General features: G+C 40.5%; 2 protein-coding genes across 2 annotated transcripts; one reads left to right on the top strand and one right to left on the bottom strand.

Annotated features, from left to right (window-relative positions):
* Nucleotides 1–26952: 26952 nt before the first annotated feature.
* LOC101916461 (vitelline membrane outer layer protein 1-like) lies at nucleotides 26953–28642 on the top strand. Its single transcript, XM_005231440.3, has 3 exons — nucleotides 26953–27123; nucleotides 27703–27806; nucleotides 28339–28642. Exons 1-3 carry the CDS (start codon nucleotides 26953–26955, stop codon nucleotides 28631–28633), a joined length of 570 nt encoding a protein of 189 aa, XP_005231497.3. The 3' UTR covers nucleotides 28634–28642.
* A 23551-nt stretch (nucleotides 28643–52193) lies between these two features.
* Nucleotides 52194–142713, bottom strand: CWF19L2 (CWF19 like cell cycle control factor 2). The gene is made up of 18 exons (XM_027778338.2): nucleotides 142577–142713; nucleotides 127134–127244; nucleotides 126299–126418; nucleotides 124751–124858; nucleotides 122308–122427; nucleotides 120700–120793; nucleotides 119461–119576; nucleotides 117205–117920; nucleotides 111905–112001; nucleotides 108121–108210; nucleotides 86763–86888; nucleotides 85386–85523; nucleotides 68583–68795; nucleotides 67405–67521; nucleotides 63081–63236; nucleotides 61651–61731; nucleotides 59890–59991; nucleotides 52194–59016 (listed from the first exon to the last, which is right to left on the bottom strand). The coding sequence occupies exons 1-18, from the start codon at nucleotides 142658–142660 to the stop codon at nucleotides 58876–58878; spliced, it is 2730 nt and encodes a 909-aa protein (XP_027634139.2). The 5' UTR covers nucleotides 142661–142713; the 3' UTR covers nucleotides 52194–58875.
* Between the last annotated feature and the right edge of the window lie 1466 nt (nucleotides 142714–144179).

The following is a 144179-nucleotide window of genomic DNA, read 5'->3' as shown; positions in this document are numbered from 1 at the left end:
GGTGGTACTGAAGTTGAGTGCACAGCCTTTAAGGATGCCATAATGCAAGGTAAGGTGAATTTGAAACCCCGGAGTTGAGACTTTTAACATAGAGATAACTAATGCTCCCTGGAGCCTTTAGGCTTGCAGGGTCTGGCAGAAGCTGTTTCTCTGTGCAAGAGGCGAAGAGGACAATACATTTAAGCAAAGTATCTTGAACCTCAGGATTTTATAGCAAGTTGAGGTGCCAAACCATGAGCTGTCAGAAGACAAAGATTTTCCCTATTCAGGTTTCTTTTCCAATCTCTGCTGTCTCTGTGCATGTCCCATGAAGAGACGGTGTTGCCTTTCTCACCCTTGGCTCTGTGCTCCTCTTCTGCTTGCCAGTGCTTTGTACAGGCGGCAATAACTGCAAGTGGAGATGATGGGAAGCTGAATTAGCCTTTCAATGAAAGGCACGAAAGGAGCACAACACATGATGGAAGCACAGCCTGTTCTCCTTTTTAAACCAGGACTTTCTTTTTACTTCTCCAAGGGGGTGTCAAAGCCCAGAGGAGATATGCTTTCCCCCACAAGGACCTGAGCTGGTGAGCCAGGTGTGTTTGCTCAGGCAGGATCACACAGTGGCAACTGGGGGCACCCAGACCTGCCCTTGGTTGCATAAGAATGGAAAGGAGCAGAAGTCATCTGTTGTTAATACTGCAAAAGAAAAAGCAGGATCCCCATGTTCATTTCTCCTTTGCTGGCCCAAAACCACCACCCTTGGCTGCTTCACTTCTGGCGGCAGTCATGCAGATCCACAGCCTGGCAGGACCCACCTTCCCCCAGACTGCTTTGGTCAGGAGATTCCTGTCTCTTCCAGCCCCAGAGGGAGGATCCCAGAGCACGGTGAGCCCGCAGTGTGACAGGGGAGTGGGGTGAGGCCAGGGATTTGGCCATGAGAAGTTGCTTCTACACACACTTCAGAGACCCCCAAGAAAACTCAAGCCCAGGATGAGCTCTGTCACTCTGGGGCTTGGGGAGTGTCATTTTCCCCATTCACAATCAGAGAAACTACCTGGTAACTGGGTGCCAAATGTGAGATGCCTTGGACTTCCATTTCAGAGTACATGGCTTAGGTAGTACTTAATATGCAAAAAGCAGAGCTGCCGTTGATTTTTGCTGCCATGTAATGGTATTAATTTTGTTTGGGTACCTCAAAATGTTTTCTAAGATCAACTTACCCAAAACATCAAAATAAAATATTCTACAATGGTGACATCCAGACCTCTTACTAACACATGTACCTTATCCTCTCCCTTCCTTTCCTGTATTTTAATATCCTTGAAATACTGTCAGAACACAGTTTTAAAGAAAATTGGAAAACTGATGAGTTTGATAAATAAAACATGACTACAGTAAAATGATGATGATACAGGTTATTTCATCCTTTCATTATTCATCCAGCTGAATACAATTATTTTTGCAAGCAGAGGATATGCCACTACTTTTCAGCTTTTATAAATACTTCTAAAATTTTAAAATAAGCAGACAAATATAAAATTATGTAGTTTATTAATTTTATACAATTATTATTTTGATGCTGTGACATGCTTAAAATCTATATGGAATATTTAAATTATATCTATAACATATAAAACATATACTACACACAATTTGCTTTATTATGTTATTGAAAAAATACACATTAGTATGCATGAACATAATTAGCTCTTGAAAACTAATTAATTTCAGATTTTTACCCTTGAAAATACCACACACTTAGTGATGCAAACTTTATTTGGCACCGTTGTGTGTTGTCTTTCTCATATTCATGTACACCTGCTGCTGCCCAAAGGACAACAACAATTTCAGAGGCTTCCCAGACTGCCTAGCCTCTTCCTACAGCTTTGGCAAAGCACAGCCCCAGACTGTGAGGTCATGCAAGACCACACCTGCTTCAGGTGTGCTCCTGTTTCGGTCTCCAGTGGCGCTGCTCACCATTCACAGCCCACGTACTGATGGTCAGCCAGGAGCTCTGCAAGCCTGTGGACATCCTGACGTATTTCAGCGTGGTACTCTTTGTCTGTGTTCTGAAGAAGGTCATGCACTAGGGTCATTTTTGGGTTTTAATTCTTTAAAATTGTAAGGATTGGGCATTTCTAAAACCTAATAATTAGTATTATTTCTGTGGCAGGCAGGGAAAATCAGTATCACTTCCTCTATTATGTGTTTTATATAATTCCGCACAAAAGACTAAATATACTAATTCAGAAAAAGGTTGAAGTTTCTTTTATCAACAAGACAGACACAGAAGTAGACATGAGCACTACATTGCAACTTCCAGCTATCCATATCACCCTCCAGCTTGGACATGCATTCTTGCTCCCTTCTTTGCAGGATCCAGCCCACACCAGAAGTTTCCAGGAGCAGGAGGGGGTCTAGTATGATGGTTTGCCAAGGGACAGAAACAAAGGACAAGCACTGGACACTCATGTCCATAACTCAGAAAGGCACTTGAATCAGCCAGTCAGATGCAACCAAGAACTTCTCCATTCCAGTTTATGGAATTAAAAAAAGGTTTCCTCTAGTGCAAAATCTTCTTTGTGTGCTAAAAGAAGAAAATTTTCATCTTAGATTGAGGTCCAGGGACTACATCTCCTCACAGATCATCTGTTAAGCTGCCAGCAGGTCCTCTGGGCTGTGGAGGTAAGAATGACTTCTGGTGAATTAATTTTCTCTGCAAGTGAAAAAAACCTGGAGGAAACTCAGGTGGACTGAAAACTGGCTGAATATCTGGGCCTAGAAAGTGGTGATCAGTGGAATGAAGTCTAGTTGGAGACCAGTATGCAGCAGTCTACCCCAGGGGTCAACACTGGGCCCAATCCTGTTTAATGTCTTCATTAATGATATGGATGATGGGGCAGTGTACCCCCAGCAAGTTTGCTGCCAACACAAAATTGGGAGGGGTGGCTGAATGCCAGGGGGTTTTGCTTTCATCCAAAAAGAGACCTCCACAGACTGGAGAAATGGGCTGACAGGAACCTCATGAAGTCCAACAAGGAGCAGTGCAAAGTCCCACACCTGGGGAGGAACAACCCCAGGCACCAGGACATGCTGGGGAACACCCAACTGGAAAACAGCTTTGCGAGAAAGGGGGCTCTGGTGGACACCAGGTTGGATATGAACCAGCAACGTGCCCTTGCAGCAAAGGAGGCAATTGGAATCCTGGGCTGCATCAGGCAAAGCATTGCCAGCAGGTCAAGGGAGGTGATCCTTTTACTCAGCACTGTTCAGGCCAAACCTGGAGTACTGTGTCTAGTTCTGGGTTCTTCAGTACAAAAAAAAGACATGGACATGCTGGAGAGAGTCCAATGCAAGTCCACAGTGGTTAAAAGACTGGAACATTTCTCTCCATGAAAGCCCAAGAAAGCTGGGACTGTTTAGCTTGGAGATGAGAAGACTCAGAGGGGATCTTATCAATGTCTCTAAATACCTGAAGGGAGGGTACAGAGATGACAGAGCCAGACTTTTTTCAGTGGTGTCCAGAGACAGGACGCGAGGTAATAGGCACAGACTGAAACACTGGAGGTTCCCTCTAAATATTAGGAAACACCTTCCTCCCCACCCCCCCCCCCACCCCCCGCCGAGGATGACTGAGCACCAGCAGAGGTTCCCAGAGTGGTCATGGAGTCTCCATCCTTGGAGATAATCAAAAGCCATCTAGACATGGTCCTGAGCAACCAGTTCTAGGTAGCCCCACTCAAGCAGACAGTTAGATGAGATGATCTCCAGAGGTCACTTCAATCTCAATCATTCTCTGACTGTGATTCTGTGAAATAGACGAGAGAAGTTGACAAGAACAACACAGCAGGGTAGATGCACATGAAGATAATCTCAGTTATGTGTTAAATGCACATGAAGATAATCTCAGTTATGTGTTTTGAGCGAGCTGTAGGAAGGGTTGAGGGTAGAAAGTGCCCAGGAGCTCACTAAAGGAGTGGAAGTAGACAGCATCCACCAAAGAAGAAGCCAGTAAGTACAAAGAGACAGTTTTAGCTGAATGACTATATGTTTCTGTGTGGTCCAGGCCATTTTATACTCCTCCCACTCTGTTACCAAGGTACTGGTTGCCACCCATCAGCTCTCAGTAGCCTTGTCCCTCCACAGCTGTAATGTTTCCAATTGGCCGTTACAATGAGATATAAAGCAGGTGTAAATCACATAGCCTGGCTCCATTAAACCTCCCTCACATGCAGCTTGGGATGAAGATGAAACATTCCACAGGTAAGTGCATCCTACAAACAAGCACACTATCTCATGGAAACAGCACATCAGAAAACCCAGAAATCACACCTATTACCAAAGAAACCTGAAAGGGCATTAAAGAATCTATTTGATTCTATGAGAGTGTGAATAAACAAAGGGCTGTATTATTTAGAAGCAAGAGGTGGGATTCTGAATGAAAGCAGACATCTACAGTCCAGATGTCTCCATCTGAAAAAAATCACCGTGGGCTCCCTTTATAGCTACTGAGAGAGACAATATGACAACAATAGAGATAAAGAGATACTTTCACATGAACCTCTCCCTAAAGATACCCATTCATTCCTGCTGAATACAGGGAGGCATAATTCCCCCTCTGGACAAGTCTTATAACCTCAGTCTCTTTTTAGGCTTTAGTAGGCTAAAAACAGTAGTGCTGAATTAGAGTTAGTTTTCAGTAATAGGAGCAAATGTTTAAGAGAACATGAGTAATCAAATAATGTGCTGTCTGGTCCTCATTTTCTCATATGCTAAATTGACTCAGATTAATAGAAAACAGAATAGCAGGAAAAAATGCAAGCAAGGGATGTCAGAAGTGAGCTGAGAGCCAGGATTTTCTAGATGCATGAGCAGAGAAAGAGGCTTTAGAGCAAACAAAAGACTAAGTATAGATATTTCTCAGGTGTAGGAGGAGACAGTTTTGCATTAGTGATGTGATGTGGTGCTCTTCTTGTTGTGAACTTGTTTTCAGGCAGTTTCCCACCTGCCCGTGAACCCCAACTTTCATATAAAACTTTTCCTCAGAAACTTAGACAATTTAGTTACCTTATCTACTAGGCCAAGCATCCGTTAGTGTTTTTTAACACAGAAGTTGCAATCTTTACAGTTTCTCACTAGAAAACTAACTATAAAACTACCTTCCCCTGTGAATTATGTATGTCTTCTTTCTGTAGTCTTATTCCTTATTTGCTTATCGTAATTTTTCTTTACAATGGCTGATACTGTTTTAACACTTTCTTCTGAAAGCTTAATTGCTTTCAAAAAAAATGGGAGCTTTCAACTTCTTTTGGTTCCTGATTCTGGTCTGGGAGCCATGATGCCTAAAATGTTTATTTTTTCCAGAGAGAGTCACAGAACAATCCTATCTGTAAATAAACAGAGAATAGAGACAAAGAACCTGAAGAAACACAATGAGACAGCTCGTCAATGCCTGCAGCCCTAAGGCAGGATCAGTCCACACCTAAGTGTTCCCAAAGGATGAAGGATGTTTGTCCAACCTGTGCTTAAAAACTTTCAATGACAAACACACTACAGATTCCTTAAGGAAGACAGTCTAGCGCTCAGTTGTCCTTACTGTTGGACTGGCTTTCCTAATGTCTGTTGAAAAGTAAGATTACTGGGTTTTATTTCTTGTAATAGTACAGTTTATTCGTTTCTTCCTTTCACAAGCATACACACACGAGGACTATTTTCACATCCCTCTTCAGTCTTGCCTTCCTACTCAATAATCACAGTTCTTTCAGTCATACTACTTATATAGTTTTCTAGGTCTGGTAATTGTAGGGTTGGTTTGAGGATATTTTTTTGCTGTTGTCTATCAGCAGGTCTGCAGCTTCCTTGAATTTCATTGTCCAGAACTGCACCGAATATCCCAGCTAAGATGAACCAGTAATTCCAGACCCAGAACAGTCTCCTGTGGAACATGGCTTGATATATGTTTCTACAATTGGATTGGGCTTTTGATATTTTTTTTACCATTGATTCAAATTGCTAATTAACAAAAATAAGAAAGACAGACCTTCCTGCAGTGCAGATTTACTGGCAGCTGGAGACCAAATGTCAGTTTACACTCGCTGAGTGTCTATTACTATATCTTCAACTAAAGATCACATCACATATGAAAACTCTAGCAACTTATTCTGAAAATGCCTTGGGAAAAACTCTCAGGATTAGCTTTAACCACAGTCACAAGGCTGTTCAGCCCCCTGAAAGTGAGTGTTATGGCATATCCAGTATGTCCAAAGTGATCCATCCCCTTGCTCCTACTCCCCTGGCTTTACACACAGTGCACGCACTAGCACATACCAAGGCTTTCTTCTCCAGTAAACGAAGTGGTTCCCTTGGTGGGGACAGGCTGCCACCAGCTACAACATATTCTACATTGGGATGTGGATCGATCAGCACTACAGAGCCAAGCCAGTCACAGTCGCTTGGCTGTGGGAAGCTGTCTGGTACTAACAGCAATGCCAGCAAGGGTACTTCAGTCCCAGAGTGTCCCCTGCAGAGAGCTGGGGCCTTGTAACTGCTCTTGCAGCTGACACTGCCTTCCCCGAGCTCCTGCTGGTGGATCTTGACCATCCTCCTCAGTTCCTTTCTGTAGTGGAATGAAGCTGGGTTAATTATCATTGATAATATAGAGCTGTGGGCTGGCTTCAGGGGCGGCGGGTTGGCCGATGTAGGTAAGGTGCAGCTGTGGCTGGTTCTGTGTTAAGTAGTTGAGAGCAGCTGAGGAAGAGAGAGGAGGAAGAAGCAGAGAGAGTGAGCGAGCCTGGCCTGGGTGAGGAGAGACAAGGAGAAGGCCGCAGGGGGACCAGTATGAAGAGTATGCTGGTATGAGATGGTAAATAGACCTTCTTGCAGCTTGATAGTTTGGAGAGTGCTGCGACACCTTTCCTCCCCCTTTAACTGCCCTGCGGAAGAAGGCAGCACGTGCTGCATCTGGGTTCCAACCATGCCTGCAGTGGCAGGGTGGCTATGCATGCTGGCTCAGTAACCCCAAACCAAAAAGAGCAGACTGAGGGCTACCCAGGGTTGACGGAGTGAGGGAGGAAGGTGGAAAAGAAAGAAAAAAACTATTCATAAAGCTCTGAAAAGAAATTTGAATATTTTAGATTATTTCAATAAATACCAGATCATTCAAAGCATACCTTTATTTAAAAAAAGGACTTTATTAGCAGATCCTGAACATAGGTGAAGGGGAGGATGAAAAGAAAGGAGAGGGCACATCCTTGACATCAAAATGTCTAAAAGTGTTTAATATATGTACAGACCTTTTTCTTATATCAAGCTTTTGTATCTCCTAATGTGATACAGGTGTTGGTTGAAAATACTTTAACCACCACTCTGAGACACATGCTCATAAGCAGAGCAGATTGCACCCTGGCTCGTGCCCAGATCCAGGCTGTGTGATGGTTTCTACTATACCACATGTTTTGGCAAAAATTCTTGAGGCCATCACCCGAAGATGAAGGGTCCATGTTCTTACAGGAAACACACGTGGAATTACAATCCCCTTCCACTCTGGAGCAGGGTAGAAATAGTTGGGAATTCCCATGGGAATTACTGCTGGCCACTGCAGCCTGAACACTTGCACTGATGGGACAGCTCAAGCAAAAGTCTTTCTCTCAAGAGCTTTTCACAGGCAGTCATGCTGATCCAGATAATTTACCGTGAAACAGACCCTGTCATCTACAGTTAGCTGTCCACCTCTGGAACTGATGCTTCAAGGTGTATTGATCCAGCAAAGCCTTTCAGCACAGCATTAATCTTCTGGACTTCATTTATATTCTTAAAGTTCAGCAAGTGCTAAAGGGCTTGGCTGTACTTGAGCTTGCAGCACCTTAAAAGCTCAGACCTTCAATTAGCAGCCTTCAAACTGAGGTCCTAAAGCCTTCACCACTGACAGGGGACCGCTGACCTGGGAGGCAGCACTGATCGTGACACTGCTTCAGTTCTCCTTTGTCACAGAATGGAGTGAACCACAATAGTCTGGACCCAACGGCTTTCCTTGTGGATCTAGAATTGCACCATATGGAAGGCTTTGGACTAACCAGAAGATAAATCAGGTATAATCAGTAACTTTGCTGATGAGTGACTCTGAGGTCTCTGTCAGGAACAGATGACTAGAGGGGAAATGCTGGTTGGGGTCAGATTAACACTAGATATCCTATACCTGAGTGTAGTTTGGAATGAAACCATGAAGGCTATTTATTCTGAGTTATGAATAGTTATATTTTCTGTGTTTTGAACCTGCTGTCTGCTTGCTTTCAAACCCTTCAAATGCATTGGTCCAAACCTCCATCTCTTGCCTCACCTCTGCCATAAATGTCAAGAGCAAGAATTGGTCACCACCTGCAAACAATGGTAGCTGTCTGGGGCATGATCTATTAATTATTTAAGCTTTGTTAAGATCCTGATCTGGAAAGGTCCAGTTATTTGCTTTGGGAGTTCCCATAGTGCCCTTCACTGAGGTATCCAAGGGCTCCACAAACATCCATTTCTGTTGTGAAATGAGGGAGTGACATTTTTCCTTGTAACAGTCCAGGCACCAAGGTGCACGGACTAAAGACAAAAGAACCCATTTACTCTGATTGCCAAATTGCCTTGATTAGATTTCAAGGTTTCAAGTATTACATAGGATATAAGAAATTCAAGGCAGAGCTACAACTGCTTGTAGAAAACTGTTCTGCAGTTGAGACCCTCGTGTCTAAGAACAAATGAGTCAGAAAACAACCAATAATTAGGAAGCCATCTATGAATGACTGAAGTGATCTACCTTGAACCACGAAGGGAGCCTTGACGAAGTGCCCTAGGCAGCATTCACACTCAGCCAGGGCTCAGGCTGCAGTCTCCAGGTCCTGTCTTGCTGCCCAGTCATCCCAGACTGACCATATCCAGCCCCTTACTCCCTGCACGTGAACCTGGTGGCAAGATCCAGCTCGCCTTGCAACATTTTCTGCTTTGTCCCTTGCCCAAAGACTTGGAAAGGAAAAAAGGAACGATTATTCCAACATCATTAAAAGTGTAGCAGTAAGTGGGGGCATATGTGCCACATCCCAGTAGTTCCTGCTGTCATGGGTGACGTTGAGGGCTGCAGGGAGCAGGAAAGCCCTGAGGAACTAGAAAGAGTGGTAGAGAGGCACAGAGGAGGTAGATGTCTCTCTCCTTGCACCTATGTACTGACCATTAACACAGACAGAAGCAAGGGAAGGCCAGCATAGCCACAGGTAGAAGGCAGGGGAGCCACTGCCAGCCCAGGAGAGGGTAGCATCCTGCAGATGCTTTGGCAGCCACAAGACCCTCTCCTACCTCCTCCCCCAGCCATGTGCATTCACTCGAGCCCACCTGGAGAAGGTGATGCCAGCTGGGACAGTGGGACCAAAGTGTTTGCTGGCAAGAGGAAGCTTCTCTTCTGACAGCGTTGCTCCCACGGAACTTAACCTTGCAGCCAACCATTAGGAGGAGAGAAGATTTGCTGTGGAAGAGATGCTGGACATGAAGGAATCCTGCATCCTAGAAAAGGCAATGGCTTTTCCTCACCCTAGCTCATACCTCCAGTTTCAGGCCATTTATGTCTATTTTTTCCATGTTCTGCTTATTTGGTTTCTGGCCCTTCTTTATTTGATTTGGGAACTTCAGATGCTATGTTGTCTGTGTACAGCACAGGTAGCACTTCAGGAAAAGAGAGGGCTGTGTCCCTGCTTTCTGTCCAGAGCCAGGACATAGCTGCTCTTGCAGCTATAATCCTTCTCTGCTCAGGGCTGAAATATACCCAGCAGAGATGGAATAACCAGTCCGGTTAATGCAATTGCTGCTAAGGCTCATCTGCATAGGTGCAAAATTTTTTTTTTGTTACATTTAATGTTTACACTAATTAGGGATGATAAAGAGCTGTGGAGAGGCAATGCATATGATGGATATTTTGTCAGACTTTGCATTGTTCCAACTCTTCATGTTGCTGAAATGTTGACTTTCTACAACAGTGCAAAACAGTATCTTTTTCCCTACCCTCCTTCTCAGAAATGCCTGAACCTGAAGCTTTACAGACAAGTACACAGCACTTGAAGTTTCACCACGAGCCTTTATGATGTGCCAAAGCGACAACCAACTGAACTTCATCGGAAAGGAAGATTTCAACAACCCAGCCGGACAGCTGTTCTTCCTCCCCTCCAGTTTCCTCTGAGTCCTCTACTGCTTCTGTGAGTCTCAGATGACCTTTTCTTCTTAGTAGAAGCCACTTACATCCCTACCCACTATAAGATGCATTGGACCAGTGCTGGTTTGCATCACTCTCCTCCTGGCTGAAGCCAATAGGCACAAACTTCCTAATCCCCTCCTTTCTGGAGTCACCACAGAGCAGAGGTACGTCCCCCACTGATGGGAACTGCTGGTCTCTGAATAGACCTAAAATTTCTGTGTGAGTATGAATGAAAATCACCTGCCCTGAGAACTTCTCATAGAGAGGCTAGGTGCATGTGAGTGACATCTCATCTTTATACATGCTTGTAAATTCATATGCATGTATTTAGAAAGACTTAAATGCTTCAGCAAGTGTAAGTTTGACGCCCACTGACGCCCACCACTCTAGCTGTCAGTGAAGCATTAACAGGGAACTGGTGATCTGAGCAGGGTCTTGCCCATGGCATGTCTCCCACAGCAGCCCCACGGGAAGCCCACTTAACGGGGTCCATCTCCTGCCTCACGCAGTGTTTCAGACAGCCCCAAGAGTTTCTTCTCATGAAAGACTCATTGTGACTGTGCCAGTCATGCCGCTTATTTATCTCAGTGCTCTAACGCGAAAGAGCCTGCCTATATACGCTTGCCAGTCACGCTGCTCTTGGCATGCCCTTGAAAACTTGACACTGCTGTTTCCATTTCTTCTGCCAGTGTTCATCCCTCATAACCTACTCACACTAGGCATGGGAGAGACCTTCATGTTCAGCATGGGGACAAAGGGGATACCAGGGAGAGAGACTGTAGGGTGGTCCCTGCCACCATGCAGGTGCAGCCACATAGATGTAGGGGGAAGGATCTCAGGAATGGCAGAGAGATAGAAGAAATCAAACACCTTCTTCTTTCTTTTTATGGCACCACCTCCAGACCGAAGCCCTTTCTCAGTGACTCTTTTCACTCCTTCAGATTTGTGTGGGCTACAGCCGAAGAGCAGGTCCAGGTGTCCCCAGCTACTGCTATGTCACCCTGCCTGAGCAAACACACCTGGCCCTTCAGCTATTCCCTTGGGTTTTTGGTTGCTTTCTTATTTCAGGGGGAAAAAAAGGTGAGCACCTTGGCGAAAAATCTCCCTTTCTTAGCTATTTGCTATGCTGTGGTCCCTTCTTTTTCTGCACTCAGATAAAACTCCCATATACCAGGTCCTTTTGGAATGGTCTTTGTGTTGTAGTCTTGCCACCCTTGGTCCCTTCAAAGAATGTTTTCTTGCGTCACTTTTCTGAGTCTGTCTTTGTCTTCAGTATTAAATTAATAACATAAAAATACTATATCAAATGAATAATTGGTTGTTCATGCTACACTAGTTCTTGAGTTTCCAATTTAACTCTTAGAGTGTCTAACGTTCTAAGTAATTTTTAAAAGGAACTAAATCCCTCAAGCAATGCACACTGTGGCATGGGTAGAATTGAAATTTGCAGATTCATGGCACAGATGTCCACCATCCAAGTGGGGATCACTACTATAGGAGAAGTTGCCATATTTAGTATGCAAGGTTTTCTGTCCCTCTCTCTCAAGCCATAGCCTACTCATTACAGAAAAATTTTTGCATTGAGTCAGGAACTGCAACCACAAACAGAAAATTTCAGCACAAATGGTTGCAGACTGGAAAAGCTACAAGCAATTGAAATCAGTCTTAGACAAGCAAACAGCAGGAAATCTCAACAGGCATTTCTAGCAAGCTTGTACACAGCAACAGTGCATATAACTCTTCCTAGAAGAAAATGTTAGCATCCTGCTGAGACCAAATATCTTGCATTTCCTCTTAAAAATGGAAACTTATTTTGGGTGGAAACCCAAAAGAGAATTTTGCAGGGGAAAAAAAAAAAAAAAGTAATGTGTTCAGTGAGGCCTCTAAAAGGCTTTAGTGTGCACACAAACGCTCAGGCTGTACATGCAAGGAGAGAAAGCATGAGAAAATTAAGAAAGAGAACTATACTCTATAAACGAACAAGTAAAGCCCCTTATTCTTAATGTACCTTTGAGTAGCAGCATTCCTCTGTCCCATGGCAGATTTAGGGTGAGGTTAAGTTTAGGGTCAGGGTCCCAAGGTCCCCAGGGACTGGAAGTCCCCCAGCATCTTGCTTGGTGGAAGAGCTTAAAAGAGATAAAACACTATGGTCTAGGTAACAGCTGCCTGGAGAGGAGATGGAATAACTATCTGCAAAGACCTGCACTTGTTAATAGTGGTGAATAACTAGAAGCAATATTAGAAAGGAAAGTTTGAAACTAAGAAAAGATTTGCTCAGAACAAGCCTTAAGTATCAGGCAAGACTAGAAAATTTAGCTATTGCGCGTCCTCTACCAAAGCTAGATGTACTTCTGTGCTGGCAAAAGGTAGATACGATTTAACAGGAAGAAAGTGCTGTCACAAGGACTGCTTATTTCTTCAAAGGGAGAAAAATGCAGCTATATGCTGCTTGCTGTGAAAGTGTGCTTACCTTGCTGCCAGGACCTGCCTGTGTGCTCTGCTCCAGGGTTTGCAACCTCAGAGGCATTCCTTGGAAGAAGGTTTCATTCACCAAGTACTTCATCCCCCATTCATTTGAGATCACCCTGGCTTTTGGCCCTCTCTTCAGAACTGCGGGAAGCCCACCATCAGGGCTCCCCACTGGGGCTGCAGGGCAGTGGGGTGAGCAGATGGAGGCTGCTAATGGACAACGCTGACACACCAGTTGCCCATCCTTCCACTGGCTTGTGTCGGTGACAGCCAGGACAGGTCACTGAAGTCCTGCTCAGGCCACATGCCAAGGACCAATGACTGTGATATCACCAGGCCAGAGCTCAAACCCAGATACTCACCAGATCCCTCTCCCAGGGGCTTGGTCTCCTTTTCTCCTGCTGCTTCCAAGGAGAAGATGCACAAAACCACATTTTTGTCCTCCCTGTTCCTAATGAGGAGATTTCTGGGGCAACTGGGGGAATCCCCACTATTGCTTTAGTGGATGCATCATTGGATTTGCACTGAAGGTAAAAGTCTTCTCCACTCCCAGTAGTGTCCTATGCCAGCTACCCACATGTCATTAACTCCCTCTGAAAAACCTCCCTGATCCCAGAACATGGTTTTCCATGGGTGCCACCATCTGCAGTGACAGCAGCAGTTCACAATTTCCCAGGCTGCATGCCAAATACTACCTCATATCTAGACTTACCCCAGCATGTCCAGTTTTGCAGTGATTTTAGGCAGCTGGAATATGTATATTCTCCATTTCTTGGAAATCTATGGGCATTTCTCCATAAAATCTTTCACAAAAATAGGGTAATCCTATCCATGAAGGCATGGACCCTCTAAACTTCCCAACGAATGCCCTATCTGTCAGCCTTGCAACTGCTCTGTTCCTCTTATCTTTACTTCTCAAAGTAAGATTGCACTTGGTCTTTGGAGTGCTTTGAACACTACAAATGGTATCTATACACTTCACTTGAGTAGCACTTGCTTTGGGTAATTTCCTCAGTGCTTTGATCCTTTTATCGCTTCTTCACCCATGGCCAGATATAGAAGGGCAGAACCCCTGAGTTTCTTGAAAAACAGGTCCAACAGCTTCACCATAACAGCTTCACCACTGAGGCTGATCTCTTCTTCATTTTAACCATATGCTAACATGAGATACTGTTATAAAATTAAAAAAAAAAAAAAAGAAGAAGAAGGAAAAAAAAAAGGAGGAGACAGTTTCTTTTTCTCTCCAAACTGGGACAAGCCACTGTGGAAAAATCTGTTAACATCATGTGTTTTCTTCTGTGGTCACATCTGCACAATTTTATCATGTAATTAGACCTTGGCTCCTGCCAATGAGGGATCTATTAGCTAAAAGCTCTTCAGACAAAGGGAAGCCTTAGTGCATAAATTAATGCAAATCAAGCCTGGGCTCTCCCCTCCCATGCTGCTTGGAGCTGTTATGATCTGTGTTGCTGCAAGAGATGAATGTACTGCTGAAGCCTGGGGACAGCAAGCTGATGAAAGGGAAGACAAGGGCAAGGCAGCCCCCTCATTTTTCTCCAGATGAGGTCCAGGACCTCAGCTTTACAGCCTGGGTGAGAAGGAAATACTCAGGAAACATCTTTGTGGATCAGTATTGAAACAATGTGGCATGTCAAGTTCAGTTTTAATGGTGTTTTTTTTTAAAGACTTGTAAATCAAAAGATGCACAGAATTTTATTGAATGCCTGAATAAAACTTAGGTGACTTTTTCTTCTCTTCCAGCCTTTTCCCTCTCACTAGAACTTTGCTTCCTCCCAGGTGGAGTCTGCCAAAAGTAGAGGTGGTGACACAGCTCTGAAGAGCAGCTCTCTTTACTGGACAGGTATCAAAGTCATTGAGTCATTACTATGAGTTGTAATTTTTTTCTCCTCTCCCACCATGCAGCAGCCCAAACACAGTCATGGGCACTTACATGTGCATGGTGCACCCTCCCCGTGAAGGCTGACAACTCGCCTCTCCAGGGGAGGAACAGAGGGGAAAAGCAAGAGGAGAGTTTGCACCAGCAAAGAAGCAGGCTAGGTTATCAGGAGGACAAGGAAAACACTTGGGAAGGGCACTACAGGAGTGCAAGAGAGAGGAAAATGTACCGACTGCCACTCTGTGACACTGGGGTAAATGGTGTCTGCAAGACAGTGCTGCCTCACCTTTATTGTTTTCAATTCCAGCCCAAGAAATCTTGCTCACACCACCAGGATTTATCCATGGAAGACGTTGTTGTTGTTGTCTCAATATGGCAGAACAGAGCTGCCAATGCAGGGCTTTCAATGGACCTGGCATTGGATGGACCTCAGGGAAAACAATGGCTGAAGAGGCTCTGCAGACCACCTCTCCCAGGAGGTAACTGAGACCATCTCAGGATGTCTGCAGTGCAGGTCCCCCTGGGATTGCTGTGGAGGAAGGGATGGGGACAAGCAGGTGCAGGGGGGAAGTCTGAGCCTTCAGCATAGTATACCAGAGTATACCCTGTGCAGGGTATTTAGAGACATTCTGTTTCACTCAGAGAAAACACAGAATTCAAATGTTAGCCCCTGAAAATGCCTTCTTCAGCTCTGTCAGGAATAGTAACAAATGGGAGAGAGGGGAAAGAAAGAACAAGTATAGCCACAGACACACTTCAAATGCTGTGATGTTTGGTCTGATACATTGAAGAACTTGGCTCTGGAAATCTTCCTCCAGGTGTTGGAAGCAACTTTCCTAGGCAGGCTGTGATAATAAACCTGGAGTTTAATAATCATTGTTATCATAATCAGGTTTTATCCTTTTTTGAGAAATGTACATACATTGATAAAACAAATCAGAAATGGCTCAAATGTCCTTAGCAGCATAGCGACGTTCAACTCTGAGACCCCAAAGAGGAAGATACAGTGTGTGTTGATGTTTATTGTGGGAAAAGAAGACTAGCAGGAAGGGGCAGAGCTGGGAGAGAGATAAATGTATGAAGGGTCGTTATTCTTGATGGTGCCAGGGCAGATGTATGCTTGGAAGCATTCACAGCGGCCACACTTCTCCACACAGTACCTGTCACTTCCCCATACCCTGCTGCTGGCAAAGACATGACAGGATGGGACAGGCATGGGACAGCACAGTTCTGCAGCTGCTGCCAGAGGACATGGGAAAGATAGAGGCAGTGATTGTGGAAAGACCTTCCCCCAGCCATAGCCACCACCCAGCCATCCCACTCTTCCCTCTTCAACAGCCACAGTGCTCCCAGCCTGGCTTTCCAGGCTGGGGCCACTGGTGCTGTGAAAATTGTGGGTTTTGGTAAAGGCTTATTTTACTTTTGCCTGGCATGTCCTGCAACCACTTCCAGTGCCAGCAAGTGTGGGTGGTGAACTACCCTACAGTGTTCAAATTAGTAGCAGATCCCTTGTGCTTCCCTACAAGGTCTGAAGAAGACTCCATTAGCTCTTTGGCTTTAGAGCATCCTCACAAAACGCACAAGTCCTTGCATGTTGCCAGCAGCAGAATGATTTCTCAGGAGGTTCATTTGGTACTTGGCACTTATCTCACACAGTCCTAACCAGAAAACACACCACCTCTGCAGAGGAGAGCAATGGTGGTGAGTCAGCCAGCTGCTGCCATGACACTGGCATTGGAGATTTGCTGCCCCTGCTCCCATGCTGGGTTTTCACAGCTACTGCACTACCGGTGACCTGTAGCAGGGAGGCTTTCCAGTCAGCCCAAGTAAACCACTGTTTCTACCATCTTTCCTTTCCCCTGTTGGACCCCAAAGTATCCTTTCACCTCCCATCCCCGCCTTAGAAAAGAGCTGATGCCAGTCTGAGAGGGTGTTTCCTAATCAAAGCTCAGCCCAAACGAGTGCCAGAGCTCAGGCAGGTGCATTTGGGCTCACCCAGCTCCATGAACAATGCTGCAGCTAGAGGGAAGGGCCAAGTATCCCTAGAAAACTGGCTGTACAGTGTTTCTTGCCTGTCAGTGCCAGGCAGGATTTATTTCCTTGTTTGTTTTCTTCAGTGCTGCTTGAGGGATATTTACCCTTCGCTAGGCTCACATTACTGTCAGGAAAAGGACTCCCCAGGCAGCAGAAATCCGATGTCCAACAGTTTCTTATTTGCAACTCCAGTCCAGCTTGTATTAATAAAGGTTCTAGATTATTTAGTACTTCCATTCTGCTGGCCAGTCACAGAGGAGCTGGGAAATTCAGCACAGGCTTATGATCACAGTAAAATGTAATGCATGTAATATTATGTGAACTAATAAATATTTTCATACACTTAATCTAGTAAATGCATCACATGCTGTAATGTATATATGACCCTGGCTACTTACATTCTTCATCAACAGTTTGTGTAAATGCTTAGATCCCAGCTGTTCAACTGCCTTTGCTGATATTCTCAATTTTTTCCCAATTTCACCCTGAAAATACAAAGAAAAGAAACACTTTGTTACAATGCTTTTGGCAGCAGCCTTCACCCATTTGCTGGTGCGAAGCTCCCATGAACGCCTGTCACTCGCCATTTCACACTCCCCTCTTTGGGGCACCAGCAGAGGCTTTGCTGCCTGGGAGCAGAGCAGAGGGGGGCTGAGGCAGGCAGCCAGGCAAGGCCCTTGGGAAAGCTGTCCCCAGCAAGCTAGCCGACAAACATGACATGATCGTGCATGGCTGAGGGCAGAAGGGGTGTCTCCCTCCCACCTGAGTCCAGTCGCTCACACCTCCAGCAGCTTCACCAAAGAAAGACCTTCACCAAAGAGCCTCTGGCTGCACAGTCCCTGTGGTGAGCACTGACAGCAGATAGGGTCCACGAGCAGAACTGTGACCACGACAGCTGTCCTGCTCCCCACAAAGCACTTCCCTCGTGCTGTTCCCACCTGGGTCCCCATCGGCCCCAGGTGCAGCTACATGTCCAGTGACCCTCCAGAGGAGAAAGCAGCCCCTGCTCACCAACTGAAGGTCATGGTGGTCTCCTTGTTCTGAGTCACTTGACTTGTGCAAAGAATCATTCCATTAGAGGAAACAGGTCTGGAAGGATTTTTAGGAGGTCTTCTAGTGCATTCCTGCCCCAAAGCAATCATTGCATGCCAATCAACCCTGATGCATGTCTCCTCAAACTTTGCCAACAGTCCTACAGTGGTGGTGGTGATCTCAACCTCCCTAAGCATAGCTATTGCTACCAAGTGGACCCCAGTGTCCAGTCTCAGCCTACTGCAATGCTCATCCATTACTCTTCATCTCAGCCAGACAGAGACCGGGTCATTCCCTTCATCTTCAATATTTTGTGCTGTTGCAGGCTCTTCTCCTGCCCCCTCCCCACTCCCACAGTGGCCATGAGCTGGGCAGAGGGACTTGCTGATCTCATTCCCTGCAGACCCCAGGTGACAGCACTCCTATCATGACATGTTTTCTCAGTCCCTGAAGCAATGTCTGCCTCCCCAACATACTCCTTTCATCTCCCCCTCAAACAGAGGTTCCCGTACAGCCATCAGACCTCCCCACACTGACCCTCCTCACAGCCCACCTTGTCCCCTTACATCTGTGTCACCCAGCCTGGCTCTGCCTAGCACAGAGGCAGCCTGATGAGGAAGGAGACAGGAAAACCTCTGGTAGATTTTCTCCCTTGTTCTCCTTGCTTTGCCCTCCCCACATCCTCCCACAGCAGCACTAGCTGCAGACCCCTGGTTGAACTGCTCTTCCCATGACTCCCTTTCCCCCGTCCTCCCTTCTCTCAGTTACATGGTCCCGGCTCTCACGCTCATTCCTCACAGGTCATGTTTTCCAGACTGCTGACCATTTTTGATGCTTGCTGTTGGATTCTGTCCAACTGGGCCACATCCTTCTGAAAGTTCAGTGCCCTCAGCTGAGCAGAGCATCCCTGCTGGGGTTTCACACATGCTGAGAAGAAAAAATCACTCCTTTTGTCTTGCAGGCTGTAATTTGGGTCATATATCTCAACATGGAGACGACCTGAAGCCACTGACTCATGCTTTGCCTTTGATCTGTTACGACCCTCAGACCTTTCTCTGCAGAGTGATGTTAATGCAGCCATTTCTCCTCACACAGCTGCTTATTTCTGCGTAAGGTGGGAGCTCACAGGGACAGGAGTTCTGTCCCTGCAGAACTGCATCCTATTTTTCTCAAAATATTTCTTCAATTTGACAAGACCATTTGTCAAGCTCAATCTGTGTCCTCCAAAGTACTTGCAGCCTGTTCCAGCTTGCTGTGGTCTGCAAAGTTAATAAGCTTGTTATTTATTTTACAGGCAGCCATTAATAATGACCTGGCCTGGCATTTCCCTGCTACTGACTTTCTCTCTCATTCTCTCCAGAAGTCACCTTGTTCGTTCTTCATGAAGCTTTTCCGTGGAAATTGGATTTGGTTAGGGCAAGAGGGTTCATGATGAGAACAGAATACAAAGGGACTGATAAGAAACAAAACAAAGCAAGAGACAGAAGGAAGCAAAGCTAAACTCTGGTTATTACTCATTTCCCATCTGAGGACAAAAAAAAAAAAAACAAACCATAATGCATGTCATCTGCTTCATCATAACAGTCCTAGCCAATACCAAGTCAGAAATCTGCATCCTTTCATCACGGGCATGTCACATAGCCACCAAAACAAGATCACCTCCTCTATGCCAACGTGTCCCAGAGAGGAGCTGAAAGATCGCAGAGGTCAGTGCATGCAGTGGCTGGAGCACAGATTATCAGGGAGCCTGGGAGACCCTACAAAAGGGGATAGATACTGCTGATGTCGGGGGTCAATAGGACAGAACCATCAGTCCTGCAAACGGGACTGTGAAAAGAGGAAAGCTCTCTGGCTTTACCTCTGCTTGGCCAGCTGAGGACCTACTTTACACTTATTTAATGTCCACTTCTCCTACCAATGAACTTCAAGGAGTTGCCCAATTGCCCCAGGTCATGCTCAGCAAACATGGCCAGTTTTCCTGTCTTGCTGTTGTGCTGAGCAGTGGCTCTTCTCATCCTGACAGCTGCTCTAAGGTGGCACAGGAGCAGAGAGCAGCGGTAGTCACGAAGGTTGGATCACCCTATGTTGCTGGAGTATAAATTCCCCCATTTCCAAAGCTGGGAGCTACCCAGTGACTGCTCTTTCAGTAGGCTCAAGATGAACAGTCATCGTGCAAGAATGAGGATGGAGGAACTCAGCAGCACGGCTCTGTCCCTGCTGTGCCTGTGTGGCTCCTGGGGTAGCCAAGGGAGCATGCATTTTTCCTCCTGTGGCTATACCAAGGAATTTGCATCGATGGTAAAAAGATTTCTCCTTTCTATGACCTCCCTTCTGCCCCTTTACTTTCGATATCCAGCCTCACAAGCAGAATTCTTTTGTGATTGAGGTATTTTCATTGCTGGGTTTTTTAGTTCCTCTCAGTTTGCAGTTGGCAAACAGGTCCTTGGTGCATATTAGCTTAAAGAATACATGAAACCCAGATTTCACGCTGAAGGCATGCTATTAAAGATGAATTTAGGGACTTTTCAGACAATGCTTATGGGGGTTTAACTCTTCAAATGTCCAAAGTTCCCAGAAAACACAGAAAATATCAGAAAAAAGTGCAAAGGAAGAGCTCAGAAGGATAAATCTGTGTGGTTTAGGAAACAGAAGGGATGAGATAGTGTCTGGAAATTGATGAAAGTAGAGAAGTGACTGTATAAACTGGAAGGACGATCATAAATCAGGAGAGAAATGTGTTCAGAATTAACTCAGAGAACAAGTCTAGAGAAGAGTTTTGCCATCACAGTTATGTCAGTAACACTGCGATATATCTAGTTTTATACCAGTTCAGTCCCAGACAACATCCCAGTAGACATGTTTTTTTCACAGAGCCTGAGCACCCTGCCCAAAGAGGGCCAACTTCAAGGAAAGATCAAGTTTCTCAGGACCATATCCAGTCAAGGTTTGAAGGGTTTTTTTCCCCAGGGAAAATTCTTTTGTCAAATGTATTTATTTTCACTCTTCAAAGTGAGCAAGGGCTGGCAGCAATACATCATGCCAGGATAACTATGGCCTTGCTTGGTATGAAACACCAGCAAAACTGCTAGCGATAAAGTCCCCAGGGATTACCACCTGCAAGCAATTTCTTAGCAGATCTCGTACATGAAGTAATTAATTCTCAATTAATTTCAACTCACTTTGGCACCCTCCCTTCTCTTTATCTCTTCAGAAAAACCCTCCCAGCAAGCTCTCCATGAGAGCTGTGGGACAGCATCAGCCCCCCACTCCCTGCCCCAGCTGCAGCCAGGATTGTTGCTCATGGATCAGGTGGGAACAAGTTGGGCAACAGGCAGGCCAGTCCCTGGGAAAGGCTGCTGACCTGCCTTGCAGTTTCTGCAAGCAACAGCTGTAATTTGTATTATGACATTCCTCAGCAGCATTTTAGTTAAAATTTTCCGAGGAATCTAATAAAAAGTGATAGAGACTGTTTTCAGCAGGAGGCATGTGCACAGCTGCAGGATGCCCATGTCTCTCTGCCACCTCAGGGCCAATGCACGTCTCTGTCACCAAGTCCTTGGGAGTGCTCAGAGCAACTCCTCACTCTCTCTTCCCCTTGTCATAGACAAACCATGGACACAGACCCTGCAGGGGGTCCTTCTGCATCCTTCCTGCCAAAAGGCAGGCTGTAAAGGAAACCCTAGAGCTTGCAGATTGACTGACACCAGGAGTGGTCTAGAGGTTATGGTGCTGGAAGTACAGGACCAGGGCACACAACTTATTAAGAAGGACTTGAGGAAGGGTAAAGGAAAATAGGCAGAGTTAAACCGTGAGGGAAGGGAGACTGCTGCAGGAAACTGAAAGCTAAAGTTGTGGCCAAATGGGAAAAATAGATGTAACATATCTGATGGCAGATTGCATGTAAAAACACAGCAGACAAAAAGCCCTTTGAGGAACAAATGGCAAAGGGAATTAACACTAATAACGTTTCTTTACATTAAAGATTTGGGAGCCTGTCAGAAAATCTGTAGGACCAGCTGACGGTATAAAAGATAACAGCAGATATGGCCATTTTTAAGTGACTTATTTATATCAGTGCTCATAGTGGAAGAAACTTTGTGTTCAGATGGTTCCAGCCACTCTTGGGGGTTAGGGATCTTAGGAAAGATTAGGTAGAAATTAAAATTACTTCAGAGGACAGACGAAAAAAATTCACGGAGTGAATAGCAATGAAGAACTAGAACTGATAATAAGTATTCAAGAGGTCTAAAATGTCTCTAAACTGGAAGAGCTAAGGTCATAGCAGTGATGGATAACATGTCATTTAGAATTACTGGAAGGCTACACAGGGGCAAAGATGAGGTCAATTTAAAAAAAAATTGTTCCAAGAGCAATCTGAGTGACTACAGACCTCTTATTCCAGCTTATATACTACAGCGGGTTCTGTCAATGTGTGCTGAATTTACATGGCAAGGTCTTTCTAGTGGGGGGACTGCAGGGGTGGCTTCTGTGAGGGAGCTTCCCCCATGTCAGACAGAGCCTGTGCCACCTGGCTCCAAGATGGACTCAGCCACTGCCCAAAGCTGAGCCCATCAGCGATGCTGGTGGCACCCCTGTGATAACATATTGAAGAATGGGTAAAAATGCTGCACAGGAGCTGGGAGAGAAGAGTCAGAATACATGAGAGCAACAGCCCTGCAGCCCCCCAGGCCAGCGCAGGAGGGGCGGGGGGGCTCCAGGCGTGGCAGCAGAGGCTCCCCAGCAGCCTGTGGGGAAGCCCCCAGCGAGGCAGGCTGTGCCCCCAGCCCATGGAGCCCACAGGGGAGCGGGCAGCCACACTGGCTTGTGGAGGACCCCATGCTGGGGCAGGGGGATGTGCCCTGAAGAAAGCTGCAGCTTGTGGAGAGGAGCCCGTGCTGGAGCAGGTTTTCTGGCAGGACCTATGATCCTGTGGGGGACCCACACTGGAGCAATACATTCCTGAAGGACTGCATCCCATGGAAATGGCCCACACTGGAACAGTTTGTGAGGAAATGCAGCCTGCAGGAAGGACCCCTGTTGAAGACGTTCATGGAGGACTGTCTGCTGTGGGTGGGACCCCCCACCAGAACAGAGGAAGAGCACGAGGAGGAAGGAGCAGCAGAGACAAAGTGTTATGAACTGACTACAACCCCATTCCCCATCCCCCTGTGTCACTCATGGGGAGGAGGTCAAGAGTCAGGAGTTAGGCTGAGCTCAGGAAGAAGAGAGGGATGGGGGGAAGGTGTTTTTAGGGTTTTTTTTCTTATTTCTCACTATCCTACTCTGTTATTAATTGGCAATAAATAAAATTAACCTTCCCTAAGTCAAATCTGTTTTGCTCCTGACAGTAACTGGTGAGTGACTTTCCTGTCCTTATCTTGACCCATGAAATTTTCATGCTGTTTTGTCCCCCTGTCCTATTGAGAAGGGCGAGAGAGAGAGAGCAGCTGGGTGGGCACCTGGCAGCCAGCCAAGATTAACCCACCACACAGTGTGATAAGCTTGCTATCTATTTCACATACAACTTTTAATAATGATTGTAACCACTGCCAACACTTTCCTGTTAAGGATTTTCTCCAGAAATAACCTTCTTTGTCCTCATGAAGACTCTCCATAGAAATTGGATTCAGGCGAGGCAAAAAGACCCATGAGAAATCATTATCATGAAATATGAAGGGCATAACCATGGAAAAAAAAAAGTAAAGGCAAACATAAGGTAGACCTCAGTTTCTTATTACAAGGCTTAAAAAAGCCCATGCACCTTCTGGCTTGGAAAGCAGAAGCAAGATGGGATGCCTTGTGGAGTGGCCCTAGACACTTACCCTCTGGCAGCTGAACCACCTGCACAGAGGCTGTTCAGTGGATTTGGTTTCTAGACTTCACCGAGTGTGCACATTCCCACTGTAGCAACAGGTGGTCTCTTGTGTAGCCAAATAAATGGGGGTGTCATAACTTAGATGAACCAGAACCATAACTCCAGTGGCCTCACTGGTCAGTAGAAAGGAGCAAGCAGCAGCAAATATGAGAAAGAAAGAAACTGTGAAGGGGAAAGGGGAAACCTTTGTGTCGGAGAGCTAATTCTCAGCACTAGCTGCTCTGCACTGAGTGGTGAGAAGTCATGGACTCCACCGCAGCCTAATGACTTTGTGTTATTAGGGATGCTTCTAAGAGGAGGAAACATCACTTTTCTCATGGAGGGAGTCACAGGAATCATACCACAGCACTATTAGTTTGCAGGCAGGTAGTGGCATCCCTCACCCAGCTGGCAATGTGCCTGTGTGTCTGACCCAAGCACACCAACAGTGTCACCAGTGCCTGTGCCTTGGCCCTCAAAGAACACTGTTAGTAACACAGCAAGTTTTGATCTTCTGTATCTGTTTTTAAACAGACATGACAGTGGCAGAGTGCTACGTGCTTCAAAGGCTGACTGGTCCCTTGGCAACACCAAAGAATGCTTGAAACTAGGTCATTTATCCAAAAACTTTCATTTCCAGATGTGGAAGCCATTTAACTGGCTTTATCTCCAATGGCATTCCAAAGGCCACTGTAAGAATGTTTTCAGTCCACATACAACTTAAAGTAACTCTTTTTTTAACAACCTCCGAGAAGGTTTATGTTACTAGAGAAGGCAGCCGAGTGAGAACACAGCTCCTGTGCCTTTCCTGGAGAGCCCCACCATCTTGCAAATGGGCCATAACTGACAAAATACCTTCTAGCCCATGGAAAGTAGGATTCACCTAACCTACACTTAGGTATCTACAATGTAAATGTATCTATGCAATGTCAACAAGGCTACTACAAGCACTTCACTCTTTTATCCTGATACCTTGGCTCTGCAAACACCTTTTTTTATTCTGCTGATTTCTGATTATTCTGAGCACCTGCACTGTTTTGAAAGATTATTGTTGTCATTGTAAGTCTTGGTTCCTTTTTTTCACAGGGAGGAGGACTTAAGTTGTCCAAAAAATAAGATATATTTCTTCTTTGTTTATATGTTTGAAAAAATACAGAACTTGTGTTTGTTCTGCACAGTCCATCGTGTCTTCACTTCTGTTGCTGAGTCTAATGCTATCCTACCTTCCATTAATTCAATTAAAAGAAAAAAAGATATGTCACATAACACGACCCTACAGCTACCTGTCAAAGCTAACCAGCATAGAAGTTGCCAGACTCACTGAAAAGTTCAAACTCCAGCTTTCCAATCTAACATGATGAAAAATCCACCCATCCTGGACTTGCAAGCTGGTACTTTCCCTGCCTGACTGGAGGACAGCAGGTTAACAGGAAAGAAGCAAGAGGTGAGGAGAAAGAGCTTCCCCAGATGAGAAAATGTTCATTAGCACAGATGTTGGAGACATCACCAGATACTCAGGGAAGTTCAGTGCATGAGCAGGTTTATCCAAAAGTACTCGTCTCTGCACCCCAGCAGTACAAATTCAACAATACTGTTGTTGTATTGCATCAAAACTGATACTGATCCCAGCATTTTCACCCCCATCCATGACTTACTCCTAGAGCTGGGAAGGTTTTCTGAGGCAGGAGCAGGGAAAGTTTCTTTGACTCAAGAAGAAGGTTCATCTCTCTGGAAGGGTTAAGAATATATGAGAGCCAAGAGAGTGAAACATAAAGCTGAGAGTAGTTCCTTGTTTGTTTTCTAGATCCCCACTCTGAAGTTATAGAAACACATACAGAGTGTTCGCTTTCTCCCGCAGGCAGAGCTAATTACCAGTGTGAATTGCTTTCATTGCTTCCTGCTGGAATATCACAGAACCACTGGCCCAGTGCCACCCACCGCTGCTGCCTCCTCCCTGGGCAGCTAAAAGGGAGCAATAAAAAAATCAGAAAAGGTGTTAACCAGGATCTTTTCACAGCCAGGGTCCCCCTTCTCCTACCTGCCGTGGCAGTACCACTGGGGCTGGAGCTCAGGCTGACCAACAGAGAGGAAACAGGAGAAGGTTTTGAAAGTGGTACACAAAACAGACCCTCTCAATGAGAGGGACTGAAACAGAGCAAGATTCAGCTCTCTGCATAGAACTACAAACCATAAAACATCTCTACCCTTTTGGTATCAGACAGTTTGAGGCCTCTTCCCCTACCTTGATCCTCTCCACTGCTTCTCCTTAAGATCCTTTTACAGTTCTAGTTGTCTCTGCCACTGCTCCACCCTAAAGCCATAATTTTCCCCATACCCTGAAAGCCTCATCATGCAGCCAGCATAGTTGATATCACTTATTCACAGCCCTTTACTGGATATGGTACCTGGGAATGGCCCATCGCTCTTCCTGTTCTTGATGCCACTCTTATGAGGAAATCCTGTTGATACCTAAAACTTAGAAAGTCCTTTCTCACCAAGAGTAGCAAAGTACTGACAAGCTATCCATTCTCCAGACCAGAACCCTGACTACACAATCCATCCCCCCTGTTATCTTCTTTCTGCCAGGTTCCTGCTGCCTATGAGATATATATATATATATATCACAATAAGACATCTCCATCCTCATTGTCTCCTGCAGGGTGCTGCAAATAACTGAGTGCAGAGGAATTTTAAAGGAATGGAAACCCCCACTCTCCCTGTATGATCACACCTCCTAAAGATACACTTGAACAACTGAGAGCTGTGACTACAGAAGTCCATGGGATGATGGGACTGTGTGCAGTTTTGCTCCCATTCCCCTGCCCCCGGTACAAGAAAGACATGAATAAACTGGAGTGAGTTCAGCAAAGGCCACACAAGATGGGCAGCTGGAGCACTTGCCCCATGAGAAGGGGTTGCCACACTTTATGTAATCGCCTGCGCTTAGTCTGTGTCCCAGCATGAAATGCAGTGGCTTCCTCAACCCCAGTGGGACTGTGAGAGAAGGAAAGCAAGGAAGAGGAAGCAAGTGAGAACTTCTACAGAGCAAAGGACCCTGAGACCCCTCCACCTCCGTTTTGCTTCAGCCCCTTCAGAGGTTTCTTCCCCTCCCACCTCACTCTCTCCAACACCCTCCTCGCGGCATTGCCAGGATCCTTCTCCAAAGTGCAGCACCCCTGTGGAGCGTGGTCCCAACTCTGCCCTGCCTTCCCTTCCATCACACCCATAAGTTTTCACAGCCCTGTAAGCCCCCTGGACGGTGCACACCTGTGACACCCCTTCCACCTGGCAAGGGTGGCCCATCCACTGAGGGACAGGCAGTCAACAGAGGCAGTACATAGCAACAACTACCACTCCCCATGGGGTTTGTTGACACTCCCCAAGGACTCCCACCCACTCTTCTGGCTCATAAATTCCCCCATGTCGTCACCTCCACGCAGTGAGGCACCAAGCAGGTCCTCTGCAATGCAGCTGCTCATCTCAGCCATCCTCTGCCTGCTGGGCTCCTGCTGCCTCCAGGGCACAGAGGCACGGGAATACGAGTCCATCCTCACGGTGCCCAATGGAGGCCCCTGGGGATCTTGGGGGCGCCAACACTTTTGCCCCAGCGGCTATGCTAAGGGATTTGAAGTGAAGGTAAGTTTTCACTCCCTCTTTGGGGTGGGGAAAAAAAACCTGCTGTGAAATGGTGTTATTTTGTTCTGGTCTCAGCAGAGCTGGCCACAATATTTTTGTCCCGCTGCAGCAGTTTGCATTGTATCTGCATCGCTCATGCAGGCTTATCAGCAAGAAATCTCTGGCACAGAGTAGCTCTCTAGGCTCCCTGCCAGTGAGCAGTTTCTTAGCAGAGGAGTCCATGGGGCAAGGAAAGACCTGGGATTAATACTGCAGAGCCCATTCCCAAGGGGCTGGAACAACTCACACTACCAACAGTAGTGTGTCACAGCACACTGCAAGAGGGTGGGCATGACCCAGGACAGCAGCCACCAAGCATCCCTGTGTCCAGAGCCTCTGCTCCACGGTTTGGAAAAACAGCCGAGGGGGACAACAGCAAAAAGGGCTCCCTGAGAAATACCATGGAGCTGCCCCACAGCCCTGCTCAGCAGCACTACCTGTGTCTGGCTCCTACCACCCCTCATCACGAGGGCTCACCTTATCTCTTCTTTTAAATGGGGAAGAGTGATGACCTCTCACATTTTCTTCCCCTCTTCTAAGGTGGAGTCCTACCAGGGATTTTGGCTGTTTGGTGATGACACGGCTCTGAATGGCATCCGCCTGCTCTGCACGGATGGCACAGTCATAGAGTCCTCTGTGGGGTGGTGAGTAGTCTCCGTTTTCTCATCCTGCTTCAGGGCAGCAGCTTCTGGGGAGCATGAAGGAAAGCCAGTGCAATGGTTTCTCCATAGGCATCCACACTCCCCTGTGACAGTGACTCCCCACCCCACCTGGGGAGGTACACGATGTGTGAAGGTCTTAGGATAGAGGTCTGGTCCCAAGGAAAGGAACAGTGCTTTGAAAGATGGAGAGTTAAAAAATGTAGATCTTAAACCTGTATTCTCTCTTTTTCCTCAAATGCTTACTTTGAAAACGACATTGATATTAAGTAACAGGGACAAAGCAGGCAGCTGAAATTCCCAGGGGGTTCTGCAGCAACAGGGTAGCCCAGGGCTGATGGTGGCTAGGCATCCAGGGGACGGTGGGGAAGCAGAGTGAAACAGGTGCTCACAGAAACCCACCATCCCTGTGTTGGTCCCTTGCCCTGGGGCTTCAGGATCCCAGGAGAGCTGCAGTGCTGATTGCAGCACAGCAGAGGATGAACACATCTTGACGTGTCATTTTCTTCTCTGGCAGGTGGGGAAACTGGACCAAGGCCCAGCTCTGCCCCAGCAACAAGCTGGTTTCCTTCTCGCTGCGCGTGGAAGAGAGGCGGCAACTGCGTGACGACACAGCGGCCAACAGCGTGAGGTTCGGATGCTCAGATGGGACAAAGCTGGAGGGCTGGGGACTTCCATGGGGGCACTTCGGCCCATGGAGCAGCAGCTGCACCTCTGGGGCCATCTGTGGGATCCAGACAAAGGTGGAGGAGCCCCAGGGAAGGGGGGATGACACAGCTCTCAATGACTTGAGAGTCTTCTGCTGTGAATAAGCCTGTACAACCACCCCGTATCAGCATCTACAAAGTGGTCCACCATTAAATCTTGAATCTGTCCTTGCACAAGGAGCAGTCTGCATTTTTCTCCATCACATTTTGTCAAGAGCAGCCAGATCCTGTATCTACAGCACCCTGGGGATTTCCTTCTGCCCCCACCTAGGCAACATGAGGTTGCTGCAGCTTGCTCCCAGGTCCAGCCTGGAGCAGGGCTGAGGCTGTGCTACCTGGAGGTGCACACACACAGGCAGCCACTGATGAACACAGGGAGCAGTGACTTTACACTGTGCCGACACCTGTGCAGGCTCACACACACACGAACACAATGGGCAGCAGGTACTGTTCCTCTCTGGCTGGTCAGATTAACGTCCACTAGTGAAATACGGACCCACACGTGGAAAATGGATCTCTCCATTTGCTGGCATTAGCTACTCCGTCTGTCCCAGAGCCGCCCCAGGCCCTGGTTTCCCCAGGTGCTGGCACCGGCACCTCCAGCCTCTGAGGGTCGTGGTCCCACTCCAGTTGCCGACACTCAGCGCTCGTGCTGCTGCCCACCAGCCTGGCTGGAGGGTTGGGTGGTGGGCGCTCACCTGGGCTCCGAATAGGGACTGTGCCCGCACAGAAAGTCAATAGTAAGATTGTAAGAGTAATTACTAGTAGTAGTAATAATAATTATTATTCTTGTTATGTAAGAACATTTAGTAAGACTGTAGGGCAGGCTGTGGTGATGAGGTGCAGGGCTCGGTCAGACGAGCGTACGGACCAGCCAGCTGTTACCCCGACCAGCCCCTTTTATCCCCTTTTCCCTCACACTAGCTCCCCCTGCAGAACCACCTTTGATCTTTCCCTTAAATAAAAATAATATTCTTGCACATTCCCACAGACCCCTTAAAACGTCTCATAAGAAGTTGTACAATGTCCCCAAATGTTTTTCCCCCACAGCTCCCTGTGAGTCCCCACGCCCCTGCAGGCGCTCCCCACCACCAGTCTGCAGGGCCTTCTGGGGAGGGGGTGGCCCCACCGACTCTTCAGTGGGGTTCACCCAGGGCTTTGGGTCTGATCACTCTCCTCCAACAATCACAGGGAGCAGGTCTGGAGCTCTGTTGGCACTGCTGAGGTTGCTGGTTGCTCCACCTGGTATTGCCACTCCAGTTCCCACTGGGTCTTTGTGTTCATTGTGGTTAGGCTCTATAATAGGCTCTATAACAATTTTATAAACCAACAAATTCCTGGGCATGAGGACCCTACACCTGTAGGTAAGGCAGGAGGCAGAACTGTAAGGGCTGGACAATGAAGGAGGAGAAAAGGGATCTTCTGCCCCGGCAGAACCCATGGTTTCAAAGGAGAGGAAGGGGAACTCTTCACCCTCTCTCCATTGTAATGCTTAGGATGTGGAGGGATGACATCATACATTCATTCATCCATGAACAGGTTCAAACACAGCATGCAGCTCCTGGCCCAGGTCCATGCCTTTCCTTCCACCCTGCTCAGCACAGCACCTCAACATCTCCAAGTGCCTGGTGCAAATGAGGCACCTGGAGAAATTTTGTTTCCAAGGCTGCAGTAATTCACATTTAGTGAAGTCAGGAATGTACCATCATATGCGTACCTTTCCAGAACCCACCACCACCACCACCTCCTGTTCAGCTCTTCTCTGAAGTTCATATTTTGTCCTTCTTTCTGGGGCTATAGGCAATGATTCCTATGTGAGGACTCTGACCACGATAACAAGGACACACAGGGAGTAGCCACAAATCCACACCTCACAGGGTGTTATGTAGCAACAAGGTGGCTGGAGAGCTGTGTGATCCACGTGCGCAGGAAGGACTTGAGGAGGAAAGGAACAAACTGTGAGGAGAAGGTGAGTTCCACTGCAAATTGCAAAAATTTCAACAACAAACCCTTTCCTCAGTACCAAAAGTACAAAGAGGAGGCAGAAATCTGAGAAAGATGTAGGAAGGAAGGAAAATATCCTTAACCCTGTAAAGTTGATAGGCATTTCCCACACTCACAAATTTGAGATTTACTTGCTATGGTATTCTCTCTGAGAAGTAATTCTTGCTTAGGAAGATCGTGAATGGTCCTCAGTAACACCTGTGAGCCAAGAGTTTCTGTGCACACATTGAATATCTGAACACACAGATGCAGTTCATTTACTCCTACCTTTGTTTAATTCCTGCTGGGAGTCCGGGTGTCCCAGAGGTATCTGAAGCATTAACCATGTCATCATTTGCTTTTATGCAGCCAAACAGACCGCCTGCCACTTGGCATGCAGCCAGAAGGAGCCTCCTAACAGGTATATTTACAAGCATATTTAACCCTTTCCGCAAAGTCTCTGAAAAAAAGAGTTTTGAAACTCCAAGTGGTTATATTTTTGTTGCCCATTTAGTTGGTTACCATGTGCATATCTTATTCCACGCCTATACTGGCAAGCCCCACAGAGCCATCTATTATCTCAGGAGGCCACCAGATCTAAAATCAAAAAATAATCACTCAGTAAATGAGCTGTCAGCAGGGTCATACATTGTCATGGGTGGGTATCCAATTTTAAGAGATAAAGGCACTCTCAAGGCAGCTGAATTTTTTGTTATGGGAAACTGTTTACAATTAGATATAGTAGGAAAATTCAGAATACAGCTTTTCTCCTGGAAAAACGATTCCCCTAGGGCACTCTGAAATACACTGAGACAAAAAGACGGGATTCTTCTCATGAGTATCTCGAGGTTTTTATATTCCTTTGCATTATCATATCATTTTAATATTACTCATTCAGTTAAACGAGTTGCTGTACACAGCACTTTCCATGGCATTAAACATGAAAGAGACTTTCTGTCTACAGAGGCAGTTCCTGCAAGAGAACCAGCCTTAGAAGTTAGTTCATGGTCTTCCTGTTCCATCACTACATTACAACCCTCCCCATTGCAACAAAAAAGCTTGATGGGGCCGAATTCAGATGCAATGGCAGGTCCCTTTGAATAATAAATATCCCAGTTTCTGGGCTGAGACAATCTAACAGTGAAATGCTGGAAGAGAAATGCATGCCCATTACTCCTTCAAATTCATTATTTGATTGTCAGATTTTTTTTACTGTTTATGTCACTACTCAACAACAGCAAACCCCCAGCCTTGCCACAGGCCACCACAAAGTAGCAAGGCTCACATTAAGCGCCCACCTTCTGTCTGTTCACAGCAGCGTACGTCCCCTCTCGTCTCAGGAGAACCTGGATGAAATACCAGATGGAAACCCAAGGCTTTTCAGCAATGGTGCTGTTTCTTGTGCAGTTCTTTACCTCGATGCACAGCAAGGGCTGGTTGAGATGTTTAATCTTTTGCTCCTCATTTCATGCCCAGTTTTCCTTTAGGCACCTTTGGTGTGAAATAGCCAGCAGCACCTACTCTTCCCCCATTTACTGGGCAGAGTGTGCATGCTGCTCAAAACATTGCATGACGATATTCATAGCAACATTTCTTCAAAATACATAGGTTACGTGCAACAATGACTGTTAATGAAGTAATGTCAGTTATTCACATACGCATGGTTTTGAGTATCTGGAAGATGGGGACTAGCTCTGAAATAACATCTGAGATTCACTTTGTAAACATTTTTTGTACCTGTGGAGCGATGGTGGCCTTGCTCTACCAGAGCAACCAGCTTTCCTCCTCAGAAAGTCCTAGTGACTTGCCCAGTACAGACTGATTCAGTCAGAGAAGTGCCAATGGAGTTACACCACAGTAAAGAAGTGCAACAGCGAATATCCTCAAGCTAAAATCTTTGTTAAGGGAACAGGTGGTAAAGGCAATTCAATTATATCATTTGCGCTCCAGTTGGTGAAGCACGAACCATGAAGGTCTCTACACAGCTTAGATGTACACAATGGGAACATTTCCTCGAGTGTCCTGGCATGTTGCCCACAGACAGGCAGCTGTGAGCTAGCTCTGCTGTTGTGATTAACAGGACACTGAGCCCACAGCCATGGCCATCGCCTCCCAGCAGTGCTACCAGTCCAGCACCATGCTCATCACACCTACCTGGTTCTCAGTCCAGAGCAGAGGCAGCACTATGTTCTTACCTGTTCAGAGCAAGTCTGCAAAGAGATAGACATGCTTTTGTCCTCATTCCTCCTTCACCAGGGCTCGGTACTGCTTTCCCACTGCTCCCACACTTTCTTCTACATCCGATGTTTGTGCAGAGCTTTCTACTTGGTCCCCTTTCTGTGCTAGATGCAGGGTAACACCTGCTTCCTCTCAAACCTCTCATTCACAAAATGCAGGGCCTTGTGGAGAAGAGGAGCATTGCTGTGACAGCTGCTTAGAGCAGCATTCACATTTTATTATTCACACCTGACAGCTCATGCACTATCAGAGGAACTCCGTCTCATTTTAACTCTCTGTTCTGGTGACAGACCTAATATGTAAAAACCCCAGTAATGGTCCAGGACCCCTGCGGCACTTGACACTGTGCAACCAAAGAGCAGCAGGATGGTCCATGCTCTAATCTTCATTGCAATTTGAGCACACACATTTGCAGGCATCCTCTTCACATGCTAAGGGAGGTGACAGGGCACTTCTTAGAAGTCATAGGCCAGTCCACCAGCTGTCACAACACCTGGGACACCCTTCCTGGAATGAGAGGATAAATTTGAGTAATAAAATAGAGCAGGATGGAAAACACCTTCGAAATTTTCCTAGTGTTTCTCCGAAGAGTACTGAAGGAACACACAGAACATTATGATCTTCTCCATTTTCATTCCAAGGTTTGGTTCTGCTGGCTGATTAGCAGCCTTTGGACATCACTACCATGATGTCCAAATGATACCTATGATGCCGTGATACATACAGTAGGAGCCACTTTGCAGACTCTGAAATGAGTGGATTTAAATCTGCCTATAGATCATATAAGCTGAAATAATTAATACAAAAACTGGGCAAAACAGGTCTTCAAAGTTTTGCAAAATGCTTATGTTAGATAGCATGAACTCACCTCCAGGCACTGGGCGCTTCAAACAAACTACCCCCATGACAGCAGTCAGCCCAAAACCGCCCTGGAAAGTTTCTTGTTTCCTCCTTGAAAGCAGCAAGTATTGGACTTCAGTCTAAACTGGAAAATAAACTTCACTGGGAGACACTGCAGCCTAGGAGCTCTCTTACGTTTATCAGCATTCACATCCTCTGAGCCCACCACATTCCCTTCTGAAAAACTATAATACATCTCCAGTGCTGCAAATTTTGAACTCGGCTCCACATTGAGCAAATATCCTCGAAGTTCAGAGCTCTTCCAAGCCAGCTTATTTCCTCTGAGAACATCTTTAATGACATACTTATTTATATTTTCATTGAAGCAGAAATACTGTATCTGATGTTATCTTTTTTATTTTGGTAGGAGATTTGTTTTTGCTTCCACAAGTATGTCTTTGACCTGTAATAAAATCCATACTGAAGTAAAGGCTAATTTTGAACAAGCAAGTAATTATTCCAGTAAATCCAAGGCAGGGTACAAACAGCTACATCCCTCTGACCTTGCTGTGCCTCTTTTCAAAACAAACACGTACTTTGAGCAATAGAACAAAATTTCTTGTGTTGTTGTTCTGCAGGGTCATAGCAGATGCCTATATCCATGTAATTAGAAGGGAGGTTAATGAATTGCTAAAGCATGTTTCAAGAGGGTAAAGCAGAGAGAAAGCATATTTAAGTGGGCTGAACAGTTTATTAAATGAGATTATAATAGACACTTTGCCCCTTGTCAAGTGTCATTTCAAGACAAATTGATGTAATTCTTTACCTCAGGTGAGTTCATCAGAAGAGGGCTGTAATCTCTACTGATGCAAACCAGTGTCGTCCCTCATTTCTTTTGGCCTGAATATCTTCTCTTTTTTTTCTTTTCTATCCCTTAACCTTCATAACTTCACTTCAATTTTCTAGTAAAAATAGAGATTGGCCTCAGCCGAGACTTCAGATATATGCTTTCTAGCATTTGTTGTTGTATTGGAGATGTCCTTCTTTTGTCCAGCTTCATCACAGTGTTTGCAGGGACATTTCCATGGAGTGCAGCCGCCTTCCCTACACAGGGTTCAGAAGCTGGCTTCGGAACAATTAGTTTCTTATGTAGCTTTCAGATGCTGCTGTCCCAAGGAAAAGAGCGGAGGGACATCACACTACCCCCATGCCAGTTCACAAAAACCTGGAGCAGGTTCCTTTGTAGTCTATGAAGGAGTTGATCCCTCACCAAGGTCTGGAGGTGGCCTTGCTGATGAAAAGAAAGGGACACATTTCTAGGCAGGCTACAAACTCACTGGGCTGCAGAGGGACCAGCTCTAGCACTGCTGCTCTTTACAGCCACCTGGAGCTTTCATAACTGTTTCAGTAACACACTTTAGCCAGAACATTTTAGCAAAGGATGTTAGAGTTTTACCACCTAAGCTATGAAGTCCGTGCACCTGGTTTTGTTGAGAGAGGATGGGGTTTCCTCTTCTTGTTTCAGGGGATAAGGATATATTTTGGAAGCTTCCCAGTACCAAGCTGCAATGGTGATACTGTTTGGGGAGAGGCTAATAGGTGGAAAAAAACATCACCTCTCAGTCTTCTCTCTGGCATGATTTTGAAGCATATTTAAAAAACTATATAGAAAATTGATTGTACCAGGCAGCACCATTTACTGTTCTCACAGTGCTTCCAAGCCTCAAAATTGTGGAAGTAACATCTGGTTTTATAAGAACAAGACACCAAGAAAGTACTACGATTTCATCGTCTTGCTAAAATGTGTGTCTCAATTGCAGTTGTAGTACATATTCCAGTCTCATTATGCAGCTATTTTTTTCCCCGGTTTGTCACAAAGGCCTGTCAAAAAACAACTACTGTCTAAGCACCCGATTCCCCTTCTCTAAATATTGCTTGTCTGCTCAAACAGATTTGTCTAAATGCACCTCTGTCACCGGTAATAAGGTAATAGGCCTAAAAATTACTTAGTGTCATCTTGTGTCTTCCACTTAGGTACAGAAGATATTTTAAATCTAAACTGATGGCTTTATTACACCTCTTTCTTTCTGCTTCTTATAGCACTTTCAGATATCTCCCAATAACAGCAACAGGGAGACAGAACATAAAACCGTTCTGACGACAGTGTTAGTTTCTTGGACTGCAAAATCCCTATGCAAAGTTCAGGTTCAATATCTCTGCTGAATTTGTCATTTGTATTTGCTGTGTTAATTAAACAACCCATAGAAACGCCAAATGATGCAGTCTGGTAGGAGCTGGTATCCAGGCTGGATTGCCTGGATCCCAAATAATACAGCAGCCCTGATGGCATGACACATTCATTAATAGCTTGTGTGCTAAAGCTAGGTGAAAAAAAATTAAAATAAAATAAAAAATAAAGCCATGGCCTGACAGGAAAGAAAATGAGGACAAACGAGCAGTGTATGCATTACGGCTGAGGCAGGCAGCCCGTCACCCAGAGGGGTGGGGAGGAGAATCAGAAAGGAATGTAAAACTCGAGGGTTGAGATAAGAACAATTTCATAGGTAAAGCAAAAGTCGCGCATGCAAGCAAAGCAAAGCAAGGAATTCATTCCCCACTTCCCTGGGCGGGCAGGTGCTCAGCCATCCCCAGGAGAGCAGGGCTCCGTCATGGGTGACGGTTACTCGGGAAGACAAACGCCATAATGCCTCATGACCCCCCTTCCTTCTTCTTCCCCCAGTTTATACACTCAGCATGATGTCATATGGTATGGAATACCTCTTTGGCCAGCTTGGGTCAGCTGTCCTGGCTGTGTCCCCTCCCAATGTCCCGTGCCCCTCCAGCCCTCTGGCTGGCAGGGCCCAAGGAACTGAAAAGTCCTTGATTTAGTATAAACACCCAGCAACAACTAAAACCACCACGGTGTTATCAACATTGTTCTCACACCAAATCCAACATGCAGCACTGCACCAGCTACTAAGAAGAAAATTAACTCTATCCCAGCTGAAACCAGGACACATGCCTCTCCCGCATTCTTCCTCCAGCACTTCTCTACTCATATGCATTTGAGTGCGATTTCCCCAGAGACGTTTCCTTTTCTTTATCTAAAGCAACTTCCTAGCAAACTGTGAGGCTCCTAATTCCAACGTGCTTATCATCTGTCCTGTCTGATCCTCTGCTGGCAGGCTGGGTTTTGTGTAAACAGACTTTGACTTACTTAAGTCAGTTTTACATACATCCTAAAAGATCCCGAATGCAGACTGATTTTGCTGTCCAGTAAGCATGGAAGACCAAGCCAGCTTACTGAGCACATTTCTTAAGGATGAACAGTTAAAAAACAAACAAACAAACAAAAAAACCAAGCCACACACACAAAAAAAAAAAAACCACCACCAAAAAAAACCCCAACAAACCAACAACAAAAATCACCTGTTCACTATTCACTTACCTCAAACTATGCTAGTCCTGTTTAAATCTGTTAGGACCACTTATACCAAGCCTTTCTTGTAATGAGACCAAAAACAACCATTAGTTCACTCTTTGTACACCAACAGAATGAGGACAAAAAGATACAAGCACCTGGAATTGCTCCAGGTTTTCAAGAATGGTTCTGCAGTTGGGCAGGCTGGGCTTGGCCCTGATACACAGAAAATTCATTTTCCCCAACCTCATTCACCTGTTTGCACCTCTGTTTCTCTGGGTTGTAAGCTGTTCAGGCCAGGCACAAACTTACTAGGTATACAGGGGGTATGGTTGTATGGGGTTACTCAAACTACATCAAATAGCTGTGGGGTTTCTGCTCTTCCTCCCTCCCCAAAGCTTTTCATGTGAACTCTGATAGCTCTGAGAAGAAATGTTACATCTCAGGAGAGCTTACCTTTGACTACGGCATCTGCATCTTATTAAAATCCTGGATAATTTTTCTAACCAACATCTTGAATATTGAACATCAGGTTGACGCAATTTTCAACAAGCGGGTTGGAAATACCTCAGAAATACAAGATTTATAACGGGAGTGAGCCAAAGACCACAAAATGGCCACAGAGCAGTCATTATGGAGTCATATGCCTTCAGCATTATTTTTCATGCAAAGTGAGTGATATATTTTGAGTCAGTCACAGCGGCGGCAAGAAACTGAGTCATTCCCTTGGACAAGAGGAATAAATTACGTCTGGGATCTAAATGTGCTGAGGCTTCCTAATATAAAAATGTAATTGATAGTTAAGCACAAGTCCTTGTTAGGTGATGTTGTCCTGAACAGCACAGAATACAAAAGTTGAGAGTTAGTATTGTCTATGGACTTGCCAGGGAATCTTCACAGCTCAGCTGCAGTCTATGTGTTGGGCAACCCACGCTGGCTTTAGTTAAAAGGCTGGTAGAAAACAGACATCTCCAGCTCCTCGGGCTGAACGTGTGTCAGTTATTTCTTTCTGCAGTCTTCACTTAAGCATCTAAAGAAACTCCTCTTAGTTCAGTTTCATGAAGAATGATCGTCCAAATGAAGACTTTTTTTTTTTTTAAAAAAAAAAAAAAAGACATTTCATTTTCTTTCAGAAAAATCACATTAACAGAAGCTAGAGCATATCCTGTGCCAGGGAAAGGCAGATTTTGTTGTACCTAACCACAACGTTAAATCACTAATTAATGAAGAAAAAGTGTTTCAGAGACACTGTGATCTGCAGGTCCAGATTAATTAGGATAACACTTTAATCATTCAGTGGTAACACATGCCACCTTTGAAACCAAAATCATCAAAAGTGGGTGTCTGCAAGCTCAGCTACTACCCCAAACACATTTCCTTTTGCTTGTATTAAGCACAATTTTCTCTGCCAGGCCTAAAGTCACCTCAGTTAGGCAGACTGCCTCCCAGAAGCATCCCCTGAAGGGGAGAGAGGACTCTGCAGAAGAATATTTCACCCTCATATTGAAGAGATGACTCAGACTTGCTCAAATCTCTTTTGCCTCTCCTAATCTTTGTACCAATCAGAGATGACACTAAGAGGGAAAGCATTCCCTCACCTCCTTCTCTCAATTGCTATTCCTGTTTTTCCTTTTCCTTCTTATTTTCAGACACCATTTTTGTACAGTGATCTTTTCGTCCCCTCTGATCAACTTTCCCACCACTCCTGGAGCAGCTTCACATTTTGTGCCGTGCCTCTGTCTTGGGATTAGCTTCTCTTCGGGTTGGCAGGACCTCCTAATGTCATCACCACCTGAACTACTGGTCATGTCTCTGCCACAGGTAGGAGCACACTTCAGGCTGTAACTAGAGGCAGCCAGGAAAACAAAGCTATTTCATTAGCAAGTTTCAGCTGAAGGCTGGACATCACTCAACTGGATAATTACAATTCCTTCTGACTTCGAAATTACACCGAGTAAACCAGCACTATTTTCAGGAGTCTGTGTCCAGAAGCACTGTGGGAATGTGATGATGGAATACATACCTGGAAGTGGTCTCTTGCTTTATGTGGTTCTGGCTGTACCACAACGTACATCAGCTAGTTCTGCCTTAAACCTTACAGCTTTATTGCTTCTTCTTGGCATGTGCAGCAGTTTTCCCAGAACTTTCCACACATTTTCTTCCCAGCTATGAGTCAGTAGGTGTTGGAGCTGTGGATGCCAGGGGTTTTCATCACTGGAAATCCCAAGGTACACTTTTCCCTCAGCCTAATTCCATGCTTGGACCCAAACATGCCATGGAGCAGAGTCATTAAGAAAGTGATGCCAGTGAGATCTGTTGTCATAAAACTGAGACCCCCACATAGAAGATTTGTAATTAAGGAATAAACAGAGGCAATGAGTCATTACATTTGGTGCTGTGGGAGTTTTAGGAACGCATGTTTTCTCTAACTCATGGAAATAACACACGACCTTTGACATGACTTTTTTTTTTTCTTTTATTGTTAGCAGATGTCATTGCAGTCAAGGAAAGCAGGATAACATATGGCCACTGTTTTAAGAGAGTCATTTAATTAGGTCCATGCCTTTGATACCATATGCTTAGAGCTTTCAGAAATGCCAGTCAGCTTCAAAGTAGCCTTCAAATATCTCAGATGCTTGCAGGTTCAGCCAGTAGCGTGGCTGAGAGCATCACACAGACACACACGAGGATACTGACATGGGCTACCATGCAGACTGCCACAGACAGCACAGCCTTTGCCAGTATCCCCACAAACACCAACAGTGCTCCTATACAGGCACCAGTTGCTGAGTCCCATCCCTCCTCTCCAACTGGTCAGGTCTGAAGCCCGCTAGTTAGAACACACATGACTTCGCTCTCCAGGTTCACAAGCGCATTCACATTCACAGATCCCTCAGATCAGCACAGCTCCTGAGTCCATCTAATGTCCATGCCCGAACCTGCCCCCCCTTACCCTATAAACAGGTCTCTTCCTACCCACCAGCTTGCCCAGCTTGATGCTCACTAGTGAAACAGATGTGCACACATGCTTGTCTCACAGGGACCCCACCACCAACCTCTCCTATATCAGCACAGGCTCTCAGTCTACCTGACATCCACGCCCAGACCCCAGGACCCTTACCTAGACACCAACTAAGATCTTGAGTCTTTCCAAAGACAGGTCTCCTCCAGCTAGTCCAGTTCAAAGTTTTCAGTGAAACATGCACATAATATTTCTGCAGTGAATTTAATCCTAACACACTCAGGTTTTTCCAGTTGCTGCCATTTAGGTCTTGTACACAAGCTGGCCCCTCCAGCTGCTGACATTTAGACCCCCAGGCCCCACAGCCCCTTCTCCAGCTGCTGGTACTTAGACCGCACAGCTCTCACAGCACAGTCAGATTACAAAGAACGAACAGTTCAGGGAAGAATTTAATAAGAAGATAGTATGGATGGTGGTCATTAGGCACAGGGCTCAGCCCAGCTGGCCCTTTTCATCCTTCCTTCTCTCCGTTGTTTCATGCTTGTTCCTCACCCATCAACCCTGATCCATCCCCTTTCCCTAAACCTCTTGTACTAAATTTTACATAATACCACAAACTTTTTCTGATATCCCATAATAAGCTTCACATAGGCCCACAAGGTCCCTCAAATATCCAGCCCAGCAACACTCACAATAATCATGCTTTCCCTCTTTATCAGTGACAAAGCTGAGGCTGATGACTTCAAGGCTGTGCCTGAGTAATTCCTCTACTGGCCTACTGATCTGCGACCAGATAGTTTTGGTCTTCACTGGACTGGATCGGCTTGGATTCCAACAGCTGCCTCTGTCTCACCAAAGGAGGAACCATAGTTTCTAAGCATAAATCTTTTAGTTCACGTAGCTGAAAGGTGTTATGTACATGCCAATACTCCTCATGCTCAAATCTGAAAGAACTGAACACACACAACAATCATGTTGAGTCCAACAAGTACCCATAATCACAGCAGTAGCATAAAAGGAAAAGTTATCTTTTTGCACCTCAGTTTCTGATCTCTAAATAATAGGCTAATAGTCCTGTCTTTCCCACAGATGATGTATTTGGGACATAAACTGCTCATTGTGTATATTCACAGCACTATTTGTTTGATCCTGTTGGAGTAGCAATAATGTATTTTTCTCTCTGTTCTTCAAAATCACTTTTGTTTTATCAAAGAAATAAGTATTAGACAATAAAATCCTCATGCAAACAGAAAAATGAATTACTAGCCTGAAACATATATAATCAAGAATGAGCAAAATAAGAGAGAAACATCATTGCATATTGTCTCCAAAGTCCTGAGCAGTTCCACCAGAATAAAGTTCTTCAAAAAAACAAAAGCAAAACTGCAAAACCCAAGGATACATACACATTCTTCTGCTACAATTGCAATTGCAGTGGCAGTCAAGATTCATGTAACAACCATATTTCCTTAAGTCTGAGAAAATTACATCCAGGCTACTTCTTGTTTGGGGAACTATGAGGTGGAGTACAGATGCCACATCCTGGGCTGTTCAGTCTGGAGCCGGGGCTCGTCTCGGTCCTTTAAACAATGGTTAGAAAGAGGAGAGACTTTTTTGCAAATATAGACAGTCATGAATCCATAACTGAACTCCTGATCTCTAAAGCTCCATGTTATTTTTTAAAAAAATCTTCTATTTCCTGCTGTATTGTTACATGGTATTAAACTGCTGCAATTGGTACACTAAAAACATCTTGTGGAAGTGTTTATTTTTGTTTGGGTTCTTGCAGCGCATCCAGAAATATGAGCCACGAGGAACATGAGATCCTCCCAAGATACATATCCTATCTGCAATAATAGGTCCACTGTCAGCATAAGCATCCAGAGCTCCATGACAGCAACTCTTCCTGGTTGCGCCCAGCATGAGTATGGCGCCTGGAGCTACCCTGACTCTGGGATCACTGCTGCTTAACTGAAAATGCTGTTATTACCGGTAATGGCCTGAAGCAAGGGATTTCATCTGTTCTGAGGCCTGCGCCAGGGAAAGCAAAAAACGTTCACCTGAAGTCATTAAATAAAATGTTCAGTAAAAGTCAGCAGGAATTAAAGACAGGAGGCCCTTATCAGGCAGATGAAGAGGCTACTGATGTAACCTAGGGACTTCATAGCACTATTCGTGCAAGAAGCACATGAGAACTGGAGCTCAGCAGAACACAACAGACATGTTAAAATGTGGCCTAATGGGGCTGGAGAGGGAGTCACAAAAAGGTATTCTGCTCTTTCCATGTTCTTTTCATTAAGGGTGGGGGACAAGGAGAAGAGGGATGTGACTGTTCCTGTCCAATCCGCTTTCTTCATTTTCTATCACCTCTGGTAAGTCATCATCTTGTTTTTAAGTGAAAGGCAGCAGAACTGCACTCCAGTAGCATCACATGTTGCTACACACAGTGCCTCATGCCATCTTGAGCAAAATGGTCTTGCGAGGCCCTTCGTCTTGACTGGTGATTTGAACACAAGTTCAAAATAACTTCCTTTCTGCCAGAATTACCTCTTTGGTGTACTTCACATTTTCAGGGTTGTGCTAAGGCTTTGCAAACCATATATCCTAAACCTAACAACCACATGACATTTAATAGCATCATAGGAATCACCTGGATCCCAGTGCTATATGAGACCAAAGAGATCGACTGAATAGTGGCACAAACAAACATTTTCAGGGTTTCACTATCCTCATATGTGTGATACTTCCATAAGCAACCTGAGTTACAGAATCACTAAAATTCTACTTATATATATATACCATATTTATTGCTTTCTCTGTATATCATTCAAAGCAAAAAAAAAAAAAATCTTAAGAAATTTTCAAAATCCTCTTTTTTTTTTTTCTTCTTACCTATGTGTAAAACCCTCAGATGTTTACTTGCTTTCTTTCCAGTTCCAAGGTATGGGTTAGAAGACTGCTGGTCCCTGAGTTCTCTTTAGTCTGCTTTTTGAAACATGTTTTTCTTCTGTAAGTCCTCTGGGATGTTGCCCAGTGACTTTGACTCCTGAAATATAACTGCTAGTTTATGTGAAAACTTACCCTCGGTTTTTAGGGGCTGGTCTCAGTTAAGATCCTCTACCTTCAGAAAGAGGAGCCCTCAGTTCTCCCCATCTCTCATTAGAACATTAAATTATATTAACAAACATGAAACATTGAATATGTGAAACATAGCAAACTTTCCCACCTTTAGTAAGACACAATTTGGCTAATATCTTAGAACTAAATCTTAGATCAGGCTAATATCTTAGAAGAAAATTCAATAGTATTTGGATGGCTGCTGCAAGACTTACAGTAGAAAGATTATATTCTATAGCATATAACTCCTATATAGGAGGAAAAAATCACAATGATAGTTTTCTGCATAGAAATACAGGCTACGATCCAACCTTCCTGGATTTAAGTTTCTACGATGCAGGCGTCTTACATGTGAGACAGGTGTCTGAGCTCCCATTACATCCCATATGGAGCCAGTAAGGACACAGCCTGGAGTCCACTGGCTCACCCCAAACCCACCACCCACACTCGGTGGGCTGAATCACTCTCTCAACTTCACTCACTGCACTGGCTGTAAAACGGCAGTTTAGACACCTTCGCTACACTAGTGCTAAATCACCCCCCTAAATTTAAGATGAGATACATTTTACTTCTTGCCTCTCACCACTAAGTAGTGAAAAGCCTACACTTTTTGCTACATTTCTTAATGAAACTGCAGAATTAATTTCCAAGCAAATTCCGTGGTCATAGACAAAGCAAAGTTCTGCAGGTTACTTGCCCACACAGGTAACATTGTCTTCAGCGGCTTGCTAGGGGAGGCAGGGTAAATTGTTCATCGTAAAAACCAGACTCCAGAGGGATAACAAGGGGTCCTGGTTAAAACGTATCTACAATCCACAACTGCATATCAGGTCCTCTTCCAGAGGATGCTGCTGGACATTTGAAAGAAGTTTCTTCCACAGACCGACAGCGCGTGTACAAAGTTTCAAGCAGTTCTGTGATTTAGTTGGGAACAAACACAGATGACTACTGAGGGATTCAGACCTTCACCACCTCTCGTTGATGCCTGTCTTGCAAAGAATACATAAATAGTTTCAGTACAGAAGCAATTTCTCCTCTCAGAGGGCTTATCCCAACAGAAGGAAGGAAGATGACTGAAGATGCAGACACAGAAATGCAGCTCATTTTTTTTAATTCCCAAGGGTCACCTTTCTGTGGCAATACAAAGCTTGTCAAAGGTGACACCAAAGTACTGTGGGGGTCCTGTCTGCCTACAGTAGGTATTAAGCATAAACTGTCACAGGTGAGATTTCTTTCCCCCCAGTGGTAGAGCACAACGGAAGGAAAGAGAACGATTTCATTAAACCACAGTTATTTGAATATATCCTTTTGGAAATCAATATGGATTGCTTATTTATAGGGAGAGGGCACACGGATGACTTTCAGGATCTGAACATTTTGCTTCTTGCAGCTTTTTTCTCTCCTTCAGGGAATTTAGGACTAAAAAAGGAGCCTCATGGCCACGAGAAGGTGCAAAATTACCCAGCACAAAGAGCAGGTTTTCTGCACTTCAGAACAATCTTTCTGCTGCACAAGTCACCAAGGGGATAGTGAAAGTTATACTGTTTTTCTTGACAATAAAGCTCCATCTGAAAGAACTTTCTCACAGATGATTTTTATTTGGACTGCATAACAACAGAAAACTCAAAGCAGAAATACTGCAAGCTTTGCTTAGAGGGAAAGGTAACTTTTTAAGGAAGTGTGAAGATTCCCACGGAGGGAATGTGATTATTTTTTTAAAAAGGTCCTTGACAAAAGGAACAAAGCTATTGGCCATAGATCTAGGCAATTATACGCATACTGTAACATTACACTACACTTGAAAGTCTCTGTAAATATTTTTTAGTCTGCGGTAATAGTATTTTCACATCTCCTCCAAATACTCCAAACCATCCAGAGTTTCTTGGTGATTTTAAGGAGACTGGCGTGCGTGCAAGTAAGTTATCAAACATTTTGTTCTACCTTTTCTTTCCTTATTCCTGACAATTATTTTCTCCTTTGAAAATTCAATTGTGTTTAGCATCTGGTCAAAACAAATCTTTTTTACAAAGTTAGATGCCAAAATTACTTCATCTATCTCTTGCACCGTCAGTTATTTGCCGTTCTTCGTAATTCAACAATGGAGCCATATTTTCATTGCCTTCCTCTTAGCATAGGTGTAGAAGCCTCTTTCCTTGTGTTTTATGACCCTACAAGTCACTAGATCCACTTCACATCTTAGCCCTTCTGATTTTATCCCTACACATTCCTATTTTGTCCTTACATAGATCTCTAATAATTTTCCTTTCCATAACTTAGAAGTGGATTATCATCCCTCCTATCAAACATTGCCCTGTGCTGACCACATCCGAGCCACAGGGACTGCACAGTGTTAAGTGGAAACCCCCACAAGCTCTAATCTTTCTGTCGGTCAAAATGAGGAGTGAAAAGTATGAACCTTCCTCTGCTCTGAGTGTTTTTTTGGCTGGAGGTTGAACTGTTCATGATACAGGTGGCCTGGTTATGTGACTGGGCAACAGCCAGCACAACAGCCAATTTGGTCTGTAGCATGCTGATATCAATACAATATTCATAAATTCTAAACCATAGTGTATTCGTTGTATTTGAGACACAGTTTCAAAATGCCAATCCTGATACTGCTCCTTTCCCATTATGAGTAGAAAAACACGCTGAGCAGAGACCAAGCAGTACTTCTCTGTTAACAGTTCTCAGTCTTCACGATGGGCTGCAGGTACCCAGCTTTTCCAGGCAACCAAATATATTCCAAAGTTCAAACACCACGAGTACTTGTTAACTTCAAACTTCCAGACCAGCTTGTTCAAATCTAAAAGAGTCTGTCCCATCTCCAAATTCTGTCTACACATCTTTATATTCCCGATTTTAAATAATAACACATCAGGAAGACATCCTTCGTAAGGATCAACCCCCTCTTTATGACTACGTGTTGCATTGGCCATTCATGGCTGCTAGAGAGAAATACAGACTCCTGGCCAATACAAGCAATGAGCTGGGACTAGGTCTTCAAATACAGGGAGACCAGAGATCTGTGCCCCAGCATGACAGTAAGAAGGATTTTGCCCAGAAGCATGATTGCTCATTACCTTTACCACAAAAGAGATCTCTCCAGCTTCAAAGGGCTGGAGAAAGAATAAATCCCAATAGTAACTATCAGTGGGGACTATGACTCAGTGGGAGAGTCAGGCCGTGATATCTCCAAACAAAATAAAACTCTGAATTAATTTATTTAATCAAAGAATTTAAAGGAACTGAAATTTTCTGCCAGGCATGCTGTCAAACTGACAAAGTGACTCAGCAAGCAAAATAACTGGTCTGTAATGTGATTATATTTGAGGATTCAGATTGGGGTTTAGACATGCTGTTAAAAGACTAAACTGAAATAACAGATTTAACATAAAGTTGTCAGGCCTGCAGTTTTAAAAGGTCCTGCTGTCTGTCTTTGTCTGTTATTAAACAAGTGGCAACTCAGTGCAAAAAAATAATGGGCTGCAAAAAAGAATGTTTCACCACACTAGGGCTTCATTAGTAAATATCCTTAATAAGCTGATCCAGATGTGGAATACACTTCCTGAGGTGAGAGTGATCACATTTAGGTTATTCCCCAAGACCTGTCCTCTTACATAGCATGCTTCCTTCAGAAAAGGGAGATGATCAATAATCATGCACCCCATCTCCAATAAGCAGACCCTGTCCCCAAGACCCCCACCTCTTAGAAAAGAGAACAGCACAGGTCTTTGAGGATTACCCAGGATGAGGCAGTGCCAGTCTACTTAAAGAGGAATTCATGTACGGAGATGCTAAGTATGATACCATAGAGGAGAAGTGTTCTTGCTGGCACCCTCAAATTAACAGACATACTGCATGCAATGTGTTACAGGGGTAAAAAAAAAAAGAAAAAAAGAAACCCACCAAAAATACACCCAGACCCAACCAACTGAACAAACAAACAAAACCAACACAAAAACCATCCAGTGAGAACCACAGAGCCAGAGATCTTCTGTGAGTCCCAAACACATTAAGAAGAAGGTATACAACGATAACTGTGTTACTCAAGTAATGCATATAGGCTAATTTAAGAAAATGAAACATCACAAATTTGTTGCCCTATATCAGGGGTCCTCAAACTACGGCTCGCGGGCCAGATACGGCCCCCCAGGGTCCTCAATCCGGCCCCCGGTATTTACAGAACCCCCGTGCCCCACCCCCCTCCCCCCCACCCCCGCCAGGGGTTGGGGGGGGGAACCAAGCAGCCGCAGATGACTGCCTGCCACTTCATCCGCGCGCCGGCCCCCTGTTTAAAAAGTTTGAGGGCCCCTGCCCTAAGTAATGCAGCCATATGTGCAAAACACCACAGGACTAGCAGCAACAGAACTGAACAATAACCTGATTATAAAAGCAAAGGAAAATATATGAGCAGCAGAGAAACAAATACTTCTTTTAACAAAAGCATTTATTAAGAAAAGTTGTATTTTTATTAGCAAAATCCTTGTTAATGGCACAGTCTTTCACGCAGGAGACCTTAAGCTAATGTTTTCCAGTTAACGGAAATTCAATTGCTGGTTGTTTAAAGTTGCTGACAACTTTTTCCCCTGAAGTATTCATACTGAATTTCGCCTCCTTTGGTGTAAAACTCATCCCTGGACTATTTCTTCACTTCCCTGTGAAACATCAGAGCAAGGCTACGGGAAAAGATGGGATGTTCTGTATCTTTTATGTGATGCTGGAAACCCTTACAGACGCTTTTTTGCCCCCACATTCATGGCTAGCTGTTGCCTGACTTCTTGCCTCTTTGTATCATGAATCATACTCTACTCCCAAGCAGCATAACATCCTGCTACAGAAAATTAAAAAAAAAAAATAAAAAAATTATGCCACTTATTTTCTCTGGCTTGTTTCCTGTAAAATTGTTATTGTTTACAGCTTTTCTGGACCTCTGCTAATCGCTTTTTGTTTACTTACAAATCTGTAGCTTGTAATATGGACCAATGCTTGTGAATTGGCCCCCTGGTATCTGTGAGAAAAATATCCTGTCCCTAACCCTATGTTCCTGTGACAAAACTGAACTGTCAAGCACAGGTGTGTAGATGCCCTAGAAACTACAGGCCACGGGCAATGAGGGACTGAGGGTGATGTAGTGCACTCCTCTGCTCCAAGACTGAGTCACCCCAGTAGGTCATTCTCAAAAAATGCTCTTCAGCCTGTTCTCAAACCCCCAGATCCCAGAGCTGTGGCGCCCAAAGCAGTGTATGGTGCTCCAGCGCAGGCACTGCCACCACTGGCTGCAGAAGCCATCACACACACATATATGCTAGCATAACATACTCGGATCAAATGAAGGAACTATTGTCAGCATTACCTGCCTGGGCTACAACAGGCCATGTATTTGCAATACAGATGTGTTCTGCTCATCTTTCAGCATCTTGCTACCAGCCCTTCTGAGTTTTTTTCCAAGGGGGAAAAAAATCCATTTTAAAATCTCTTTTTCAGAGCCCTGAGTCTCCTTAAATGCAAATGTGTCCCGTACTAATTTCACCCCATTTCTGCCTTTTGTGCTTCTCCCTGCAGAGCCCTTGCAGACTAAGATTACAGGTACCAGTGGGAAGGCAAGGTTGCCATTGATGTCTGTCTGGTCTCTAACATAAATGAAGCCAGGATACTGCCACCAGCTGCAAACCAGCTCCTTCCAGTTTAGAAGAAACCCTTATCATCATCTTACATTTTCATATCTCTGATACCTTAAAAATAAGTATTAATGTTTAAATCACAGCAATTCACAGAAAACATATGATAAAGAGGCTTGAAGATGGGAGAAGTGAGCATCTTCACTGCACAGCAAACTCACATCCTACAAGTGCTGCGCAACTCTTCCATGAATCAAGAGCAAGTAAATGGTGAACTGGAGTCCTGGCAACCCACTTGCATGTCTTCTCTTCCCATCACTGAAATACAATCCAGGCTTTCTAGCACTGCTGTTCTGTTAGGCAGGGACTCATTGACCTTTCTAAAGTTAATTATTTAATACGCCAGAATCATATTACTGTTCTCATCTACCTGTATTCCTGTCTGATTTGTATAAATATGTAGTAAGGAAGACAACCCTACCGTTTAACTGCAAGACCAAACTTGTTTTTCATTAGTGGAGAGGAAGACAACAAGATTATCCCAGACAGCAGTTCCCACCAAGATTTGATTTGGAAGGTTTGCACAGAACCTAAAAATAAAAGACCATGCTGTCATAAATCATTTAAACCAGTGTTTGTGGACAAGGAGCACTTCAAGGAGAACAGGATCAACTGAAGTGAGTGGGATCTCAGGGGTGCACAAGGATCTGGGATCTGAGGGGGCCGTCTGGGCACTCTCAGCAACCCAGAGCCCCAGCACTGGGTTGAGGTAGGGGATGTGCAGAGGCGTGGGGGCAAATGCAGTCTGCAGGGACGGAAGTCCCACAGCTGTCAGAGGGGCTGTGCTGGTCAAAGTCTTCACTCATGTGAAGTTAATGTTTGTAAAGAGCTGTGAAGATGAAAGTCCTGAAGATTAAGATTTCATTGGAGGACTTAACTCTTTTTTTTCAGTTTTCAACAAAGCTTTAGAAAAGTTTCATATTCAGTAGGAAACATAAAATGCTACTTATCCACAGTCTTCCAGACATCTATATACAGAGACAATAACTACTTACATGGATTTAAGGTGAATTCCCTATCATCTGTTTCTCTTCTGATACTGGCCAAAATATTTTTGCTCTAAAGAGAGAATAATCCAAAAGCTTCCCATAAAAGACTACACAACAGGCAAAGAGGAGAGCTGGTTCACAGAAATCTCTTGAGAAGCATGTGCTGTTTGTAAAAAGAGATAATAGCCAAATTCTCTGTCTGCTCTCTGCCTTCAAAAGCATATTAAGTTGTTCAGGGCTTTTCAAATCCCAAATCTATGTTGTAATTACAGATAACATTTTCCCCGGAGTTCTCAGAAACAGCCAGTATATACTTTTAAATTCAACCAACCTGTTTGGAAATCACTGCAAGTACTCACAGCACATCATTTCCAGCAAGTCTCTCAAAACTTCTGCTGGTCCCCTCACTGTCTGCCAACAGCAATGGGCAAAGCAAGCTGGCAATTTGCCCCACGATGAGCATGGGCCAAAGCAGGACCCAACCTCGAGCTTTCCAGATCTGCTTTACATGGGCAGTTGTCTTCCACTCATTCTAAATGCAGCTGGCTCAAAATACTAAATAGGGGAATATCACATTAATTTTCAACACATAATAAGCAAGGAGAGAGAACTGCTGAGAACATCAGCCACAAAGTTTAATTCATTGAGTTGTTTAATAAAGCTGAGCCATTTCACTGAAATACATTGATTCCGACCAAGGGTTTTTTTGCTGACAGATGCAAGGGCCAGTGCTCTGATCACTTCTGATTAGACAGACAGAAACCCAAGCAAAATAAACCTTTAATTTCTGACTGTAAAACCCCTATTTCAACATAAAGGTACCTTGCAACATTTGAAAGAATCCTCACATCGATGTGGAACAAAGACAAATGCTATACCAGGATAGCCACACTGATGGCTACACCTCCATCAAGTGCTTCTCTTGGCCAGATTGAGACTGCTTTTGCATAATAAAAGTAATAATAGTAGGTATTGCTCCCTTACCAACAGTCACTAGAGCCTGGGGAATGGTTCAGTTAACCCATCAGGCCACCTACAGTAGTGGAAGAGGAATCACTCTCCAAGGCTCCATTAACTTTATTGACTAAGCCAAAACTGAATATTATGTGAACTTAAGACACACAGCTCAGAGGTGGACACATAAAAGTGATTTAACATTCTGCTGAATCCCAGCGGCAGTGGGTAAAAAAGATTTCTTACCATTTCAAGAATATTCACAAACAGCAATAGATGGATATAGAAGAAATGTTGCTTTGCAGCAAAGGGGCCCTCACTTAAGTCTACAATAGAGAATCTAGCACATCCCAAACCTGCTGAAAAGTAGTGACAGTTTTTAAAGGGAGAAAATCATCTGATCCTATATCATGACCAGACAGCCAAACTGCGTTCGAGTCTGAGCAGAACCTAACACTCATTCTTCTCCTCTATGTGTTGGTTTTGGCTGGGATGGAGATTTTTAGTTTTCTTCATAGCAGCTCATATGGTGCAGTGTTTTAGATTTCTGACCAAAACAACGCTGGTAACACACTAGTGTTTCTACTGTTGCTGAGCTGTGTTTGCACAGCATCAAGGCCTTCCCTGCTTCTCCCTCTGTCCCTCCCAGTGATTAGACTGGGGATGTGCAAGAGGTTGGGAGGGGACATAGCCAGGCAGATGACCTGACTGTGAATGGTATCACAGGAATGTCTGATTTGCATCCCATTTTTTCACCACAGAATATAATCCTGGAGTTCATTTCCCCTTCACCTTTCCCAGATGATACTGGGTTTTGATTCTTCTAAAGCCACCCCTCCTATTGCTTTTGCTACTTACGACACCCACAGCACCCACATCCATAGCAAGAATAATGGTATCAGAAGTTGCGGCAAGTCCATCAGCAACAATAAAAGTGATAGCAGGGAAACAGATGAACACAAATATTGCAGGGTACGCATGGATGTGGCATTAATTTCTAGTTGCCACAATAAAGTGTTGCTGTTTAATTTTGTAGATGACTCAAGGGGCTGTAAATAAATAAAAAATCATTTAAAAGCAGAAGTAGAATTCAAAATCATCTCAGCAAAATGGAAAAATATGATCTATGAGAAGGAAACAAAGACAAAAAAGATAAAGAGTAAGAACATAGACTCGGGCAAAAAATATCCAGCTATAATAGCAAACAATTTACTTGGAAACAGGAGAGGATCTGAAGATTGCAGGGAGCCGTGGGCTTTATAATATCACTTTTGTGAAAAAAGCAAACACTGCATCGGGTAGGGGGAAATGAATAGGATATTCCACCAAGAACAGCAGTAACCCTTTCATATCAGACACACTGATAACACCTCCCTGAGATAATGTATCCACTCTCGAGACCTTCCATCACGTCTTTATGAACCAGAGAGACTCCAGAGAACAAAAGAATGATAAGAAGAACAGAAAGAATAACCTACATGAAAACACTGAAACAATATGCACAGTTTAATCTGAAGACTACAATGCAGAAAGACAACTTAATTGCAGTATTCAAACATGTAAAAGGAACCTCCGAAGAATGAAGTAACATTTCACAGTTCCATAACAGACAAGACAATAAATACTGGACCTGAATTGTGGACAATTCAGATTAAAGAGTAAGAAGAAAAACATTTCATGCTGAAAAGAGTGAATACTGGAAAAGGTTGTTCAGGAAGGCTGTGGATTTTCCCTCCTCAGAGGTCTTCATAGAAAACTGATCTCGTAATACCACTAATATACCTGATCTTGTCTTGGGAACAACTAAATAAAAATTATTTCCTCTCCTCCTCCTCCAATTCTATGGATGCCAAAAACCACTTATGAAAGGCTTAAGGTTTACTTAATACTAAATCCAGTGTTAGCAGAATAAGTACATAAACAAGTAAAGTTGTAATTCCTTTCTGGTTTTTTATTGTTTTTTTTTTTTTTAATTATTATTAATTTTTTTTTAAATTAAATTCAAACTACCTCCTCCGCTTGATAAGGGACATACTCTGACATTTTTAATGATGTAAAGCCCAGTGTAAGACTAGTGAAATCATATTAAGTCTCAGCAGCTGTTCCCTAAATGTAATCAACACACATCCTAATACACACAGTCACATGGAGAACCGGAATGCTGATACCACTCTAAAAACAGTGGGCATGCCAGGGTTTGTACCTTTTTTACTAGGTAATAGTAGCAAATGCTCAGTGTCAACCATGAGAGATGGTGATTCAGGCAAAGACCCAATATTTTAGTACAGACTGATCACTCTTATTGGCTCACTGGCTAAACCTGCCGGTCCTAGCAAATATTTTCTGTCTTAGCAGATATCACTAAGACAATCTACCCAATGAAAGAGCAGCCTGGATTAAAACAATGAAAACCTAAGTCCTGCAATAGCAGCCAGGAAAGAAAAGGACTGAAAAAGCACAAGGTCGTCATCTCTGACTGAATTTGCCCATGTTAACTCTAAACTAAGAGCCTACATACTTGGTTCCAGTTGAAGATGCCATCATCTATGAAGACACTGTTACTGTCAGTTGTCTTCTTCCACCTCACAGGCAAGTTCTTGGACCTACTGAACCAGGATCAAACATTCAAAGAGCTGTTCTGCACTAAAAGGGAGAATGTTGGAAGAGCTGGAAGAGCTGTAATGCTTTCCAACAACTACAAAGCACACACCTGGAGATGGCTTTAAAAAGCAGCTAGAGACATGAGAGAACACTTGGCATCCCCAAATGAAGCCTTGCAAACCTGTGACAACAGCAATGGAGAAGCCGTACAGTGATAACTGTGTATTTACACCACGTTAAATAAATGTCAGCTCTGTTAGCTGTTCATATCTTGTCTTAAAAGTGCTGCTCCAAGCCATTTTCACATAAAATATCAGCGGAAAGAGGTAAGAGACTTACAAAGTCATCTCACCTTGTCTCAAGACCAAAGTGTACATACCTATCATTCCAAATCGACGTGCGGCCAGTAGTTGTACATCAATGACCAGAAATCAAACCAGAAAATATTGAAGAAAAATACTTCCCAGAAGGACACTGGTCCATGAAGAATGCCTTCAACTTTACTCTAAAAGGTTAATTATGCTTGTGTTTTCCGCTAAATTCATTTTTACTGCATGTATGCTCTAGGGTACTTGCTTTACAAAAGCTAAAAATTTAGAAAGAATTAATTGATGGATTTTTCAGTTCCAAGAAAGAAGTTAAAGCAAGTTCATCAGAGCCATGTCAGGCCAGCAGCTGCCCTCAGACCACACGTACAAAGGCACATGCAGCTTGTGCACTGGGGAATGAACTTTTTGCACCTACCCACGTGTCAAGAGCTCAGACTATGCTTCCTCTAACATAACCAAAACTCATTTTATGTTGTATGATGTGCCTCTGGGCTCTCTGTGTACAGTGCTTAGGCCACACCTGGGAGGGTAGCAATGCTTGTTTTAGTTAAAGATGTCCTGCAATGATGCTGTCCTTTTAAAATATTGTTCTAGTACTTCACAGACACTTTTATGATAAGTATCAGAATAAACAGAGGTAGCAGGTCAGTTGTGTGAGATAGATCACCAAGTTGATACAGTGTTTAGAACTCCAAAATCATCAACTTCTGCAATGACGGACAATTCTCTTCCAAAGATTTCCCTAGAACAATCCTGGAATTGTATTATTAGCTTTGAAATCTAGGACCCAAGGATAGCTTAAATATTCTTTTATAACCAACTTCCAATGGTTCTTAACTTGGGAGGTAAAAGTTACACCAGCTTCCCTGTAAAGGGTGTAGCAGCATGACTTTCCTGAAGGCAGCCTATTACCCTTCCTTTTCACTTTTAACGACACAAATGCAGCATCTAGAAAAGTAATGTTACCACACAGCTACATCAATATGCGCATGAGAATTATAATGTTAGCAAGCCTGGATTTCTAAAGTCAGTTCCTTCATACTGAATTAGATTGTCTTGATTTGTGAGGGCTAAAAATGGCACTTCCAACTAGGTATTAAGGATCTTATTTCCAAAACAGCTACACTTAAAGCAAGAGCATAGCAGCCTGTGTCGCCACATCTTTTCACCTAGCAGCCCAGCTGGAATTAGAAAGAGAAAACATGCTTTAATGATAAAAATACAGATGCAGAAGACAGGAAATACTGAAGAAATTTTGACCGCAGACAGAACCCTTAAGGGACCCATCAAAATGTTTCATCTTTCATAGACTGCAGGAGATTTGTGATCTCTTGCCATCACAGTTACTATTAATTTTAACATGTTATTTTCTAATCAGAACTCATATGAAATTTAAAACAAGTTGGTTGAACTCAGTATGTAAAATCCCACTAAATCACATTTCATTTATGACTTTGGGAATAACTTACTGTTTGGATTCATGAACCTACTGAGAAAAAAATCAGCCCAAATAGAGCTAAGATTGAGTGTTGCTATACTGATTTTCTAGAAAAGCAACAAAAAACCAAACTGTTCTCTTCCAGGTATTTTAACAAGTACAAAGCAAAATCACACCCAAACTGCACTAAATGCAACATCCCGCAGTCTTACTCCAAAGGAAAACACAAAAGAAGGGAAAAGCAAGTGGAACATGCACATAGATGAAAACTACATATCTGGAAGCAACACCAGCAATTAACAGAAAGCCTTGCTTTCCATTTTAGCTGAGGTCATCTCAGCTTACATCAGCCTCATTTTACATTACCTCAGTTTACATCAACAGATGACTTCAGGCAATCACCTTGACATCAGTGATCCACTGCTGATGGTAAGCATAACGATACCACGGCAGCTTTTGCACATTTTGTAGCTAATGGTATAGTAAAAATTCATGGTGTTTTCCTTCAAATTGAGCAAAAGGAACAACCTCAAAATGCAGGCCCTTAACGGGAAGACAACCACCTCGTGCTTCAGGCAGTTTTTCTACAGCAACCGCATGGGCCTGGGGAATATCAGGTTGAGTAGTACAGGCTGAGAAAAAGCAAAGAATAAAGTGAGACATCTTACAGGAGCCTGTTTAGCTCATTTGCCCCAAGACAGACCCAGTCTGGGAATCTTCAAGGTACCAAGGCCCCAGGCAGATGATCTGTTTGCCTACAGCATCCATCCTGGTTCTCTCCAGAGAACCTAGTGACAAACATAATTGAATAGAAAGCTCTGCAGCGCGAGCTCCTGCTCAGCCCTCACCCAGGGCCTGATCGAGCAGCTGGTGCAGCACACGTTCCCTGGAACTGCTGAAAGACCTGGAATGCAGGCAAGAGGACACAATTTCTTCAGCATAGCAAGGAAACACAACGGAGGGGAGTACTCCAAGCTGGGAAAAGCTGACTTGATAGCAGGGAAACACTGCATTTTATGCCAGGCAGCGAGCAGAAGAGTAGCAACACATATTACATGTAAGAATCTTGGGCAGGACATGGATATATTCTAACACCTGTTAAATCACACACTTGGATTCACTTGGAGAGAAGTCCCTTTTCCTTCCTGGGTATACGAAAGAGTACGTAGGAACACATTTACAGCAATGTAAGAAATGCAGCTTTTGATCCCTATTCTTCCTAAAGGCACCTGAATTTACATTTTCCACCTCTTACTGCCAAAGAATTTAGGTATTGGGCAGTCTTCTGGATGAAGGTCTATTTAAAGTATTTTAATATTTATAAGAGTAAGGACTGAAGTCTAAGCATACCATCCCTTCAGTGTAAGTGCCCTAACAAGCTGTGTTCAATCTTGTGACCTCATGAATATTTAGAAGTATTTATGAAGAGGAACAGCTTAACCTGAAGATATACGTGTCTGGTCTGTGGCCAGCTAGAGTAAGATACTATTCTCAGTGTATGTGGTAAGCAGAATCTCCCATTCTGAAAACTTCTAATAGAGTAAGACACAGACACATTTTCCTTTATCACCAGCTTGAGATTGTTACTCTTACTTTGCATTTCAGAGTCCTTTCTGGTCCAAAGAATATCACAGGTTTTGCTGAAACCAGAATAATACAGTATGTACAGATCATGAGTCAGAGGCCTTTTCTATGTAAAAGTTAGATAGGTTTTGTGAAACACAGTGCTTCCCTTGAGAAACACGAATTTTGAGAGAAGTGATACTATTTAGAAAAATTGCACTTCTAGCACAGCATTGGATAAAGACTTTTCTGTGGACTTTAAAGACAGTCACCTCTGCCACTTCCCAGCTATCATCCAGGGGGAAAGCTGAGACTGGAGGCAACATACACTTTCCAAGAAAACAATTTTAGTCACGCTTTACACTATCAAACACTGCACTTACCTAAATTTGCTTCAGCATCATCACATTCTAAGCAACTACTAGCAGCTACTATTTCATGTCCTATTTGCTCTGTAATCTCCCCAGCTGCCTAAGGAAGATCAAAACTTATTGGAGAACAGTAGAACTGGCCCTTTTATCCATGGCTTGCTGGTGAAAAACATAAAATCACTAAAATTACCACGACATCTTATTTTTAAGTTATTTCTCTTGCAGTGACACATTTACAAAGATCCTACAGAAAACAATTCACAGCACGGTAGATTTCTATCTCTACCAGACTTATTTGACAAAATGGGGTAGGGGGAGAAAAAAAAAGTACTAGCTCTTCAGAAAAGTTGCAGAAGACCACCTTATAGAACACTTATTCAACCCTGTAATATTTAGTGATCCATTTTTTAATCTGAGCGGTTCACAACAGTTAGCGGAGCTGTACAGGGCAATGGTTCCACAAAGAACAGGAAGCTTGTTGAGAGACCTACACAATGCCTTAACCTCTCCTGTGCTAAGGGCCTTCCACTTGCTATTTGGAGCCTTTCTCTGTAGCACTGCAGTCTTTTTTTTTTGCCAGTCTGCACCCTTTGCCTTACGCACCGGGAGGATTATATGGCAATGTTTTCATCAGTGTCCTTCTCTCCTTGTCCTGATCTCCCAGCTCTGCACCCACGAAGCCCGAGCCTGCTATGTCAGGTTTCCCATGGAAAGTGATTGACAGTAATGCAAGAATCATCCTTTTTCCCCCCTCTTCACGCTTTCCTACCCCCATTTTGTAAATTTTACACAAAAGAAAAAACAAAAGCCTAGTGAGTAACACTGAAGACAGTAAGCCCACAGGCATTTCCCAGTGACATCCACACACAAAGCTCAAATATCAAGATGCAACTCTTACCTCTGATCAGCGTGTGCCAACCAACACTAACAGCATACCAAGCAGGAACAACCAGCAGGGAGTTTGAGCAGGTCCCAGTGAAAACTATATACAGTTATTATGGGAAAAGTATTATGGTGGACCGCCTGCCACACTAGAGGTGATGCCCAGGGGAGATCACCTGGGGAGATCTCCGATGATTTTCTTCTTTGCTGGCCACCACAAAGTGTTTTCCCTTAATGTTCTTCCACCCTCCTCTCTCTCTCTCTTTTTTTTTTCCTGTTGTCATCAAAAGCAACTGTTACCATTAAAGCTGTCACTTGGCATCAGCTATGGTTTGTCTCACCATCCTTTGTGCAACAGGTCAGCTGGAAGACTACTTCATATTGAAAGAAGTAGGTACAAAACGCACAAAAAATTGCATTCATTCTTGTGCAGGGAGGAAACAGCAGGTTTATCAATCACAACCTATGTGAATGTTTGTGTTACTGCAATGACTCAACTTAAAGAACACAAGGACTCAAAATCAGAAAATTATTTTCCATACAGTTACCTTCTGCAACAATGTATTTGTGTTAATCAAATGTTCTTAAAACGTACACCATTTTCTACAAAAAGTCACCACGGCAATTAAGCACTGGCTCTATGCTAAATACAGTAATAAAAATATCAGTTGCCTCAAAGATCATAAAAACTTCCAAAAGCAGAAGGTACATTTTGAAGAACTCCAATGGCCACATGGATATTGTCCTTTTGGCTCATCTAAAACATGAAAAACTAAAACCACTGTACACTTCTGGTTTGTCAGGCTCGCAGGTTCAGGTGATCCACAGTGTCCAAGCCAGAAACAGGTAACCAGCAAATAAACAATATCCTTGGTTTTAAAATAGATTAGCAATACATAACACACTGGTGTTATTCTTAACATATGAAATACCCTTTAATATAATTTATGGCTTATATAGTCCTTGACTGCAGGGATGTACTCATTCTTTCTTTTTTGTAAAGTCATATGGTTTCCACCACTGTGCAAACTGCAACACCTTCTTCCTCTGACCCTCAAAGTTCTGTCTGATTCCTCTTCTCCAGAGCTGTGGTTCCAGGTCCAGCATGCCACCAATAATTTCCTTTGTAGGTAGAAGAAAGGCAGATAACAATAAATGCAAAACTACCATATTACTTAATACTATTGCACCATAAAGAAATACGTATTTTCAAATAATGACATTATTTGTCACTGTTTTCTCCAAGTAAATTAAAACTTGAAATTCTGAAAAACATATCAATTCAAAAATTAGAACTATAGTTGTTAGATGGTTGTCTCAGTAAAACTCTTAAAGCACAGCACAGCAACGCACTGCATAAATATCCTAACATTGCAAGACTGTCAATACGTTAGTACATTTGTGACTAAGAAAAGTTCAGAAAAAAAGAAAGCTGCCCACTTTGCTCTTAAGTCCTTCTGGAGTAAGTTAAATTCCTCCCCAGTCACTCTTAATGTTTTTGCAATATTGACCTTTTCAATAAATGATTGTTGTGACATAATAAAGAAAGGAGGGATTTATTGCAGCTCTTCCTGTATATACTATATACCACATGGAGTAATTTAACCATACAAGTATTTTACAAGGAGTTATCTCTGAGTGTGTGTGGATGCACCCAAATTTATACAAGCAGAAATCAGTCCACCTGTATGAGAGTACTACAGCTGTGAAAACGCTTAAATAGATGCAAGTATTTCCCATCTCTTAGATTATGTCAAATAACTAGAGTTTCTACGAATTCAAAAGAAACATGGATCTAGAATCACTGAGTATCAACCAGGGAAGAAATTAACTATTCCTTTATTAAACAAGGCAAGTGAAGATGGCTCACCAAGAAAAGCCAGCTACCAAACTGGGATAAGGTACAGAGTGACTGTTCTGGCAGCAGCTATTTTAATTACTTAAATTTTACAGAACAGAGTATAATTGGTAAATTGATCTTTTACATTACAATACCTTTCCAAAGTAATGAGGGAACTTGTGCTGATCTTCAATGACATGAGCAAATCCTCCTTGAAGGCCAAAGTCCACAGAAAAGTATGGTAATCCTTTAGGAACCTATACACATAAACACACATTTTCAGACATTTAACAGACCATAGGCATTTAGTTAACCACCCTAAAACTTAATGAATTTTAAAGTAGTTTTAGTTGACAGCATCACATTTTCTTTTAAACCACCTCTCAAGACTAAGTATGTGTAGTGTAAAATTGCAACAGAGAAAGAAACAGTAAACCAAATGGTTAAGGGGAAAGAATAACACTCAACTACTAGACAAAAAGAAACCAAAACCTGAAAAGGTGGTTACTGGGTGGCAGAACCTCCAGAGGCCACTGCTGCAGCACCAGGTAAGAGATGGGAAGGGACCAGGCAGCAGCATGCACGCTGAGCAAATACCTTCCCGATTCCGCATCTCTGTATTACATGGGTTGAGTAGAAATGTTAAGACAACCACCAGCAAGTTGCATTAATTAAAGATAAAGTATTGTGTGATAACAGGAAATATTTACCAGTGGAAACATTAGCACTCAGGGGGAAGGGGAAACACCTCTATGGAGAACACACTACCAGAAAACCCCACTACACGACTGGGAGTTATCATTAACTTGCTGAATCAGATAATTTTATAATTCAGTCAGCCTACAGAGGAGACGCTGGTTATAGTGCCACAGCAAAACAGCCTTCAGTCTGACAGAGAAGTGGGATTTATTTATTGCTACAGTACTGCCAATAATTTCTGCTGTTTCACTACAACAAGTTATTTTCCACTCTTTTGGTTGTTGGGGGTGTTCCTGTGCAGATAAGTTTACAAAGCCTCAAACTCATAACCATTTCCTCTGGTACAGTCCAAATAACTGCACAATTTTCACAGAGCATGTTCCATGTGTTGCTTGAAAATTCCCTCTAAAAATAATTAAGATTTAACACAGAGGGGCAATATAGCATAGCAAGAAACATAAAAACACTAAATGAACTAAAAAAAATATCAAATCATTAAATAAGGAAAAAATGGGTCAGCAGGTGACACCTTAAGGAAAACGTCAGGTTTATCTTACTTGTCTGTAGCAATGTATCAGGTCTGGCAGGGATGGAGTTCATTTTTGTCACAGCAGTCCACACAGTAAACTACTTGTGGTAAAGTCTATATACTACATATCTTTCACTTTAATAGTAAAAAGATGGAACAATCTTCAAACCTAACAGTTTCAGTATTATTCCTTTACGATTTGCATATACAAAGACATTTCAGTTTAATATCCAGGAGACAGATAGGAGTTCTGGTCCCTTGTTTTAGAAAAAAACACCTAATAATGCTATTTACATTTTTGCTTCATAAACTTAGGAACACAAAATGCTGATCTAGGTCAAAGAAATAGACACAGCAATTTTTTCCAGGACAGTAATCTGAAAATCTTTGGTTTACCTTAATTCTTAAAGTTAATGAAGAAAATTATGCTGGTACATGTCCTCAGAGTGCCAGCTTTGGTCTCAACCAATGCTTGTGGCTCAGTTAACCAATTGTTGAAATAAATGGGAATCTTTTCCCTAATGTCAGTTAGGAGTTCAGATTCTTAATTCTCATCATACCAATGCTGTCTCCTGATGCACTAATCTAATTGTGTTCCTTTTCTTCTCTCTTTGAAACAGTTAATAATGAAAAAAAGATGAGAAAAATTTGCTGAGAAATTCAGTGTTCAATAGATCTCGTTACTTACAGATTTCCGAACATCTTTTGAAGAAAGATCAATTAACTTCTTGTTCATGGACCACTCTTCATCAGACTCCATTATAGCTTTCTGTAAAATCATTTTATCTAGATGTGAAAATAGTCCTTCAAAAAGCAAACAAAGAACTAACTTTTCAATGTAGTGAAGGACAGCGCACTGCAAGTACCAATTCTTTCTTAACAAAGTAACATTATTTTTGGCAGTCTTTCTGATTTCCACAACTAACTATAAAGACACCATGTAATATCTTCAAAATCACTTAATCCTGGGTGGGGTTTTTTTGTTTTGATTCAGGGTTTGTTTTGGTTTGGGTTGTTTTTTTTTTAATTAACTTTTTCCAGATACAAATTATCTCTAATTAGTTTTAACTAAAAGGTCACATTATCTCTTTACTAAGCTCATAAAAAACCTCTTATAAATTCATTACAATATATTAGCTTTTTTTTTCTTTTTTAAAAACAAAGAGGAGAACCAGCTTAGAAGGCTGATTGCCCTTGAAAAACTTTAAAGCTGCCTGTATCCTCCATAGTTTGGAAGTGGGTATAGTGTTTTATATATAGTATATAGTTTTAAATTTCATTAGCTGTGTATTTCAATAGTGGAAACTTCTGAAAGAAAGTTTTAAGCAAATGACTTTGCATTAAATCTTGTATGTTGTCCTTCCTTTAGTATTCAGACAAAATACAACATTTTACCAGCACCTGAAGCATAGCAATAACATCAGCCAGGTGAATAGTTTGAAAAGTGGTAAAAGTTACTGCATTGCTGTTCATTGTATTGACTGCTCCACTTCATCAAAAAACAATCACATTATTTCCAGAAAGAACAAAGAACAAATCAAATAATTTACTTATAAAAGCCAAATTATAATCCAGTTGCTGAAAGCTGAAAGGCCTCGTTTCAAAGCAAAAGCTTAAATGAGCCCTTCCTTACAGGGTCAGGGGAAAGAGACGAGAAATGTGCTTACTGTATTAGGCTTACTGAAATAAAATGGGGATGAAACGTTGTATATCTGTATTTCTTAAAACAGCTGATATTATTTTCTCATTTTATGCTTGCCAAGCACATGCATGGTGTTTTAAGTTCATACTACAGGACTTAAGGAAGAAGTACTGCAATCCTTACAGAACTTCAAGAAACTACAGTTCTCTCTTCTTCCTCCAGTATTTCTCAGTGCAGTCAGACTTGAGACAACTGCACAGTGACATACAGCTCTTCCATTGACTACTTGAAGAACAGAACTACCTCACAGGGCTTGTTTTAAGATCAAGGAATATGATCAAAGAATCAATCAAGTAGTAGGATCAAAGAATCCACCTTTTCAAAACTAGTATTTGAATATCAAAAGAGATTTTCCAGAAATAGATTAATTATGATACATACATTGAAATGACCTGAGAAAAATCATTTTCACGAACCTTAAAGTAGATTGGAGCCATATCCCCTACTTCTTTTGGAAGAGGAATGCATTCATATACCATGTGATACCGTTTCTTCGTACTCATGTTTGTTTCTAGGAACACACAGTCCAAGTCTTTAGCTTCAAACATTTTCACCAATGCATTTCGAAACATCTGTTTAAAAAAAAAAAAGTATAATTTGAATTAACTTTCCAAAGCTTTCAGATATAATATTTTGTATTATTTCATGATCATATTATATTCATAATATACTCATAATAACGTGGATAACAGTAGCAATCATACTAGGAAAATTCTGTAGTATTCTAAAATTTAGTATGAACTATACTTCCAATGACACAAACATAGAAAGTCTAGAAAATTACTGTGAAATATGCATTATAATTAACACTACAAACACAGTTTTAATAAATACTGTGTAATTTTACAGTTGAAATTAAAACTACATTCAATTTCATAACTCTGATACTCCATAAAACAATATGGCTTTAACAGTAGATCCCAAGCTTGTGATTTCTAAGAAGGTAATGTGTTGCCTTGTTCTGACTATAGCTACTATTATCCTTTCACTACTCCTTCCAATTACACAGCGTTAAAAAAAAAAAAAAAAAAAAAGACATTTCCACTAGGCATGCTTCACCTTTAAGGAAAATATTAATGTTGCCTCAAAAGAAAGCCATGGCTATAACCACCAACTTTATTATATGGAAGTTAACAAAATGTAGTACTTCATACATCTGGCCCCTTCCCCTTCGTAGGGATTAGGTAGGTGTTGCACCTACTCAAAGTGTATTTCAAGTTACGACTCTGCTAGCTCCAGTGCCAGGGCCTGGCACATGCCCAGCAGGCTCTGCAGCCTCTCCTGCCTGCTGATGCTCTGGCCGCCCGTGCGGGTGGGCAGCTCTGACATGCTGCAGCTGTAAGGTGGGATCAGATGTAGCAAAAAAAGCTGGGGAAAAAAGAGCTACGAGAAGCATGGCCTGGCCCCTCATCACTCAGGAGCTGCAATTAAGCTCAGGCCCTCACTTCTGCTCCTTGCCTGAGCTGTTTCAGGGTTGCCTGTGCCCAGCTATGTACCTGGCAGATCTTGGCCCTGACTTGCTGACTTGACCTTGAACCTAAGTCATCACCGTAGACTTGTCTGGCCATCACTGGGCCATGGATGACCCAGTCTACTCTCATGGGACCTGATCCCTTCTCCTGGCTTGGGTACCATGGGACTGTGCCTTGCCAGTGAGGTGACTTCCCCCACTTGCCTTGCCCATCACCTTCTACCCTTGACTTGCCTTCCTATGGAGCAGCCTGCTCTAGCTGCTCCCTGACCCTTGGCAGTTGGAATTTGCATCCAAGATATGCAAGAGCATCATCCTACAGCTCACAATGTAGATGCTGAATGAAATTACCATGCATAGTACATGGCATGATTTCTGAGACACATTCAGGTTCATTTTCAAATGCACAAAAGATCTGACTGTGACAGGTGAATGTTTCTGAAAATATCTCAAGAGCTTGAAAACTGCTCTTTAAGAGTGAACATTTTTGTATTCTCCCTATACCATTTCCATAGCATAAACCAAGAAATCACTAAAACTGTATGAGCCTCAGACTACAGGTACCATAAATCTAGGACTCACATAATTCACAGGTTATCTTTTTTGCACTGATTTTTTTTTTCAATTAACAACGCTTAGATGTACAAACAACATAACTAAAAGGTTAATCTCATCTAAAGGTTTAAGATTCCCTATCTTAATTGGAGAGTTGGTGAATTAAACAAGCATAAGCAACTACACATATTCATAAGCATCAGCAAGTACTGAAGTAAAACAGATGGAAAACAAGTCACTACCAGGTTTTTGATGCAAAAGGACTAGAAATTGAGCTGTCCTTCTCCCCACCCTTCTGTCATCTTGCACAGTAGGAATCAAAATAAAAGTCTAAGAAACTTGGCCAAATATATATCTTAACCAGGTATTTAAGCTCTCCAAAGGTGGCCCTTGTGGCCTGAATTTTCCCTCCCAAATAAGCTGCTCCATGCTGCGACAAGAACACACTAGCACCACCACGCCTAAAACAACCGATGAAACAGCTAGAACTCTGTGAATACCTCACTGTACCATGACTGATTCGGGACTTTACTTTGCAGAGTGACAGGCAACTCTGAATTAATAACTTTTTGTCTTCTCCCTCTCACCACGGCCCCCAGACCTCTACTTCTGAAATACAGCAAAGCAAGCAACTCTAGTGAGGTAAGAGAAACATTAAACCAAAGGTTGGGAAAGACTATTACTTAAGAGTTGCTACCCTGCAATATCAACTGAAATACAAATCCACTGAAAAGCCTAGAATATCTGCAGATGTTAGCTAATGTTTCCCAGACTGCATTGTCTTGGGTTTAAATACACTGCACTTTTCTGAGTGGGCCAAAACATCAAGGAACATCAAGGATTATTAGCACTGGAAAGGACAAAACCATAAGAGCAAGTAAGAGGGCTTGGCTTACGCTCGGATGCACACACCATTGATACATGTAACAGTTCAATACAGAACATATAAAGATATATATATCTTCACATAAAAAAATGGCATACATACTTACTTTGGCAAGTGAGCACACCAGTCTAAAGCACACAATACATTAAATTCAAGTGCTTGAAGGCATACGGTATAAAAGAACCCTTCTTGCTTTATTTCAACATATCTTAAAAAAACATCCCTGCAAAAGTGGTTAGCTAAAACGTGCTCAATACAACATTTTATGAATATCTGAACTGTGATTTTTCCCCTCAAAAGTAATACAAAATATGCCTCTAGCATAAAAATCAGTTTAGTCACTGCGTAAGTGTATGCTTATACCCCTGCTAAAGCCTTTCAGGCTCTTCCTACTGAATTACATAGAAGCAGGGGGGAATCTGTGTTCATCACTTCCCAAAGTACATTGTTGTAAAAAAATGTTTAACCTGCCTATGAATATACTCACAGGGTCAATGAACAATGGTTTTACCAACTAGTTGCACTTTATAGCAAGGAAAATACTAGTGTTGAATACAGGAACTGCATTTGGTTACCTTTTCTTTATCCTATTTTCCTTCTCATACAAACTTAGAAAAAATATAATCTATTCAGTTAGAATAGTTTAGGATAAATTGAAGATATAGAATAAATATATTTATCGCTTCTCCCCGTGCTCTGTTGTTCCTCCTGATTCCACTTGTTGCACTTATTTGCTTCTTATCCAACTTTCTTAGGCATTTCTGTCAATATATAAAAGAACTCCTTTCCCTACCTGCTTGGGAGGGAGCATAATTTACCAAGAAACACTGTATACAAATTACATCAACTATAAGAATCAATGCGGGGAGCTGATTTGGAAAGTCAGAGAATCTATCTGCCAGACCTGAGGCAAGACCCATGTTACTTAAACCATTTCAAACTCATGAATTAACCTGTTTTTAAATCTAAGCAACTGCAAGCCATAAAGCCTTTCTCTAGTCTGAAACAGTCTCCAATATTTTGATATAAGAGGTTGCAAGTTGTTTTCCTCTTATAATAATCCTGATGGCAGTAGGGGTGGGGGAGGGGATATTGACAATCATAGTCAATCTCTTAGGCAGAAGCTTGTAACATTCTTCCCTTGATTTTCCTTTTCCAAGGAAAACAGAACTCAAAACCTTCAAAATGTCTTCGTAAGAACAGTTGGAAAGCATGACCCATTACACTTGGCAGTTGATTGTATTAATTATTTTCAAAAAAGGTAAGAAATTGGATTCTAACAGGGACCTCACTGATTTAAAGGAGGAGGAGATCGTTCTCTCTCAATTGGCATCCACCTAAACCCCAGATTAGCTTAAAAAACCTGAAGATATGTAAACAACCTGTCTTCAGCTTGTGTTTCATTATAAGTGATCTTTCTTCCCTAACAATCCTTTTCTTTTCCTTGGCACTCCCAAGGAAATCCTAACTGTGAAACCAGTTATTCGGCTTTCCGTTAAGGCATCAGCTGTACCCAAGTCACCCCCAATAGATGCTCCCCTAACCTCACTTCAAAGACCTCCAAAGACAGAGGTTCTGCAGCACTCCAGGCAACTTTTTCTAGTGCTTATAAATAAAAACTTTTCTTCAGTGTTTACCCTGCATCTCCCTTTTTCAGTATTTGACCACTAATTTTCATCTACAGTGCAAAAATGTTCTGCCCCTTAGTGGAATCAGAAAAGAACTGCCAGGCTGGAAATTATGAACATTGGTACTTATAACAAGTATGTTATTGTTCAAAACATTATTTTACAAAACTGTTAGAACATGAGACAGTTTCTTGGCTGACCTGGATTTCTTCCCAGATGTCTTCATCCAAAAGAGTGGCTGCAGTATGGTGCTGTAGAGGGGCTATCAGGCAGTGACCTTCAGTAAGGGACTCGTTCCTTGGTAGAGACAAGTAAACCTACAAAAAGCAAGCAAAAAATGAGGTGCCCATTTTTCTAGCATTAGTAACCTTCCCATTGCTAAGGCTACGAAATACATCATTTGCTAAATTCAAACCAATAGAAGCCATCACCTTCTAATTACAGCAAGGTATTAGTAATTTTAGTGTTTTTAAAAGGTCCTGTTATTCATCAGTAGCTCCAATGAACTAGTATTACCCAGAGAGCAGGTCCACCAATAAGGCAGTAATATCAGCCTTATAGGCCTAGTATCCTAACTGTTACAAAATCACACTGTTTAGATCTCTATATTGAAAGTGTAATGGACTATGTATGCATTTTTAATAAGAGATATATAAATGCATAAATACAGATGTATATTTGTGTATGTGTATATATAATCTATATTTTAAAAATAAACGCAATGTACCATAATATGTATCTATTAATTTAATTCATTGGCCTATGAAAAGTCCCAAATCAAATGAAAAACATCATTAATAAATATATATAAAAATATATATAAATAAATATAAATATAAATAAATGAAAATAAAAATAATAATTAAAAAAATTAAAACTTTGGAAAAAGAATGACAAAGCCTATACTGAAGCATTTCAGATGTTATAAATCAAAATATTTATGCAACTTTTAAAAGCATTAACAGAAACAGGAAGGTTCCCTGAAACAAACTTGTCTATTTCAAAGGATTTTAGGCTTAAAAATGGAATTTTCCACTTAAATTTTCTTTGATAACATTGAGATACAGTTCCATTCAAATTTCCTCCAGTGTAGTGCACTCTAATCTCTGCACTCAGATCTTTCATTATTGCTCCTGTCTTCCACAAATCCACAAATGTGAAGTTCTGATATCAAAGATTAGCTTTAAAATTCATGACAGATCTATATCTTTTCCTCCCTCACCCTTAAGGTTTTGTGAAATCAAATCGAAGGGCAAGGAAAATAAGATGCAGAACAATAAATCATTTGACAGAAGCAATTTTATTCTTAATCTCAGGCACTCTAATATCAACACTGCCTTCTTATTTTTACATTTGTGTTAAATTGCTATTTTCTTACCTTGGTGCCAATTGCAATAATAAGATGTTTAGAAAGTTCACTGCTATCAAAGCAGTATGGGCACTTTTCCATGTGTGCAGCAAGCTGCTGGTGCTCACGTATTGCTTTTCTTCTTTGTATTTCTTCCTCTTCCCCACTGCGCGCTCTTTTGGCTGCTTTGGAAACAAACATGTCATCCAGAGTGTAGTACTCTCTGTCAGTTTTTTCCATGAGCTGAAAAGATACACAGAAAAATGGCATGTGTATATAAAATATGCAAGAAAAAATACTTAGCTCTTTGTACTATCCTTTACTGAGAAAAGCACCAGCACTGCTTTCTCCCATACGGCATGTGCAGCACATGCAATGATCAGGTCCATCCCTCCTGAGTACAGTCATACACAGCTTTAGACAGTATAGATATTAAAATATAGACATGTGACAGCAGTGAGAAAGTATTTCAATATTATCTTGACATAACTTCAGCTTTAAACAGATGCACAATTTTTAAAATCGTATCTTATCATATACTTTATTCCTGTCTTCCCCCTCCTCCTCTCCTATCACTATCCAATAGATCATCATTTGTGAAGTAATTAGACCATGACTCTGTCCCTCATATTCCTATCCAGTGAAAATATGCCATTATTCTTACCAAGTGAACAGTATTAAGCCATTTTGTGAAGAAAAGAGTCTTTGTCTTTGATATTTAGCCTTTCCTGAGTGCACCTGTTGCTAGATATGGATAACGAACACAACTAGAACATTACCAGGAATAAGGCTGAATGATCCATAGGGGTTTTTTTGTTTGCTCATTAAATTGCTACATTTTAGTTAAAAACGTGCCACATTTAAAAGGAAATTGAAAATACCAGATTTGTTATGAAGACATGCTTGAAGGTCAGTGGTATTTTACAGGATCCTAATAGTAGAAACCCACACAAACTGGATACGTCTCACCTAGCCCATTTTTAGGAGGGATGAAGTCTGTAGGTGGGAACTGGAGGAACGGAAGGTGATGCAAGGTGACAGAGGAAATGGTGAGAAGGCGGGCTTAAGGCAATAGCAGCAAGAGACAATGAACAGAAAAGCAAGCAAAGAAAGCATGGTGGTCATGGGACTCAAACCCAAATGACAGTAGATTTCATTAAGCTCCAAAACTCATGGAACACTTTTTATATATTTATAATCAGGTTTTATCAATCTTTATTCTGATGACAAGCAAATCCCATGATATCTTACATAAATCAAAAATTAGCAAGTCTTGATTGTAAAAATTCATTTTTGAAAGGACTTAGAAAAGTATTTCCTTGTTTTCTGCTCTGGCTGCTCTACATAACTTTAAAATTATATGCCAATAATACCCTAAATATTCAACACATATAGCTAAAGCAAATGTAAAAAGCATTCAAAATATTTTTTCAAGTTTTTCTCTTTAAATGAAATCCCAGTGCTGCAATACTTCTATGCTACACTCTACTATAATTTTACCTTGAATAGTTTCAGTAATCTCCTCATCAAAATGACAGGGAGAAAAAAAAGACAGCATGCTATACAGATTTCTTGATATTGTAGGTGCTGGTCCTTCAGAGTCTTGGCAGATTTATGTATGAGTAGTTTTGCTCCAAGAATTGCTAAGGAAATGGTAGAAGTGTCTTCACAACAAATCCTAATATTTTTTAGAACACTGACTGGGTTGCTCTAGCAAAGGACTAATATTAGCAGAGGCATTTGGAAGGCATACTATCATAACTGAAGCACAGACTCCTAATGAAAGAAAATCTCCCAAATATCCCAGATGTAGTTTATGTAGATAACCTGATATTAAAAAAAAAAAAAAGAGATTTTATTTTGTCGGGTAGATAAATAACTTCCCCTGCAAAATAACACACACAACAGCTCTTGCTTTTCCTAAATATTGCAGTTCTCCATTTAACTGCTTATGTGCATTTCCTTCAAGAAGCCACTTGCAGACCAAACCCAAGTTCAACAATTCAACTCCATCCTTGTAATTATTTTACAGCAATGCTGTAATTCTGTATTTAAAATAATATTTAAAATCACCAGGAAACTCCTGAGCTTCAGAAAAAACACTCAAGTGATTTAGGTGTCAAAAATCAAGACTGTTCTTCTGTCATATAAACACAAGAAAAGTAAAATTAAAGCTTCACTACAAGAAACACCAATAAGCACTACCTACAGATGGCACTACTTTGTTATTACCAGAAGTAAACGTTTACTATTTTCTTTGTTTGTTGAGGGGTTTTGGTTTTTGTTTTGTTTGTTAATAAAAAAGTCTGCCATGAGAATGCAAACACACATGAAACAAGACAGCTGTCAGATACAAAGAAAACAAAGAGTGGAAGTCAAAACACCTTGGCGATCAGCAGTATAATACGCAGCACAGAGTACTGCTACTATTTTGCTCTGTTTGCACTTAGTAGTAGTCATGGGAATTCCTGGTTTTTTATGCACAACCTCTTTTAAATAATAGTACTTCTCAAAACACTCTACACATCCTCCTGTGATGAAATAAATATTCATCTTATTACATAGGCTGGATGATGCCTTTCTTCAACAGCGGATAAAGTACTGTATAAAATGAGTTATCTAGGACCCAAAACAGAATGCTCACCTAAAAAGCAGTGAACTTTAATAAAGAAAGTGCTGTCTAAAGACCAGACTTGGTTTCTCCTCATACAGTCATGACCAATAGAAGATCCCTACGCTTCAGATGGTAATTCAGTAAGACCAAAAAAGAAATGATGTAACTGTTCCTGAGGAATTTTACTTTTCTGCATCACGTTCAATACAATATGAAAAAAAGTCATAATTCAATGACTCAAATTTAAGGGTAGGTCTGAAGCAATATAAAGTCCAATACACAGCCTTGAGTGGAATCCATGAAAACAAGCATAATCCATAAGACTTACAAACAACCAGCCAGCCATTCGCAAAAGCTGGAGTCACCCAAAAGAACGGTGAGAAAGATTCCCCCATTGTAACAGACAGTGCTCACAGTTCTTCCTGGAAATCCAATGGTAGAATGTCAGGATTCAAAATTAAAAGTCCTCAAAGTGAAGGGAAACAGTGTAAAAGATTAAATATCACTTTCATTTTAATATTACAAAACAGGCTATATACATAGGTGGAATCATGTGCATACATCACCCATTCAATGTAAGCTCCCAGTGCAGGCTGGAACCCACCCAAAGTACATGCATTAAGCTAGAGTAAGTCAGGGAGAGTCTTAAACAAAATTTTGGATTTTTTTCTGGAAATATAAAGATCTGTAGAAAAGTTATTCATATAGCTAGAGGCCATGGGAGCCAGACAACATTGCACTTGTGGTTTAAGATGTAATATAAGTTGGTCAGGTGAAGCACACTGAGGAAGTAAAATAAACCTAAGATTCCTTTGGAGAAGGAACAAGATAAGGTAGACAGCAATGTAGCATTTTGGGGAGAGAAGCCATAGTAAAGCCATAAATATAGAGGAGGAGTGTTCATAGATCAGGTTCAGATTACCTCTACCGCAGAGTCTCTACCAGCAATAAAATTATAGATCCCATTCCAATACTAATGAATACCAGAAGATAATAAGGAATGCAAGGCAGCTCAAGAAAGCAATTCCCCAGTTTCAAAGGCATTTATTAAGTGCTTGAAATAGGAAGGGTCTAAGAAAAAAGTTATTTTAAATATTTCTACCTGCTTGTGCAATAAAAACAACAAGCATAGTCATTAATAATTTATGCCCAGCTGGATGATATTCAAGCACCATAACCTTCCCTAGCTCAAGAAAAACAAGTAAGGACAAAGTGGAAAAATGAGACATTATTTTTTCCCCTTTTTCATACCTTTAAGGAGTTTACAGGATCTGTATTCAAGCCATAAGTCTAGTACATCGATGCATAGTGCCATTATATCGCAGCTCTGAGACAAAGAGATCCAGTTACAGATGGTCACCCTGTCCCTGAATTTTCATTTCTTGCTGTGTTTTATCACATCCTTTAAATGACTTTAAAAGAGTGTCAAAACAGGATATATTTTCATCTCTAAAAACAACAGCCATGAAAGGAATAAGAATTTATTCACAAGTCCTGTATTACCAGTGTCCTTCCAACATACCTCAAAACAGCCCAGGAAGTAAGAAACCTAAAACCAGGCAAAAATATCATCTAGCAAGAACTGCGTACTACCGAAAGTCCATTCAGCAATGTTTTCTGCCTTCATAACAAACAAAAAACCACTAATGACATTTATTCTGTAATATTGGAATAGTAGCAATAACATCACTAACACATTCCTTGCCAGTAGCAATGACAAAAAAATGCATTTTTTAAAGCCATAATTCCTTAAATATGATTATCCCTTGAATCCTACAAATGCTAAACATCAATGTGTCAGAAATGAAATAAAATGTAGTTGCTACCATGGCAGACTCTTTAACTGCTACTCTAAATAACGGCTTTTTTGAAACATTATTTGGGAGGAAAATGGAATTTTCCTTCCAAAAAATTCATATTCTTACTTTTACGGTAAGGTTCCCAGTGTGCTCCCCCAATTGCATTATTTGGCTGTAACAAAATCTCTCAAAAAAAGTTAAAGGAGAACTGAAAGAACAAGAAGAAAGCGTTCTCCAAAATGCCAGAAGGAAAGCAAGTAATCATTTTAAAACTGATTTCTTTTATAGATACCTTCTTCTACAGAAAAGATGGAGCTAGTAAAAATCCAAAGAAGGAACTACGCTGATGTATTAAGAGCTGCTGGAAAGCTGCTGTTCTGCATCAGCTGAAGTATCACACCTGTTAAATGTGAAAGTCAATACATTCTGGAAGTTGTGTATTTAGTTCCCTCACCAGGCTGGTTATTGCTTGCTATTGCCCGCGCTGTATTTCAGGTGCTGCACACAAATCAAGGAGAAGCATCTCTGATCCATCAGTTTTAAGTTGGCATGTCCTACAAAACATCACTGAACTGCCTGAAGTTAATATATGAAATTCAGACATCTACAAAGGCAATGCACCTGAAGTCCTTGTTTCTACCAGAGAGTGGTCAAAACAAAGAGCTGACCTTACGTGCTCATAAGACATACCATCTCCACAGTTCCTTTTCTTCTCTTTCTCATTTCACTTTTTTGTTCTGGGCTCATCTATCACATTTTTCCTTTATCTGCGCTATTTTCCAACCTTCCCTTCTCTTTTGGCAAGCACCAATTAACCAGAGAACACACCGGCGGCTTTAGGACTCTTAGCACCAGGTTAAGTGACATAGCTGCCTACACCTCATAGCATAATTGTGCAACTGTGAAATTTCTACCATCCGTCTGATGGGGGATTTTCCACAAGCAGGATGTAGTTTTGGTTTAAGCAACAGAAAGAGCATCGTAATTTTGCTTGCCTTGGCCAAGAAAGGCCTGTAATGCACAAACACTTAAACAGCAGTCAGGGAAAGCATCCAGACTTCTCTCAGGAGCAGATAAAACTCACTCTTTGGGCTCCCATTTGGACAGCTCAAATACAGTGCACATGTGGCCAAAATGCAAGAAAAGGAAAGAGATCTCTAACCATTCAGCACAGGAATTCAGAAAGAGGTCAGCATCTGACTGTGCATAAATGAGAACGACTTGAGAGAAGAAAAAATTACAGTGTTGTATTTGCTGATGAAATCCTTAACGTGATAATTACCATGAATAACACAAATATATTACATTAATAATTTCATTATATAACATTCTGCTCATAAAATAACTGAATTCTTTTTTTATTATTTTTTACATTACTGAAGACATCAGACATCTTGGCATGGGGCTATCTCCTAAAGTAACTCTTGCAGATCAATGTACAGGTATGCTCCAGGGTCAGCCTCGTTTTTCTGCCAACACATGTTCAGATTGCTGGAACTGTATCTCATAGCTTCATCTTAAACCAATTCTGTTTTTCTTATTCCAAAGCAAAATCCTTGGAGTCTTATATGCTGCTGGCTGCCTACACACTCCATCTGAAGTGTGCTGCATGTTGTGTCTCTTATCTCTCCCCCCGCTGCTATTCCTTGCTCTTTGGGTGCGCCCTTTAGAAAGAAATCCCTACTGAAGGATTTAATATTACTGTGATACCGAAAAGAAATCTCAAGAGACGGAACTCCTAATCGTCAGGGATTATTCCTATATAAGAGGGCAAAACAACATACTCAGAAGTATTCAAATTTCCTCTGAAATTTGGGGATGAAACAGGGTATTTCATTGAACACAATTAGCTTGGTAACAAAATATACCTGCATCTTTCTAGTGTGGGTTATTTTCACCTTTTTTGTATGCTTACTTTTCCACTTCCTTCCTTGTTCTATTTTGTAAGCAACTACTGAACTTCTGCTTTTCCTGTTTTCTCACTAACACAATCATAGATAAAGTCACTTCCATATAAGCTAATAATAGTGCATCTGCTTAGAAAATTTGTGAAAAAACATCCATAGATTGTATAAAATGTATCAGTTTAGTTTTAAATTGTCATGGCAACACTGACGTCTTCAACTTTAAATGACAGAGTTAATATTTGTGGAATGTTGTGCTCATATTTTGAGAAGCTGCAATGAAGAAGAAAAAACTATTATTTTAGAATATAGACCTAAGTGACATATGAATATATCTCATGAAATTTATTTGGCATTTAGCATCTATTGTTTACAACAAAATCACCTCAGAAAATAGTCTTTCTGATCTCAAATAGCATTTGCTTAAGCCAAATCAAGACAGAATTTTATCATGTTAACTTTATTACAACTCCAATCTCCCTACAAGCACAGACATCTGAATTTCTAGGTTTAATTCCGTATATAATTCAGCATACAGGCACTTCCCAAGCCTAACATCCCAGTGAAATAAATAATATTTTAAACACATAGTATCAAAGGATTTTAACAAAAGCACTCTGTGCATTGATGTAAGGCCTATGTTACTAGCAGCAGGAAAACATGAATCATTGTGATAAGCAAGGTAGTTCAGGACTATCTTTGAGTAGCAGAAGTCAAGGAAAAACAGACAGAGTACTGCTCAGTGGTTATGGACCAAGCTCTTTCTTGTTTCAGCAATTTGAAAACTGTAGATTTTGCTATAATTAGGTATTAGGACATATAAAACTTTATATGCAAGTCAGTGAAATGTAAACCAAATAAAATACCTTCAGCCATGTAATTCTGCTATTAAAAGTGTGATTAGCATTTAACTTCACAGTTATCCCTGGCCATAACTTTAACGCCTAGAAAAGATTGTCCTGCCCAAGTCTTCATTTGCAACATATCTTGTAATTTTAATGTAATTCAGAAAGAATGCCAAATGTTTTACACAGTCATTTAATATGGGCTGCATCTACACAGTTCCTCCTGTTCACAGGTCTTCTTTCCTAACCCAGCTGTCACTGATGTTGGTTTGTTTCCACATGCAGGAACAGCTTTAACTGTCCACACAAACTGAAGTTGTTTAGTGCATTGAACTGAAATGTAGTAGAATGCAGAACAAGGTGTTTGAAATTATTTTCTCTTGGGTTTTCATATTATTTTTTTCACAGGAAACCATGCACATGCTTAGATCCTTATGTAAATGTAAAATGCAACAGTGCACCAGAGCTCTGTTAGTTTTACCACATCTCTTAAATACTGTGCTACAATGGCTTCATCATGTAAAGAAAAAGAAGAAAAAGCTTTATTACATAATGGTAGCAGCACCAACATTTTTCATTTTAGCTTTTACAATGTTTTTAGACTATTATTTTGGTTTATGGTAATGGAAATGCAAAGGTGTGCAACAGGTTGGTTTGTAAAGCAAGAAAAATGAGATAAGGCTGAAAGCAATTTTCCATTTTACAGACTTCAGAACCAAGGCATGGAAACATGCAAATTCTCCTTTTGCAAACATGTAATACCAGCATATGTCTTTACTAAATCCATAAATGAAAGTCAGCATTACTAACTGTCCTGGTTTCAGCTGGGACAGAGTTAATTTCATTCCCAGTAACTGGTACAGTGCTGTGTTTTGGACTTAGTACGAGAATAGTGTTGGTAAGACACTGATGCTTTGGTTGCTGCTAGGCAGCGCTCACTCCGAATCCAGGACTTTCAGTTCCCCGTGCTCTGCCATGGAGCAGGTGCACAAGAAGCCGGGAGGGAGCACAGTCAGGGCAGCTGACCTGAACTAGCCAAAGGGATATTCCATACCATAGAACGTCATGCTCAGTATATAAACTGGGGGGAGTTGGCCGGGAGGGGCTTGTCACAGCTCAGGGACTGGCTGAGCACCGGTCAGCAGTGGCAAGCAACTGTACTGTGCATTACTTGGTTTTCATTCCTCTCTTCTTCCTTTCTCATTACAATTACTATTATAATATTTTACTTTATTTTAATTATTAAACTGTTCTTATCTCAGCCCGTGGGTTTTACTTTTTTTCCGATTCTCCTCCCTGTCCAACCAGGGGACACTGCTTAAATTCACTGCTTAATTTTTTTTCTGTTTAAACTCATGTTATGGATTACTGCAGATTTCTAAATAAAAGGAGTTTACAGACAAAATTTAAATGGTCTGATGAACAACGCAAATTAATCTCACTTGCTTTTAGTAAAACGTAAGAAAAAAAAATGCCTTAGTAGAATTTATGTATGCATATAGAAGGTAATTTATATTGAAGTAGCATTATAGAAATCAATCTCTGTACACCCGCAAGCATCTATTGACATAAGTGAAAGTATTACATAAGTCTTAACAGCAAGAATTTGAGAAAACTGAACTACTTACAACAGTCAAGGCCAGAAGGAACTACAGAGAGTACTTAAAGCTATCAGTAATGAAAACCTAAGTTTTCACACACATTTTGTACTCTAAAACTGGCAAGAAAAAAAATAATCAGTTTTCAAATATTTTGTTGACTTTTTTGTATCCTATTGTCATGCTTCCATAGCAGTGAGAGCCCAAACTGCTGTCCAAGCTGAAGTAAAAAGTAGAAATAAAGTAACTTCAAACAGGTGGGTTGTTTGTTTTTTTTCCTTAAGTGTAACAGTGAAATATGAAAGAATCTGACTTTAAGGCCTGCTTTTTTCCATATATCAAGAAGATTATTGTTGGGGATTTGATTTTTGTTTTAAAAAAAGCTTTTTCACCACTGAAAATTAAAAGATCTGGGGCTTTTCCATGATGTTCATAGATTTGACAGCATGCAAGGGGTGGCTGTAGGAGAGGCTGTACTTCAAACTGTCTGAGACAACTGACTTCCACACCAACCTGCTTCGAAGTAGGTAAAAAGTAACAGAAGGTAACAGTCTCAAGTACAACGGGGTTGTATTAGAATCAAGACTAGAAAAAGAAGAATGAGCAAGAGAGGAATGACAAATCAAAATTCACTTTTCATCTAAATTTAAAACATAGGCTCAACAGGTAAAGAATTAGCAAGGAGATGGCATTTTCCCTCCATCTGATCTCATGGAGCTCTTGAGAAAAGGAAACTCTACAGATGGGAAAAAGACTTCTAAGGATAAGCATATGGCCTGACCACAAGATAGGTTTGGTTTGTGAATCTGAGGGGGAGTCAGGCAGGAGACAACGTTATATAGACCATCATTTGCCACTGGGATTAGACAGACGTTTCACAGATAGAGGTTCTGGGCCTATGCACCGATATTTCTTCCAAGGCCAATTTAAGAAAGTAAATTATTTTATGAATTATGTCTTTCTATCACAACATCCCCATCCCCCTTTACAAAACTGCAATTACAACATTATCTTCAGAGATTCATAACAACTATTCTGTATATGATTTGAAATACCATTAAAACACTAAATATTAGGGAAGTAATATTCATGTGGAGCAGAGCATTCAGCTGTGTAAAAGCTGGAGGATATGCTGGTCAACCATTCTCATTCTGTTCCCATTTATGAGAGCAGTGCCCATTTCCTCTGTCCTCAACAGCCGTGTGTGGCTGGAATATTATTTTTTTTGGCATAGCCTGGGAAAGTGATAAGAACCCCGGGAAAATCCATGAAGGAAATAATAGTGCTGTAGTCCATACGCTTAGTGGTAACCACAGCTGACCACAGCTACGACTGCATGGGGAATTACACTGCTGGATGGTCCAACATGTCACAGCAGTACACACGCTGCACAGGACTGAGGTGATGACGACACAGAGGACTTAGGCTCCTCTGTTCACACTGGTAAATTCACACTGGATTAAAGGTGATAATAAGGGTGATCACACTGAACACCAAAGCGTTGTAAGGACTGGAAAGCCACCTTTCTACCACACACTGAACATTCACTGGACTGAACAAGATACAGACAACAGGGAAGAATATAATCTGACCATAAGATAGAAGCTCTAAACAAAAAAAAAAAAACCAACTCAGACATATTTGACTATATTATGGTAGTAGAAGATCCTTAAGTTCAGTCTAGTTTTACTTGGCTGAGCAGCCAGCAATTTTACAACTAAGAAATGTAATTTTAAAAATATATATATATATAAAATTTTGGATAATTAAAACAAGTTTTGGGGTTTTTTTTCCATTCAGCTAAAAAGAGGCATCCAACTGAACCCAAGGACAAGCCACCCATCACACACGTTTTCCCACAAATCACATTAGCATCAGATTTGACATTAAAACTTGTGAAAGCAAAAACACCACTGTAATGAGAACCAATCGTACAGTAGAGATCTTTCTAGAAAGGCTGTGGTTAAAATATACCCCATATTTCATTCTTCAAGAGCAATTGCCTTGTCTGCAGTAGATAACTTCCATCCCAGTAGGCACTGCTAGGAAATCACAACAATCAGTCAACAAAAGCAGTTTGGACTGATAAGATGAATGAAATTATTCAATAGAGTTTAAGGGATAGGATCTCCCTTCTCTCATCCTAGGTAGGATAGAATTTATGGACTTCCAGCAGCTTGCTCCCACCGCTCTTCTGAAAGATAACAGATTCATTTTTGTGGATATTTTTTCCACTTCTCAAATGAAGTCACAAAGAGAAAGTAAAGTGTCAAATTTGTGTACTATGTTATCAAATTAAAACTGACAAAAGAGGTTTGGTTGCTAGACTTCCTGCTGGGCATAAAACACCTTGCTGAATCCACTTCGGAAAGAAGCAAGATTTTTGAAGATTGTCTCATTGAGCCACATATGAATGCAGATACTTTGTGTAGTACAGGTTTATAAAGTACGTAAAGAAACCATCTAGAATATCTACGGTGGCAACCAAATTTTTCAGGCTGCTGCCAACACTTCAGCAGTGAAACTGATTTGTGATGCTGTGAACAAGAATGCATTCTACAGACATGGAAAGACATGGAAAACTCAGGATGCTGAGGAGCCAGTTTCTTCATTCAGGATCAAGAAACAGCACCATCTGGAGTAGACCATCACATTTTGCAGTGACAAGAGCTGGGAATCACCTGTACAGAAACTATGAAAAGCATTTCAGATTTTAACAGAGAAGAAAAACTGGCATCTATGACATTACTTTTCATAAAAGCCAAACAAAATTACCTTCAAAACCTAAATGTGACATTGCATAAGACTGGAGAACTTCAGTACCACTCATTAAAATCTGGACAACAAAAAATACATTGCAACAGTAATTGACAAAACATCTACCTTGAGCACATGCTCCAGCACACTTTGCTAGTAAATCAGTAACATGGTTTAACCTTAAAAGATTAGTCAAGAGCTAGCTATTCATTCAGGAAGCTTGTTCTAATAAAATAAAATGATGTAGTGCACCTTTGCCTGGTAACAAAAACGAAAAACAGTACACAGCATCTGACCCAAAGCTTACTGGAGTCAGTAGGCACTTCAGAGCCTTCCCAAACTAAAATAAAGCAGTTCCATAAGCTAGGAAATGCAATCCAGTCTTTTACAATTATTAACAAATTTTATCTTTAAACAAAATCAAAAAAAACCCAAACAAAAAAAAAAAGAAAAAAGAAAAAGAAAAAAGAAGCCTTTAGAATGAAACATACTAAACTTAGTTGTTGCTCTAATCCAGCATGATCATTTTATGCTGCAAAATCAGTCTCCAGCCATGGCTAACATGTATGGGGAAAAGCATAAACAAAGCATGTAGAACTGAGACACTCCTGCTACACACTTGCAGCTCAGCATTTCACTGTGGAAATCCTGAACCGAAACCTGTCTAGATCTCCCTATTTAATATTTACCAATTAAACTGCACTTCAAAGTTACTGTATCTTTTTCCTCCCACTTACAATTAAGGCCTCCACAGCATCTTATGCTCTATAGTGTGAGTTCTACAATTTCCTTCTTCACTGAAAAATAAAAAAACCCCAAACACCTCCTTCATGTTAAACTCTGCTCTGTGAGCACTTCACATGCAAGAAACGAAAATAGTTATTTTCTAATAATATTTTATGCTAATTGTGTGTTCTAGTCTACCAGTTGCCCCCAACACGCCGCCCCACCTCTGCCCCCCACCCCTAGCTGAAGAAATTTTGCTTATTTAGGTTTCATTCACATTTTGTGCCTTTGACCACAGGGTACGCTTTATAAGCTTGGGTAGTATTCAGGCTATGGGTGCACTATCGTAGCCTTTCATGTTCTAAATTGGTCCTAAATTCCCATTTTTCACAATCTCCAAAACTCTCTTTCTCTTTAATCACACCAGCACCGAGATGTCTGCAGACTTCCAATGACTCTCAAATCAAGCAGTAACAGCCTCTTGTGGTATATGCAGAGTTATGGCTTCACTCAGCTTCATGATTACCATCATTTTGCGCTCATCAGCCCTAACTTTCAGCTGAATTTATTGCCTCTATATTTATGGTGGTATCTCCTTCTCCTTACTTGAGAGGTCTATAGCATAACTGCCTGTGTCTCAGCTAGAAATCTTAATTCCTTTTATACCCAAAATGTCTTTCAGACGGCACTCAAAATAGGACAGATGACTCATATCATTCAAATATGTACATCTCTCCAGCAACTCTCTAACGTGAATCTTAAGAATCTGTTCAGGTATGTTTCACAACGTTAGAAAAACCCCAGCTTTGTATTTCAAAATACTACAATTTACGATTTACAGTGATCTGGTTTTGACAGTCCTGAATAATTATGTAACACGAACAAATTCTCAGATCATAAAGTATCCCTTCCTCCAGATAGTTCATATATGTGTCGAACAGAAGAGACTCCTGATGAATCCACTGGTAATCTCATTTTAGAATAAAAAATAACCATTTACTCCTGCCTTCTGTGTTCTTTATAAAGATCACCATTATACTTGCCATCTTCAGCTCCTCCGAATGAATATTACACTCAGCAGTTCACAGTTCAGCATGTCACACATGACTTCTTTCAGACCACTTTAGTGAGGACCATTCAGTTCTAGCCATTTGTTACTATTAATCTCAAATTCAAGTTTCTTTTTAAAATAATGAATTTCTATAAATTTGAGCTAAAATTCATTTTACTGACACTGTTAACTTGAGATAGTTTTTCACTTAATCCCTGTCAATAACAGCTCATGCAAAAGACTCGCTCTAACCTCATTTATCGAGGATATTAATGCAAAGAGTTCATTAGTTCTTCTGGTATGCACTTATCTTTCCTAAACGCTCTAATTATACCTTGAACAGGTTTTTTCAACATCACATTCCTGCAGGCTTCTTGCTTCCACTGAGCTTAACTCCTAGCTTTATGCTTTTCTCAAACTCAAAATAATTACTTAAAATAATTCCCTCAAGATAGTTTTTCAATCTTTCTTATCAAAGCTTACTTCTAAGCCTGCTGGGCTCTTTTCCATTCTCCTTACTCAGATATGACAAGTACTTTTTACATAACAGTTGGGTTCTGGATTTGGTTTTTCTTTTAACCTCCAGAAGCTCTTTATTCTTCTTTTTATCAACCCCTGGACTTAGTTTTAAATAAAAACAATTAAATAAAGTTTCATCCAGTTTTGGTAGGGTGTTCCCCCCCTTAGAATGTTTTCACCAGTGGCATACATGTTTAATTAGCACTGAGTACTGGAGTTCCCCTCATAACAGTCCCCCTGCAAGCATTTTTCTCTTTATGTACTCATTTTAAACTCCCATTAAATAGACTCCACATTTCTTCATAATTGCTTCTATATAGAAGTTAAACACTATATTGCATTTTCCTCTGCTATACAGATGCAGAAATTCAGTTGCCAAAGTTCACCCTCATTTGTACAGAACCTTTATATTTAAAACATCTACATACCGAGCCAGGCCATTTCTGCACCATTTCCTAAATGGATCCAATTTCACCATTGTCCCAGAAATCCTTACAGTGCAAGTAACTAAAATCTTTGAGGAACTGGCTGCCCAGGTACGAGAACGCTAACCAAAGATGTTATGCATACAGGATTGGGTTTTCTGTTTTCTTCAAATTCAATAATTACAGCTCATGCCTTTTAGCAATAGGTACAGATGACAGAATGGGAGATGACGAACCACAGAAAGGAAGTTACAGGGGGTATTTAGTCCAATCCCCAATTAACATAACTATCCATAAAGAAAAGCAGAGCGAAATACCAGGTAAGGAGGTCCATAAAAACTTCCAAACTGCTAAGGGCCAGGGAAGTACATAAAGACTACATCATTTGAAACGTGACCTTTCTTACACTCCCTCCTAAGCAGTCACTGTTGGACATGGAATGCTGGGCTGAGCAAATCTCTCATATAGCTGCTCTTGCATTGTCTCGGACATCAAGAACTTGGAAAATTCACAGCATTTCAAAATTGAATAGGAAAAAAAGAACAGAACAAAAAGTTACAAAGAATTATTATCAGAATTTTCCTTTTGAAGACTTACAAACTAAATAATACAGAAATCTTTGATCTCCCTTCAAGTTTGCTAGTCTCTCTTGCCTTAATAATTATTTAATATAATATCAAAAATACAAAAAGTAAACCAAGAACTCCTCAACATGCTCTAAGAGTCAAACATTATTTCCAGTTTGAAGTGAAGAAACTCGGAACCAATATATGAATATACAACCAATACTTTTCACAAAGTTTAGAAATTTCAGGGGCAAGCCAAGTACTTCAGTGTATAAATTCACACATTTCTCTGAAAAGTCTGCATGGCCTTTCATTTGAGTTTGGAAAAAATCAAAGCAAAGAAATATTTCTCTTTTTGAGAGCACTCTCCACTAAGTCTTCACAGGGACACTGAAAACATTTGCTACTACCGAACACAGGCAGCTCAAATTAGCTTGGTTTTATTTTCACACCTCTGAAAAGAATCAGAGAACAAAGAGCAATCCTGTAAATGGTTCAATGGAAGAAGTCACATGAACACAAGAGATATTAAGCGTGTTAATAATAATTTCAGAAAGACACATTAATATTGATATACAAACTCACCTTCAATGCCCAGATTCAAGTTAAAGAGTTTTTCAAAATTCTATTCCACTTATGTTTTAATATAGGCATTCATACACACATACTCCAACCACTTTTCATGAAAGTTACCTCTTCTAAAGAAAATTAATGGAGCCAAGGCAATACAAAATTAATAAGGCCCTTGAGAAAATGGCAACAATTTCTCTTTGTTATGCTTATTATCATATGATGTGCACACTACAAAGTTTTATTGTGTCCGTATATTTTCATTTACTTGTAAATGTCTGCATGACGGATATGCTAGTTAATCATAGTTAATAGTTTGCACTATTACACAGACTTGAAGGGAAGTTTTATGTGTTCGGGGGGTTTTTTGGAAGAGAAGGTAAAGGAGGGAATCGAATACTGGCAACAAGACATGTTTGTTTAACTGGACCCAAGGGCATCACTTTTTTTTGAGTATGCCAGTGGGAAAGAATGAGAACTTCTACCAGAAGCAGCTGAATAAGAAGATGCATAAACCACACTAAGTTCTGATAATCGCTCCAAACTTCCTGCCAGATGGTTTACAGCACCAAGTTAAGTGTGTTCTCCTGGGCACTATCATGGCTTTTCCAATTCTTTTAAGTATTGCCTGAAGGAGGAGAATTTTAAAAAGAAAACCACACAAATCAAAACATACTCTCCAGGATCTTGTCTGCCTTCTAGACAACGGAAAAACAAATTTTGTCTGTGATGATACTAATTCCATGCTAACAAGCTTTTTCAAACCTGCTCAGTGGTGCACAAAACACTGGAACAATAACCTAGTAAAATTTGAAGCATGCTAGAGAAACTGTATGTCATAGCTATTGCAAATCACCGTTATCAAACACTTACATCAAGCACAGAAAGTATCCTTTATTACTACTCAGTTTGAAAGACAGATCTGTCTGTAAGATGGCTGCTCTTTTAAGTGGAATCACTCATGGAACCATAACATAGAAATCTGTGTGGCCTCTGAGCATAAATTATATCATTATCCAAGACATCCTGATGGAATTTCAGGTAGTTTGCTTCAAATTTCATTGATTCTTGTAAATTCATGGTGGAAGAGACATTCTAAACACTAAGGAAATGCTGCTTTTATTCTGATTTGGGGAAAACCTGCTTTGCTGGGCATAAGTAACCTATTAATGCACAAGACACTAAGTGTTCACCTCAAAAGTATCAAATTCTACAGGCAGAGGAACAGGAAAATGATCTCTGTGAAGGAACTGAACCCACCACATTTCCTGCGTGCATGCAGGTTTCCATCACTTTGATGACACCTACCAGGACCACCTTACAACAGACTTGATTGTTATTCAAGACAATCAGAACTCTCAACGAAAAGCAACACACCTCAAGCATGGAGGCCTCACGTGTTCCCTGATATTTCAATAATAAAATGCTTAATTAAAAAGTCATACACGTGACACCTTACCTTTGATGCCATACGCATGAACAGTGAGTTTTGATCCTCTGCTGTTCTCATCTTCTCATTTTTGACCAAATCCTTCAGGTTCATACTATCATCATCCTGAAAATACCTTACTCGTTCTTTATCTACATGAGTAGGGACCTGGAAACAAACATATTGAAAGTAAGTATTAACCTAGTGAGAAAGATCAACTATAAAATTTAGATCCTAGTAACTTCCAGAAGTTTAAAGAATCACGAATCAAGCTAAAGACAGCTGAGACAATTGGGCTTGCTGCTACAGAAAAGAACATCTTCCCCTTTCTTCCACTGCATCAGTACATCTAAATAAAAATATAGACTCTTCTCACAATCATATCATTTATATCCTTAAGCTATCAGAGGGTCCATTACTGCTCAAGAGAGATGTACAGTAATTCACTGAAACAGTTAATCAGCTCAAAAATGTGAACATTCCAAAAACCAATCTTCATTATTTACAGAAGCTTTTGAACTGTCAGGTCATGGATGCTACTGAAACACAGCAGCTGCAGACAGTACTGAAAACTTGTACAGATGTGGTACCTCTACTGGGAAATGTTGCCATCTTAGAGTGAACAAGAGGACAGAGTTTGTCCTTTAGGGCAAGACTAAACTAAATCCTGAAGGAGCATAGGGAATGGTCATTAACATGAAGCAAGACAGCATTTTCCAAAATGGAAACACGAGGAGGATGACAACCAATTCCTCACGCTCTTGTGCCTTTCACTCCTCCATAGCAGTGTTACAAACTGATCCGTCCTAATCAAGAACATGCTTGCTAGAAATATGAGGTATTGTCATCTCCTCTTATCCCAAGAAGAAAAAAATATTAGTTTATTTACTATTGCAAGCAATTATCCTAAGAACAAAACACTGCTCCAGCCTCCAAGTTTCTGTTCCCCAAAGCATTTTGTTACAAAGGTTAGGTCATATTTTTAATTATCAGTGGTAGCAGTATTTTTGATCAAAAGAAAAGGAAAATTAGCCCCGAGACCTGAGTATCTCCATAAAATCTGTCTTATTTTGGAAATATTCACCTCTGCTGATTTTCCATATTTACATAATTTTATGTAATATAAATTTTGGCTAAGAAACTGTGACAACTTGAAAAACTTTTCCTCGAATGTGCATTTAAATAAGCCCTAAAGCGATCCCCAGAGAAACACAGTCTGAAAATAAACATAATATATGCTTAATAAATATGTACTCTAACACTTAATTACAACCATCTTCTGAAAGGAACTTTTTAACTACCTATTGACATTCTGATAAGACACTCATATTAATTAAGGAATCATAAAAGCAACACTACAAAATCATCTTAGAATTACACTTTAAAACTCACATTTGTAAAACTTACCATCTGTCGCTTTCGTCGTCCTCCTTTTGGCTCCTGTGGTTCAGCCGATGCAGTCACAGGCCATGCCCTTCCACTTTGATCTGTTCTGACAAGGACCACTTGTTCAGCTTCTCGACAGCTTGAAGCCTGTGTCAGGTTTTAAGATATATTTTGAAACAGATGATACAGGCAAAACTGAAAGAAACACCTAATCCACACTAAATAAATGCTTAAAATCCTGAAGAGTAAATATCAGACTCTTTACATTTTTAATGTTCATTATAATTCAAAGCAGACTACTACCTTATACAAGGTATTCTTTTCCACATTGAAAAAGAACAGAATATTAAAATATATTCAGCTAGTTAAGTGCAGAGTTAACAATTTTTTCCAAAAAGAACCAAGTTTTTGTTCTTGGGTCTTTCTCACAAAGCTTCATCCCCAGAAGAAATACAATGCTTCTGATGACCTAAATAAATACTATTGCATTAATATACACCATCATCAAAGCTGCAGCACATTAGCACTTCTGGACTTTCTGTGGATCGGGGACGTTGGGGGTTTTTTGTGTGTGCATGTGTGTTTGGTGTATTTTTTTCCTTTCAAAACTTGGCTAACAAATTACCAAAAACATTAGCTATTGCTTTTCAACACATTCCATTAGCTCAGACTTTTGTTCCCTTCACTGCACCTACTACCAGTACGGATCCCTCCATCACAATGTAATTCTGAATTTTTTAAAATATTTGTTCCAGGATATGCAGAGTAGGAAATGCAAACAGTTTAATGCAAGTATCTCCTTCTTTGGTGAAGCAGAAACAGATGAGTAGATGTACACTGATTATTTAGGGCAAATTAAATTATAGACTTCGGTAGAAATGAAAACATTTTAATCATCTTTTTGTGTGCTGAAATATAGGGCAACAAAAATAGGCATTTACCTGATATATGCCAAATAAGTCACTTGCCTTTGGATAGCAAACACATTCAGTCTCACATCAACTATACTTGTACTTAACTACTGTTTCTACATATCGAAAGAAATTTGGGAATCAGGAGAAGGGTATCTTTCAAACCTGACATAACCAAGCTCCTGAGGTACTGGAGATGTGAGGTGAGAGGCACACACAGGCCGGGGCAACAAGGGAAGCTTTACATACACTTACCCTTGGTTCTCATGGTGGAGTAGAATCACCACAACCACCATTTCATCTGCTGGAGTAGGGCACAAGCAATTCAGATTTCAAACACGCTAAGAACAAGTACGGACACAAATACTGAACAAACAGTAGGAGTGTTGCTCTGCTGAGTTTCCTACTCATAAATTAAAAAAAAAAAAAACAAAAAAACAAAAACCCAAACAGCCTAATCAGGGATGTGGAAGTCAGCAGCTGCCTTGGTTGAAGCAACCATGAGATAGAGGCACTTAAGATTCTACAGGAAATGAGGAAGGCAAGTAACAGAGCAAAGGAAAAAACCTGAATAATACAAAAATGGACTTCAGCTTATTCAGGGATCAGCTTGGCTGGATTCTTATAAGAGATGGTCACAAATGACAAAGGTGCCCAAGAGAGTTGGTTGATCTTTAAGGACAGCCTCCACAAAGGATGAGAAAGGTCCATTTGATCTGCTATTTGGCTAAACGGGGAACTTCTAACAAAATTAAAAAATAAAAAGTAAATTTACGGAAGGTGGAACCCGAGACAAAATACCCAGGAGAACCACAGAAGCACTTTCCAGGCATGAAGGAATAGAATTAGGAAAACCACAGCTGAAGCTCAAACTAGCAAAAAATGCAAAGAAAAAAAAGAAGGGATTCTACAAGCATGCTGGATATCTTTCTACAAGCAAGGACAACACAGGTCCACTGCTGAAAGAGAGGAAAGACCTAGTGACAAAGGACATGAAAGATGCTAAGACACTCCATACCTTGCCAGTCTTTACCAGCAAGGTCTGCTCGTGGATTTCTCAGGCCCTAGTGCCTAGCAGAAGAGTTTGGGGGACAGAAGTACTACCTGCAGGAAAGAATGATCAACTTAAGGACCACTTAAGCAAACTGGAAATATGCTAGCTTATGGATCTAGATGGGATGCATATATTCCACTGGGCAAGAGGTCTCTCCCTATCTCATCTGAGGAGTAGTGGTCATCAGTGGATGCCTCAAGAAAAATGCAAATGTACGCAATCACCTTCAAAAAGGTAAACAAGAAACACCTGGGGAACAACAAGATGACCACCCTCACCTCAGTCCCAAAACAATTACAGAAGTCCTTGTGGAAGCCCCTTCCAAGCACAAGAACAGTGGTAATGTGACTGGGAACAGCCAACATGGATTTGCAAATGGCAAACCATGCCAAATAAATCTGCCCGCTGCAGTGAGATGTCTGGCTCAGTGCACAAGGGAACTACCAGGGACGTTTTTTACCTTGAAGTTTGCAAGGTTTTCAATCCAATCTCATAGTATTTTTATTGCTAAATTGCAGGGATGTGTAGACTGCAAGATGGGTGGAAAACTGTTGGGATTACCAGGCTCAAAGAGTAGTTGTCAATACTTCAAAGTGTAACTGGCACTCCTCATAGTTTAACTAGCAAATCGTTACAGATGCCATTCCTTAGGTGCTGATCTCTATCAACAAAACTCAACTTCAACACCTGGACAATGGAACAGAACATGCTCTTAGCACGTTTGCCGAGACACCAAGTAGGTGGAATGGGGACATGGCTGAGGGTAGGGTTGCCATTCTGAGGGAGCTCAACAACCTGAAGGAAAAGGCTGACAGGAACCCAAACAAATGCTAAGGCTTGCACCTTGGAACAAACTCATGCATTGACAAAGGTTGAAGAAAGACCAGGGGGCAGTTCTGTAGAAAAAATACAGGATACCTGGTTGACAGCATGTCAAAAAACAAGTTTGCGAGCCAGCTAATCACATCCTGACTTGTGTTTTCTATCTCACACATTATACAAAGTAATGAGAATTCTAGAGGCCAAAATGCTACCCTTAATCACGCACGTGCAATTTATTGCACCAATTTACTACCCATAGGGGATTTGCAAAAAAATCATTTTCAAAAGATCCCGTAAACTAGTGAGATTACAGAGGGAAATGGGCAACTGAAACAAGCTTAAGCATTCATTCTCTCAAAACTGCTCTAGCTCTGGACAGCATACGTAGAATAACATTCTGAAATAACTCTCACTTATTTAATGATATAAGTATGTAGTCTTGAAACATGGTTGAGAGAAATAATCAGTTCAGTCATATAGTAAAAAATGCATATAGAAAGTCATCATTTCCCTCCCTCCATAAAACTAAACATTCTTGCAAATGTATTTTCTGTTTAACATCTTTTGTACTATTAGCTAGAAGTTTTTCAGCAATTTTCTACTCTACATTTTAATATTTAACATTGTTACAGATACAAAACAGTCTTTAAGCAGACTTCCCATGTTATTTACATAGAACAAAATACAACTGTTAATTTACAATGGATGTGGAGCTTTGCAAGTCTCCACATTACCTTTGCTTTCCTTGCAATCAATAGATAGCACTAAGAAATCTTTTATTCTAGCAAAAAACAAGTTTGCTTACTGTTACTACTGCAGTCAACAAGTTCTCAACCATTCTCTTTAAGAGACAAACAGTGCTAAATGCACACCTTACCAGCCATTTCAAATTACTATTACCTGACAAAGCATGGAGACCTTTATAGGGCTTATGCGCCAAAAAAAACCCCACATGATTATGTATTTTATTTTTTATTTATTATAACTGGTGCAAGAGTCCAAAACTTCTAAACAGAAGCCACCTGACCTAAAAATGGTGCAGTCAACTGAATCCTCTGCCTAACATAAGTCTCTTATTTAAACTGAATAAAGACCAACGGGAAACTAAAGATAAATGGTATCACCTTTCATTACCTCTACCAGCATTCTGAACACAATTTTTTTTTTTTTTTTTGCAGTACTGGAGTTGACAGAGCACCATGTCCCAGGACCCAAACTAACAGAAGACAGGACTCAGAACTAGTTCTCTGGTTTCTTTCAGTTTTTTTTAAACTTTCATTGTACACTTGAAAGGCAGATCACTAGTGAAGAGGTATCACAAGATCCATGTCACAGCCGACACAGGAATGCTATCATAAAAAAGTGCATGTCCATTCTGCTTTAAGCTCCTAATCTCTGCTTCAGTTGAAGGGGGTGGGGGTGCTGGTGGTGGGGGCATAGAAAAAAAAAACCACCAACAAAAAACCCTATCAGCTATGACTGACAGTTCTGATATATTAAAAAAAAAGGGAAAACCAAACAGCTGTGAACACATGAAGTGCTGGATATCAGAAAGAAAGAAGTTCACAGAGTGGTCCCTATCATTAGACATATATACAGAAGGTTAATATAAAGAAAAATCAACACTGCAAGTATTTTTCATCAGAACCCAAGAAGCAAGCTGTTAATTGCCTGCCTTAAATTCAACCTGTCAGCCAGTGACAGGTGAATGGATAGTAAAATCACTATCACTTGATAAGCAGAGAGGAGATCCTTGTACAATCAGAACATTTTGCCAGAGAGTGTAAATCCTTATCATATTGTGCACCTTCAGAACTGTAAGACCAGAAGCAAACACTTGCCTCAGACAAGTGAGGTCATCTTAGTTTGGACAGAAAAGCGTAATCCCTGAACTCCTTGTCTACCCCTCAGCACATAAGACCTCAAGGGCACCTAATTTCTTCTCAGTGGAGTCACAGAGTCATACTGAGTTATGCTTCCTGGCATGTCCAAAACTGCTCCCATTTTACCAGAGATTGATGGCTTAACATCTATTCCATATCCAAAGACAATCAGAATGCCTGGACCAAGCACTCTTATCCCTAAGTTTTATTCCCAGTTGACTTAGTTGAGATCCAGTGCTCGTTAACACTCCTGAGTTCATTAAAAAGGGCTGTGGCCACAGATTTAATTCAGAAAAATGTAACTTATTGTAATAATATTCTGGAGAAATACCATTCACTCATTTAACTTCAGTGCAGCTTAGAAAGATTACAAATCTGTCTCCCATGACTTCTCTACCCAACAAGCAGAGAGAGAAGGAAGAGGAACCCTGTACAGCAGGAGTGAAGAATAGACACAGGGGACTCATTAAACCAGACAGAATTTATCAGCATGTACGAAAATGGAGCGTTATCATATAGCTCAGTGACGACAGCACTCCCACGTATTCCAGGCCTTCAGACAAAATACCAGGGAGCAGAATTAATATATCCATTTCCCAAATAACTGCTTAAATACTTCATTACACCTCAGCTATTGCAAACTCCACTTTGAGGTACTTAAAGTTGCAGCTTACACTATACACTATTGTTGCCAGCTGCCTATAAGTAAAGCACGGGAGTGCTAAGTGCTGTTCCATGTCACCTCCCTCATGCACCCAGCCCATACCTTCATCTGCTCCCACCAGCTACCTCCTCATTTGGAATGGAAGTTTACAACCTTTTCAGTTGACGGACAACTGTTCAGATGATGGACATCCTGTCAAGAGCCAGAGCAACTTAACTCCTTCCTAAACAGGCACCAGTAGTACATTCCTACTTCACAGGCATGTTCTCAGACTTAAAGATATACATACGTCTATATACACACACACATATAAAAAGAGACAGAAATCCTTCACCAGAAAAATAAGTATTTATTCTTAATCTTTTAGAAAGTTAATTAAAAAAAATTTAAGAAGTCTGAGAGCTTCTTGATTACACTATAAAGATGTTTAGATAAATCAGTTGATTAAATTAGAGCAAATAATGGGGACATCGCTGAATCTGGTGCTATTAGGACAGCCTTTGTCAAATCTTATAAACAACTCTATTAAGCTCAATTTGAAGCTGTTTTCCACCAAATAACTGATGTCTGCTTTACATCTGCCATCCTTGTCTAATGAAAGCTTGTCCTGGAAACCCCAATAAAGTCTGAAAATTCTGTAGATACTTAAGTATGCTAGCTTCAACAGCTTAATTGTATTTTTCCAAGAAAAGTCACATGAGGGTAGAAGTTATGGAACAAAAAGCTGTCTAGGTAAGCCAAACTTCTCTATTCTGTATCGCCAAAAGCAAATCTCATTTTGCAAAGCAAACCAAGATGACCAACACTGGTCTGGTTCCAGTAACAATAATGATATTTTCAGACAAGATACATACAACACTACTTCTTCCCAGCATCAGCCAGATACATGCCTCAGCTGTTACTTTTTCACAAGATCAGGCGTTTTCTCTCTGTTGAGAGGGAGAGGTGAGTCATTGCAATAGGAGAAAAAGGCTGTGTGCCTCCACCCCACACTTGCCATGTGCTAAAGGTCAAACCTGGCTAGAGAGAGAGACAGCCAGAGAGGGAGGACTGTGCTTTCATGTCATTACTACTACAGCATTAAAAGCGCTATGAATTTCAAAACCCAAGAAAACCAATCAGCGTTAGATGAGCAAAGACAAAGAACAACAGGGTGGAGAAGGAATACAACATGATTAAAAATCAGCAGGATGTACACTGCACTTCTAAATGGGATATAAATGCTAATGGAGCATTCTAGATACACTGACAAAACGGTCACCAATGTAAGTTGCTAGGGCACTGGTCATTTCTTTCTGGATTTAAAAGAAAAATCATAAACCCAAACAAAATAGGTAGATATTTATGAATATTGTAACGCTTAAACAACCTAGGACTTAGCAAGGCTCAATACTGTGAAAGACAGTAGAAACAATTTCAACCGTTGAATGAGCTGGGTAAGAGGAAAGTCAAAGAAAAAAGCAAAGTTTCAAAAACCAGAAAGGGGCGGTGAGGGTGTGTGTGTACGTGTGCTTCCTAAGGAGTACTTCACTTGACAACAAGAAACCCACCGAATTGCAACAACATTTGGTTGAAATGAGCACAATTTTTTGTTTGAAATGGTGGAAAAGACAAATACTCACAGGCTAAATATTTTAGACTTAACACAAGGTAACCATGTAGAGGAAAATCATTTTAAAAAAAGTAAGGAAAGGTAGAAAGGAAACATGTAATAATTTTAAAAAATTATGCAGAGCAGATAGGGAAACAAAGATGAAGTTAGCACCAGCAGAACACATCACAGGAAACGTGACAAATGCCCTAGGCCTTTAAAGACTTGGGTAACTCTACAAGTTTGGAAGCTGAAGACAACCACAGATGTGGCAGTGAAAACTCAAAAATTCAGAGCATTGCCAATGATTCTGAAATGAAACTGGCTGAGGATTTCACACAAACAGGACCTTTCACTTGTTAGATGATTCACTGAAAACTGTGTAAGTTTTAGTAACTTTAGTAAGAACTTTAGTCAGGCTGTCATTTACACAACGTGAAATGATGCAGGGGATAAACATGATACGATAAATTGAATTCTTTGAGTCAGAACAAAAAACAGCTGGCAGGTTTTTTCATGGGTGTTATGAGGATTTGGTTTTTACACTAATTTCAAAGAATCCAGAGTCCTGACACAAGGCATATGAGACTGACTGCAACATACTTAGATTTAATAGTCCAGAGAAAAGGAAAACACAAAACATTATAGTAATATTTAGCTTTAGAAGACAAACTACAAAAAAAGAAGTGGTGCATCAAAGGAACAGATAAAAGGATAAAATAATTATGGACAACATTAAGACTAACGTGAAGTCATGTTAGAGACTAAAAGTAAATGTATACTATGAACCAAGATGAATCTAATGGATCAAATATGCCAGGTATGATTATTCAGAAGATTAAAGATGTTATTAGAAGTAAAGACACCTTTCAGAAGTCAAAATCCTGTCTAAATATAACTGAACTAAAAACACAGCTTAACTATAGAAACCTAATTGTATTAACATAAAAAGGCAAAGCAAAAGGTTTTTTTGAGGAGGATGTTACTAACAATAATTAATAAAGGTATTTCTAAACACATCACAAGCAGAAAGCTTTCTGGTAGGAAAAAATGCTCAAACAGTTATAGCAGTATTAGAAGATGATATCTGAATAATAAAATAATTAATTGCATTCTAAACATAAGATTTTCCTATTCAACAACCTTTTTTCTTTTAAAAACAGAATAAACTTTACAAATTATCTTTAAATTGAAATACCAGTAAAAGGAGTTTTCAAGGAAGCTGCCACGGAGAGATGATTTTTCACTAGAGCTCTAGAGAAAAATCCAGAGCTTCACTAGAGAAAAAAAATTCCAGTATGTAATGTCCACATCGTTCAGCATGCATTGTATCACATCAATAGGTCTCAGTACAAAAAGAACAGAGGGTGGAAATCACAACATAAACCTTTAAAATGTGTCAGAGGCTGATTCTGGGAATTACAGGGCAATGCATCTAACATTTGTAATACACAAACTCCCACAAGTATAATAAAGAATTCCTCTACACTTTAACAAATGTAGCATACTGGGAAAGTTCCTTTGCAGGGAAAAGCCACGATTCACACAAGTATTAGTTTTCTGAAGGATTTAGAGGAGGGTGGATACCAATCTGACTGAAAAAGAATACTTAAAACTGTCATTTTATCTGTTTATATTGTCTTCAAACATTTATAGGCTTCCATTACTACAACTATATGACATGGTATATAGTAACACCTACGTGCTGCTCCGCATAGCACAAGAATGGAGTAACTATTTTCTTTCCTACTAACAAACTGTGAAATTGTCCAGGAAGCCTTACAAATATTCGCAGGCACTGTTACCATCTTTCATAAAGGAGGTAATAATTACCTTTTTGTGTTTTATACAGAGATTCACTTAAGTCTGGCTTTTTGCTTCTGTTTTAACTCGCTTTTAATATCTGAAGAGTGTATTATTTCTTCACGGAGTGGCATAGCATTACATAGCTTACTTTAAACCTCTCAAATTTCTGAATTAATGACTTATTAAATAAATATTGTTTAATATTAAACATCTGCTATATTATAAACAGACATGTTGGTGATAGTCATGTAATTATTCATTAATACTTATCAAATAAATAATCCCTAAGTAAAAACATAGGGTTTAAAAAATACACTAAAGTACTTTAAGTATGATACATATTATTAAATGTTAAAGTTGAAACTGGAGCAGAAGCTTAGTCACTATCCCTGAATCTTGTGATTACTGCTACACAAACAATGTAATTTAGTCTGAAACAAATAAAGATAGTGTGTATTTACAGAATGAGAAGTGAAATGTTTGTTGCTTTACTTCAGGCCTATTAAACATGCAAAGAACACAGTTGTCCTCACCAAACATATAAACCACTATACAGCAATCAACACCCAAATGACAAAAAAAAGCAGGCAACTCTGGTTTTGAAAGATAAATGCTTTAAATTAAATACATAAATAAATAAAATGCAGTTCTGAAAGAGATTTTGAACTCTCCAGAGCTGATGCCTGTTCCATAATCCAGCAGGAAGAAATGGAAAAGCTCTGCCACGAGGTACATGACTCAATTTGAGGAACAGGCACTGGAGTAGCTGAACAAAGGGAGTAAGCAGGCCAAGCACATGAGACAGGATCTACTCAACTGGAATTAGTTTGCAATGTTAATAACTAAATAAAAGAAAATATATTTTAAGAGTCACTATGTTATGGGATAGGGAGCAACTAGAGCTAGGAAAACCAAACTTTTTTAATTACTGAGCCAAGAAAAAGCTGTGTGCTGCAGGAGTTGAGAACTGTCTGCAAATGTTTACTGAAAGCTACATACACTAAAGTGGTAAAGCACAGTGTAAGGAAGCAATAACAAAGCTCAGCAACAGTCTTCAAGCAAGGAACAAATCTCTACAACCAAACACAAGCTATGGACAAAGATGCCAGACTGTTACACAACCCGTTTCCTTTCTCTTGGTCTATGGCCGGCCAATGGAAATACTTTGAATATCATCTTATTCCTCTGTTGGAAAAGTCTGTCTGCATATTAAAATATCAAATAAGTGTCTAGGAGCCATCTAGCATTTCTCAGAGTGATGGACATAGCTATGTGTCCAACTGGTGTCTCCTGTTCCCTTCCATTACTCTTTCTCCCGGTTCAGTTACCCTTCTGTTAGGTTCTCAGGTTGCATTTACACATAATTACCACAGTTATGAGAAAGATGAGTCAATCCCATTTAGAAGGAGCAATCTATCTCCTTCAGTGCTGGTTACTTGTAAGGGCATGTCCCATCACTGAGGAGTTAGTCTAGTCAGTACCTGGAGTCCCCATGTAACACAGATTTCAAAGCATCTAAGCTACCCTTCAGACTCTGCCATTTGTTGTGAACCATGGAACTGTCAACTTCAAGGTGATGCTTATAAAAATCAGACCATTCTCCATAGCAAGACCAAGGTTTGGATCTCAGAACAAGATGAAAAAATGGTCACAGGTCTGTAACAGCAGTCCACTGTATAAAACTTGTATCTTGCTTTGGGTTTCTTATAGCAGAAAACAAGTAAGATTAAGAGAAATAGCAGCATGAGGAAGGGAAGCACGAGCAAACTTCTACCTAGGTTAAAAATTTAATATTTCAAGAAAGACTCTGTAAACACAGTAATAAGGATCACTATTACAATTTCAAAAGATATTAAGCTACTATAGAAAGAGGATTAAAAAAAGGTTTTACAAGATCAGAAAGTTGGTCTGCTGCAATCAGGACCTTGTGCTTAACAGGAGAATCATTAGAAAATCTAATCTAATGCCGGCTGTAACACAGAAATTAACTAGTTAAATAAAAGTATCTTCATCAGGTAGTGCTATGTATAAAGCATGAGATTAAAAAAAGACTTAAAACCCAAAAAAAACCCCAAAACTCCAAACCATAGCTCCTGTTTATAAATGAAAACATTAATTATTAGAAAAGGATTAGGTACATAAATAACTGCTAATTGTTTGGTCTCTATTCTTTCTTTCCCCCAATCAGTGAGCGACACAGGTTAATAATATGTTATGTAAAAAACTTAATTTCATCTTACTGTTATAAAATTGGTTGCCCTCTAAATTCAACAAGTCTTTGTTCCAGTATTACAAAAAATGGTATTTTAGCTAAACTTTTTATTACTCAAAATAAGTAACCTGACCTTCTTATTCATCTTATCTTTATACACCAATCATGCCTGCATTTAAAAATCTATTTGCTCTCAGTACTTATTTTCTTAGATCACCTCTGAAATAGGGCAATCAGAATAATATCTCCTGAGTAGAATGGACTCACACACAAATGTCAAATCAAATTCAGTCAGTGTCATACTGTCAGCCTGTAGAAGTAAGATTGGAACTAGTAATGTGTAACTTCAAGCAGCTTGTAATGTGTCTAGCAATGTGCCTAGTAGTGGGGAAAAATAAAGCAATTAAATCTAACTAAGCAATAATATTGGATGCCAGGAAGCCACATAACCTTGCAAACACAATTTTTTAAAAAGTGCTAAAGGTGCAGTTTGGCATTATAAATTGTTAGCTATGCTTTGAAATGGTTAGTCACTTAACCATATCATCAATGGGCCACTGTAAGTATGGGATGTAAGAAAATTTTCAAAAAATTTAATGACTAGTTGGCTTGTTTCTATGGCAAGAACATCTGATACAAAACACATATAACTCAGACCATAAAGAAGTATTGCAGCATGTTGGTTCTTAAGTCCACAAATTCCTGTTTCATCATGTCAGAGACAGAAATGTAATACACAACTGAGGTGATACTCAGAAAGTCTGCACATGTAAATAACAGCATTTACTTAAGTAAATATAAAAATTTAGTACCACGTAAATAAAATAGTCCAGTAAAAATACTGCAAAAATATTAAAAAATGTTCAGGCCTCAATATTCACACTATTTGGAAAAGCGATTTACCTTAGCTCTGGTACGTGAGGTATTTTTAGAGACTAGCATCAAAAAAAGGTAATTTTACAAACTGAAAGCAACAGATTAACCCAACCAAAAATAGTAATTCAGGCATATGAAGAAGCTTAATAACGCATTTTTATTAGAAAGAGTAGTAGTCCAATCTGAAAAAGTATTATTAAAGGAGTATATGTAGAAAAGGGTCTTAGAATTTAAAAAAAAAAAAAAAAAAGAGGAATAATGTGGACAATCAGACATTGTACAACAAAGATTCAATGCTGCATCCTTTTAAGCTTCTACTCATGTATATCTATACCCTCAAGCCTTTATATACTGCTGTTATTTTGGGAGACATCAGAAGAAAGCCAAAGACCAGAAAAAGCAAGGAGCCTGTAACATCACCTTACTAAACAGGCAGAACAGACTGGTAAAGCTAATACTGACATTGACAGTGGCACTTCCATTCCCGACACCAGTGGGAAGCCCCACTCTCCACACCATCAACGTGGCACCTGTGAAGAACCTCTGTAAAATCTCAGGCACACAACTTCACCAGCTATGCTGCTAGCTGAAAATATCCTGCTATCCAGATGTACTGGCACAAAGCCAAATGTCTTCATTCCTTTTAGAATGATAGGTGCATAGTTTAATTTTTCCTCTTAAATTTCACAGAAATAGGCATTTCTTCTGCTTTACATTGGTAGCAACAGCTAATGAGTCCTACCTAACATGCAACGACACTAAAAACCAGGTATTCCCAACAGTCATTGGCTGATCAAATTCTCCTTTCAAAACTTCATTTTGAACACAACAATTGCATGTCATTGCTTAAACATAGAAAATATATTGGTAACTTATGGTTCACACTTTTGTTAATGGTTTTACATGTAAATTATTAAGTCCAAAAAGGTTTAATACCATGTATTTACCAAGGCTGCACAAGGACCAAGAGAAGCATCAACAAGGTTCTATCTTTCCATTTCAGATTGGAAGTTTCTACTGCACCAGAAAGGCTTTCCAGGAATGCTTTTGCTTATGTTTTTCTTGGGGTTGGGGCAGTGTCAAATTTGTTAAAAAAAAAAAAAACAAAACCCAAAAAAAAAAAACCCAGAACTTACTCTGAGGAAATACAGTGAAAGAGTAGATACAGCAGTAAAAATATGCAGAAATTCAGCACAGTATTAGGAGAAAAACAGCTAGAAAAAAAGGCACCATCAGCTACCAGCTGCTGCATGGCATTTGGATATGGCTTTTGCTTCCAGTGCCAAAGCATACTGCAAGGCTTCTGTATTATCAGTTTGAAGTCTAAAAAGTTTTTATCTCTTCTGCCCTTTTAATACTTGTTACATGCACTGAAACCAGTAAGAAATTTTACATCATTTAGTTACTGATACAATTTCTTCAGGACTTAATTGCAAAACCCTATTTCCTATAAATTACATTCAGTAAGTTAAGCCACTTTGTCTTAATATGGTTTTGCCTATCAATAATTGTGTGATTTTCTCTTACTGACATCAGCAAGAGTATTCAGGAAATACACTCACCAGAAACTGCATATACTTACTATTTTTGAAAAGTATGTACTAATGATATTAAAGCTGCTGCTAAAGTATGCCCACTTTATTATTCCTTGTTCCAGTCAGAGCTAGTGAAGACTTTGTACGGAAAACAGAAACTTTTGCTGAATGGCACAGCCATCCTGCAGACAAGATTCAAGTGTGATGGAACAGCAGGAATTAGAAATTATGAGCTGAAAACATCTGAGAGTAAACAAGTCAAGAGCCATCTGTGGCAGCATCTCCCCATCATCTGAAGTTTCAAATGAAATCACAGATTTTTATTGCACATTTAGTGAGGATCATTAATCCCCAGCATTCTAGTTTTTATACAAGTATCTCAGCTATATTTTTCCAAGAATCAGTATTAAACAATTCTTTAAATGTTTCTCCATATATCATAAGTCTAAAAGCATTACTACAACTTCATTGTAGTTCTGCATTGGGTATGTCACAATGAAAGGCCACTGAACCATGCATTATTATAACATGTTACAGGTAATTTTTGACAATCTACTATTTTTATTGCAGTAAAATATCTGTGCTTATAGTCTGAATTCCCAAACCTAAAAACAAACATGCTGGCACACCTGCAATTGTGAATGCTACTTTTCAGGGTGATTTGGGTTGGGTTTTTTTGTTTGGTTTTGTTTTTTTTTAAAGAAAGAGACACACTATATATCAGAAGCATTCATTATTTTTCTTCTTTCACTTCCAATTCCAAAGCATTAATCACTATCTAAATTTTACATGTATACACACATATATACAAACATACCACTTTACTTTTAGATAACTGGTTCTTTTTCCAAGGAATCACTGTCATTTTTAAGATATTTTTGAAAAGGCTAATCTTGAAAACACATGAAAAATAAAGAAATATTCTCATTTTTCCCTATTATCATTATTGGAACCAACAGAATAGTATTTTGTGTTTGTTCCACAACTGATTCCTCTCAGCTACTGCCATAATGGTTTACTTGTCGTAGGATAACAACTGTGCTGCAAATAATTTCTCTGGATAAAGATCCAGCATGTTCCATGCTGTCTCTCAATGCAGAACTATATGTAATGGCATGCAATGGATGGTATTTTATCATAAATAAGATTTGATGTATAAGCCAAGCTGTTGTATTCCATTTCCTTTCTGAAAAATGCTAAGTGCTAATTGTTCAAAGAGGAGAAGAAGAAGAAAATCCTTTATACTGAGCTAGCTTCCGCAGAATTCTCTCTCAGTCTTACTCTAATGCATCCTGGGGATCCAAACATCAGACCTTCAATACATCAAAATTTGTGTTCAGTTGTAGTTTGTAAGAGGAGGTGTTGGAAACCTAATTATTCCTATTATTTATACTCAGGAAGAATAAGTAAGAAAAAAAAGCAGAAGCATTTGAAGTACATGAAGCTCTTGATAGCAATGGACTGGAGCATGTTACAGACACAACAGGTAGCCTAGAACAAGTTTTCACCTTTAAAGCAGCGGCATGTCAGCCAGATGCCTACTGTAAAGTGAAATACAGCGCCTGCCAAGACTGAAGACTATTACTCCACAGATATCTTTCATGCCCAAGAGGCTTTACTGAAGCACTACATACCCTTCATTAGAAAAACTCCAGAAAATTTTTTCCAAGTTTTTTTCTCAATCTTAAGGAATATTTGTCTTATGGAATACATATATGTAGGTATTTTATGTATGTGTGCGTGTGTATATCTATATCTATTTCCATCATTGTTTTATTCCTTACACTTTAAATACATTTATTAAATTAATCGTACTAGGCTGAAGGCTAATGGACTTTCGTAAAAAAATCAGTTATTCAAATGAAGATTTGCTATGCTGAAATCATTTGTATTTTCCTTACAATTTCTCAAAAACATGACAGAAAACTTCACTCTCTTAAATGCTCTGAGTATATCCTCTACCATGTTCTTTTGCTCAAAGTACCACACCTTTTATCTTTCATTCAATTTTGTACTGATTTCATGTTTTAAACACAATTCATCATTACTAAAACCTGTCTCTAGCAATTACTCAGCACAGACTACTTTGTTTCCTGCATACTGATTAAGTGCTATGGAACACAGTAACAGGCTTAGGGTTGAGAAGCCTTTTTTCCTTTTACGCCGTACTTCATCTGGAATTAAAAAGTTGTACAAGATGCATACACTTGTACTTCATTAATCCATCACCATGAACTGAGTCTAGTTTTACCTAATTTTGTATCATGTCAATGTACTTCCCAATTTTAAAATTAAAACACAATTAAGTCAGTTTGTAGCGACACAAAAGGAAACTGATTTTCACTTAGCAGATCTGACTCTAAGGGACCATATTGAAGGAAGCATGAAAAAAGATGGAAAAAAACTGAAAAGGCAAAGCACACAAATAATGCACATCATAAATTATTTAGAATCATCATAAAGAACATTTTCTACATTAAGATTAAAACATAAAAGCAGCTACATCAGATCAAACCAAAACCTGACATGCCTTCTCCAGCAGTAGCCAAAAGTGAATGCCTAATGAAAAATACACAAAAGATGCCTGCATTTGTGACTTAGAATAAGAGCCAGGCATCATTTCTGAACAGCTCTCCAGGGATTTATTTTCATGAACTTGTCCAGTCTCTCTTTGGATCTACTTAAGCTCACAACATCCTGGAGCACCCATTCTGTGAAGAATCACCTTTTTTCCACTTGTTTTCAATCTGCCTTTTCAATTTTGACTAGATGATCATTGTTGGACTAAATTATCATTGTAGGTCCCTTCCAACTGAAATACTCTGTATCTTGCCTCTTTTTCATTGAAATTTTACCTCCCAATTTCTGTACCACCAAAAACCACCGTAAGTGATGTGCCTCAACGGAGTGCTAATGTTCCAGATATGTTTTGTTAAGTAAAAATACAGAATAAAAGCATAAATTACACCCAGTACTGACAACGGTAGAGGTGACATCCTCATAACCTCTGCACTCAAATCAAGAGTTCTGCAGCACTTTCAGGTAACAAAAATAACAATCTGTACTTAGAGGTAAACCATGAACACATGGAAGTTATTTTTTAAATGCTGAAGTCTCCAGAATTTTCTTCTGTCTCCTTACATTCATTAAGTACTCATCACCTATCCCAACGCAGAAAACCTATGGTACAACAGCTACACTCAGTCAGGTTGACGTCTCTCTCACGGGAGCTGAGTACACAAAACCAGTTGAGACACCCATGCACTTTGCACTTAGCGCTTTTAGCCACAGACTTCCCATTTACAACAAACCCAAGGTCTCCACCCCATGAGTTATCTAATCCAATTCGCCATAAGGCTTGTTTGGTGTCTAGAACGCTTAAACTGTTGTTCCAATCTAATTTCCTGTTTCAAACTATAAATATAAGGACAAAAATCTTTATTTAATATTACTAATACAGAAAATAACCTGCAATGCACTTAAGGATATCAGATATTGACACATTTAGAGTGCGAAGAGAAGCAATATTAATAAAACTTACTTCTTACCTTGCATTATCTTCCTGTCTAGTCTGACCATGTGTTTCACACAGCCTTGTTACTGAGGGGTTTTCCCAACTTACTGCAGCCCAAAACATGGTCATGTACTCTCACAGTCCTTCTGCTTACTGTAAAGAAGAAAACTTCTATCTTCTCAACTGCGTATTCAGGCATTAAGCCTGATTAAGAGCAATGCTTCATAGCTCTCCTAGCACAACTAGCTAGGAAAATACTTATGATAGCACACCAGTTCAGAGGCTATTAAGAAACAATTATCCTCTATTTAGGTTTCATATATATGTTGTGTGTGTATATATTTGTATTTATTTATATAGATATAGATATTTTATCCAAAAAATACTAGCTACAGGAAAGAAGTCAGAAAAAGTGCAATTGAGAAATCAAATATTTAAGATGATGCAGGGGAAAAAAAATGTGGAAAAAATGAAACAACTTTAGTGAACCAATATCCCCCAAACAATATTCCCTAGTATTTTTTGTTAAATAACAAAAAAGCAAAATAACTACCCATACACCTTTAAGGGGAATATGGATAAAAACTAACCTCTTCAAAAGAACACACAAATTTTCTGAAAAATTCATACGTCAATTCAGGCAAAAGAATTCCACTTATAAAGCTACTCAAAAGCCACAAAATTTAAAAACAACTCAACTAATAAATTTTCATCTTTTCTGCACTTTGGACACATGGAAGGCTAGCAGCCCAAAAAAAAAAGTCAAATTTTAGGCAAAATAGGGGCTGGTAGTGCACAGAACAAACACTTCAATACTGCTGAAAAATGGTTTAAGACAAAGTTACTATTTTCTTTTTGATATCAAAAGAAACCAAACATGGTTTAGCCTGTACTGAATTTTCATGTGGGATATCTTTATACACAGAAAACCTGTAACATTTTTATTTATGGGTGTTCGCTTCATTTAATAGAAACATCACACAAACTACCAAGAATAAAGAAGTAAAAAAGAAAAAAACAAACCCACAATCCAACCACCACCAGAAAAAAAACAATCCACTTGCTCAAGGTAAATGTTCGCCACAAAATTGCCCAAGTGGGTTTACTCAGGACGCAGCTACAGACTTCTCTTCTGCTTCAGTATCTTTTACAATTTTCTTGCTATTATTAGTCTCTACCTGCAACATCTACATGCATCACAAACAGCAGGTCTTAAAACTACAGATGACTTTGGCCAAAATGAAAACTAGTAACAAAATAGTCTTACCAGGATCTGTGTGCTTGGTGAAATAAATCAGCAGATAAATGTAAGGTTTTTAAACGCTAAGCACCAGCATTTGAAAACTGTACTTCAAAACCACATTTTTGGGGTTACTTGGGGTAGAATTCTTGTCTAAATCTATCAAACTATAAAAGCTAGATTTGCCTCATTCTCACAAACAAAACCAGGATTCAAGCAACCACTTTACAGTCCCATCAGTCTGTACTTTTTTGATCACTTTAAGGCAGAATAAACCAGCACTGCTGTCAAAATAATTGATCCTGTCCTCTGTACAAACCACAGCTGCCTGGGCGCATCCCCTTATACTAGCATGAGTCTTCAGTCAGTCACACAGTGATCTGAATTGGGAAATTGATCCATGTTCAATTAATTAAGGAAAAAAAAAAAAAAAAGAAACCAAAAAAAATTTCCTAGGGAGATGCACTTAGAATTGCCTTCACTGCTTCCTGATTTACCTCCCCAGTTCTAACAGATGTGAAAACAAGGCAAAGCCATGTTTCAGGATCTTTCAACATGACATTGACCATGCTGCTCCACGGGACCGGAGACAGTCCTGCCTGAAATAAAATCCCTCGTGTTTGTTATTGGTAGTGGAAGTAAAGCTATCAAACTTTGGGATCAATGGGACATCCATTTGGAAAACCACTTCTGTGGCAACTGCTTCACGTATCTTACTTGCAAAACATCTGGCTGAACTGACTAAGGCTATCACTTGGGTGGTCAATATTATAGAAATACTGATTCATACAGTACCAAATACACTTTCAAAGCCAGCTTCTCTTCTGTTACAAGATGCTTTCTGAACACCTGAGCTGTTCAGACACACCATATGATACAGCTGGCCCTTGTTACACAGGAGTACCAAACACATTGTGCTTGTGTTCCAGTAGTCTGAAGTCAGTTTGAAGTTGTAAAACCAGTAAGACTACCCTGGCAACTATCACAAGGATAGGACTCGAAACAGAGTGACTGTCAGCTTTGCTGAACTGCTCACACTCAAAAAGCCATGTAATACAGGCTAGAAGTAGCCATGAAACAGGCACAGGCAAGACATAAGTAAGACAAGACACGGTAAGCCTCTAATATGTACAGGAAGACTTTCACCCTCTGGTTAGCAAGCCCTGGCACTAATTAAAACCCAAATGATTCAAATGAACTTCAAGGTTTTCACCATGGTTTGGGGAGTCACAATTTACCACAAGCCTACAGCAAGTTGTGAAGAGGTTGATACTGTTGTGGTATGATGCAGTTCAAGATTGACTCTGTTGTATCCGTAAGGGACCATTTGCATTGGCAAACCATGGAAAGCCCAAAACAACAGGACTGTCAACAGCCCTGGTTCTCACAAACTAAAGATAGTTTCTGCAAGACTAACATAAAAATAAGCATTCTGAGATGAACAGACCTAAAAACCAAGTTCTGCATCTGGAATTATGTAAGAAGCAGATCCTGAGCTTCAGAGAATGCCAACATGGAATCACAAGGGTAGACATTTTTCATCCTTCAGAGAGGAAAGTGCCCTGTTTTTAAACCATTTCAGTCTTCTAAAGAAGCTTGTATCAATCACAATACTGAAGTGGTCAATGGGGGCTTAGTCCAGCTCCCACAGGAGAGGAAGAAAAAGAGGGGGTGGACGAGGGGTATTCACACCATTTTCACCATGTTTAAAGGGAATACAGGACAAGGAGTGGACATGGCCTGTTAAGTCCCCAGACCCTGCTTGAGTAAAAAAGCACACAAGAGTGCAAAACTGAATATGGACAGGATCACAAAAGATAAACCATAATTCTCTTATAGGATATTCATGAACAGAAATGACTAAGCCAATCCCTTTGAGGCTTTAGGAAAGCAAGATGGTATTTCCAATCTAGCCAAGTCTGTAACGCACCTTTCTTCTTCAGTAAGACTCTTACTGGACTACCCATACACTTTTCAGATGCCAGTCCAGAGGTAGATTAGGACCCATGTCAGGCCAGAAGATTACAGACTATTTCTTCTCTGTCAGTTGATCCATCTGAATCCTTAAAACTTTTGCATTGCTGAGCTTGGTGTTTCTACATGTAAGGAGGAGATCCCTGTCAGGATGAAGACAGGTAGAAAGAGAGGCCTCATCCTAAATATGTTTTAACTTGTTGGGTTTTTTAAATTATTTTTCCTCCTGAAAATTCAAGTAGAATTTACATTTGGTACTTTGGCAATGACTACATGCTGCAAGTTTTAAAAATCCTTTAATTAAAAATTAAGATAAAAATAAAACAACAGTTAAGACTAAGGCTGACCAAAACTTTTATTCCTGACTCAATTTTTAAGGAACAGGTCTTTAATAACATTTATGAGGACCACCCATAACATGCCCTCTACTTTGAAATCTAAAAATATGAACGGATTTTTTCCTGTATTATTATACAATTCCAATCTGCCTTATCCAGGGTTTTTTGTATATACATGAAAAACACGCCTAAGAATTGCACTGCAATGAAGCAGTGCCTACCTACACAGAGCTTTTGTAATCTTAAATTCTTGCGAATTCAAGGCCTGAGACTTTATACTTTAACACTATTGTCACAACGCAGTCAGTAAGAGGCCACAAATTAACCTCCAGTTCAGTCTGTCTACTAAAGACTGGAGAAATACTAGTTAAGGTATGAGATCCGAGATGAAGCCTTTTCAAAAAATGTATTAGTAGCTTTTCAAACTCAGCTGACTTGCAGCTGAATTTTCACTGTGGAATTGGGGTCAAATGGAAAAAGAACATTAGGTTTTGCCTAACAGTCTCCTCTCCATCATGGGGACAGAGCTCACAAATGAAGATACTGACCCTGTTTCCTTGTAGCTATATCGAAGTTGGTATGGAAAGAAGATTATACATTTCTTGAATACCACCATTTAAAAACAGCCACATTGGAAGTGCCAGCTTCTTCAGAGACCGGTTATGTAACAGCCAGCACAGTCAACAACACGACACTTACCAGTTTTATTCTTAATGCAAGGTCTATATCATTGCTGAGAAAATATTACCAAAAAAAAAATTCCTATGGAAGCTGCTAAAGTGAGTACAATGGAAAAAGTTTTCTTTACCACCAAAAAGTATAATCCAGTCTGAACAGTAGCTCACCTAAAGTCACACCTTGTAATTCTCCCAAGTACCTTTCATGTTGCCCATAATTCAGCAGCTACATGCATTATACCATTGTGTTAGCACAAGAAAAGAAGAATATTTTCCCCTTACCTCTCTGCCAGACTTTGCTGGAATCTGCCCTTGAGTCTCTCTCAGTTTGCGAGCGTTCTCAAGTTCTGCTTGAAGTTTTGAAGCTAACTCCTTCAAAGAAAGTGGTAGTACTCATTAGCTGAACGATTTTAAACTTCTAGAGACCTTTATATCAAAATTAACTATTCATGCTATTTGTTCATGTTTTGATTTTTTTTAAACTCTAATGACACAAAAGACTAAAGAAAACATCAATATAATTCACACAATCCTTTACTGAAGATTAAATTATAAAAATTGTTTAGAACAGAGGCATCTAAAGTATAGAAGCATTTCTTGTCATAAAAGCACCAGAAAAATTACGTTTAAACATTATTCAGTTATGCTAATAAATGCTTTGTGTAGCTAAGCATAGATACTACTTTATGTATAGAAAGCTAAATAAAGCTGCCTGAACACATCAAGTGTATAAACTTTCCAGGTTATGCTACATATCCTATTAGTTATTTATATATCCATATACACACACAAACATACACACACATGCACACAGTGGGTCTAGGGAAATAGCTCTCACATTTCTGCTGTACAGTTTCACATCTCTTTACACCACATGTGTGACTTTGGTACTTAAGAACTTATTTTGGGTATTAAAATGGATGACAGGTAGAAAATGAGAACTGTTTACAGTCTTGTGTAAATTGTTTTTCATGCTCCTGCTCTCATCCCCATTTATTAAGTAAGTACAAGCATTTCAGAATACTTTGGTTTGCTAAGAATTGCAAAGTGAAAACCGATCAACCTATAAGAAATACAACCCTTTATACTCTGACCACTTTGCCATTTTCATTGGACTCCAACAATCATGCCTATACCTGCTTCCTCAAAATTCATCATTTGATGAACACCAAGCAGCAAGTCAGTAACAAAAACAGATTCAGATTTAATTTGTCCCACATGGTCAACCTGAGGTCCAGCCACCAGGTCATGCTGTTACATAACCATCTGTTATGTTGTGTGGGAATTAACTTGTTTAAACAAGCTGCATTTTCAATCTGATCAGACAAAGTCCATGAAAAAGTATTTAAAGAGCAGCAAGATAAAGATTAGTTATTTTATTATTTCTACTCTGCTGCTTTGTGGGGCGTTTTAAAATAGGTTAATTGAAAGTACATGTGTACAAAAATGTATATATAAAATTAACAGTAAAATTATAATGTTGCCTTCTGCTACAAGATTTTGACAAAAATAAACCAAAATGGTAGAATAATAAAAGAATCACACTCTCTCCACAGAACATCTATATATATTTATTCAAATTGCTCTTATTCAGTTACCGTTCAAGATTGGAAAGACCCACACTTGTGCCCAAATTTTTATTTGGACAATGCTATTGATGCTAAGCAGTAGAAAAAAAAAAAGTTTACAAATTTTTGCAGCTCTCCATGAGAGTCTTTGGAAAACCTTCCCCTCACTAGTACTTTATAGCAAGTAGTGTATAGATAGCTTCAGTCATTTTCCTCTGTGGGAAAATGTCTTAAAATAATATCTTAAATGAATAACACCAGCCCCTCATAAACCTATCATATACTTATATTCATAAACATATTTTTCCATGGTAGTGTATTTTTTATATGTTACCTAGGAAAACTACAGATTAAAACATGGATGCATCTATCCAAATCATTTAACACTTATTATATTTTACTAGCAAATATACTGCTTGACGTTACTTTTAATTCATTTTTGAAGCTGATAAAATTTCAAATGGACAGGTTTTCTAGAAAAGGTATATTCAAATTTTATAAAGCTACATACACACATTTGTGTCTAAAGTCTGTGGAAAAAGAATTCATAATATAAAATCAGTTTGAAAAGAAAATACTTATAAAATAGACACCTTCTAACAAAATTTAAATTAAGTGATAGGGGCTTTGACACAGACCACCACCATGTTCTAATCCAGCAATAAATTTGTACGCCAAACATCCTAAAACTTCCCACAAATCAAAGAATTAATGACTCTCAGGAAATATTAATTTGGCACAAGGTTGTAACACATATTCACAGAATGGTCAGGGTTGGAAGGGACCTCTGGAGATCATCTAGTCCAACCCCTGCTAAAGCAGGGTCACCTAGAGCTGGTTGCACAGGGTCAAGTCCAGGTGGGTTTTGAATGTCTCCAGAGAAGGAGACTGCACAGCCTCTCTGGGCAGCCTGTGCCAGGGCTCCATCACCCTCAAAGTAAAGTGGTTCTCCTCATATTCAGAAGGAACTTCTTCTGTTGCAGTTTGTGCCTGTGGCCCTTGTCCTGTTGCTGGGCACTACTGAGAAGAGCCTGGACCCATCTTCTTGACACTCGTCCTTAAGATATTTGTAGACACAGATAAGATCCCCTCTCAGTCTTCTCCAGGCTAACCAGGCCCAGCTCTCTCAGCCTTTCCCCATAAGGGAGATGCTCCAGTCCCCTCATCATCTTCGTAGCCCTTTGCTGGGCCCTCTCCAGTAGTTCCCTGTCTCTCTTGAACTGGGGAGCCCAGAACTGGACACAGCACTCCAGATGGGGCCTCACCAGGGCAGAGCACAGGGGAGGATCACCTCCCTCCACCTGCTGGCCATGCTCCTGCTGATGCACCCCAGGATCCCACTGGCCTTCTCAGCCACATGGACACATGCTGGCTCACGGGCAACTTGCTGTCCACCAGAACTCCCAGGTCCTTCTCAGAACTGTTTTCCAGGAGGTCAACCCCTTGCCTATACTGGTGCATGGGGTTGTTCCTCCCCAGGTGCAGGACCTTATATTTGCCTCTGTTGAACTTCATTAGGTTAATTAGGTCTTCATTAGGTCTCATTTATTACATCTTAGTGATGCAGATTTTGGTGAAAATAGACTGTCACAATAGGCAAGGTGAAAATACAAAGGTCCATAGTCATAGAATTCACTTCTAAAAAATGTTACTTTATTATATCCTTCAAAAATTTCAGGAGTACTTCCTTAAGAGCAGCTATTCAGAGCGAGCGCTTGAAAAACATAGCTTAAAAACTAACAGACTATGACCTTGTAACTGAAACTTACAGGCAGTATTACTGAATGCAATTAACTCACTACAGCCATACTTAATGTAATAAAAAAATATATACTTCCAGAGGTTAGAGTGTTCCAAAAGAGTGAAATTCTTGATCCTTCAGGTTGTTGCCTGAAACAAGCATTCTAAAGCAACATTAAACATGCAGCTGTTTATCTCAGCTCCATGGACCCAGTCTCATTCAGGGTAGATACTTTGTGGAGCTCACCACAAAGCATTACATAGCTGTTCTCATTGCAGAGCTGGATGCAATGGCCTATGGGTCCCTTTCAGTTTCACATTTCAATATAATAATAAGTATGCTTATACATCAGACTTAGGGACCACAAGCATCTACCTGTGACAAAGCTGACGAAATAACAAAAGCTCCAGATACTGTCTACCTTGTAACACAGACTGGGAGCTTTGTAGTTTTCACTTGCTCCCTGATTAATAAAAAGACATTAAGAGCTACAAAAAAAGGCAAAGAACAACTGGTTTGGGACACGCTGCCTAGCCTACAAAACCTGGGGACCTGAATCCTCTACTCTAGTCTATGAATCATTGCATTTAAAGCAGAAGTTACACTAAAAGCAGTACCTTCAAATCCTACCTGATCAAAATTTGCAGGACTTTATTTGCTTGAATCATTACTTTTTTTTTTTTTTTTTAACGACTATATCACTACAAGCTTTAAAGAAAAATTGCAGGAAATCATGATTTTTTTCCAAAGACATTACCATGTCGCCCATGAGTTCTGCTTTCACAATCCTTGCTCCCAGTCTGTTCATCTCCTCTTCACTAAGAACCTGAGGCAGCTCATCCTTTGATGTGTATCTGTAAAACATCAGCAGCATTAAACCCATAGAAAAACAATGTAGTGTTCACTTGTGTAATTAAGTATTACATGCCTACTGTACTGGTACCTATGCTCCTATTGTCAAAATAATTGATAACGACATATTATAAAAACGTATTTGCAGTCAGAAGTTGCCAATGCCTCCGAAACCAAAAAGCTTGAACAAAATTTTTACAAGGTATGTTCCCTTCTACTTTTGAGATCAATTAAAATGAAAAGCGCTAACTATGAACATTTTTTCAGCATTAAAAGAACAGTCAAGAGCCAGCAGCAGGCATGAGCAGGCAAAAAGCAAGGAAAAGAGGAGCAGAAAGAATAATTTAACCCACTCTAATTCTCCTTTCTGGTTTTGGTCATGCTTTTACTTTGCAGCTCCAGCAAAATCACCTATTTCCCAGTTCTTCTGTATGCCAAATAGCCTTCCATCACTTTAAAGCTATTTATATGCCCACACGTACCTGCTCACAGTACAATCTTTGCATCTAAAGATGTTGGCTGATATGGTAGAACTTCCACAGAAAATTAACTGGTACCATTTTTAAAATACCAGGTCTCCTTAGAGAAGCTACAGCTAGTAATTAATAGTATTGTATCTTAATTTTAATATTAAAAGTCAGTGTATGAGTTCTTATGATAATAAATAAGGTCTCTAAGAATTATTGCAAAGAGGCATCAAACAAGTTTGGCTCTTTTTCTCTAACCCTAGGAAAGACTAAGATATTTTACTTTCAAAGTCAGTTGTTTAACACAAGAGACACACAGAATACAGTTATGAGGGGGGTGCAGGGGGAGAGAGAGAGAGAATCCACCCACTACTCAATATGGTTAACCTAACCCTGTAGGGTTTGAAGAATGGGAGAACTTTGAAGATGGTGTAATCTTTAACTGCCAGATCACCCCAGCCCTGAGGAAATTACCAAAGTTACTTTTGTCTGTTTTGAAGATGCTCAATCCAAAACCCAGAAACTCAGCAGAAACACTTACACTAACTTCACCAGAAACAGAACCCTCAAAGATGAAGTTCTCACTTCTCGTTAACCTACACTTTTCAAAACAAGGCAGCCTATTTCAGTAAAGAGAGCAAGAGGTGTTTATTACTTCATACGTGCTTTTATTAAGTGGTGCTAATGTTTGAATCACTGCCTGAACTTTTTGAGACTAGAGACATTGTTTTGATTTGCTTTTTATCTTGTCTCAAATTAAACTCTGAGGCAGTCACATTATTAAGTGTGATTTTCAGCAAACGCTAGCTGGATGGACTTTTCCTCTGGGGAGATCCCTTGGACATCCAATCAGCACTTTTAATTAACCTGTGTCATAACTGTCCAAAACACTTTGATTTATAGGCTGAAGAAACTCTCTCTGTGCCTTAGAAGGGATAAAATTTACAAGGTACATTGTCAGCATGAAAGATGAGGAACTGAACCAGCAACACCTATTAATCCAAACCTTCACATCAATGAAGACTTACTTTTTGTGACTGACTGACAACACCATAGAAAGAGTACATGTATTACAAGACTTGAAACTTGAGGAAGAATAATAAAGCAGCAGCTTATAAATTATTCCCAACAGATAACTACCCCACATATCCAAACCTGAAATGTTCCCAAAAGCCAGGATTTTCCACACAATTCTACAAAAAAACCAGACAGTTCTCACTGAAAGAAACAGGAAGACAGGTCATATGCTATCTCAAACACACAGAAGCTAAGGAGTTAGGAGTCAGCTTAAAAAAACATAGAGATAACTAAGTCAATAAGCAGAGGCTATATGGTTTTCCAGGCCTAAGTGATCTCCACTTTACTAATAAGTCAGCTCAGTAATTATATTGGGCTAAGAAATACAATTAAAATATCAAAGATGGTGCACAATTGGATTTAACAGTAGTAAAACAAAACACACAAAAGAAAATAGCAGGTAGTTTCTATGCTTAGTTCTCTACTGTGAGGAAAAGAAAATAATTATCTTCTCTATCATAATAATTCAGTTAGTTGAACTTCAATAAGCAAACCACTTCCATACACAATCCAGTTTCCCAAAATCTGCAGCTCTGTCCAGTCACAATTTGCATTGCACTTACTAGATGCGGTAACTAAAAGCTGAAAGCTGAAGGTACAGGTTTTGTGCTTGCAATAAAAAAAAAGAAAAAAGTTCATCACCATTATTTAACAAAACATTATTTAACAAAAAAACCCCAAAAAACACCAACCACAAAAATAAGACTGTCAAGGAACAGTTGCTTCTTTTATGATAAAAACAATGAGGCAATGGCATCTCTAATTTCTACTCAATAACTCTATGTTCTCCTAGGTCTGGCTGATGTGGAGTCTGTGTTTTTCATAGTAGCCCGTAATGATGCTGTGCTTTGGAATTAACTGGTGACAGTGCTGGTAACAGACCAGTGTTTTGGCCGTAGCTGAACAGTGCTTACCCAGCCTCACAGCTTTCGCTGCTTCTCACTGTACACCCCCAGGAAAGAGGCTGGGGTGGAGCAAGAGGCTGGGAGGGGACACAGCCAGGACAGCCACCTCGTACTGCCTAAAGTGATATCCCATGCCACATAACATCACGCTCAGCAATAAAAGCTGGCAAGAGCAGTCTTCCCAAAGCAGCTGCTGCTCAGAGACTGGTTGGGCATCAGTCTGGTTGCGGGAGGTGGCAAGTGACTGACTGCCTTTGCATCACTTGTTTTTGTCTCTTTCCTTCGCTTCTTAAACTGTCTTTATCCAGTACATGAGTTTTTCTCCCTTTTGCTCTTCTGATTCCCTGTGCAGGAGGGAGGATGAGCAAGCAGCTGGGTATGCACTTTGTCACGTGCTGAGGGCATCACACCACACACGCAAAGCAACACCTGCCTCCACATCTTCCCCCCCCACCGCAACCCCCCCAAAAAAAACCAAAAAACCAAGATGCAGGGTCTTCACACAGTCTCTCTCACTCAGTCTCTGCATTTTGGACAATCACCAATCCAAACCAGCAGTTCACTACAGTTAAATAAAGTATACTGGATGTCAGAACTCCTATTTGCCATCAGCTGTACAACACTGCTATTAGGTCTTGCTTTCTCCTTCTGGAAGTCATAGAGGAAACAAAACTGAGAATGAAGGTAGACTTACTAAAGAATTATGTGTCATTTACACAGACTATTAGGTGCTAATCCTTGAAGTTTTGTTGTTGTTTTATTTTTAAAAAAAAACATGATATTTAGGATGAAAAGTAAGACTAATCACGCATAATCATGCCTTTTTATGTGCACAAAAGAGTCATAACAGGGTGGGTTTTTTTCCCAGACTCATAGTTCTAAGTGTAGATTTCCATATTCATGGAGTCTGTGCCTGAACCGCAGGCAGATGCACTCTCTCAGCTCATCACACATCCCTCCTTACATGAATAACTACGTTTCCTTATGGAAAGCAACACGCTACCCAAAGCAGGCAGAAAACTGCTGTGGATTGTGCGGACCTTGTACCTGAACAAAGTCATGAACAAGCCAGGACTCAAGAGCTGAGGAAGTCTCATAGGCTTCAGCTCAGACATACAGGGATTCATTCTAATCAGAAGTTTAAAAAGCACATTTAGAGCGGCAAACCCCAGCACTTCAGGGCAATATCTAGAAAAACAAGGAGAACGACTAAATTTGAATATCTAATAATATCTCATACATTACAGGTTTAATGAGACAAGATCTTTTTTTTCAGGATAGCTAAATCAATTATAAAGGCTTCTTTCTCATTTTCCAGCAAAGTAACACCTAGGCAAATCCTAAAATAAACAATAAAACAAGACATGACAAACACGAGTAGGATTTCCCACAGTGCATACAAACTATTCATGCCAGAATCCAGAACTACTCCTCTGCCATGATATTTATTTAAACTCATGGGGGTTTTAAAATAAATAAATAAATAAGAGAAATTGTTTCCTTGATGTTCGCTTAATCTCCCTACTATCAAAGAAAATGTAAATTTCATTGGCTCCTATCAAAGTAGGAACTATCACAAGTAAAATGTGGAAAAATTACTCAACCTATACAACGCAAAGAATTGTGTAGACTAAGCTACCTGCTTCTAGTTAGTCATGCTCATTTTTAATGTACAATTTTTCTTTGTAAATACACAGTGAGGAATCTGCAAGTACTACATGTAGGAACAGTTGTAAATAAAATAAATACCTTTAAGGTACTGTCTTGCTATTAGAATCCAACGAAGTTAAATTCATAACCCCACTATAAGTTTTTTTCTGAAAATAACTGACATAAGCCTATAAGAAAGAAGGAATTACACTTGATCACATTTCATCAAATGCTGTTTCCAGCCAAATCTTACCATCCTTCTTCATACTTTAACCAAGAATATTTACTTGTCCAGCTTTCCCAAGCAACTAAATAACACCATCCTGACTCTAAAATACTTTTGCACATGCCTGCTTGTTATTGGGAAGGTCTGAAGGAAAGCATTCCCAGTAATAACCACACCACTCCTATCACTGGAAGAACCAGCAAGCTGGTAATACTGGAGAACAGGTGGCCTCAAGCAGAGCAAAAGCTCAGCCATCTACAACTTACTTTTCTGATGACCTCTCCTTACAAATCTCTATTGTCTTTCACTAAAGCAAGTCAGGCAAACTCAACTTTCTACCATATATTAGTTTGCATTTCTCTTCTGACTACTATTCATCTCTCCTCTTTTCCACATAAAATGTGCTTTTCTAATCAATACCTTTAACTAGTTTTTATATGCCACTACTGTAGCATACGAGTTCATCTCACAGGTGGCAAACACATCCCTGCTGTATTAATTATTTCAGTTTTTAGTCAGCATTTCCTAACATTTCAAGTTTGTCTTTTACAAATTCAACAGCAGTTAAGATACTGTTTTGCAGGATTTTTGCCTAAGGGGCCAATTTTACTGCAGTATGACCTAACATCAGAAAGAAGCAGAAAATATTCTAACATAAGCAATTCTCAAATATGCTGACAAGACAGGACAAGTAGAGTGTGTTCAATTACTTCTACAGTGGTCCATTTTAACTGCCCCTAGCTGGGAGGCTAGCTTTCTTCTAATTGAAGGGATCTGATATGATCAGATCTAATACTCTACAAAGAAGGCAGTGTTTCCAGTATACTTTGCCATGAAAAATACAGCAAATAAAAGACAAGTAAACATGTTTGTAAAATACCTAAAACATGATGTTTTACTATCGGGTAACATTTGTTTCTTCGCAGATATATCACTTGGGTAGTCCTGTCGCGACTCCTCTTTTTCATCACTTCGAGTTCTTTCCCAACTATTGTCATCAGTTTGTTCCCTAGTACCTGATGATTTTTGATCAGATGTTAATTTCTCATTTTTATCTCCTGTGTGTGTTTTGGTCCACAGTGCAGTATCCTCACTAGGTTTTTGGAAACGGCTGCCCAAAGAACTATGAACCGGCAGTTTGGAAGAGGACTGCTGTGACTTGTAGTCTCTAGGTGCACTGTAAGAGGATAAATCATCTTCAGAGGGTTTCAGAAATTTGTGTTTCATGTTGCTTAGAGATGAACTCTTTTCCTGGCTTTGTTTTTCATCAGAGTATTTTTCTGTTTTGGAGCTGCAGCCTCTCAATATTGAGTCTGTGCTACTGTGTCCATATTCTTGGTCTTCTCTTGATATATCTCTTCTGTAACCTTTGTCTTCTTGTGCCCATCCCTTGCCATACTTTTCCCTAGTATAGCCCCCAGACATGTTCCTGTTATCTTCATCTCGTGTCTCCTTCCTCATATGGTGTTCTTTCTTCTCTTTCTCATTTTCTAAATAGTCAGTTTTCTTCCATCTTCCACCACCTCTATGGTAATTTTCCTTTCTGGATGCAACTTTTTCAGCTTCTTCTAATCGTGACTGAAATACCTCCATTGACTATAAGAAAAGGAAAAAAAAAAACCCAAAGTCATACTGCTTTTAAGAACATGGGGTATTGTGAACTTCCCTACAAAGTATTACAAGAAAGGCACCATTCTGTGAAAACGAGTCACTGTGCAAAGGGGCAAGGCATGAACAATGGAGTGGAAAGGAAGACCAGTACAAAAAAAAAGGGAACTTACAGCTCCATGTCTAACATGCTCCGTTGGGAAGGCTTTCTGATCCCTTCCCTTGGACTAGTTCTACTTTAGAGGCACAGGATGAAAGTTAAAGTGCTTAAGCACTCCTGAGAACAGGGTCCAGAGCCTCAGAACTGTCTCCTCCTTGCAACCTGAAGATTAGGGGCTTGAGCTAAGAAGAAAGGCTTCCTCCTTCTTACTCATGAACTTTGCATTTATGCTCACCAGATGCTCAGCTTCTACAGAACCAATTGACATTGCCAGTAAACCATTTTACAATCTAGTTAAACTCTTAAAAACACAGGATAGCAGGTTCAAAATCTTTAGCTTGAAACAGGCTCTGAGCCCCTGTCTCTGGCTTTCCGGACAAATGTTCTACCCATTAGGCAACTATGCAAAACGTGGACTGTTCCTCTTCCCTCTTTTGAGCTGAAGTAAAAGCCACCAATTACTTTCCCCACCCCCCATCCCCCTCTCTCTCAAAACATTACACACCAAAGCATATCCAGCAGGGATCTCTTTCAATCACTATCCTGTACTTCGGCAGCCAGAGTGGTTCATGCTGTTTGAACTCTAGTTTCTTGAGAAAGATTCTTAATAGTATTCATTACAACCACTGGCACCAAGTAATTTCTACCATTGATGAAACCAATATGGTGATCAGCAACCAGGAGTAACTACAATTCAGTTCCAAGACAATAGTATGAAGTCATACTGTCTTATCCAAAATTTCCACAACAAAACCAGCCTAATCAAAAAACCCACAGAAAACTCAAAAGTTATACTATGGCCAAGACTTAATACCGCACGCCTTTGACCAATGCTTTTAAAGACAATAATACAATATGCAGGAGGCTTTAAAGAGTTAATGTTGTTATGGCAGACTGTTCTATTAAAAATAAATTGTGAAGACACTTAAATCCTTCAAAAGCAAGCAAGCCAGAAGATTCATGTTCAGTAAAATCTAACACAGCTTTCCAAATTATCTTGGCATTGTTATTGTCCACAATGTGCACTATTATCTGCTATGCGCAGAACAAAATAGATTTTCTAGTATACATCATAACTTTGGAAGCACTGAGGTACTTTGTAACTGGGATCATTTGAACCTCCTGATGTGGAAGATAATTATTTTACATTTGCTATAGGACCCCATATATTAAAAAATACTTAACAAAAAATATATAAAAGGCTGGGCAGCTTTAACCTATTCATCACTTGAGAGAAGCTTCAGAGGCTGGTTTTTCCTGCTTTTTTCCTTATGTCTTACACTACACATTAAATTTTTGTGTCTTTACATGAATGTAACCTTTTCAAAACATCTATTAGTATGAAAAAAATTAATTGAAGATCCTTACCCCATATCTCTCAGCCACAATTTCCTCAAAATTTCGTTTCTCTCTCTCAGCCTGCTCTTTCATCCTTTGGTATGATTTTCGTAACCAACTTAATCCAGCATCTTCAACCACTGTAACTAAAGCAGAAATCAACAAGAGGTCATTTTATATCTCAGTATGTATTCCTATTTAAGCTTACAGTCTGTATGTGACAGTGAACCTTCACCTAAATTTAACGTAAAAATGGAAGGGGTGCAAAAGAAAAATAGAATATAATAATACAATTACATGTTTTTATGAGTTACTTCTGGATATACCTTAGTAATACCACTGATTTAAGTTTCTCTATTTCATCATAGAATGCAAAAGCAGTTTCCAAGACAGGAGTGGCATATGAGAAGTTGTGGGGTTTTTTTATGAAATTAAAGAACCTTCTTATTGTTTCCACTTTCTGTGTCCATTCTCTGGTATACCCCCTAGATACCAACAAGTGCATTCCCCTTCTCAGAAAATTAATGAGTAACCCATTGCTTTCCATTTGAGAATCTAACAGTGGTCTTAACATTCAGGACACAGTCACTGACACCTGTCACCCCTTATAGATCGCTGGTTTCTACGACTCCTAAAAGTGAAGCTAATGGTTTGCAGAACAGACTGCCCACAGGGAAAGGCTCCCAAAGAGAAAAGCCAGGGACACTGCTGTTCCCTGTTGACAGAATACAAGGACTCTTCTTAACACATAATAAATGCTTCATGACATTATAAAAAAATGTTTTTCTAACTGCTCTTGCTGGAAATAAATAGGCAGGATAACCCTAGGGTATGGAAACAAGTGAAAAGGTTACAGAAATAATATTTTTCACAAACTGCATCTGTAATGTACTTCATTTCAATGTGACACAGAATTCTGTGGTTGAATATTTTAAAATGATAATTTGTGTAATGGAATGAAAGGAACCAAATAAGATGACAATTTATCTTGTCTTGGTTAAATCATGCTTTCCTTTAATTAGTCAAAAATTGAGAATTTCTTTAAAGATATTGAAGGTCAAATCACTCAAGATTAAACAACACTGAAGAGAAATTCTGCAAAACAACATACAATTATATTAACTCAATATTCACTACTGAATTTTCATCCAAATTTTACTTTATTACATGCTATTCATAATCCCTTTAAGCCAACATTAGTAGTAACTTGTTAGCAACACAGAGACCAGAGACAGAAGTCTAAGATTATTACTAAAAGTTGCCATTTACCTTTCTTAACTGAAGCTGCTTCATCCTTCTCTGGTGGCAAACCTGTACCACCATCTTTCCAATAGGGATTGAGTTCTCTTTCAGATAGCATGGCCTAAAACAGAAATAATTTTGTGTGCATAGCATATGGTTTGTATTTTCTAGAATACTTGATAAATTCTGTGAGATTTGTGTGGGAATAGAACGGCTTACTCATGACTTGTGCTATTTAAACACCAGTAGAAATAAACGTCACTCGCCACCCTGAGTCAAAGCTCTCAAACATGTGCTTAGCTGGCACCGTTTTTACATAGAAGCAGTTTTACTGTCTGGCTGCATTGCCAGTGTAGCCGTATTACAGACTTGCATCTGAAACACTGCTGTTTGCAGGGCTCTTACTTCTACCTCAAGTTACTGCTTTTCACCCTTACAGCAGATTGCTTTTTGTCATTCTGCCACCTGACCTCAGGAAGCAGGCAAAGTAGTTCACTGGAGAAAAGGGTTGATTAGGCATTCCAGCACTGACAAAATTTTGCATTTGTTTACATTATATCATCAACTCCTCTCCACCACTGGCAAGCTGTGTGCATCTGTTGTATATGTTTTTTTGAGTATCAAAGAAAGGACAGACATTCTGGTGTACAAAACACGGTATAAACCCACATAGAGAGCAAGTGGTTGGGTGAGAGAGTCTAGAAAAATCATATTCTTCTAGAATCAAGAATACATACAAATTGTCATTAACTGTATAGCACATGCTGACATTCTGGTGTTTTAAGATCTGCATGTTAAATGGTCCTTCAGCAGTTCAGAAAAAAATGTTTGGTGAAATATTATGTGGGGAAAAAACAAAGAAGATTAAACCCCTCTCAAAAGACAATAACCCAAGCACTGCATACTACTCAAGAACAGTGCGCCAGGTCAATCTGGTTCCTAGCTACAACGTAACTGACTGGAAAACCTAACAGCAACAAATGGTCTACTGTGAGATCTGTGGACAAGTAAATATTACATAGTCATCCCCAGCTATGTTTTCAGATCAGACTACATTGCATTTAAGGAGCTGAATAAACAAATGAAGCAGCCAGCAACTGTATGTAAAGAGAACTAATCTAATGACAGCAACCCCTTCCCCATCTGGGCCCTAATCCACCCATGTGTTCATGCACAACTGCAGCATGAAAGGCACAACAACTGCTCTGAATTCTTTCTTCAGGAAAAATCAAGCCTCAGCACCTTTTGCTTAAACACAGTGCTTAGGTAAGCTTTTCTCACACAAAACAGTGGTGCTCCTTTCACACACACACCATGGGGAACAAGGCCAGATGAACAGTATGTCGCTGTTATTAAGTAAAATGTCTTGGAAGTCCTTCAGATATTACAGACCTCAGTAAATACAAAACTGGCTTTCTTCTTACCTAGAAGATGGTTTAAAGATTTCTTTAAGTCTGCTGTATGAACCCCTCCCATCTCAAACAGAACAAATAACTAACCAATTTAATTAAAATCACTATCATGCAACACACCAGGCATTAATTTAAAAACTATACTGACTTATGTATTTGAACCAATTCATTGGTTCATTCATTGCACAAAATTTAGTAACATGCAGCAAAAAGTTCCTCCTACCTGCTCAAGTTCTTGAGCTTTCTGTCGTTCCAATATTTTTTCTTTGTGCCTTTCACCTCTGACAGCCGCTACTGGTGTGGTTTTCAATGACATGAAGTCTAAATTCATCCATTCTTCTCTCTTTACAATAAACAAAAAGAATCAGTCTTCATACTGGCAACAAAAACATGGCCTCGGTACAAATCAAACCACTGCAACTACTGACAAATGTTACCTACGATAAACAGTATTGGTTTTACAAGCACATGGAATATTTTAATGAAAAGCAAATATGATTTTAAGAACCCAAATCTTTCAACTTTTTAATATTCACTTACACAAATTTTATAAATGTATTTCTGTTGTTTGAAATACATCTTCACAATGTATTTAAGACAATATGCAGGCCTGATAGAGTGTGGATGATTTGCTTAAATGAACACTGTTCAACTACACCAATCTCTTTTCACCTTGCTAATTCTGACTTCACTACCTCTTACAACTCTTTTAGCATGTACAAAATCTGCAATAGTAACTGAGCATAGCTAATACCTGAGATTCATCTAACTGCACTAACCGCATCCTCAAATTAAACAGTTACACAACTAAATTCTATGAACTGTACCCACAATAACAAGTAGAAAACTGCATTTACAAAACCTAAGCCAGACCAAGGATATCTTAAAAATGAGGACAACTCTCTAAAGAGAAGTAGCATATAAAAAGCCTAGATATACCTAATACCTTTATACACACAAAACCTGATGGCTCAAAAGAAAGCAGTTACAGACACATTATGAAGAACTATTCTAAGAAAACAAGTATTTGGAACACTTCTGTGGACAGTATAGGAACGAAAATGGCAAGATTACACCTATTTTGAAATACGTCCTTGCAGAAAATTCTTCCTATCTTCAGTAGGGTTCAAGTATGAGTTGTCAATCCAAATAGATGTTATATGTCACACTGTCTCTGTTATTTAAAAATTATATTAGACAACACACAAGAGTTTCCGAGGTGGAACACAACATTCCACTTCTAAGATCACCTCTAGGAAAGAGAAGGAACTGAAAATAATCTATCTGTAAGTGTTTCAACAGTATCTATGCCCACATTAGCAAGCAACGTGGATCAGAAGTTGTGGATGTGCATGGGACCTCTGGAGGTCATCTGGTCCAACCTCCCTGCTCAAGCCGGGTCACTTAGAGTCAGATGCCTAAAACCACATCCAGATGGCTTGTAAATATACGCAAGAATGGAGATTCCACAACCTTCCAGGTAACCCATACCAGTGCTTGGCCACCCTTACAGTAAAACACTGTTTCCCAATGTTCAGACAGAAACTCTTCTGTTTCAGTTTGTGCCAATTGCCTCTGGTCCTGTCACAGCACCACTGAAAACAGCCTGACTCTCTTCTATACAGGCTTCAGATCTGTGGTTTGGGGATTAGTTTTTTGGGTTTTTTAAGTAAGCACTCTGGACTAGTCCAAAACTGGTCCCATGGAGCACTGTAGCTGCACTTTAAGAACGTATCTTCTAATTTAGTTTAATCCAAAAAGGAGATGCATTTACATGCTCCAAGACTTCTTCCTAATGTAAGCCAAATACAAAAAGTAGGGATGACCAGGAAATTCCTTTCAAAAGTACATTCTTTGTCCAAAAATAGACAAGCCCAGGGCATACATTATACAAGAAATGCTTGGAAAAAACTGGTTTTGCACTATAAATTACCAACATACATAAGAATTTGTATTTCATTACTTTATACTTTTCCAAGAAGGCAGATATGATTCAGAGATGGTTTTAGTTCTCGTAACAAGATGCACAAATTCAGAATGAGAAACGAGGACTTTTTTTGAGTGGAATTAGACACTAAACTAAAAATCATCATTTTCACACAACTGAGGATGTCGTGATATGTGACTACATTTATGTTACTAAAATCACCGCAGTTCATTTCAGAATGACTCCATTTTCCAGAATAAACACTACTTACGGGGCACGGAATTCACCTAGGAAGATCTAAAGAGGCACTGATTCCATAAATATTGTTGCTGAACAGCTCTACATCTCTCTTCCTTCTATCAGTTTAAGCATTACAGAAGCAAAAATTCAACTGTAGAATAGCCACTGAAATTATGCAGAAAAAATAACGTCTAGTCAAAATCTTTAAGCTGACCTCTTCAAGAAAAGCAAACTAAATTGCTAGAAAGAGCCTCAAAACACAATTAAAGGAATTGGTGATAGGCAACTTTAAGTCTAGTACCTTGTTAAATACTAAGCAACTACTAGGTAGAGAAGTCTTCCGATGACTGAAATGTAACATCTACCTAGGTAAACAAAGGCATTTGTCTGTAAAATATGTTTTGTTCAACACACTGCAAGAGAGCTGTCAAGAAACCTAAGCACGTCTCACATTTGGTCATGCTGAATTTATTTCTGGAATAGTTATCAGACTACTCACCTGCAGTGAGGGTTCTTTCACAGCGTCTGATTGCTTGTTGACCTTCCAAGCCTTTTCTGTGTTATCTGACTGTGATGCATTTGACTCAACCCATTCAACTGAAGAATCCTAAAATAGAGTTTAACGTAAATAATAGTAAGACCTTAAACATTCTATTATGTGTTGATAAAATGCAATACTTACCAAGTATATTGATAATCAAATTTGATCTTGATTAGCATTACCATTATAATACTATTTATTACTTAAAAATACTGATAATAAAAATAGAATATTAATATTCCCATAGGAGACTGTCCCTTCATAATCAAAATATTCCACTATAGTGTTCACAGGTCCATCGCATCACAGTGTATAACACTGATTCATACTGGCAGTTTATTAGCATAACACCGCTGAAATTAAAACTGTCAGAATAAAAACAAACCCCTAACTGATTGTTTTTATGGCATTCCAAAATCAAATAATAAAAATACCCTAAACTCATTACTAGGTATGTTTAACATTAAAAAAGTAAAATCAGTAACACAGTACAACATAAAGCACTATACATGCTATCTCCTCCTATTTTCATATCAAACTTCCTGCACTTGCAAACAGTATACCGAGATTTTACACTTGAAGCAAATAGGACCCCACTGAACACAGTTTCTTTGCTCTTTACATCAATTTGTCATGGGAATAACAGACTTTGGATTGAAGATATCAGCCAGGACTATGTTGTATCCTAAGTCTCACTGATGTAATCTGAGGTGTTTTGATGACTCCCATGGGAAATGCACGACATTTGTGCCTTTGGTTACTTCCCACACTGAAAAATAGTTCACCTCTGATACCAGTCCCTGGAAAATAAATCTCATCAAACTGCATGTTCTTTCACTCAATAAAACAGACTCTGAAACAAATAAAAAAATTCTAATTAAAAACAAACCAAACCAGTGCCACCTGACTTGCACAAAAATGCTGGGAGGATGCTTTATACAATGTAGCCAGAAAGCAGCACCCAGATTTTTAATACAGTGTCCGTACTGTTTTGCCAGAGTGCCCCTCAATGTGAAGGCACCTGTTCACAGATTCAAATGCACAAGTTTGAGCCTTACTTCAGACCCCCATACAAATCCTCTGTTGTTGGGAGTTTCCATGGTTGAACATCCACAGCAATAGGCAGCAGTAACTCATGCTTAAAATCAAAGTCAAGTATGTGCAATTTTAGACACATCATTCTACCATATACTGACTACAGGGAAACTTAATTTTTCCATTCTGTCCTAGAATGAGGATTTTTTTCAATTTCTCTCTGCTGAAAAACTATAAATCCCTTAGTTCCCAATGAGTGAACGCAGTATTACAAAATTCACAAGCACTCCCATAACAGCATCTTTTAAATTGATTAAATACTCTGTATATGAAAAAGACAAACTTTGCCACAGATTTTTCACAACAGAAAATGGTAAGAGTCGTAATTTTACTAACCATATGTACCCACAGAGACTAAAATGGTGCAGTTTTAAAAATGTCCTTTAAAGCATTTTAAAGTTTCTTACTCACCGAAGAACTATCAAGTAAATCATCCTTCTTTTCAGATTTTTGTTTCTTACTCTTCTTCTTTTCTTTCTTAGCTTTTTTTGAATGCTTATCCTTTTTCTTTTTTTTCTGCACAGAATGTTCCTGCAAGTAAACATTCATAAATGAGATCCAGTAAACCAAATCACCCACATACACGAAAAACAATCACAACCTACTTACCAAACCACACTGAAAAAGGCAACACACACACAGCTGGGTAGAGTTACATTTTCTTCTACTACCCTCACTCTCTCTTCTGTTGCGGGGGGGGGGGCAGGCAGGGAGGACAAGACTCACACCCATAACCAATTTTTCTTCCCTCTCTCAATATTTTTTTCACTGGAACTAAGGCACTATAACTATACATAGACTATCCTCCACCCTACATTTATTTTGGTGAAATTATTTCTTTGGGAATCACTGCATCATCAATACAAAACTGTCCTTTGTCGGAATACCTGCACAGATTTCTACACTAAAAGGCTGTGATATTCAGAGGTTCCATTAAGGCTTCTCCTGTGAATGACCACAAAAGGGACTGCTACAAAGCCTTGGATTCCCCAGATTTCTTCCCACAGGACTATTCTTGTCTGGCAGTGCTTGCTCTTTTGCATTTGGTATCAACTAAAGCTGGAATCGAATGACAGAAAATTTTCTTTTTTTTTGAGTAGAAGATTATTTCTACTTAGAAAAAGCTAATAAAGAATTCAGAAATCAGATGGTTTTTAAAGACAGTCTTAAAGCCCTCAAAGCCTTTTGTTCATATGAATATGCTGTAAAGCTAACAACACAGTTCAATGATTTAGAGTTCTGTCACCTTTTCCAGTTGTTCCACACGTTCATTCACATCAGCAAGCATCCACGTATCTTCACCTCGTAGATGCTTTAGCAGATTGCGCTTCTGCTCCTTTTCATAACTAAATTTGGCCTAAAATGAACAGAGAAGAAAATCAGGCAGAGTTCTGTAGCATGCACTTACAGATACACCTTTGTAAGCCACACAGACACAACCATATAAAATATTGAAGACTTCTCCTTTTAGAGGACTGCAATAAAAATCCTTTTGGATTACATGTTGAAGGGGAAATTTAGCTAAAACATATTATGCATCCTCCTTCCTCAAGCTACAGCTTTGCAGCTCCTCTAGCACTGATTTCATCCTGTCACCCTAAACAAAAGTGATACAAAGACATTCAACTTCCATTCTTCATTTCAAGAAGTCCTCTGTTCTTACAACCTTCACGAACTGTGTATTATATGATATACTAGACTTCTGATTTTCCATTCCAAAAGATTGTCTGGGCAATTACTCCATTACAAAGCACTGATCATTTACTGCTTTGTTAATTTGAGTTAGCAAGCCTGTCCTTGTCCACATTCACCTTTGAAAATATCTCAGCCAGGTGTAAAGTTTGGAACTGCAGAAGTCCATACAAATGCTCCCAAGGAGTATACAAGTGTATAAAGATTAGCATTTTGGGCTGCAGAATATGCTTTCCTTTCTGGTTATGGAGATAAACTAGAAATACTTTTATTATTTCTGAAAAAAACAATCAACATTGCAGACAGTTTCAATGCCTGAAAAGGTTTTTTATAAACTACATCAAAAAAATAACCTTTTCAGCCTCTGAAGTTCCCTCTAACACTTTCAGCAGAAACATGACTTTCACAAACAAATTTACTTAAATATAATTGGTCATTAGAAAACTCTTTATCCCAAAGTGCACTATATCACTACACCTGATTAAAAAGGAGGAAAGTTATTTTATATTATTACAACCCTAATTGTGTGTGAGGTAAGTCTTGCAAGTCTGAGCTTGGTTTTGGTTTTTTGTTTGTGGGGTTATTTTTTAAATAACTGAAATCAAAGCAAAAACTAAAAGTGGAGTTTGGTTTTCATCCTGAATCATCCAGTTTTACCAGAAAGTGTTTTCAATCATAAACCAAGAGACTGCAAACAAGTTTAGAAAAGACCACTATTAAAAAAAAAACAAAAAACAAAAAACAAAACAACCTCCCACAACTCTGGACATTAGAAAACCCATTGAGAACCTCTGTAACAAGTTCTAGATACAAGCCTGTGCACTGCACAAGGCAATAACCTCCCTACCACAGGCCAGTTTCTCTTTTTTGGTAAGTCAAGAAGGAAATCTGCAGCTTTTGTACTGATAGAAAACAAGGCCTGCAGGAGGATGACCAGTATTCTGTAAGGGTTCAAATGAACAGAAATACATGCTAAAAAATAAGATTTTTTTTTTTTATTAAAAAAAAAAGCTAACTCACAAGGCAGGAGTGCTGCTTTATTTTTGAACATTTTTGTTAGCAATATTGAAAGTGGCACAAAGAACAAAAACACACTACACATTGTGCCCAAACAAAGCACCCTTTTAAACCTTCATCATCTACTTTCTTAGAAGCCCCAGGTGATAAACTTTCTAATGCACTTAAATGCAAGTAAAGCAAGGCTGCTATCCTGACTTCTTAATTTTAAAAGAAGGGACTTGGCAAAACAAAACAAAACAAAGTTTACATCAGCTCAAATGAAGAGGCCAAGACTAGGACTTCCATCTCTAGAATGAAGCTGACAGCCTACAAGGGTGAATGCTACATCTTAAAATTCAAAAAGCAGGGATAAATAACGAATGAGTTAAGAGCATGCTGGTGACATTTATTTAAATATCAAAAGTTTTCCAGTTTTTAAATAAACAAAACAATAAAAGGATAAGCAGTGCTATAATCCAGTGAGAGTGAAATAGCTATTAAGCGTAACATAGGGTCACCAAAACCACCCGGGACTCAAAAAAATGCAGGTATGTTTCCTGCTACCTCTCCATGACCCAGAGAGCTCACTGGCTAACCCCGGCCATCCTAAGGCATCTGTCCATCGGGGACAACACCCTTGAAAGCTCATGAAGAAATCACCGACTGGTATTTTCTGTTCTGGTCCATACAGATGATGATGGCCCTTCTGTCTTAAAAATGTATTCATCTGACTGAAATAAAGTAACCAAGCATGCCACATTGGACAAGTGAAGGGTAATAACCTCAGCTATCCGACTCACAAAACATCGACAAGCCACACATACACAAAACATAAGCTTATAACTGGATAGAAATGAAACAGGACGTTGAATATAGTTCTAGACGGGAAAACCACAACAAAAACAGACTGCAACCCTGTTTCCCCCACAAGTAAACATGAAATATTTGCCAAGACTTAGACTGGGAAAAGGACAAGCTTTCTGTACACTCCATTTCACTTTTGCTTGATAAAGACCTGCAGTGGAGTCAACAGTTCCATTCCACCCCTTTAGCAGCTCTTGGGCATATAAATCTATAAACATCTCAAAGGCCAATCAAGATCAGCTTGTCCACATGCTTTCATTTAATATGCTCTTTGCCTGTCTAAGAAGATTTAGCCTCTTACCCTTCTCTATAATAACAGGTATATTTTAAATAAAATTATTTTCTTCATATTACCAAAGTTACAAATATATGTTGCATAAAATGAAGTTAACATAAATACAGTACAAATGGAGCTTTCATACTTCTTATTAGAAATATCTATTACCTAAGAATAAACAGAAAAAAACTACAGGCAAGTATTTAGGTAATTGGGATACATGATCCTAATAAAAGACATGCATTGTTGTTTTGCCTGAAATATACAAATACATAGTCCAAACACAGAATGACTAGAAATCATCATCAAACTGCAGACTGTCTCCTGAATACTAAATGAAATGGGATTAGGCAAGATAGATCTGCAGTGGCAATACCGCCAGAGTTAAAAACAAACACACAAACACAAAAGCACCAGGTGAAAGTTTGTTTCTTCTTAGGCAAAGATATAAAATATAAAAGATTCTTAACCATATCTGTATGTAAAATAAAAAGAAAGCTGCCTAGAGATTTAGAAGGATGAAAGGAGTTGTATTTAACATGAGACTAGAAAGTTAGCAGTGATACCCTCTGATCCTTTCTATCTCTTAAAAACTATCCAGCTTCCTCTACCATCAAATTACAATATTCATTTTTTATTGTTGATGAATACTTTCCCCTCAGTCACACACACAATTATTTCAAATACGAGGGGAGGAGGAAAATCTGTCTACACTACTTTATCAGCTCTTCACACCTCATTTTTCTATTCCACTTGTCTTTTATAATGACACAGGGCTTCCTAGCATTTTATAAAATGTAGAAAAGGAAGAAAGGCCAGTTAAGTCCCCTGTCAGACCAATTGTTCTATGCTGTGAAGGCCAGCTCTAATATCTTCACATTTCTCATCCCACAGGAATTCAAGCATTTCATTCACATTAAGATTCATTAATACTTCATGATACCACAAAAATATCCAACAATTTATCCCTTCCCTTTTACAAAAGAATACTTAACAGTAGGTACATTTTTGGTCACCATTGCAATATTTTTAATTTCTTCTTCATAAATCTAGGATGTTACATTTCTGAAACACCTCAACTTCAAAGTAACGCATTAATTATGCAAATGGCTGTGCATGCTACACAGGAACACAGAGGACCATTAAAAGCAATAACCTGTCAGTAAGGGCAAACATCGTGCTATGTTACATCACCCTAATGAAGTTATTCATAGTCTCTTTTGCAGCAAGCACGAGATGAAGTATAAACATACAATGGTTTGGGTTAGAAGGCACCTGAAAGATCATCTAGTTCCAACACCCCTGCCACTGGCAGGGACACCTTTCATCAGACCAGGTTGCTCAAAGCTCCATCCAACCTGGCCTGTTGGCCTACTGATCAAGGCTCTGAAAGGTCTATAAGGCTGGTAAGGTGCTATAAAAACAGTAATTACTGTACAGCACTATGTTAGCAATGTTTGCCAAGGTGAACAGAGCCACACTTGTGGTAGTATTAACCGCAAGCGGGCCAAAGGGTCTTGGATTTCACAGCCCCCATCTGAATGAGGAAGGAAATCAATTTCAGGGAAAGCTTTCTGATTTTCATTAGGTGGGTCATTAAGGCCAGCCTGCATGGTTGCCGACAACAGTATCTGCTAGATGAATAATAAAACTTGCTCCAAACAGCCTGTAATACACTGCAAACACAAACACCAAAAGCTGTAAAAATTACACCACGCCACCCCAGAAAGAAGCAGAAAAAGTCAAAGTCACTGCCAAGGTCTAGGTCACACAATAAATGGAGATTGTTAAATGACAATCCCTCAAAGATATCCAGAAGGGTGGAGGGATGTCACCTAGGGAGGAAAACTTAAAACACTCCCACCCCAGCTCACAGAAACCCTGACCCACACTGTTTCCTGATCCTAATTTTACCATTTCAGCTCTCACCAAGGCTGAGAAAATTTTCCATGCTCCTACAGAGACCTACAGACACCACTTCAATTTCCCATCTTTAACTGTGGTCAACCTCTAGTTCTTCAGATGATAATCACCACCATTCGATAGCCAATTTCCTGGATGTAATTCATAAGCATGTGGAGGAAAAGAAGGTTACCAGGAGCAGTCAGCACGGATTCACCAAGGGGAAATCATGCCTGACCATCCTGATAGCCTTCGGTGACAAAATGACTGGCTGGGTACATGAGAGAGAAGAGCGGTGGATGTTGTCTACCTTTACTTCAGCAAGGCTCTTGACACTGCCTCCCATAACATCCTCACAGGTAAGTTCAGGAAGCGTGGGTTAGTGAGGTAGATTGAGAACTGGCCGAATGGCAGAGCTCAGAGAGTTGTGAACAACAGCACAGAGTCTCGCTGGAGGCCTGTAGCCAGCGGTGTTCCCCAGGGGTCAGTGCTGGCTCCAGTCCTGTTCAACTCATTAATCAATGACCTGGATGAAGGGACAGAGTGTGCCCCCAGCAAAGCTGCTGATGATGCAGAACTGGGAGGAGTGGCTGATGCACCAGAAGGCTGCGCTGCCATTCAGAGAGACCTGGACAGGCTGGAGAGCTGGGCAGAGAGGGACCTCATGGAGTTCAACAAAGGCAAGTGTAGGGTCCTGCACCCTGGGGGGAACAACCCCATGTACCAGGATAGGCTGGGGCTGACCTGCTGGAGGGCAGCTCTGCAGAGAAGGACCCTGGGAGTTCTGGTGGGCAGCAAGTTGCCCATGAGCCAGCAGTGTGCCCTGGTGGCCAAGGTGGCCAATGGGACCCTGGGGTGTATTAGGAGGAAGATGGCCAGCAGGTCGAGTGTATACTTGAGCATACACCGTTTAATGAACGGGTCCTCTTGCAAAAGTGTCTTCCCCCTCTACTCTGCCCTGGTGAGGCTGCATCTGGAGTGCTGTGTCTGGTTCTGGGCTCCCCAGTTCAAGAGAGACAGGGAACTACTGGAGAGGGTCCAGCAAAGGGCTATGAAGATGATGAGGGGACTGGAGCATCTCCCTTGTGGGGCAAGGCTGAGAGCTGGACCTGGTTAGCCCAGAAGACTGAGAAGGATCTTATCAATGCATATAAATACCTTCAGGGTGAGTGTCAGGAGGATGGGGCCAGACATTTTTCAGTGGTGCCCAGCGACAGGACAAGGGGCAACAGGCACAAACTGCAACAAAAAAGTTCCACCTGAACATGAAAAAGAGCTTCTTCACCTTGAAGGTGACGGAGCCCTGGAACAGGCTGCGCGGACAGGTTGTGGAGTCTCTCCTTCTCTAGAGATATTCAAAATCTGTCTAGATGCAATCCCATGCAACTTGCTCTAGGTGAACCTGCTTTAGCAGGTAGTTGGACTAGGTGATGTCCAGAGGTCTCTTTCAACCCTGACCGTTCTGTGATTCTCCATCCAAAACAAGAAAAATTCCCTTTTTCTCCAACAATCAGAAGAAACTACAGCACAACACCAGATCAATACAGTGTGACAAAAATACCCAACACTGAGTAACAACTAAGCTGCTCTAATGGCTACCTGCCACTGAAGAGCAGGGCTCCGTTCCATTCTCTCCACACTCCCCCTCACGTGTTCCCACCACCTTCCCTGCACAGGCCTGTCCCTGCAGTCCGGCCTCAGGGGAAGTCAAGGACCATCCTGACACAAAATGAATCCCACCACCAGCAGGGTCTAGCTTCCTGCAGATCAAATTTCCAAGCTACTCCTCTGGCAACACCATCAAGGCTACCAGTTTAAACACAAGGAAAGAGGGAAAAAATGTGCACTTTGGGAAAGAAGTGTGTAAAAAACTCCTTTCAGCAACAGAGTAACAGCTTTCTGTTAGACAAGTTCAAAAGATCTAACACCTAGCCCAGTCCTTCAGACATCAACATACTAGACCCAAAATCCGAGTAATGAGCTTTTCTTTCTAATTTGAGGACCAACTCCCATCCTATCATAGAAACCACAGAAATCATTTATCAGTTCTGATATTCGGCTATCAGAAGGGTTACTGTGGACTGTATTACCCTCACAGCTTCCATCACCCCGAAGCTCAGGGCCAGAGAGCCCTGCTTACATGACTGCTTAACTTCAATTCTTGCAGTTCTAATGCTTTTATACCAATTCTCTACCTGAAAAACACACCCATTTTTGTGAACGCTTAGACTATTTTTCTACCCTCAATATTCTGATCATTGTTACATCCACAAAGCTTTCCTGAGGAGGTCAGCAGTTGAAACACAAGAAAGGGCTTAGCTTCCACCCCAACTTGCCAAATCACAACAGAGTGCTGCCTGTACCTCCACCTCCCCCAGACACAGCCATGCCAGCTGGAAATGTCATCACTTTTTGTCATTTTCACTTGCCAAAAGGCATAGAAGACAGGTCATGAAATTACCATCACTTAAATCGTTTAAGCTTCTTGTGATCAATAATCATTACAGAACAGTCAGACATGAAATTTAAAGAGCAGACTGTAGGAGATGTCAATCTTCATTCAGAAACACCTGGGAGATAGTAACTGTTTCTGCTGGTACAGCTGCAGACAACACAAACAGATGCACTACAGTAGCTACTACTGCTAGGAAAGTGCAGGCAGATACTTCATGTTAATGTAGGACCTCTCCACTCCTGTGGCAGAGCAAGCTCTGAAGGAAGGACTTACAGAATATAACAATGAAGACATCTGTCTTCATCACTCGCCTTCCACAATGGCCTGTCTCTTAAACCAAAGATGTTGCTTGCAAAAATGCATACAAAGGTGCTTTGTCAAGTCTGAAAACCTTTTGTGAAAAGGCAGCACTCATTTCTCAGGGCTGTTAATCTCCTAATATTACTAAGAGATTTAAGTGAGTATAGTAACACTGACAAGCTTATTTCCTTCAACAGGGAGAGTCAGGGATATAACACTTCATAAAGGATTTAGAAGGGAAAGAACAAAAGGAGATGCTTAGCATTAGAGCACAGAAGTAACTTGCAACAAATAAAAGCTCTATAACCCCTAACAGTGATACATTTTGCTATTAATTTCTGTCTAAGGAGAAATTTCTGTAATTTTCCACTGAAAACTAAAGTGTGAAATACTGCCAAAGCATTCCATCACCTCAGCAAATACTAGTCACTGCATCAACCCAATGGTTAGGCTTTTATGAGGAAATATCTGATCATACTTCACCAGGACAACCTGCTGATTTCACAGCTTGTTTAGAGCTCAAATACAGTGAACTCAGTGACATTGTTGCACATTGGGTTGTTTTTTTTTACATTTTAGGTCCTCTTTTCAAACAAAATAATTCAAAACACGTAAAACAAATACAAAGGTAGAAGTCTAAATCAAAAGCATCAGACAAGATGTTTCCAAAAATAATGCCTTGCACATATCAAATCAACTTTTTCAGAAACCTAAACAAGTAAAACTAAATACAATTTGTTGTTTGTGCAATGAACTTGTTTCAAGGCATCATTTTATTTACATTGCTTAAAGAATATACCTTGTTTGACATATTTATCAACACTCAAGTTTGTTTGTTTTTTTAATCAATATGTGCAGCTATCAAGAGAAACTTGTAATCTACCAGTAATCCTTAAAGAAAAGACAGAATTTTCTGCACAAGGAATGGTCAAATCACATCACCCTCAGAGACTGAAGAGTGTAAGGCTCAAAGTCCATGAAAAAAAATAAGTAACAGAAGAGCAACCCTGAAGTGCATGTCATAGCACAGACACAAGAATAATTCAACACTTAATAATTCCTAGTTTTTATCCAAAAAAAAAGCATTCACGTCTATATGAAAACTGCACATCCCTGGACTTAATCAAAACTCCTATCAGATTATTTTCTTGTTCTTAACTTGCAAACTAAAACAGTACTGTCATGAACTATCACACTCATCAAAACAAGACGCTATTTCTGGAGCTTAATAACAATTTGCATGTCAACACTTAATTATTTGATTACTGATCATTATCATAAATATTACCAGCTGCTGGCTTTTACCAATGCAGTTGGGAGGACAGACAACACAAATAAAAGAACACGTTTCCAAAATTTAAAAGAGAAATCTCTATTGATGAGCTGGCTGCTATTTTGGTTCTTCAAAAGAAGTATACATACATAACCAGCAAAACCCATGAAACAGTAAATAAATTTTTAAAAAAATAAATCAACAAGAAGCAACTTCTTCTGTTCAGCTTGTTTTACAAATAAAAGGTATTAAAGAAATTATTTCTATAACTGTTTCAAAGTCTACTATATATTTAATCTCTTGATTACTGTGGATATGGAATCTGCAAGAGTGAGCCAATCCCAGATTCTTCTACTAAGCCCAGTTGAGAAGCAGTACTTCTGAAGAGATAGTGAAGGCTCTCTCAGACTCCTCAATGTCCTACCAAGAACTAAAGAGCTCCCTGTTATCTTTGCCTCAGCTACATAATCGACAGAAGATGGACTAATAATTTTCAATATTTCATATCTAAAAGCTCCTTAAGGTGAGTTGGCTGAACATCTCATCTTTCCAGAAAGAGAATTACTGAAGCACAGTCATTTCTCCAAACTTCTTGGATTATCAGAAGTGAAGACCTATGCAGCTTCCCAATTGTCTTTCCCAAAGCAAAAAGCAGGAGCTTCCAAGATTGCAACCACCAAATAACTGTCTTGACTACATTCGCCACACATGAAAGTCCCTGTGCACCTTTTTGTCTTTGCAAGCAAGACAGTCAAAATGCACTGAGATAAATCCTTGCAGTAGTTTTCTCCCAATTCTGTTCCATCACTATAGCAGCAGATAGTCTAACCATAATCAAAGTAACCTAAGTAAAGCAGAGAAAGTCAGTACACTTAAGACATTAATCTGTTCTCACTTACTGATACTATCAATAATATACATACCTTAATGAACAGACTAACATCTGTAGGAGTTCATAAACTTCAGAAATCATTATTTTCTTCAAATGAGGACTGGTTTTCCTTCCTCAGTAAGAAGCAAAGAAGCAATAAATCCCTACCAACTGATTTGCCATTTGCAACTTTTTTCCTGCATAAAACTTAAGGCAGAATATCCCCAAGGGGAGGTTAGGTTTTTTTCATTTGTCCGTTTTCTACTTCTTTTTCTGAACAGACAGAAGAAAAGAAAGATTTTCATGCCTGCTCATGACAAAACCTGTTTTTAACTTAATTCAAAAGAGAGTTTATTAAGAAAAGTTCAAAACATAAAAACCAAAACCAGAGTAGCTAAGTACAGACTGTCGCTAGATGTGTGACACAATGGGGACAACATCAATTACTTAAGCTAAATATAGAAGATTTAACCTCTCTATCAAATGCTGTTTTAAATGGTACTATGTTACCATTTTTTTCCATCTCCAGCCTTTGCAAGTCACAGTGTCTCTCAACTTCAACAATGAGACAAATGTTATTCTGTCAGCAAAAAGGTGGCAGTAAGTCAGTTTCATCTCTGAAAAGCAGACAGCAGAGTTCTGACATGGCAACTACAATATCCTCATGATTCCATGTTACAAAACGTTAAAATGATTTTGCACAGAAATAACCGAGTGGCTATACAAGAAGTCTTTCAAATGTCGCCCTTTGACATATTTTAATATTAGGTTATTTGGTCCATAAATGGAAAGAGGAAACATGCAACAAGGTTTGGGTTTGTTTTGTTTTGTGGGGTTTTTTTAAATTTCATTCCTAAATTTCTCTATTAGGCAAAACAGGGATAAAGGAAACTCTATAGCCTTCTTTGTCCCACATCAACTTGAATAGAATGTAATGCTTATTATACACTTTTGCTAACACATTCTAAAACTCTGGTACAAAAAGGGGGCTGGGAGGGAAACTACCAACCTTCAACATGTCCTCTCCTTACTTCAAATTTTAATTCTTACTGCACAGAAAAGAAACAGTTCAAGGACATCATATGATGATGAACAAGGCAGCTCCACAAGCAACAGCAATGAAAACCATCTGATCATTAATATATGTTTCAGTGCTAATCAACGCACCCAAGAGAATCCCTGAAAGTCATGGAGTCTCTTAGCTTTAGGTTACTCAGAAGTGCAACGATAACACCGTGGAAAAATAACACAGGCTAGAATGTGCACTTTCAGTAAGAGGCTGAAAATTCATATTGCAAAAGTTTCTCAAAGGCTCTATAGGGACCAAGCACCTCAAATGGTTAAATCCTGTAGAAAACCATGTTACTGTCTCAAGATCCCTTTCTACATGCCACAAAAAAAAAGGACTTATAAAACCATAGTGCTTAGTATTTCACAAATTATACTCCATCCAGCTTCCCCGTATTGAATTTCTCAGCACTCAGATCTGAGAATCTAAGCTAGTATCCCAACTGAAAAATGTCCAGTAATGTCCAGGGAAGCTGACAAGAGTGGATATAGTGTTAAGCCTAAAGTGAGGTATCCCCAAAATATTCCTGTATCCTCCTGCAATTTGAGGCTCAGCAGCTTTTTAATCAATAACTTTCAACATATATTTTTGCTTTTAGACTATTCTTGTCTGGGCAGAAGTGTCAGTATTTGCAACACACTACACAAGAGGCCCTACAAGTTCTCCGTGCAAAAAATCATCGGCATTCTTTTGTCTGCTCTGAGCTGGCTACCTGCAAATCCCTTAATATGACCTAGTTTTTCCACTGAAAGAAACAGCAGATAGCAATTCTCTATTCCCTTCTCCATATCACTTATGATTTTACAGAACTCCCTCAAATTAACTTTTTCCAGTCTATTTTTTTTCCCCATCTCAAAAACTTTATATTCTCTTTGGACAGTCTGTACCAAGATCACCTCTGACATCTTTCTTCCCACCTTCTCCAAGGCTGTTCAGTTCTCCTTGAGACAATGGGACCAGGAGCGCATACACTACTTGGTATTACGCAGAAATCAGTAACATGTCTGTGTAACCATTTCCTTTGTACACTGTTCCTTTCCCAATAATTTCTAACATTTGACTAGCTTTTATCTGAGGAACTACATAGCGCCTTCATAGAGCTATTTATTCCCCAGCTGTTAATCTTGAGTGGTTGAAGTCAACCCTGAGCCCACTGTTGTACACAGAAAATTAGGGTTGCCTTCCTCCAGAAAACTAGGGTTGTGCACTTGGTTTTATTTAGTAACACATAGAAGTTGTAAGTATGTTTTTAAGACTGCCATCTAGGAGTAATCTGTATTCGCAGCATTTTAAAAACATTCTGAACAATACAATGATTGTCAGTTTCTTGTTCAAATCAAAGAAAAATCAAAAAATTCAAGACAGATCCTATATACATACCTTGCAATACAGCACATCCTACTGATAAGAAAACATACCAGATTTGTTTCACTCTAAAACCTCCAAACCAGTTCTCCTAACATTCTTCCACAAGGCTGATGAACAGCAGCTAAACCTAGGAACTACAAAGCTACATTACATCAAAGACCTCTTGAGACACATCCTAACAATAAGTGGAGCCCCTATGCTCAGGATACCATGCTGTCTAGTACTAACCCAAACCGTGCCAAAATCAACCTTCATCCCTCTTCTCTGCACATCCTCTGTATGAATAAGTGCTCTCATCCCCAACTTCAACATTTTCTCTATGAAAGTAGCTTTGGCTCACTGCTGTAGCATTTCTTCAACACTACTGCAACCAAACCTTTCTCAGCTTTACTGCGTCCTTGAACTGAGGCTTGCCTAAACACGATGAGAGGTTAAATACAAGTTCATTGCCTTTTTCCACAGATTGCAGCATACTTAGTACCACAATCCAGTTACTACAAAAACATCACAAAAGTGTTTAATGCTACATATCTCATGTCAAATTAACAGTATTTTGGAGATACTAACAAAAAAAAGTAAAAAATATCCACAGGTATTTGGAAAGAGGAAGTTATACAAAATTTTTAAAAACATCCTCACAGAACACTGCTATAGAATCATAGAATTTGGATTCGAAAAGACCTTTGCGATCATCAAATCCAACTGCTAACCCAGGACTGCCAAGTCCACCACTAAACTATGTCCCTAAGCACTGCATCTACACATCTTTTAAACACCTCTAGGGATGATGATTCCACCACCTCCTTGGGCAGCTTGTTCCAATGTTTGACCATCCTTTCCGTAAAGAAATTTTTCCTAATACCCAATTTACAGCTCCCCTGGCACAGCTTGAGGCCATCTCCTCTCATCCTATCGCTTGTTACCTGGGAGAAGAGATCAACTCCCACCTGCCTATGACCTCCTTTCAGGTAGCTGTAAAGAGTAGTAAGATCCCCCCGGAGTCTCCTCTTCTCCAGACTAAACAAACCCAGCTCCTTCAGCTGCTCCTCATAAGGCTTGTGCTCCAGACCCTGCGTCAGCTTCATTGCCCTTCTCTGGACACATTCCAGCACCTCAATGTCCCCCTTGACATGAGGAGCCCAAAACTGAACACAGGATTTGAGGTGAAATTTATGTTTTATTTCATGTTAAACTGTTGATGCAAATAAAAGCAAGTAAGAGGAAGATGATGATTAAATAAACTACTGCAATAATGCCTGACACTAAAAAGCTTTCACAGAAAGTAACCGCTTTTCACTGATTTTACTCAGGCTGGCAGCCTGTCACAGATGGGTGCCCCAGGATCAACACTGGATCCCACACTGCTCAGCATCTTCATAAATGATATGGATGATGAGACTGAAAGTATCCTCACCAAGTTTGCTGATGACACCAACCGGGTGGTGAGGTAGACACATTAGACAGGCAAGACATCTCACACAGACACCTGGAGAGGCTGGAAGAGCAGGCTAGAATTGTATGAAATTTAATAAAATAAGTGCAAGGTCCTACACCTGGGACAACATAACCCAAGAGCCTAGTACAGGTTCAGATCTGTGCAGCTGGGGAGCAGCCTTGCTGAAAGGGAGCCAGGGATGCTGGTGGATAACAAGCGGCACAGCGGTCAGCAGTGCGCTGCTGCAGCAACCAAGGCAAATCCAACCCTGGGCTGCATCCGCAGCGTCATCGCTAGCAGACAAAGACGTGAACATCCCACTCAGCACTTGTCAAGCCACACTCATCAAGCCTTGCATCCAGTGCCAGCCCCCACTATTCAAGAAAGATGCAGACAGACTGGCAAGTGTCCAAAGGAGAGCCATGAAGATGATCAAGGGGCTGGAGACCCTGCTCTAGGAAGAAAGGCTGAAGTTTGGTCTTCTTCCCCTGGAGAAGAGACATCTAAGGGAGGACCTCATCACAGTATTTCAGTATTTAAAGGGCACCTATAAAGAGGATGGAGGCTCTCTCTTTACAAGGAGTGGGCCACATGGAGAGGACACAAGGTGGAATCCTCATCACTGCAGATTTTCAAGATGCAATTAAACAGGGCACTAGATTATCTCATCTAGGCTCCCATTCCCGTAAAGGATTGGACCAGGTGATCCTTCAAGGTCCTTCCAAGCAGGGCTGTTCTATGATTCAAAGAGAGTGGCACTGCCCCAAATAGTTTGCTGTACAAGGGGCACCAACTGTGAAGAAAAGGTAAAGTAGGATAATGGTGTCCTACATAAGTTTCACTTCCAGGTAAATGTATTTTCTGAACATCCAAGAGGTTGAATTAAGCAAAGAAGCACTCTTAAACGTATCATATGGAAGTTCAAATAGAGCAAAAGCCATCTTAAGAACAACAGCAAACCTTTGCAGGATAGTATGATTCACTGTTATCAAGCTGAAGGAATTTCCCACCAACCGCTTGAAAAAAAGGGGGAAGCAGACAGTGCAGAGGATCACCCCACCTTATCAAGTCACTGAAGGGAACTTCTATTGCCCAGAAAAGGTTCCACAACTGTGCAAGGGAGACACCCACACAACACATTACCTGAAATCCTCTTTCTGTCTTCCTACTTTGCCTTGAGACAAGAAATCACTACCGTGTAAGCCTCAGCTATTCAGGCTGTTTTCCTACTACTTTTATCTTTGCCCAGCAAGATTTCGTTGCTGCTTATTTTGGCCTTCCCTGTCTCAAAAGCCCATCATCACAGCCTCATACTTTTTCCATGTCTACCCAGTCTTCCTCCTACATTTTTCTTTCCATACAGTTATCCCCCACTTCACTTTTAAACTTCAAAACAAGTCATGTCATCTAACTGATGTACCATTTACTACCCTATTATTCACTCCACATAAAAGTCACAACAAGAATCAGCAGCTTACTGCACAAGTACCAAATATGGCTGATAGGCTGTTTTTAAGTACAGTGCATCAGGATTACCACACATCTCCAAGTCGCAACAACTCTACCAAAGCATCTGTGAGTGGGAGCCTCCTAATTCTTGGCTAACACTACAGCAACATATAAACAAGTAACTAACATCCTGGTTCCATGAAAACAGGCTGTCCCACTGCTGCTCAAGTTATTACTACTTCATGACCAGAGTGTTCTAATGGAGGAATACTGACTCTAGGAAAGACAAGCCAGGAAGACAAGGAGGAAGTGTTGCCTTTTATGTCTCATCTAAGGAAAGGCTGTGAGCTGGGATGGTTTAGCCCAAAGAAAAGAAGGCTGAGGAGTGGGGGTGGTGTCTTATTAAGGTATATAAATATCTGAAGAGAGAGTGTAAAGAAGACAAACCCTGGCTCTTTCCAAAGGTGGAAGCACAGAAACACGTAATAAGCAAAATACGAGCGCATCAATACCACTACAAGTGGCAAAACTCAGGTGGCTGTCACTCAAAACTATGTTCCCAGAAGGGGCTCCCCCCGGAGCGTCCCCCTCCTCCAGCTGCCACTGTCAGGGAGAGGCCTGCGGGCAGGAGGCCGCGGCCAGGGCCGCCCTCAGGAACGCCCCAGCACCCGGTCTGGAGGAGGGACGGAGCTACGTGGTCCCCACGGAAAGGCCGGGCCGGGCCGGGCCCCCCACCTGCGCCAGCAGAACCTCCCGCTGCCGCTGCCGCTGCTCCTTGCGCGCCGCCAAGCTCCGTTCGCTCTCAAACCCGGACGCCATCGCCGGTCCCCGCCGGAAACCAACTGCCGCGCAGCAGCCCCGCCGTACGGCGAGGCCGTGACGCTGTCGTAAACGGCGTCCCAGGCAACGGCGAGCGGGGCGGGGCTAGGCGAAGCGAGGCGGGGCGGGGCGAGGCGAGGCGAGGCGGGGCTAGGCGAAGCGAGGCGAAGGGGGCTAGGCGGGGCGAGGGGACACAGAGTCCTCCGCGCAGGGCCGCGGCCCCGGGGCGAGGCAGAGCCCGCCTCCCGCGCACGGAGCGGGGCCCACCAGCCCGTCTGCTCCCGCGGGCGTCCGGCCGCAGCGATCCCGCTCTCACGACAGTTCCCCCGACACCTCTCACAGCGCCAGAACCCCAGCCAGCGTGCGGAGGGCTTCCCGCCGCCGCCCCGGCCGACGTCGCGCCAAACACCCCGCCGTGGCACAAGCACTTAGCGGATGCCTGTGCTGCGTGGCTGACAGCACCGCCGAGTCCTGGGAGGGGGACGCTGGCCTCCATGCTCGCCATCCCGCCAGGCCAAAATCACCTCGTGCGAGCCCTGAACTGGGATCACCTCATGTGAACCCTCAACTGGGATCACCTTGTGCAAGCCCTCAACTGGAATCACCTCGTGCAAGCGCCGGGCCGCCCTGTTAACAAGAAGTCAGGAATGGAAGCGCAGCCAAACCAATGCTGACATGCCCCAGTGCCACACAGCACCCAGTGCTCGGTGTTGCCACCACCCACCTGCAGATGGGTCTCTCAGCTGCTTTCGGCCCCGTTTGCAGCTGGTTCTGTGCATCCCTGCTAGCCCGTGGCTTCTGGAACAGCAGGGTGTTATCTGCTCAGGATGAGCCTGGGTGGGAGACTGTAGAGGAATTATAGAGGACTGTATGAAAAGTTTATTTGTAACAGGTTGTGATGACTGTTAAATACCTGAGGCATAAAATGTTAAGAAGAAAAAAAGACAAGTTCAGGGACAAGTTGTCTGGACTGTATGAAAAGTTTATTTGTAAAAAGGTTGTGATGATTGTTAAAAATATAAAGTATGAAATGTTAAAAAAAAAAAAAAAGGAGGATTTGTAGTGGAATGAAGCTGGGTTAATTATCATTGATAATATACAGCTGTGGGCTGGCTTCAGGGGCGGCGGATTGGCCGATGTAGATAAGGTACAGCTGTGGCTGGTTCTGTTAAGGGGTTGAGAGCAGCCCAGGAAGAAGCAGAGAGAAGAAAGAACGTGTGTCCTGGATGAGGAGAGACTAGGAGAAGGCAGCAGAGGGACTGGCATGAAGAGTATGTTGGTGTGAGACGGTAAAAGGCCTTGTTGCAGCCAGCTAGTTTGAAGAGTGCTGAGACAGGAGATGGGAAATTAAAAAGCATGCACATTCAGGCACTTAAAAGCTGTACTTGACCACCAGTGTGTGGCAGGGCTACTATACCTCCAGTGAAGCAAATATTTATCGGAGACATAATTTATTTGGGATGAGATCAGAGCATTATTAATTTGTCTGACACCAAATGTGTTCACAGTTGGCGAGTAA

This window comes from Falco peregrinus, chromosome 4 (assembly GCF_023634155.1).
Source record: "Falco peregrinus isolate bFalPer1 chromosome 4, bFalPer1.pri, whole genome shotgun sequence".
In the NCBI taxonomy this organism is placed as follows: domain Eukaryota; kingdom Metazoa; phylum Chordata; class Aves; order Falconiformes; family Falconidae; genus Falco; species Falco peregrinus.
The sequence above is the reverse complement of the archived record's forward strand: the minus strand, read 5'-3'. Positions and strand labels throughout refer to the sequence as shown.

Coding starts and splice junctions, on each gene's coding strand:
- CWF19L2 (XM_027778338.2), bottom strand. CDS start 142,660: ATGGCGTCCGGGTTTGAGAGCGAACGGAGCTTGGCGGCGCGCAAGGAG. Junction 120,794..122,307: donor AAGCTCAAGAACTTGAGCAG/GTAGGAGGAACT, acceptor TTTCTGTTTTAG/GCCATGCTATCTGAAAGAGA. Junction 67,522..68,582: donor TTATTGCAATTGGCACCAAG/GTAAGAAAATAG, acceptor TGCTTTTTGTAG/GTTTACTTGTCTCTACCAAG.
- LOC101916461 (XM_005231440.3), top strand. CDS start 26,953: ATGCAGCTGCTCATCTCAGCCATCCTCTGCCTGCTGGGCTCCTGCTGC. Junction 27,124..27,702: donor CTAAGGGATTTGAAGTGAAG/GTAAGTTTTCAC, acceptor CCCTCTTCTAAG/GTGGAGTCCTACCAGGGATT. Junction 27,807..28,338: donor ATAGAGTCCTCTGTGGGGTG/GTGAGTAGTCTC, acceptor CTTCTCTGGCAG/GTGGGGAAACTGGACCAAGG.